General features: G+C 53.8%; 1 protein-coding gene across 3 annotated transcripts; it reads right to left on the bottom strand.

Moving 5' to 3' along the window:
- Positions 1 to 33,876: 33,876 nt before the first annotated feature.
- SH3BP4 (SH3 domain binding protein 4) lies at positions 33,877 to 137,176 on the bottom strand. Of its 3 annotated transcripts, none has more exons than XM_047773830.1 (7): positions 136,993 to 137,176; positions 99,294 to 99,360; positions 66,847 to 67,088; positions 58,860 to 61,222; positions 49,132 to 49,320; positions 45,660 to 45,778; positions 33,877 to 34,274 (listed from the first exon to the last, which is right to left on the bottom strand). In XM_047773830.1, the coding sequence occupies exons 3-7, from the start codon at positions 66,962 to 66,964 to the stop codon at positions 34,259 to 34,261; spliced, it is 2,805 nt and encodes a 934-aa protein (XP_047629786.1). In that variant the 5' UTR covers positions 66,965 to 67,088; positions 99,294 to 99,360; positions 136,993 to 137,176; the 3' UTR covers positions 33,877 to 34,258. The 3 variants fall into 3 exon arrangements, with proteins under 3 accessions (XP_047629786.1, XP_047629785.1, XP_047629784.1); XM_047773829.1 differs by lacking the exons at positions 33,877 to 34,274; positions 45,660 to 45,778 and adding exons at positions 46,061 to 48,048; positions 99,916 to 100,042 and having other exon boundaries at positions 136,993 to 137,172; XM_047773828.1 differs by lacking the exons at positions 33,877 to 34,274; positions 45,660 to 45,778 and adding an exon at positions 46,061 to 48,048 and having other exon boundaries at positions 136,993 to 137,172.
- Between the last annotated feature and the right edge of the window lie 5,084 nt (positions 137,177 to 142,260).

Genomic DNA, 142,260 nt, shown 5'->3' with positions numbered 1-142,260 from the left:
GTTCTCTAGTCCAGCACCCCTTGCGCTGAGGCTCATAAAAAATATTGTTTGCAAATGAAAGAATGAACAAAACTGTGAAGGAGTAACAAGTAATTTTTAAGTATACTGCAGAAACGAAACTCTGAACCCAGCCCCTGCAACCACTCTCCTACTTTCCTTTTTATTTATTTTTTGGGTCTTTTTAGGGCCACCCCAGTGGCATATGGAAGTTCCCAGGCTAGGGGTCGAATCAGAGCTGCAGCCTATGCCACAGCCGCAGCCATGCCAGATCCTTAACCCACCAAGCGAGGCCAGGGATCGAACCTGCGTCCTCATGGATACGAGTCAGGTTTGTTGCCGCTAAGCCACGACGGGAACTCCTCCATCCTATTTTCTGTCGCTATGAATTCGACTCCTCTAGGGACCTCGTGGAGTCTTGTTCTTTGGGGACAGCTTATTTTTCTTCAAGGTTCACCCATGTGGTAGCATGTGTTGAAATATTCCTTTATGTTCAAGGATGAATGCTATTCCACCGTATGGACTTAGCACACTGTGTTTATCCAGTCATACTCGGATGGGTCTTGGGCTGCTTCCACCCCTCGCGCTGTTGTGAATCCTGATGCTATGCGCATGGATGAACAAATACCTCTTGGAGACCCCGATTTCAATTCTTTGGGGTATATGCCCAGAAGTAAAAGGGCTGGGGCACATAGCAATTCTAGTTTGAATTTTTTGAGGAACGGCCATACTGTTTCAGAGCCAGTGGTGTTGAACTAAAATTATTCCACGAAAGAGTGTTTCTCTGCAAGGCTAGACCTCAAGAGTCCTTTGGGGCAGAAACCAAGGGTTTGGTCCAGGGTAGGGATCAAGGGTATCTGTTTTGTACCCTGGAGTGTGACGCTTGACAGATGTCAGCATCCACGGTGGCTCCCCCGTTCCTGCTAAGAAAAGAGGACGAGGCTTCCCAGAGCTGACTTGGGACTTCTCGGAGCCAATGGGGTCTCCCACCTCAAAGCCTATGTCACCTCCTCGTAGCTTCTACACAGGACCTTCTCTCCAGGACATCTCGCTGATGGACGCCTTTCTCGTGGGTGTGTCCGCGACCAATGAAATGTCTCACCAGCCTTCCCTGACCTCCTGAGCGACAGCTGTAAAGCTGTGGTTTGAATGTTGGTGAAACAGCAAAGACATCTGAGTTTATGACTGGTAGGTCCCGTGGATAGGCTGTGCTGTTTGCTTAAGTGATTAAATAACAACATACGTAGTTCATACGTGACACGTTACCCACACACGCTAATCTTTTCTTCACTTCTGCAGAACACACTTATTGTGTTATTATCATCAATATTTCCATACAGTTTGCATGTTATTGGTAGCCATGACAAATTAGACAAACTTTCTTGAGTCATTAGGGTTCTGAGATCATTTTCTTATTCATTTCCTTTTAAGGGAACGTTGATCTGCTACAGCTGTAGCAACCGGAATTGTCCATAAAGGTCTTCAAGCAAGACTAAGATTCAGACGTGTACGAGGAATTTACACGTCTCACTCAAACATGGGGATAGGGCTGTAGATTTTCACGGTAGCATAAAATAATGCAAAATAGTTCAATTATATCCTACAAATTAAGTTACCGCAGTATGATTTCCAGCACTCCTGACCGCCGTGGGGCAATCCACAGAGAATCGTGGAGAACTGGTTTGGGCACCGCACAGGTCCTATCTAGACCGACATGTGTGCAAATTAAAAGTGAGACAGATGGTTTACTAACTGGAAAATGCCCCTCTGCCTTGATGCCCAAGTGCTCTGAGTAGTCTGCCTATTCAGGAGTATTTCTGGAATCGCTGACAGGAAGAGGAGGAGAAGGAAGAGAATGAACGCTTGGCACCACTGGGAAATGATCCTTAATTACAGAGTATCCATGGCGGCTGTGTGGTCTGGGAGGAGGACTTGGACAAGCCAGTCCCCTTGTATTCCGTCTTCCCCACGTGTCCGCGGTGCCCTGTGCAGTGACCATCTCTCACGGCTGTGGTCCACCACCGACACCGTGTCACAGCTTAGGACAAAGGCACCTGTGGTCTCAGGCCAAAGATCTATGGAGAAGCCTTTCCCTGGGACCTGGACGGCGGGATTCAGGAGACGAGGGGTTTAGAGTTTACGATCATGCTGCACCTGCACTAAGTGCCAGACCCTGAACAAAAGGGGAGCCTGTGTGTTGTCGTGTTTACTGGGGGACTGTTTCTAATAATCACACGCTCTAAAGCCTGAGGCCCAAGGACGCGGTGCCTCTGCCCCAGATGGAAGGCAGAATCCACCTGTGTCTTTGCCTGAGAACTAGACCAGTGGGATCTTCGGACTCTTGGCTTTAGGGACAGAGATCCACTGAAGAAAGTGAGCTTCTAGGGCCAGTAGGTGGCGCTCGATCTCCAGCTAGAGGCTCTGTCTCAGCTGCTGACCACCTCCGATCGGGGGTTCCCGCTCCTAGCCCAGAGGAGGGGAGCATTGATGAGAGAAGTGGGGAGAAAGAGGGGTCACTGCCCATGTTATTAACTTGGCGAAACCCCTGCTGCAATTCACCCCCAAGAGGCTGCCCAACTGCCCGGGAAACTCCCAAGCACCGTATTTTGAAGCGGGGGGGGGGTCTCGCCAGACCTGTTTCTCTCTGTGCCCCACCTGTTCCTGAAGTGCAAGCCCGCTGTCGGGTTCAGGTCTGTCCCAGGGGCCCTTGAGAAATCTGCAGAGGACAGGACTTTTAAAAATTTATTTTAATTAGAACGTGGGGCTGCCTGTGGGGCGAGTTCTGGATGGGGGTGCCCAAGGCCAGGCCCAAAGGGTGCCCAATTCTGGACAGATGATCAAGTAAAGCACCACACCAGATGCCCTCAAGTCAAAGGAGAGGGTCCAGCATGGAGCCCAGGGCCTGCAGACGGTCCCCTGTGGGTGGAAGGGCAATAGGGACCACAGGAGCCACGGTCACCAACCATGTGCCAAGGGCTATGCGCCCCAAAGAGTGCCCAGTGCATGTCCCCTGGGGGGGGGTCCAGCCTCCTTTTATAGTTACTCCAATTTCTTTCTTTCTTTCTTTCTTTTCTTTTTCTTTTTAGGGCTGCACCTGTGGCATATGGAGGTTCCCAGGCTAGGGGTCTAATTGGAGCTCCAGCTGCCGGCCTACACCACAGCCACAGCAACGCGGGATCCGAGCCGCATCTGTGACCTACACCACAGCTCACGGCAACACCAGATTTTTAACCCACTGAGCGAGGCCAGGGATTGAACCTGCAACCTCATGGTTCCTGGTCGGATTTGTTTCTGCTGCACCACACCAGGAACTCCTGTACCTCAATGAGAAGCCTGAGGACTTGGTTAAATGGCCCGGGTGGGATTCAAACCCATCCTCTGCACAATTACTCTTCTCTGGGTGCAGAGAACCTTAACGTGGGTGACACCAACAGCAGCGACAAGCCCACAAGGACAGGAAAACAAGCCCTCCGTTTGGGCTGTAAAAGACTGACCGGAAGCTAACCACACCCAGTCTCCATCGGCTTCCCTCCCCCAAACCAAAACACTGCAGTCTGAGTTAGAAACAGCTAGAAACAGCCAGGGACAGGCTGCAAATCCAGCCTTGGGCACGTCACCCACTCTGCCTTTCTGCCAGTCCACCCCTGTAACCCCAGCCCCACTCTCCGAAACATGGTGGCATTTCGGTGGTCACCACTGGGCAGCGGAGGGTCTGCACCCGCCCCTGGAGTGACAGGCGGCCGGGTGACAACTCATTCCGTGAAGCCCACCCCCCATCGCTCACCCTGCACAGACGTGAGTATAAATTTCTGCTTACGGGTGATGCACGCACGTGCATCCTCATGGCAAATTTCCAGAAACACCAGCCACAGATTCTCACAAACTCCAAGGCTGAAAACACCACCACTGATCCCATCAGCCGGAGGTCCGCGTCCAGCCGGGCTGAGGGAGGGTCTCCCCAGGTCAGAAGCAGGGTGGCCACGGGGCCGCGTGCCTTTGGGAGGCTCCGGATGAGTGAGCTGCCAAACCCCTCAGATTCTGGATGAATTCAGTTCCTTGTGGTTGCTGAATGGAGGTCCCCGCTCCCCCTGCTGGCCATCGGCCAGGGGCCAGTCTTTGCTCCTGGAAGCTGCCCACATTCCTTCTCAGGCTTTCCATGTGGCTCCCCCAGCAGCCCCTCTCACCCTCCATCCAGCCCCAACCTTCTCTTCTGCCTCCTGCTGGAGAAACTTCTCTGCTCTTAAAGTCTTGTGTGTGATTAGCTTGGGCCTGGCCATAGAAGCCAGGATAATCTCCCTATTTAAGGGCCATAATTCTGTGTGTGTGTGTGTGTGTGTGTGTGTGTGTCTTTAGGGCTGAACTCACAGCATATGCAGTTTCCCAGTCTAGGGGTCAAATTGGAGCTGTAGCTACTGGCCTCCGCCTCAGCCCCAGCAATACCAGATCCGAGCCGAGTGTGTGACCTACACCGCAGCTCACGGCAATGCCAGATCCTCAACCCATTGAGCAAGGCCAGGGATCAAACCCGCAACCTCATGGTTCCTAGTCGGATTTGTTAACCATTGAGCCACGATGGGAACACCTCTTTTGTATTTTTTTGACTTATTCTAGAGCATGTATCATCTGTTTACAAAATTACTTCTTAAATGCCACTTTCTCCATGGCTGTTGTCCATTTCTCATTCTCAGTGACTCCCTCCCACCCCAGAAAACAACCCCCCCCCCCCCCGCCCTCGTACCACCTCTGACGGCTACTTGGAGTTGAAATCTGTTCATGTTCATAAAACTTGAAGCCTCTGGTGGAAGGAAGAGGTGCTTTTTTTTTTTTTTTCTTCTCCTGCTTTTTTTTTTTGCTATTTAAGGGCCACACCTGCAGTTGGAAGTTCCCAGGCTAGAGGTGGAATCAGAGCTGCAGCTGCCGGTCTACACGACAGCCAGGGCAACGCCGAATCCTTAACCCACTGAGCCAGGCCAAGGATCAAACCTGCATCCTCATGGCTACTAGCTGGATTCTTAACCCACTGAGCCACAGAGAGAACACCCAAGAGGTGCTTTTCAACTGTTTCATAACCATTACATTACGGACTCTTAAACTCATTTAAAAAAATCACTTAGGGAATTTGCTGAAAATGTGAATTCCTGGAGGTTGTGGTTCAGGAGGTTCACGGGCCCCACTTTAGAAGGTCGTTTGGGTGAGGATTCTGTCCCTTGTCCCCAGCTGCCTGTGACAGTGGACAAAGTGTTTAGGTCTGACCATCTCTGGGACTCAGCTGTCTCACCCTGGAACACTGGGGTTACAATAAAGTTGGCTAGAGTTCCCGCTGTGGTTCAATGGGATTGGCAGTGTCTTTGCTGCACCAGGACACAGGTTTGATCCCTGACCTGACACAGTAGGTTAAAGGATCCGGCGTTGCCGTGGCTGTGGTGCAGTCACAGCTGTGCCTCAGCTCTGATCCCTGACCTGGGAACTCCATATGCTGTGGGATGGACAAAAAAAGAGAAAAAATAATAAACATTTTAAAAAGATAAAGTCACTGCCTGTGAACAGGGATATAGACTCCAGCTGCAGAGCACAGGGGCTGGGAAGTGGCAGTCCTCATGGTTACTGGACATTTCGTTTCTGCTAACATATGCGGGTGGGATGGGAGGGCGGCAGGGGGGCGGGGGGTCAGAGGGATTAGGAGCCTTCGAAGGATGGGTAAAGAAAAAATGAAAGGAAGAGAGGGAGAAGGAACAGCAACCACCCTTGATCGTGATGCTTTAAGTACAGAAACCATGAGAGCCATGACTTTGACCCTCTGTGCAGTGACCTTCAGGGTCAGCGTGGTGTTGGGGAGGGCGGTCAGGAGAAGCTGGCCAGTGGGAGAGCCCTGCTCTGGGCCTCATCCTATGGTCCAGAATCCTGACGGCGTCCCAGCAGCCACACACACAGGCTGTTCCCTCTGAAGTGAGTTTTCTCAGGATCCCACCCTCCTTTTCCAGAGATAAGCGTTGAAATCATTCCCACCCCACCCCCTAAATAGAAACACTTATCAACGAAGCCCAAACTTCAGCAATATTGATGCAAACATGTCCTGGCTCGGAGGGCCAAAGAAACAGCTGGAACTAGGTCCCTTATTTATATGACTCAGTTTAAAGTCACTTGAAATGCCCTGATGAGATCTGCTCCCTGTTTATCAGGCTCATGGAAAACAAAGTAAAGAAGAAAAAAAAACAACCCCCCAGAGGAGGCCGGCTTGAGACACTTCTCTGCACAATAATTTCCTCTTACGGCAAGTGCCTGCCTGAAAATTGCCAGATGAAGCAGCGAATTACCAGACAGGACTCAGCCCTCAGCATCCTCAGAAAAACGAGAACTCAGGCAGCAGTGCCTCTGAGGACTGAAGTGTGTCCCCCAGTACCTTAGTTCCTGAGAAGTGCCCTCTGATGGGAGCTCCCACCCCACCCCCTGCCTTGACCCTTATGGTCCATATACCCAATGGAATACTACTCAGCCATGAAAAAGGACAAAATAATGCCATCTGCAGCAATGTGGAGGCAACTAGAGATACTCATACTAAGTGAAGTAAGTCAGAAAAAGAAAGACAAATACCAAAGGATATCGCTTACATGGAATCAAAAATATGGCGCAAATGAACCTATCTACAAAAGAGAAACAGATATGGAAAGCAGACTTGTGGTTGCCAGTGGGGATCAGGAGGGAGTGGGATGGACTGGGAGTTTGTGGTTGATAGCTGCCAGCTCTTTCATTTAGGATGGATAAGCAATGAGGTCCTATTCTATAGCCCAGGGAACTATGTCCAATCTCTTGGTTTAGAACATGATGAAAGATAGTATGAAAAAAAAAAGAACGTGTGTATATATATTATGTGTGTGTGTGTGAGAGAGAGAGAGAGAGAGACTGGGTCACTTTGCTATATAGCAGAAATTGAAGGAATATTATAAGTCAACTATACTTTAATAAAACATTTTGAAAAACCTTCAACAAGGAAAAAGGAAGGAAAAAAAAAAGGAACAGGTGGGAAGGCAAATTGGCAGGAGCTTGAGAAGCAATTTCTCTCCTTTTTTCCTTTGCAAACACCAGTAGCTGCAGAAAGCAGGATTTGAGAGGCCAGAGAGCAGATCTCTTAGTTGCTTGCTGGGAACTCTGGTCCCACCCGTCCCGGGAGTGTCCCTTTTCACGGTGGACGGATGTTCTCCAGGATGCCGAGAATTCAGTCCCTTGATTCGAAAGTAGTCCCTTCACCCCATAAATAGCCCTTCTGGACAGACGGTCTCCATTGGGTAAGAGTCATGGGAGCCCGGATGATGCTGGGGGATCTTAGAAAGTCTTAGCTCGTCCCCCCCAAGGATGCTTTGATCATGGTCCTTTTAAAGACTCTCCACCGGACACATGTTCTTATCAAGGAAGCGTCCTCTGTCCATTGTTAATGCCCCAGTTACACAGCTGAAGGGCACCATAAGATAACCAGTATTAGGAAAGGGTTGGTGGGAACCCAGCCCCACACAGCAGGGATGTCCGTTGAAACTGAGCCTCGTCTCTCTCAGGTGAATCCCGCGTGCTGCCCCTCCTCCCCTCCCTCCATCCTCAGAGTCAGGAGGGACAAGAGGGGGGGCTTCCCCCTGCACCTGTGCTCCAGGTTCCCGAGCTGCTCCCCCTCGGACCTTGCCCGTGTCACACCTGCTCGTGTCCAGAGCTCTGGGGGGGCCACCGTGGCGCCAGGCGCCCAGGCTCTCCAACAGGGACAGCGCACAGCGCGCGGAAGGAGGGTGTGGCTGGGATGGTGGCGTGCCCGGCACTGGGCTCGCCACGGACCCCTTTCCCCGTCTCATCCCTGTGCCACCCCGGACAGGATGCTGGCCTGACGCGGCTACAGGAAAAGGCTCCCACCTGGATTCTGAGGATGGCTCTTCCCGGCACCCAGGAGAAAAGGCGGTTAGTCCTCACAGATGGGGCTGGGGAAGCTCCTCTTTCCTTCCTCCTCTAAGACGCTCCCCTCCCGAGGTGATCGACGCTTGTCCCTTCCTTAGGGACCTCACCCCCTCCCTCGGGGGCTGGAATCATCCTAAGCCAGCCCCCCTCCCGTCAGCTGCGCATCTGGCCGTGATCCCAACAGCCGGTGGCAGAAGCCGTGTGGCAACTTTCCACCGCGGAGTGAGGCCTCCCAGTCCGTTCCCTTCTGGGCTCACCAAACCCTTGACCCCTCTGGTTTCCTTGTTCTGTAGGACATGATGGGAACACACACACACACACACACGTGTACAGGCATCCCTACACACCCAGACCACACATATGTACATACTCCTCACGTGTACACACACAACATATGTACACACATAACCACACACACATGCACATGACTACATAATAACACACATATATACACATAACCACACACGGAACACATGTGTACACACAACACCATAGACACACCCCGCACATATACACAGACAGCACAGAGTACACACATAAGCACATACAACACATATGTACACACACAACCACATACACACCTCCCATGGACACACAACTACATGTGTACACACATAACCACACACAACACACAAAGGTACACTACCTGACTACGCACAACACACATGTGTGCAATACAACCACACACAACACACAAGTACACACACCTACACATCAACACATATGTACACACATATAACTACACGCAACACACGTGTACACATACAACTGCGCACACCTCACATGTACACACTACACATATACACACATGAGCACACACAACACAGCTATGTACACAACACAACCATGTACAACACACATATGTACACACAGCTACATACACACCCCACATGTGTGCACGCACAACTATGTATGCACACACATGTAAGCACACATGCATATCCACAACACACACGCACATGTACACTGACACGTGTGCGCACACACCCTCAGAAGAAGAGCAGCTCTCAGGACAGCACAGACGAAGCCTCCTTCAGAGGAACAGGAAGGCTTTTCTGAGGCATGTCTGCCGCATGGCTCTGCCCCAGGGGTGGCCGTCTGCATCCCGCGTGCACAGGGCGCCTGCTCTGCCTTTGGTCCTCCTCAGGCCTCAGAGCCACCTGGCCGAGGGTCACGGCCTTCCCAGGGCAGCCCCCCTTTCCTCCGCACCCTCTCAAGGATGCAGAGCTCAGGGGAAGCTTTGACAGGCTGGACTTGGCCTTGCGTGGGGCTGAGTCAATGCTTAAGAGACGTGACAGCTCCTCCCAGCACTGCCAGCAGGGCTCTTTCCGACATTATTTTGTTGGTGGGGTCCTGGAGTTCCAAGTCCCCAGGTTGGAATCACTGCCTGAATCCAGCCCCTTCCTGGTACAAATGAGAGGAAGGAGGCTCAGAGAGGCAGTGACTTTCTCAGAGTTGCACTGCAAGCCAGCGACCATAATGGTAGCTTATCAATAACGGGTTGAGCCTATTACCCCCCGAACTACATCCCATGATTTGGCAAAACTCTCTGCCCCCCCCCACCCCCGAAGAGCAACGACTTCTTCCCATCGCTCAGCAGAGGGCGTTTCTCGGGGACGTCTTTCCTTTTCAGTGACAAGCACTCTTCCTGGGGACAGTCCCCCAGAACCAGGCCACCCTGCTTTAAGCCCCTCAGCACAGACCAACCGAGCTTCCTACAACGTCACAGGTGTTTCCCGCCGACCCCACCCCGGCCTCCTGCTGCTCCACAGCCGCAGGCACGTTCCAGCCTCAAGCCCTCTGTTCCCTGCACCAGGACAGGCATCTGCGTGTCCAGGACCTGACTTCGTTCAGGTTTTGTTCCAGTTTCATCCTATCAGACAGGTCTTCCTAGACCGCCTTTTCCAGAACATAAGCTCCAGAGGGCAGGGGCTTTGCTCACCACAGGCTGTAGCCCAGCACCCCCTGAGTGAGCGGCCCCGGAGGCGGGTAAGGAATGAAATGACGGCCGATCGGATGAACCCTCTCGTAGGGAAGACAAGGAGCGTTCTGTGCATTTTACAGACAGGACAACTGAGGCAGAGCGTGAGTAGCTGGATCAAGGCCATGTGCCAGGTCACGTGCCACGGCGGGTGGTGGAGGCACAGGTGTGGAAACGGGCACACACCCGGATGAGGAGGGGACTCTTCCAGCTGGGGCGACAGGTGGGAGCGGAGGGGAAAAGGCAGGCTGGGAACTCGGACAAGGCCGTGCAATTTGGACTTTAAGATCCACCAAGGAGCCTGACTGCTGCCAGAGGTCAAGCGGCGAGAGAATGTGCATTACTAACTATTCTAAGTGAAAGAGACAGGCTGGGGGATTATGGACAGAGTGTTTTAAAACTGGAAATAAAACTTAGGGAGCAAGTTGCCATCTTCCCCCAGTTAATAAGGCCTAAAACGAGCACCTGTAGTAATACAGCTACTGAGCCAAGTTAGCGGGCCAGTAAAGAAAGGGATGGAGCCAGGTTTTTTGTTGGTTTGTTTGTTTGAGCTCTCAACACAGTGTTCTTTGTTTTATAAGATGCATCGAGGTTGTTCAAGCTTTGACTCTAACACCAGCGATAGTCTGTTCTATGATAAATGCATACAAGTCTTTAAAAAAAAAAAACCCTCTGACTGAGATCGATGGTGCTGGCTTTCAGATGTCACCTACATTTGTTTTCTACTGTCGGGTAAGAAGCTGGCACCCACGTGGCAGCTCAAAGCTGGTAGTTTCTGTGCCGGGGGATGGGCTGGGCTCTCTGCTCCAGGTCTCACCAGGCTGAGTTCCTGGTGTGGCCCCAGGAGCTGGCAAAGCCTCAGGGTCCTCTTCCAAGCTCACCTGGTTCTCGGCAGAGCCCAGCATCAGGGCCCTGAAGCCCCCAGGTCCGGGTGGTCTCTCTGGCTGTCAACGCCTGGAACCTCCCTCAGGCCCCTTGCTGTGTGGCTCCAGGCGCAGCTGTTTGCTTCTTCGTGGAAGCGTGGGGTCGTTGAGAAGGTCACATGGTCACCTCGTCCTGGAATTAGCCAAACATTTGTCCTCTTCCCTGTCCTCACACACTCACCAGGAGGAAGGATCAATGAAAAAAAGTCACTGTCCTATGAGCCGACAAGGGATGTCACGGCCATCAAGCCATCACATGACAGCTGCCCTGAGCCGTGACGGGGAGCCCTGAGAGATCCTGGGATAGAGATCGGATGCCATAGAGCCATCAGCCACTAGAGCCACCCGCCCCCCCCACCCCCACCCCCCGCCCCCAATACACAGGGCACCCTGGAGACGCAGGAAGACCAAGCACAGGACACCGGCCCCTCGGAGCGGAGGTGCACAGCAAAGGAGTGGGTTCCGCGGACCCAGACTCTTGCGTCTTCCCCAAACCCCAGATTCCTTAACGTGGGCTGTCTGGTGTGCGTTAATTAGCAGTGATTTTGATATTCCAGCTACCCAGTCTGTTGCCAAAACTCCCGTATCTCCTGGCCCTTCCCTTGCCTCTTCGCCGCAGCCCCTTTGAGCCTTCGGAGGGGCCCCGCTCCGGGCTTCTGTCTTCAGTTTTGTTTGTCAAAACACAATTCTCAACGTTTAGGCTGTGTATCCTATTGAGGCCACAGGACTCCTCGTGGGGCCTGCTCCAGGGGCTGGAATCTTGGGCGCCCCTGAAAATCCTGCGGCAGCCCAACCCCGGATGCGAGCTCCGGTCTGGGGCGTTTCATCAGGACTCTTTTTAGTTCAGTGCCCACGTGGTTTCGGAAAAAACCATCCCCGCACCAGCTGTGAGCACCTCCCAGTCGACCTCTAGCTCGTGCACCGTGATTTTCACACGCATTCCCCAGGAGGCGCCGCAGACCCCTCTTTGAGCCTGGCGGCATCGCCTGCCCGGCAGAAAGGGTATGTTCGGAATGTGATAGCGTCTGATATCAGCCACATCCCCGACTGCCGGCCCCCCGCACAGCCCGCTGGCGGGGCTGCTCAGCGCTTTTATTTACAAGCACCGGTTTCTGCCCGATCGCCTTGCCGGAGCCGCGGACCCCTTTACCTCCCTGACGGGTCCTCCCGGCCCCTCCTTCCCGGGTGACCTCTAGTCTCCTTCCCTGGAGGAGGCCCCGAGGGGAAGAAGCCGGGAAACATCAAAGAGCTTCTGAAAACGTCTTTGTTGGCTTTGATGTTTTGGACCATCCATGATTAAGGAATACAAAGTTCTTTTTGTTTCTCCAGCGCTTAATTAATGAAGAATCCCCAGGAGGCAGAACGGAGGGATTAAATCAACAAATCCCACATCTAGGAAGCAGCTGCCGGGGCGACCTATGTATTTATTCAGCCTGAGCAGGGTTTGTGACTTGGTTCCATACATGCTTTTCCAGGAGGGGAAATCCTCCTCGGAGAGGTTTTGATGCAAGAGAAGGAAAGAGAAAGTCTGCTCTCCTGTCCCGGCTTCAGAGGCTTTGCTTTGATGCAAAGTCCTGGCTCTGGTCTCACAGTCACAGCCCAACCACCCCCCGAGAATAACACAGGTTATAAACCACAGCCATGGCTTCAGTTTGTATTTGTCTCCAAGAAGAAACAGTATTTCTCTATTAAAGAAAAGTGGCCTCGTGGTAAACGGTTGTTCTACCATAAACTATCTCCAGCTAGAATTCTTTTAAATGATAAGGGATGATTTTGGAAGTTTTGAGGGTTTGTGGGGAGCAGCTACCATAAATCCATAAGAGAATGATTTTTATGGCATTGTCTGGGTTTATGATAAAATAAATAAAACTCTGATTCTGAGAATGCTTAGGGATTTGATGCTCTGGTTCTTTTTTTTTTTTTTTTTTCGGCCATGCCCACAGCATACAGAAGTTTCCGAGCCAGGAATTAAACCTGAGCTGCAGCACTGACAACACCAGGTCCTTAACCCACTGAGCCACCAGGGAACTCCATGGTTAATTTAATTTTAAGGTGACATAAAAGCCAATCTGTTTGTTTCAGTTCTTGTTGAAAATCTTTCTGAGATGTGATGGTTGGAAAATGTAAAGATGTTTTCTTTGAAAAAGAAAATATAGTGCATTCTCTTACCCTGCAAGTTCATTGGATGGAATAGGAGCCCATTAAGGACTTTGGGGATAGTTACGTTTTGGGATATCTGCTCAGCTCAAAAGGACTGCTTTACACTGTCCCACACTGGTTGAGCTCTGGCCTCGCTTCTGAAAATGACCTCGGTCTCTGCCCACAGTGGAGGAGTGGGCACTGACCCAGGAGGCCCAGTCAGAATCTTTTTTTCTGGGAATCTGGGACTAAGGAAGAAGTCAGTTTCTACCAGAAGCTGGAATGATAACCCCTGAAATTGGGAGCCGGGGGCAGTTTTTTTTTTCTATACACAGTGTGGACTAAGGAACAGACAGGCCTGTCTGTTAGGGAAAAAGATCAAAATAAATGTGAAAAGTGAAAAGCGTGTTCACCCTGGTCCCAGCTCCTCCTGAGGCCCAGCCGCGATTCTGCCTTTACTTTCCCTGGTCTCCCTTCTAGTCTTGTAAAAAATCGCCCATTTCTCCTGAAGCTTGCTCCAGCTGCCTGGTGTACCGACATCCCAAAGAAATAGCACCCGGTCCCTGGAGCCATCAGGCAGACGGCCAGTCCCCCGCTGGCCTGGGTTTAGCTCCTCTTTCCCCTTCCCTGTTTTGTCCTGGTTCACCATCACCCATCACCCAGGCTTGAACCTGGGATGCCGCCTTCAATGTCTGCTCCTCAGCCAATCAGATGCTAGGACCCTTGGATTCTCCCTCTCTCCTTCTCTCCCTGGGCCAATGGGGGAAAAAAAAATCTTTTTTTAGCTTGTGATAATTGTATATTCATATCATTTGCAAGAAATAATGCAGAAAGATCTTATCAAGCTTTCACCCAGTTCCCCAAAGGTAGGGTAATCATAGCATCACATCGCAACCCATGTGGTACCATATGGTGCTGGTACCCAGAGACACTGAGGAGACCATGGAGGATGAGGCAGAGGATGGAGCGATGCTGCTGCCAGAAGCCAAGGATGCCTCTGGCTGCCAGAAGCTGGGAGAGACAAGGGCTCTCCCCTGGACCTTTCAGAAGGGGCACAGCCCCACTGACCTTGACTGCAGACTCCTATTGTCCTGCCGCCTTAAGCCACCTTGTGGTCCCACTTTGTCGCCACAGTCCTAGGAAGTCAATGTCCATCTTACTCACGTTCCTTCGCGGGCAAAATGCACCTTGTGTGTGTGGTTGTTTTTGTGCAGTTTTATCTCGTGCGTGGATACGTGTGACCACCCGGATCAAGACAGAGGAAAATGCCATCGCAAGGGTCCCTCGTGCTCCCCGGTCAAAGCCAAAGCCACGTCCCCCCCTCACTCGCCCTCCTCCCCCCATCTCACTAATCTGTCCTCCATCTCCGTAATTGTGTCATGGCAAGAATGCAAAATAAACGGACTCCCACAGAGTGTAACCTTTGAGACTGGCTTTTTCCACTCAGCATGGTTCTCTTGGGAGCCTTCCAAGTTGTTGTGGGTGCCAGGGGTTGGGTCCCAGAGTGAGGATGTGCGACTGCTTTTTTTGTGCTTCTCTTTTGGCAACCGGTGACATACAGAATTCCCAGGCCGGGAATCAGATCCGACCCACAGTAGCAACCTATGCCGCAGCGGCAGCAATTCCAGATCCTTGTCCCACGGCACCAGGCCAGGGATGGAACCCGCATCCCCGCGCTCCGGAGATGCCGCAGATCCCGCTGCGCCACGGCGGGAACGCTGCGCCACAGCTTTGTAACCATGCACTTGTGAGGGACATGTGGGGTGTCCGTAGTTGTTGGCCCTCACGAATACATCGACAGTCAACAGTTGTCATGTTTAGTGTGAAAAAAAAGTTTTTGCGTCTCTGGGATAAATGCCCGGGAGTCCACTGGCTGTGTCATAGGAGAAGCACGCGTCCAGTGCTGTAAGCAAGTGCCCCCCGCTCTCTCCCAGAGTGGCTGTGTCATTTTACCTTCCCCCCCCCACCCCCGCAAAGTGTGGGTGATCGGGTTTCTGCTCATCTGCATAAGCATTTGTGTTGCCTTATTTTGTGCTGTCATCATTCTGATACGTGCTTAGTCTCCTCACTCACCGTGGTGTCTGTCGGCATCCTTCCGGCTAATGGGGTTGAGTATCTTTTTGTGTGTCTGTCCACCATCTGTATGTCCTTGGCTGTGTGTGTCTGCCTTTGCCCATTTTCTACTTGGATTGTTTATCTTGTTCTTGATGAGTTTTAAGAGGTCTTCATTTACTCCAGATGCGAGTCCTTGGTCAGCTAAGTTGTTTGCAGGTCTTTGCGCCCAGGCTGTAACGTGTCTTCTCCAGCTCTTAACAGGGTCGTTTGCAAAGTGAAAGTTTTTTGATTTTGGTGAGTCCAATGTATCAATTTTCCCTTTTACAGAGGGTGCTTTGAATGTCAAATCTAAGAATTCTGCCTAGCTCTAGATCCTAAAGACTTTCTCCAAGGCCTCGTTTTTCTAAACATGCTTTTTTCCTTTCTCTTTTAGTTTTTTTTAAATTGAGGTATAGTTAGTTTACAATGCTGCGTTGGTTTCAAGTGTATAGCAAAAGGTTCTGTTATACAGGATTCTTTTTTTCAGATTCTTTTCCGTTATGGGTGATAGTAAAATGCTGAGTGCAGCTTCCTCTGCTCTGCAGTTGCTCCTTCTTGCTTATGCATTTCATACACAGTAGTGTGTATGCGTTAGCCCCAAATTCCTAATTTATACCCCACCCCCACTGTCCCCTTTGGTACCACAAGTCTGCTTTCTATGTCTGTGGGTCTATTTCTGTTGTCTAAATAAGTTCATTGTATTTTTTTTTTTTTTAGGTGTCACATGTGAGTGATATATTTGTCTTTCTCTGTCTGACTTCCTTAATTTGATAATCTCTAGGTCCATCCATGTTGCTAAAATTTTTAAATTTTACATTTAAATCCATGATCCACTTTGAATTAATTATATAAGGTGTGAGGCTTAGGTGGAGGTTTGTTTTTGGTTTTGTTTTTTGGTCTGTGGATTTCCACACTTGCTCTGTGCTAAATTTTTTTTTTTTTTTTTTTAGAGCCGCACCCCAGGCATATGGAGGTTCCCAGACTAGGGGTGGAATTGGAGCTGTAGCTGTTGGCCTACACCACAGCCACAGCAACGCAGGATCTGAGCCGTGTCTGAAAGCTACACCACAGCTCATGGCAACACCGGATCCTTAACCCACTGAGCGAAGTCAGGGATTGAACCTGCATCCTCATGGTTGCTAGTCAGGTTTGTTAACTGCTGAGCCACCATGGGAACTCCTATACTTAATAATTGACCCCCGTCTGTTGCTGTTCCTTTTGTATTTCATTCCCACAGGAGCCCACTGCTCTGTCTGGGGTGGGGAAAGTCAGGGGGGCCTGAAGGTGGGATGGATGCAGGAAGCGGGAAAGGAGGAGAGGAAAAAAGAGAGGAAAAGCCCTGGCTGGTCAGACATAAGGCATTCTTGGTTCCAATGACACAACATTCTAACCCTAATTCCTGCCACCCCTGCCCTGCCCCCTTAGAGTGTTGCGAGGATAAAGTGAGAGCACGTACAAGAAACTGAGTGAGGAGTTCCCGTCGTGGTGCAGGGGAAACGAATCCGACTAGGAACCATGAGGTTACGGTTCGATCCCTGGCCTTGCTCAGTGGGTTGAGGATCCGGCGTTGCCGTGAGCTGACGAGGCTCGGACCCTATGTTGCTGTGGCTGTGGCGTAAGCCAGCAACTGTTACTCCACTTTGACCCCTAGCCTGGGAACCTCCATGTGCTGCGGGAGAGGCCCTAAAAAGCAGATTAATAAATAAATAAGAAACTAATTTGTAACCACACAGCCCGTGGCAGACCCGCAGTGCTTTCGGATCCAAGTCCCGTGTGTGGTCAGTGTTATGATGGGATCCCACTGGGTCACTACAGTCCTCTTGTGTTTAGAAAGCACATTCCCTAAAGGGTTTGCATATACACTCTGCCTCTGCCCTCATAGATACTTACACATTTCAGTCAAAAATACTGTGAAATTCACCATCCACTTATCAAATCGGCGTGCATCAAACGTTTTGCTTGTGCTCGCAGAGGAAATAAGAGGAGAAATTGACCCGGGAAGCAAAGTAAAAACACAGATATGTACAAAGAGAAGTGGGAATGTGATCGGTTATTCTTCAGAGATGACTCTTCTGTGACCATGGACACTGAGCTTCAGGGGCGAGTGAGCTGGCCTCCAGGGCTGCAGAGCTGGCCACACAAGCAGGTGCCCCTGGGGAGCGCTCACCTGGATAAATTCTCTGCCTCTGGTTTCTAGAAATCTGATTTTGGTACTGCCCTGAGAGTTCTGTCTCTCAAGGACAGACACAAATTAACTCGACTCACAGTGGCTGATGTATAAACCTGATGATTTATCCATCAATCCTGGGAGACGTGACTGTTGAAAGGTTGGGGTGGCACATCTCAGCTTACAGCCTCATTCTTCTGCAGGCTGGTCACCAGGGCAGCTGGATGACAGATGCTGCTCCGTCCAGAGCGAACTGAAACAAGGCCAGTCTGGGGAGCTCCATCATCTTCTCTTGGGCAGCAAACCGAGAATGCCAAGCCACGCTGCCCTCCCCTCATGCGGGGCCTTGTGCTGGTCTGAGCCCAGATTTCTCTGCCTGACCTGAAGCTTTCTTTCTCTGACAAGGCCTAATACCGTTGATCCGTTCCTGTTGCTTAACTTAAAATCCCTTTCTATGATGCAACCGACAAGGGCTTAATCTCTAGAATATATAAACAACTTATACAACCCAACAGCAAAAAAGCCAATCAACCAATGGAAAAATGGGCAAAAGACCTGAATAGACATTTCTCCAAAGATATACAGATGGCCAACAAAGACATGAAAAAATGCTCAACATCGCTGATTATAAGAGAAATGCAAATCAAAACTACCATGAGATATCACCTCACACCAGTCAGAATGGCCATCATTAATAAATCCACAAATAACAAGTGCTGGAGGCGCTGTGGAGAAAAGGGAACCCTCCTACACTGCTGGTGGGAATGTAAACTGGTACAACCACTATGGAGAACAGTGTGGAGATACCTTAGAAATCTATACATAGACCTTCCATATGACCCCGCAATCCCACTCTTGGGCATCTATCCAGACAAAACTCTACTTAAAAGAGGCACGTGCACCCGCATGTTCATTGCAGCACTATTCACAACAGCCAGGACATGGAAACAACCCAAATGTCCATCGACAGATGATTGGATTCGGAAGAGGTGGTGTATATACACAATGGAATACTACTCGGCCATAAAAAAGAATGACATAATGCCATTTGCAGCAACATGGATGGAGCTAGAGAATCTCATCCTGAGTGAAATGAGCCAGAAAGACAAAGACAAATACCATATGATATCACTTATAACTGGAATCTAATATCCAGCACAAATGAACATCTCCACAGAAAAGAAAATCATGGACTTGGAGAAGCGACTTGTGGCTGCCTGATGGGAGGGGGAGGGAGTGGGAGGGATCGGGAGCTTGGGCTTATCAGACACAACTTAGAATAGATTTACAAGGAGATCCTGCTGAATAGCATTGAGAACTTTGTCTAGATACTCATGTTGCAACAGAAGAAAGGGTGGGGGAAAAAATGTAATTGTAATGTATACATGTAAGGATAACCTGACCCCCTTGCTGTACAGTGGGAAAATAAAAAATAAAATAAAATAAAATAAAATCCCTTTCTGCCCTGCTTCCCCAATATCAGTCCCAGCTGGCATTTGACCTGTGCCCAGCTCATCATCCACTCAGTGTGGGGATCCTCCAGTGGCTGGTGATGTCCAGATTTTACCAGCTCCACTCCAGGGCTTTAAGAAACAGTGTCAGTGCAGCCCCAAATTCTGGCTCTAGATGGCCACCCAGGGCTTCTACCACATTGGCATAGGCTTTCTGAAATGAAGAAGCGAGACTTTGGAGGGAGCAAGCTGGGTGCTTTATAACAGCACGTTTTCTCCTCTTTTCTATGGCCATATGGGGCTCTCTAGGGCTTCATCTGAATGTCTCGTTTCAAAGCAGCAGCTCCTCTGCAAGAAGAGATACCTGTTCTGAGAAAAGCAAGCAGCCAGGTCCAGACAGATGGGAGAGCAGCGTGCTCTGGAGGTGCCCGTGTTACCTGGAGAACACGCTTCCTTGTCGATGTCAAACCACTTTGGTGCCGAGCAGCTGAAGCATTTCTGCAAATTGTCCCCGATAAGCGGGTTCCTCGGACGGCTTCACGCGATAGGGAAACTCACATCTGATGAAGGATCGCTGTTCCCCAGAGACAGGCATGCACTCCAGCATATGGCCATATGGCCATCTTTTTTTTTCTTTGTAGGGCCACACCCGCAGCCTATGGAAGATCCCGAACTAGGGTTTGAATCCGAGCTGCCGCTGCCGGCCTACACCACAGCCACCGCCCCTCTGGATCTGGGCCATATCTCTGACCTACACTGCAGCCTGTGGCCATGCAGGATCCTAAACCCACGGAGCAAGGCCAGGATCCAACCTGCATCCTAAGAGACAAGGTCAGGTTTTTAACCCATGGAGCCGCAAGGGGAACTCCACTACCGTCCTCTCTGCAGAGAAGGAAGCGTTTTCAAACGGCCTTTCACACACTTATTTCACTGGGAGCTTTCATCATCACCCTGAAGGGCAGACAGCAGTGTCCACCACGTGTGTGGAAATAAGGATGGCCCAAGGTCACTTCGCCTGAGGCCAGATCCTGACCAGGCGCCGTGGGGCCCAGGCTCCTCTGAGCGTCCCCTGGCCCCTGGGGAGGCTGTGCTGTCCTCAGTGTGCCTGACCTTGACCTGATTGCAGAAGCAATGTAATCAGCTCGTCTAGGAGGCTCTCCCGCTGGTGGGTGTGACCGGCAGCTGGGGACGGGATGGGGAGCTCAGGGACACCATCAAAAGTCCATGTCTTCGCACAATTGTTAAACTTGTGAAATTGGCATGACCTTCATATTGAGAGGGAGGGAGTAGGCACAGGGGGCTGCAGACGTCCCGGTAAGGGATCGTAGACGGGGAGCGAAACCTGGGGGCCACTGGGAGACCACTGTGAGTTCACACCTGCTCAAGAGAGCCGTCAGCACAAGGCAGGCTGACTTGACTAGTGGAGGGGCGAGAACGGCCTCAGGTCGCTGGGTGGGGGATGGACGAGGCCCGCATTCGGATTCAGACCAGGGCAGGCGTTTGAGGACCGCCCTGTTGCTGATTTGAATACACACCTCATTGGACACTAAGGAGGAGCTACTGCTGGAAGAAAGAGGAAGAGGCGGGCTTGTCTGACCCCACTCCCCTTGGAGGATAAAGCTGTAGCCTGGATCTGGTGGGTCCTATGAAAATTTGAAAACTGGGGATGAAGATTCTAAACGGGCCTGGAGGAAGGCAGCCAAGGGCCCTCAGGGAGGAGACTTCGCATCCTCCTTCTGTGGCAAGTGGGCCTGCGGCTGCTTCCTCGTCCTTCTTCTGCCTTGAGCAGAGGGTTTAGAGTTGAGTCCAGACCCTGAGTGGCGCCCGAAGACCCACTGGGTCTGTGCATTCGAGGGCTGGGCTTCTTGGCCTCGAGGCTCTCCTGGTGTGTGAGCAGGGCTGCCCTCTGCACCTGTGCCCATCTTCAAGGACTCTCAGAATGGGAAACCAGTGATGCCACCCTCCCAATGCTGCCCCGTGTGCCTTCTGTGGACTCACACCTGAGCCCTCACACCTGTAAAGCTCTAGTGCCTGTGATGTGTGGTTTGTTGGGGGAGGGGGGGACAGGATAGAGCCAAGAGGTGCAGGAGGCCAGTTCGGTCCACTCCTAGAAGCTTCTCACCTCTGGCTCTTCCAGTCCTTGTCCTTTCTCAGCCGACCTGAGGGCAGGCACCAGCTGGCTGCCGATCTGAGTACAGAGAAAATCTCCCTTCCCTCCGACCCGCAGGAGGCTGCATCAAGGAGAAGAAAGATAAAACAGTTTTCAACTTTTCCCCAAATGGCCACACTTCTTGTATTGAAAATGTTCTAACCAAACCAAAGTTGAAAGACTAATCTGCACATAGATTCTTCAAGTCACATTGTGCCTCGTTTTTTCTCTGCATGTGTCATATACATACAGGCATATTGTACTGCAGGTATTATATGTCTATGTAGTTATATGTGCAAGTGTGTGTGTATCTGTGTCTGTGTCTATATCCTCCCCTTAGATTTTTTGCTATTTGGAAGTTGCAGGTCTCCTGATGCTTCTCTTAAATACTTGAAATAAAGACCTTGTCTTTTATAACCACGGATACCACTACTGCACCCAAGAAGTTTACCTTTAATGTAATAATATCCTCTAATGTTCAGTCCATAGTCAAACTGCCCCAATTATAGATTGTTTTCAAATCCGGGATTCAATCAAGAGCACAAATTGCATTCAGCTGTCACCGCTCTTGCACCTTCTCTCATTTAAAGGAGCCACTGTTTTCTTGTCTTTCATGACGGATATTTTTGAAGCGACCAGGCTGGACCCTCCGCCCCCTCCTCACCAGGATCCCAAAGCTGGGGACATGGTTTTCTCGTGACGGGTTTGAGGATGGACGTTTTTGGCAGGAGTGTTGCATGGATGCGCGTGGAGCACGGCACCCCATCAGGCGACATGTGTGATGAACTTGAGTTTGTTCCATTCCTGGTGGAGTGGAGTTACCACTTCAAAATATCCGTTGTCCTTTAGTAAGTAACCTGCGAAGTGACATTTTGAGATGGCGTGAATATCCTGCTCCTCAGAAGCCTCTTACCTAGCGGTTTAGGCATCAGTTGTGAGCCTCACCTGAACAGGTTTTTACACAGGGGTCTACAAACTGGTGACTTTTCTAATTCTGTTGTTCATTCTCTATTAAGTAGCTGGCATTATTTCTTTAAAAAGACCAGTCCCCTTACCACTTTTTAAAAAGTATTATTTTAGATTCATAAATACTTTTTAAAAAATTCAATGTGTTATAATCAAAATTTTTTCACACCCAAATCCTTCCAAATTTGTTCAATGAGAGGCTATTTTCACATGCTCCAGCTGGTCTTCAGGCACCTCCCTCTTTCTGACACCAAGACAATCCAGGCTGGCCTGGTACTTTCCCTGCTCCAGGCCTGGAGTCAGTAATTTTTCCCTGTGGAGGAGAAAGGTCCTTAGAAACCAAACTCGGGGTACTCGGTGTGCTTACTGCAGCTGTGTCATTCTTTCCATATCTGCTCAATGGAAAGAGATTCAAAATATGTTTCTTAAAGAAAGGATGAGCTCATGCGGATGAGGTGTTTATTTCCAACCCAGCATCGGAATGTTTGTCCTGCCATTCCCACATCTCTCATGAGCTTACCTCCCGTCACTGCAGGAATCCGTGTTTTAAGAATCCTTGTTTCCAACATGTGTATCGACTCACTTGCCAAGTCCTGGAATACATGGGATGACTGCACCAATATCATTATTGAAAACAAACCTCAGTAAATTCAGCTTTTTTTTGGTGATTCTTTTGTCCTTAAGATATAGCCCACTGGAGGATGTACAATCTGAATACACTTTCCAAAAGTCACTTGAATTCGCTTCGTTTTCTATGTGGTTATGAGATCAACGTGATATACAGTTAGGTTCATCTGCTTCTGCTTGGAGTCAACTGTGTTTGATCCCAATGACAAAAGCCAAGGAAAATAGAAAAGAGAGTCACTTTATATAAAATATCCCTATAGCACCATGACGATGAAAGATATTATCCAGGAAATTAAAGTGCAAATTTTAATTTCAACTGAACAGAAGATATTTCTGGAGAGACGTGGTAACATAAGGTTGAGAGAACAGCTGTGTGCACTTTGTTTTTCCATCACTGCTCTTCCGTGCTGTCTTCAGAGCTGTACGGAAACTTCCTAAATAGTCACACCGTAAACAAGGGCAAAGATGAATCTGAGATGCAGGAGTGGGTCCTGAAAGACGATCATGGACCAAGCAAGAAAAAAATACTGGAGCTCCCTTCGTGGCTCAAAGGTTAATGACCCGACTAGCATCCACGAGGACATGGGTTCAATCCCTGGCCTTGATCAGTGGGTTAAGGGTCCGGCGTTGCCGTGAGCTGTGGTATAGACCGGCAGCTACAGCTCTGATTAGACCCCTAGCTTGGGACACTCCATATGCTGTAGGTGCAGCCCTAAAAGACAAAAAAGAAAAGAAAGAAAAGAAAAATACTGCCTGCAGAAGGCATACGCAAGCACCTAGTGATCTCAGTGGATGCAAAATAAAATAAATTAAAATAAACCCCAATATGCACTGGATATTAAGACTGGCCAGACCTTTTTTGGCCTGGTAAATAGGGTAGAAGTTACTGGCAAGATAGGGTCACAGTGAGGGTGGTCTGTATGAAACATCAATATTTCGGGTCATTTTTCACTGACCTACTGTGTCGTTTCATCATTTCTTCTGGAGACGCTGTGGCTGTTTGATTTACAAACTGTTCTGACCGAATGTTGGCAGCTCAGTGGCTACTTCGCATCTGTATTTTCCCAAAGTGTAACGCATGACATTAATTAAAATTTTGACTCTCATGTGAGTTCCAAGTTCCATAATTTTTAAACTCTGTGATCCGAATAATGCTGAGCTCCCCAAGGAGTTACTGTACATACAACAATAAAATTAAAATGTCAGATGTGAGTGAAATACGCTTTTCTGCCTTAATAAACAATGAATCCAAGCATGCGGTGAATTCAAATACCTTTCCCCCGTGCCTCTTCTGCAGGTTACCTAGCAAGGCCTCGATTCATCACCCTGGGTTTCCGTGGAAACCATTGATAAGATTTCAAAACACTTCAAAACAGAATGACTCCCTTCTCTGGAGATGTTTCCTTGGTTGCTTAGGAAACCTGTCTCTTATTTTGGCTCCGGAGTGGAGGCAACGGGGAGATCCCCGTGCCAGGAGCTAAACGGTATCTGGGAATTCTTGAAAGGAGGGTCAGCCCGGAGCGAGGGCAACCTCAAATACTTCCAGCCCTCCACCCACTGGATTTCGTTCTCCACCCTCCTTTCCAGAGGCGCCAGGCCCAGGATGAGAGCGCTCTCTGCACGGAAGGCCGTGGCCTGCATTCCTCAGCATCCTCGCCCCGTTAGAGACTTCGGGGAAAGGTGGAAGCAGTGCAGTGTGTAGGGTCGTGGGTCCCTCGTCTTGGTTTCTTGCTGTTATCAAGAGAATTAGAAACCAAGCCTGCACAGCCAGGTCCCACCCTCTCCTGCTCCAGCGCAGAAGCTGTGGTTCCGGGGAAGGGTCTGGGTGGGAGGCAGGGAGTGGGTAATACCACAGAGAGCGCACGAACGCGGGCCCAGAGGGGGGCTACATCCATCACCCCCAATCTCGTCCCTTCCAGCCGGGGTCCCTGCCCCCCAGCTCCCCAGGGAGCAGAGGGAGCTCAGCACTGAGATCAAGGTCAGCCTCTTCCCCGATCTGGTCAGAAGGTGCCTCGGGCTGCAGGGGGCCCAGTGGGGAGCAGGTGTCCCTTGGGGATGGGGACAAGCGGGCACAGGGAGGGAGCTGTGGGTGGCCTGTGGGTGTCCAGGAGTGGGCATGACTGAGCAGTGGGCCAGGGTGGGCCGAGGCTAGAGGGAAGGAGGTCCAGCAGACCCCATGGCTGGAGGCTCCACGGGGGAGGGGAGGGGGGGGCCAGGAATAATGTTACAGAAGGAGTCGGAAGTGTCCGTTTCCAGCCACGGGGTGAAAAGCCTCCTCACAAACACAAAAATCCACTTTACAGAGAAAGCACGATGATTTTCAGGAAAGTAAAAACCATGTCAGGCTCAATTTGGACCGATGGGTTTGACCCAGGGTGAGGCTTGGTCCGTGGCTGCGGGCCTGGGAGGGCGGAGGAGGGCTCTGGGAGCCTGGCCGCCCTGGGGTGTGCACAGGGTGACCCCGACATGACAGACACGGGCAGGGTGGCCCGGGGAGCGGGGGACACTGGGTGTGGGAGGCGGCCTCTGCACGAGGCCTGAGGTCACGTGAATGGATCCTCACCCTGGACAAGGAAGGAGGACCCTCTGGGTGCAGCACCGTGGGTGGGGGGCGGCTGGACACCCAGCGTCTGCAGCTCAGGTGTGTGGAGGAGGGGACACAGAGAGCCTGGTGGTCCCTCTGCAGATGGCGGGGAATGAACGGCTGCTAAATGTGCCCCCCTGGGGGAAGTGGGGTGTCTTCCTTCCCCAGGAGAAGGGGGACAAGGGCCGGGCTGGGAGGGATAACACTTCACGGGAGGGGCTGTGAACTTGCAGAGTTTCGGGAGCTACGGCAAGGCTCCTGCGTGAGCGCGGGCGGGGGACGAGGGACGAGGGCGAGGGCCGTGGTGAGGCCCCAGTTAACACCTGGCTCCCCGCGCTTCTCTTATTGGAGACCAAACCTCATCAGGTGGAACAAGGAGCCTCCAAGGCTTGGCTGGGAAAGGAGAAGCCGTCCCCCCAGCCCCTCTGCCCCGTGCCCTCCCCCACTCCCCACCCACCTTCTCTGGGTCTCACCCTGACTCCCCTCCTCAAGGGTGTCCCTCCTGAGTCTCCCTTGCTCCTGTAGCATCAGGGTTTTTTGTCAACACGCCCGCAGCATGAGGATGTTCCCAGTTCCCAGGGCCAGGGATCGAACCTGTGCCACAGCAGTGACAACGCAGGATCCTTAACCTCTAGGCCACCAGGGAACTCCGACAGCCCAGCCTCTGGAAAGCACTGTCTCGCAGGGTCCTACACCTTCTCTCCTCCCATATCCACACTCTCTTTCCTTGCTCCCCAGCCTCGGGTGCTCAGAACGGGATTACTCACTGTCCTGACCCTGGCCGCCCCTCGTGGTCCATCTAAGGGGGACTCACGTCTGTTTATTTACTGACTAGCTTTAAGCACCTGAGAACTCAGCACCCAAAGGAAAGCTGGCACGTTGACAATGACCCACATGTGGCCACAGGGATTTCTTCCCCTGCCCGTCTCCTGGCTTCTGTCACGGAAGCTTATCCTCCTGTGGAAAGTAACATAATGTCTCTTCTATCAAAGGAAATCTAGGAGTTCCCATCGTGGCGCAGTGGTTAACAAATCCGACTAGGAACCATGAGGTTGCAGGTTCGATCCCTGGCCTTGCTCAGTGGGTTAAGGATCCGGCGTCGCCGTGAGCTGTGGTGTAGGTCGCAGATGCAGCTCGGATCCTACGTTGCTGTGGCTCTGGTGTAGACTGGTGGCTACAGCTCCGATTAGACCCCTAGCCTGGGAACCTCCATATGCTGCAGGAGCAGCCCTAGAAAAGGCAAAAGGACCAAAAAAGGTGACTCCATTTCGTTCAGGTTTCAGCTGAAACGCTCTCCTGCGACCCCCTCCTCTTTCCCTCTTCTCCCAGGAACAATCTGTTTCAATGAGCAGCCCCCCCCCCCCCGCCTTCCCCCTCCCCCAGAAGAATGTGCGCCCTGCCCTGACCCCCTGCGTAAGGGATAAACAGGGAGGGGCTTGGCTTCCCCTGTGTGCTGTGTGAGCACCCGTGCCCTTCTGCAGAAGGAAAGAGCCTGGTCCGGATCTCCCGTGTTCATGGGTCTCACTTTCTGACACTGACGATTCGAGCCATGTCCCCAACACGCCCCTGAACCCTGGGTCCATCTTTCTCTCCCCTCTGTGTCGTTTTATCACTTTTCTGGGTAATAGAACGAAGAGGCCAGCTCTCCCCTGGCTCTGGCACGAGGCTCTTCCCACGTCTTTGCTGAGGGCCCAGGGCTGCAGTGAAGATCCCTTTTAAAACTAATCCATGATATGTATTTACTTATTTTTGCTTTTTAGGGCTGCACCAGCAGCATGTGGAAGTTCCCAGGCGAGGGGGCTGAATCGGAGCTGCAGCTGCCAGCCTACACCACAGCCACAGCAACGTGGGACCAGAGCCGCATCTTCGACGGACACCACAGCTCCAGGCAATGCTGGATCCTTAACCCACTGAGAGAGGCCAGGAATTGAACCTGCATCCTCATGGATGCTAGTCGTGTTTGTTACTGCTGAGTCACGGTGGGAACTCCTGATTTTTGTTTTTTAATTGAAGCGTAGTTGATTTACAACGTTGTGTTCATTTCATGTGTACAGCAAAGTGATTCAGTTATACATACATATCTATTTTTTTCCTGATTCCTTTCCCTTGTAGGTTATTATGAAATATTAAGTATAGTTCTTACAAGGACCATTCCTGTACAAGTTTCCTGTTGTGGGTCAGCACCATCTCTTGGGTTTGTCCTCTCTCTCTCTCTTTTTTTTTTTTTTTTTTGTCTTTTTAGGGCCACAGCTGCAGCATATGGAGGTTTCCAGGCTAGGGGTCAAATCAGAGCTACATCTGCCGGCCTACACCACAGCCACAGCAATGTAGGATTCGAGCCGAGTCTGTGACCTACACCGCAGCTCAGGGCAACGCCGGATCCTTAACCCACTGAGTGAGGCCAGGGATTGAACCCACGTCCTCATGGATACCAGTCAGTTTCGTTAACCTCCGAGCCACCATGGGAACTTCGCTCTCTTTTCAAATGACTTTATCCAGCACCATCATCAGGGCACACGAGTCTGTCTGCCTCAGGAAATGCACGCCCCCGTTCCTGCGGACCCCACTGCCATCAGGTAGGGGGTCGCTGGGTCCACTGCATGGCCGTGGCTGTCACTTGTCAGCTTCGTTCCCGCATGACTCGCCGGGGATGCAAAGAGCACCACCAGGAGTGTGCTGATGACCCAGCTTCCTTCGAGTTCAGATTCACAATCGCTTTCTTTCTGCACCATCACTGATGCTTGAAAGCGAGTGTAAAGCCAGCGAATGGCTAAGCAGGGACCATCCGCCCACCTCACTGATGAGGCACGGATCCAGTGCGGCTGTGGCCGTGGTGTAGGCGGGCAGCTGCAGCTCCAATTCCACCCCTAGCCTGGGAACTTCCACATGCCGTGGGTGCAGCCATAAAGGGGCGGAGGGGGGAAAGGAAACCAGTGCCTCTACATTGCTCTTCCAAAGAGGAAATAAACATGTACTGTGCATGATTAGTGAGAATCCTGTGTCTGTCATTTTGCTGGGTTTTAAGGTATAAATAATGTCCCCTTGGGGACCTTTTTAAGAGAGGTGTCTGGGATCCAGGGCCAGTCGGGGAAAAAAATCCTGACTTAGCATTCCGAACTCACAGTATCCCCCTGTGTGCTCCCTGAGGTCCATCCCTATGCCCTGCACCATTCCAGCAGGGACTCTGCATTGGAGTCCCCTCAACTCAGTAGATGACGAAAACTGGTTAAAAAAAAAAAAAAGAAGAATACTCCAAATTCCAAAACACATCCTTGACCCAGAACGTGCAGCTGGAGAGTCTCCCATGGGAGGGAAGGGGAAAGGCCTGCCATGTAGGTGTTCTACATGCTTCTGGGTGGGGCCTGGGGGAGGCAGGGGGCAACAGCAGGCCTTGTATCCTTCTTTCCTACAAAGTTCCTCAGGGGATTTTCAACATTTTTCATGAAGATACCTGGATTACTAAAAAGATTTTTTGCATAGTTTTCCTTTGAAAAATCTTTCGGAGAAACATTCTTTTGGTAGCAGCTCCTGGTAGCCCTGAGGGCAGCAATCACCGCCCTCTCTGTTACTGTTTAGTAGGGACAGGGCTCCCAAGGGCCAGACTGACCTCGGCTCACCCCAGGATGCAGACAGACTGGGGCACGTCTCTCTGGTCTCTGGGTGGACACCATCAAGGTGACGTTTGCTGAGAGCCTTTGGAACTTCAGGGGAACTCATCCGAAGGGGATGGAGAGGGAAGAGGGTGGCCCCAAGGTGCCTTGGAAGGGAGGGGCCATTGTGATCAGGACAGGGTCCGTTCTACAAACTGTCCAGGGCCTGGCCCACCCAGACTCATGCCTGTGGCCTAGCAAGAGGATCTGGACAATAAAAAATGAGCAGGAAAGAACACACTTAATGTTTGAGTACACTCCCCCATTCTGCAGTATGGACCGAGGCACAGGAAGGATGTGGGGTTGGTGGCTTGGCATCCTGTCCATGGAGGTTTTCCCCTGTGACCTTGGCAGCTTGCTTGTGGGTACACCGGTGGCTTCAAAGACACTGCTGACCTCGCCTTTCAGGGCTGTGAGCTGGAATCAGGCCCTGACATGTCCTATACACCCATGGCCTGGAATGCAGCGACAATTCCTAGGAGCTGTGCATGGAATGATTTCTGCTTCAAGCCATCTAACGGGCTCGAGGGGAAGAGGGCAAAGCAAGGAATAGACCAGAGATGGTCCAGACCCAGTGAGGGGTCTTGGCAAAGAGGTGGGGAGATGAATCATGGAGGATTCCCTTGACTTAAAAAATTAAGTGACACGTAGCACTGACCAACTGAAACAGAGGGCTCCCATTTCTCAGCTATCTCACACTGGCAAAGATATTTTAAAATGATCATCCCACGGGACAGCTAAAACCATTAGGTGAAAACTTGTTGGGCTGACAACAGCTGATTCCTCTCACCCGTCTTAATGTCCCCAAAGATGGGGCAGCCAGATATCACAGAGCTCCTGAAACTCTGTAATAGGAAGTTAATAGCCCTACCTGTGAAGTATTGTTGTCTGCAGCTTGAACCTGAACCCAAATGAGCCCTCTAGACCTAACTGCCCATTCACAGGAAATACGAAGTTGAGAAGAAATTTAATTAATGCCTCAATGAATCAGCCAGCCAAAGCCAGAAGTGAGACATTCTCTTGGGCAAATGACCTGGAAAATGATCAGATGGTTTCCAGCAAATAACTGGCATGGAAACCCAGAGGAGGGGGAGGTAAAACTCTCAAGATTACAAAAGAATTACGAGTTGGGTTAGCCGGAAGCAAAGGCTCGAGCCAATGAACCATAAAGGGCCTTCTGAGACAATCAGGAAAAACTGAAGACAGATTGGTTATGAGGCAGTATACAGAAATTATTGCCAATCTCTTGGCTGTAATAATGATATGATGTGTGTATGTTTAAGCTCGGATCATGTATTTGTTAGCCATGAACACTGGAGTATTTATGAGGGAAATGACAGATTATCTGAGATTTGTTTTTAAGGCTCCAGATTTTTTTTTTTTTTAATTTAAGAGGTCAAATGAAAACAAAGAATAGAATTTGTGTTATTGTTGAAATGAGTGATGGGTACTGGGAGTTCATCCTATCCCTCTCTATACTTTTGTGTATGTGTGAGATATTTTCCTATTAAAAGATAAAAACAAATTCCTCTGGGTTGGTAGAGGTGTGGGAAGTTTTGATTTCATAGATTGCCTTGCCCAGCTTATCCATTTCCTTCGGGTTTTATCTTCGATTTCTCTCTTCACGATGTTCTTATTTTCCTTAAAATTCTTACGTATATTTATAGCAACTGTTCTAAAGACCTTCTGGGCTAAATCCATCATTTCTCCATCATCTGCATCACTTTCAGGTCTCTCTCTGTGACTGATTTTTATCCTGCGGATGTGTCACATTTTCTCATACCTTCGTGTGTCTAGTAAATTTGGATTGAATATTGGCCATTGTGCATTGAACAGTGGACAATATGAGACTTTGTCCAATATTGTGCGTATTGCATTGTTGACTATCCAGATCTTTTTGGTCTTCGTTTAAATAGTTTTACAGGGTTTGGGGGGCAGGCAGTTAAATTATTTTTGAAACAGAGTGACCTTTTTGAATCTCATTGTTAATTTTTTTTTTATTTGGCTGTACCTTTTTTGGCTGGATCCTTAAGCAGCTGAGCCACAGGGGAACTCCAGTTTTTTAATGACATGTTTAGAGCAGCCTTTATTCCTGAGCTGTTCTGACTAACACATGCCCTGTGTGTGTTCTTTTCTGAGTGCCCTGGACATTCAGCGAGGTCTCTCCACTTGACTGGTTGGAACTGTGTGAACTCTAGAAATTGTTAACCTTGCAAATCCCCAACAGTTGTTCTTTCCCCGACCTTGGAGTGGGACTGAGTTCTATGCATGCACAGTGTAATTTTCACCCAAAGACTCAAGGACCCTGAAGGACAACCTCTCAAAGAGCATTTTTTCTGGGTCACTCATTTTATCCCAGTGCTCTGGAATAAACTCTGGCCTCCTTGGCCTCTCTGAAGGCCAGTCCCTGATCTGGAGCTCAGTGAGTCCTCCGTGATCTGCATGGATTCTCTCTCCCTGGGCTGTGGTCTGGATTTCCTCCCCGTGGGAATCTGGGGTGAAGGTGGCCTTCGTCTCATTTGTTTTCCTTCTCTCAAGATCCTGCCCTGACCCACCGACCTTGGTCCAGTGTCTGAAAACGGCTGTTTCCTCTTTTTAGTCCAGTTCCCTCATCGTGTCTGGTAGATAAGCAAGTCCAGGACGGGTTATACCTCATGGCTAAGAAGCAAGAGTCCAACTTTACGACTTAAAAAAAAAAAAAATCATTTAACCAGTGCAGAAGTTTCTTCTACTAAATGAACCAAGGCGGAAATGAGGTCTAGACAAAAATATCATCAGGGTTTTATGGCCAGTATGAGAGACACTGAAGGAAGAAGTGAACATGACTCATTATTTCTTTATGTGTCACCTTTGCGGGAGGAAAAAAAAAGTGGGAAAAAAACAGAACAACAATAAACCAGAATAGGAGACAGAACCAAGTCCTATAGGCCTGAAGGACTTTGAAAGGAATTAGATCCTGAGTATGAATAATGAAAAAGCTCACTGTTTAAAAAAAAAACAAAACAAAAGCAGGAGTTCCCTCCACAGGGCAGTGGGTGAAGAATCGGACTGCAGTGGCCTGGGTCACTGCAGAGGTGTGGGTTTGAACCTTGGGCTTGGGCTATGGGTGAAAAGCATCTGGTGTAGGTCACAGCTGTGGCTCAGATTCAGTCCCTGGCCTGAGAACTTCCATGTGGCATGGGTGTGGCCATAAAATTAAACCCAAAACCCAACCAACCAAGCAACCAAACAAAAAAACCCTAGAAGAATCCTTGGTCCACCAGCCACTGACCACCGATAAGTCTTGAGGACATGGTCGACCACCCGCATGAAACAGTATCTGGCTTCAATTCATTACAAACCTGCATCGATCTCCGTGGCGCCCACAGAGGGCTTGGCGTTTTTCACATACTCACAGTACGTGAGCAGGGAGAAGCTGGTGCAGCATCACTTACTGTTAAGAGCATGAATTCAAAGCAAATGAGCCTGTTGGGGAGCAGTAACCAAGGCTGGAGGTGGGGGCAATGAAACCCCACAAGGTTCTCTTAAGGAAGCTGCCAGCCCTCCTCCCTCCCAGGCCCTCAGGTCCAGGGCAAGGCAGGTTTCTCTAAGGACGGGGGGAGGGGCTGGCCTGCCGAAGGTCACATCCAATCTTCCAGGCTGGAAGCAGGTGTTCTAGCATGCGGTTCAGGCCAGGGGTTTCTAGCCAGCCATGGCCACATCCCCAGCATTCGGATATGGGATATGGGATATGGGATATGGGATATGGGATATGGGATATGGGATATGTCTCCTCCTCAGGGATTTCCCCTTGTAGCACAGAGAATCAGATTTGTTTTTATAGGCCTGCACCCGTGGCATATGGAGGTTTCCAGGCAAGCAGTCCAATCAGAGGTGTAGCCGCTGACCTATACCACAGCCACAGCAACGCAGGATCTGAGCTGCGTCTGTGATCTACACTGCATCTCACGGCAACACCAGATCCTTAACCCACTGAGCGGGGCCAGGGATCGAACCCCCGTCCTCATGGATACTAGTCGGGTTCATCTCCGCTGCACTGCAGTGGGAACTCCCGAGAATCGAATGTTTCCCCGAATGTGAAACAACTTACAGGAAGTGGGTCATTGTTTGGTCTGCCTTCACTAAACACTGGATATGTCTGGATACCTCGGGAGGCAAAGGCAGCAACGGAAAATAGCTGTTGCAGAGCAACAAGCCAGCAAGAGCAGTTAAAGGGTGTAAGTTTTTCTGGAAGATCAAAAGGAACCTCGGCCGAGCCACTGGTCTAGGGCAGCCCTTTATTTTGACCAAGATGAGCTGTCATGCCGCAGGCAACAGTATCCCAACCAGGCTCCTGCAGGCAATTTTCTGAAAGCTGCCATCGAGTCCGATCTCCGGGTATAAAATGGGTCTACAAAATATGATGGCGGGTTTGTTCTTAGGCAATTCCAGGCACAAGAGAAGATGCTGCCTGAAGGCAATGTTAAAAACGGTGAAGGAGCAGTAAGTTGGCTGCCTGAGTTTCCCCACGTGAAGGAAATTCTTGCTCTAGGACTGGCGGTGGCTGGTGTCTGCGCTTGGGTACAATCAAAGCACCCAGCCAAGTGAATCCTGTGCGTAGCTCCAATTCCGAGCTCGTAGGGTTGTCAGATCAGACCATCCATGTGACGACGTGGGGGCTCAGCAATGCGACTCAACATTCCCCCTCTCCTCCGCTCCCCTCCCCTCCTCCCCAGCACCCCCCTTCCCCCCCTTCCCCCACAAATGTTTATTGTGCAGCCAGGGGAGCAGTGATGAGCAGAGCCCAGAGTCTTCTGGGAGGCAGACGTCAAGGAAACAAGGTTATTGAAGATGGTATAATTACACAGTGAGATCAGTTCTCGGGAGCAAAGGGTCATGGGTCTAACACAGGAATCCACCTCGGCCAGGGATCGGATCAGAGGGTGTCCCTGGGAAGTGCTGGGGAGAAGGTCCCCAGGGAGGGGCAGAAAGGAGGCCATGGATGGAGGAAGCCACCTCCAAGGAGGTGACAGGTGACCAAGAGCAGCATCCGGAGATGGTTTGTCGGATGTTTTTTTTTTTTTTTCCTCTTTTCAGGGTTGCACATATGGGAGCTCCCAGCCTAGGGGTCGAATCTGAACTGCAGCTGCTGCCCATAGCAATGCAGTGGGTTAACGCCCCATCTGCATTAACCCACTGAGCAAGGCCAGGGTTCGAACCCGCGTCCTCAAGGATACTAGTTGGGTTCTTAACCTGCTGAACCACCACGGGAACCTGTGATTTGTCAGGTCGTACATGAGCCCCTCCTGCTCATCTTGTCCTCCAAGAGGCCTCCCTCTGCTGCCAGATGGTCTCACGCGGGCTGACAAGACTCGGCCAGAGAAGAGAATTCTGGCTGCCTCTGATCCGAGGGACCTGAGCATCACAAGGAGGGGCTGCCGGGACCCCATTCCTCCTGTGGGGGCTGACTTCAGCCACGGCACTGAGAGCGCCTGCCTTTTGCACTGGGTGTCTCTTCAGTTTTGTCTGCAGCTCCCACGGGGATGCTTGAGAGTCACGAGCTGTGGCAGAGGCTTCAACACACTCTAAAGAAGCGGACTGTGTGTGAAATCCACCTCCTTAAAATAGTCGAGAGCTGTGATAAACAAAGACGACTTATGTTAAAGAAACACGGATTTAAACGAATCCTTAGACACTAAAGGGAAGGACTGATATTTTCCCCAAATGACAGCTTTTGAAGCACCTGACGGTTACTCCTTTGGGTGTGGAGAAAACATAAATCAGAGGTACTTAGGAAGATTTAAAATATAGCATCATGTGTAACCGTGAAAAAGAAGCTATGATCTGAGTTCATCCTCAAATAATCTCTCTAAGGGGCTGAGCAAATATCTGTGTATTTTAGAGTCTTCTCTTTTGGCAACTAAGAAAATCTTACTTATCTTCTTAAGCCGTGGGTATTTCTGTGAGGCTCCAGTCAATATTTTTTTCCTCCTGTGTTAGCTATTGGTCCAGACGAATCTATGCTGTTTAGGACACCCACGATGCTGTCACGACAGGATGGAAGATTTAGGACCAGACTTTGCAGTAGCATTACTTTAAAATACAAGGTTTTCACATTAAAACTTTGGAGTTACTACGAAGAAAATGGAAGCTTTCCAAGGGAAAGAATGCTTTTTTCATTTTTATTTTTTTAATCTTTTTAGGACCGCACCCACGGCAGGTGGAGGTTCCCAGGCGAGGGGTCGAATCGGAGCTGCATCTGCCAGCCTACACCACAGTCATAGCAATGCAAGATCCGAGCTGCTTCTGTGACCTACACCGCAGCTCACGGCAATGTCGGATCCTCAACCCACTGAGTGAAGGCAGGGGCCGAACCTCAGGGATGCTAGTCGGATTCGTTTGTGCTGAGCCACAATGGGAGCGCCAAGAGAATGCTTTTAAGTTTATATTCAGATTTAGTTTCTGGTAAAGTGGTAGCACGAGTTAATGGGTTCTTGGCCTTTGAAGAAACACCACATTGCAAATATTTCTTATTGAAACATCCCCTAAAACCTTCTAAAGAAGAAGGTAACGTCGTCACCAAGAGATTCTCTGAAGTTTAATGAGTGCAGCTGCACTGCGGATGGTTTGGGTGGCTTGTGAGAGGGATGGGCCATGTGTTTTGCTTTTTCCTTTTACAGCCACAGCTGTGGTATTTGCAAGTTCCCAGCCTAGGGCTTGAATTGGAGCCGCAGCTGCCAGCTTACACCACAGGCACAGCAATGCCAGATCCGAGCCTCATCTGCAACCTACACCATAGCTCAGGGCAATGCCATTGAGCGAGGGCAGGGATCAAACCTGCATCCTCATGGATACGAGTCAGATTCTTAACCCACTGAGCCACAGCGGGAACTCCCCAGAGGGATGGACGATGGTAGGCGTGGTCCCAGGAGGCTGGCTGTTACCAGACATGGAGAATGCTTTTAGTTAGAATTCAAGACAAAAATCACAATAATAAGAAGTCAGTATTATTTCTTTATTAGACTCGAATTCTGTTTCAGTGGGAATCTGCTGCTTCCCTGGGCAGTCACGCTCTGCACATTTGAACACCTGTTTAGTCATTCTGTCCAAGCTGCTACATCTCATCCGGCTTCCTCCTTCCATCGGAATGCTCGGCAGGTGACCCAGGTCATGGCCTGCCCCAGCCCCAGGCCCTGGGTCCTAGCTAGGAGAAACCCACCCTTGCTGGCTGGCATCAGGTGGCGTGTAGGAAAAGAGCTCAGCGAAAAAGCTTCCTTGTTTTCCCTCCCGCTGTGAAGAAGGTGAGCCAGGCTCGCGGAATTTTTTGTTGCTGATAGAGGGGCCCTGGGAGAGTCTGAGCTGAATCAGGACTTGGCTGCATCAGGCATAGTTGGCTGCTTCATTTCTTCTTTTCTTGTATGTCGGTTTTATTAAAACACATTCTTCATTATGTTTACAAACCTAATACGTGCAACTCAGACACCTTAACCTCGTGCCCCGTGTGCCTTATAGCGTGATAAAACCGACAAAGAAATGCGTTCTGCTTTCATCAGGAATTGTTTTACCACGTCCCAGCTGTACTAATGCATTTTTATTGGAGGTGCTTTTGACTAGCTTCAAATCATATCATGTTCATCTTTGATTCTAACGGCACTAAGAAATGCAGGTCTGGAAGTCACGGCTTCTGGCTGTCCTTTTCACAATGACGGTATTAGGCCCGTTTTCAGGCCCAATTAACCAAATAATCCATGCCTGCCGGCTCATGGCAGAAAAATAGGTCCAGACACACGTGGTCCTGTGTGCGGGGACTCCACTGGGGGTGGCACAGTTGCACAGGCTGCACGGGCCCCTATTTCTCTGTCTTAATAGGATTTCTAGTTGGTTTAGCGCTCATAACGCTCCCTGTGCCAGGCTCCCTTACAGCCAGGGGCCGGGGGCAGGGAGGGCGGAGTGGGGGAGGAGGAGTGAGGGGAGGGGTGGGAGGCGGGCTGAGGGGAGGAGGGGCGGGAAGGTGGAGGACAGTGTGGCTGTGGGACAATGAAACACAGTGGAATCTACTGGGTGCCTTTGCCCGGAAGGTTCTGGTTTCCCTGTAAAAAGAGACAGACCTCACCAGCAGACCCCATGCCCCTGGCCCGCTCCCATTCTTGCGGCCTGGAAAATGGACCTGGCACCCGGAGACGTGGGACAAAGCCTCAGCCGAAGGGGGGCCGTGCAGGGAGATGAAAGGCTGGTGCTTGGAGCCTGTGCATCAGCCCGGACCCGGCACGCAGCCTGGACCCCGGGTCAGGTGAGAGATGGAAGCCGTTCCTGGCCAGGTTTCGGCTGCATTCAGCCAAACACAGAGCTGGCAGATCAGCAGAACGATGGATGTCATACGTGTGATATGCAGAGACGAGGCTGCTGGAAGCATCTGGGCGGAGTGTGCCCTGGGCACCGCAGGCTGTGTTTGACCAGGGCCAGTGTGCTGGGCCCTCCCACCTACGAGCCCCTCTCTGCTGCGCACTAATACTGTGGATAGGAGAGGCTTTTCTACGGACCTTGCCTTTTTCATATAGACTTTAGGTTGGCGGTTGTTCCACTTCGGGGGATTATGAACCTGTACGAGAATTTATAAAAAAAAACTCTGGACATCCTCTTTAGAAGATGCACAGACCAAAGTAAATAAGAAATTAGCACCCTGTTTGAGGCTTTCAGAGAGCTCCCTAAAACCCAAGGGAGCTTTCGTTCTAGGCATCAAATCCATTTTAATTATCTGCTTATCTATGCCCATTCTGCTGATTAACATTATGCAGATTAGGTCCTTGCTGGATTTTTAATTTTGCAAATTGGGCTATTCGTTCTACTCCTTGGATACTTACAGCCACTTCTAAATTACTCTCATTTCATAAATTATTATCTACAGCAAAAAAAAAAAAATAGAATTATGAAAGTATCACTGGTACAGAGTAGGAAATCAAATGGCACAAAAAGATACACCATCGAAAGTGGATCCTTTCCCCAAATGCAGATCTGCAAGCCCCAGCAACCCGTGAGCAAGCTTCCCGGGTGTCATTTCAGAAATCCCCTGAGTGCAACCCCGTCAGGGAGATTTTATATTTTTTTCACTATATCTTGGCCAACCTTTCACATCAATTATCACAGATCAGATCTGCTCATTCCTTTTCATGGTTGAGTAGTATTCCATTGGGTAACCGTGCTGTGATTTATTTAAACCACTCAGTACTGACAGGCATTTATGTCGAGGCAAATTTTATTCTATTTTATTTATTTGTAATTTCTATTTTAATTTTTTGTCTTTTCAGGGCCGCCCCTGCCGCATATGGAGGTTCCCAGGCTATGGGTCGAATTGGAGCTGTAGCCGCTGGCCTATACCACAGGCACAGCAGTGCCAAATCTGAAACCCACTGAGCCAGGCCAGGGATTGAACCTGTGAGCCTCCATTTCCTTCTCTTGCTGGGGTTTTGACTCACCGGAAGACATCCACTGAGTATGGCAGGAATGGGCTGTGGCATGAACCTTAGAGCCAGGATGCCCGGTTTTGAATCTCAGCACACATTCATAGCTGTGTGACCTTGGGAAAGTTACTTAACCTCTCTGGGCCTCAGTTTTTCATTTGTAAATGTGGATAATAATTTGACCAATCTGCCAGGGATGTCAAGAGGCTTGGATGAGTTAAAATCTCTAAAGGGAAGTTCCCGTTGTGGCTCAGCAGTAATGAACCTACTTAGTATCCATGAGGACACAGGTTCGATCTCTGGGCTCACTCGGTGGGTTAAGGATCTGGTATCACCATGCACAGTGGGATAGGTCTTAGATGTGGCTTGGATCCTGCAGTGCTATGGCTGTGGTGTAGGCCAGAGTCTAAAGCTCCGATTCGACCCCTAGGCTGGGAACTTCCATATGCATGGGTGCGGCCCTAAAAAGAAAAAGGAAAAAAAATCTCCAAAGTTCTTAGGACTGTGACACAGAGAAAGTGCTAGATAATTGTTGGCGGTTACCTGTCTAGGTGACCTTGGAAGAAAACGGAGGGGTCGGTGGCTTCTGCGGTGGTGGTGGAGGCCAAGGTAAGGAACCTCTGGAGGCTGTCTCAGAGGCCTCCTTACCTCTGGCACAGAGGTACACCTGTGCGCGCTCACACACGCATGCCCCCTTGTGTGCAACACCCACAGGACCCCTCCACACACACCGCCCAGCGCGTCCGCGGCCTGTTGAGGCAGCACTGGTGGGCAGGAGGTATCTCTGCAAAGTCCTCCTGGGAACAAGCATTGACCAAATGAGAGCCGTGCACCGACCTGCGCAGGAAGCAGCTGGAAATGCCAGCAGACGTGGACACGGGCTCCCAAATCCAGACCACCAGGCCTGGCCTGTGGGAAACGCAGTCTTCAGCGGGGTTAGGAATCACTACCACTAGTGACTAGGAGGCCCGAGGAGGCACAGGGCAGGGGGCAAGGGTGCCCGTTCCTCCCAGGGCCGACAGGCCAAGGAGCCCCAGTGACATCGTTTGTATCAGAGAAAGCTCCCGGGAGATAACGACCTGGATGTTAATTAAGATTCAGCAGGAGGTGGCTCAATGAGCAAAAGCCAGGAAGCCCAGGCGAGGCCGAGAGGCTGTTGAAGTATTTCGAAAAAGCAAAAAGGAATCCACACCCAGCCCCTCCTACTCAGAAAGGGAAATCATTTGCATGTCTTTTCTGTCTAGTCTTTTTCCATAAAATTGAAAATCCAGCTGGCCCTCACACACCAGGGCCCTTAAGAATCAGAAAGGAAGCTGCTAAAATGCAGATTTCCTGGGCCCCACAGCACTAACTCAAAAGGCCCAGGAAGGCCTTGGAATCCTCATTCCCAATACACTTCCTCCTGGTAAGGCCCAGTCAGGTGGTCCATAGACTACACTTAAAAAATCAGACGAGGAATTCCCATTGTGGCTCAGTGGAAACCAATCTGACTAGCATCCAAGAGGACGCGGGTTCAATCCCTGGCCTTGCTCAGTGGGTTAAGGATCCAGCATTGCCGCGCACGCTATGGTGTAGGTTGCAGAGGAGGCTTGGATCCCAAGTTGCTGTGGCTCTGGCGTAGGCCTGCAGGTATAGCTCTGATTTGACCCCTAGCCTGGGAACCTCCCTATGTGGCCCTAAAAAGACAAACAAACAAAAAGTAAGTCAGGCAAGTGGTCAAAGCCATTACATTTTAAAAAATGACCTTAAGTAGTTGAATTCTTTCATTTTCTCCAGATTACTAATACCCACTTCACTTCCTTTCAGAGCTGCAGATAGAAAATATATGGGAGTCCCGAGTAATAAGGATATTTTAACTAGAGCTCTGTTCTGATCTGATTGATCTGCAAAATATCCAAACAAGAGTAAATATTATAAACATTAGAATAATGCGAAGTACATATTATATTTTGAAGGCATTCGGATTTCTTATTTTGTTTGTTTGGGTTTTCCCTCTTTTCTTCTCTTTGGAGAGCCTGGCCAGAGGTTTGCCAATCTTGTTGACCATTTCAAAGAACAAGTTCTTGGTTTTACTGATTTTTCTATTGTTTTTTAAAATCTCTATTTTATTTATTTTCCCTCTGATCTTTATTATTTCCTTCTTTCTGCTGACTTTAAGTTTTGTTTTTTCTTCTTTTTCTAATTCTTTCAAGTGGTAGGTTAGGTTTTTTATTTGAGAGTTTTCTTGTTTTTTGAGGAAGGCCTGTATTGCTATGAACCTCCCTCTGAGAACTGCTTTTGCTGCATCCTACAGACTTCAATTGAAGGCATCTTTGAGAATAATGATACTAATAAAACACCTTGTGTGAAGTACATGAAAACTGTGCAAAACCTCTCATTTAGGGACAGAGTGCTGTCTGATATATCAAAAGTGTCCAATAATACTTTCAGCAGAATTTTCAAATATGTTGCATGTCACAGACAGAAAATGGCATCGCTTTTACTTGGGCATGAATTTCAGCATGTGAAACCCATTTATTCTGGTTTTGATAGTTTGGGATATCCTGTGAGTGTCATTGTGACAGCAGCCATCAGGACATTTTTATGTACCTTGTGCAAACTTAATACTTGAAAAATGATTGCTGTCTCCCATGTCCTAGGAAAAATACATAAATCTCCAAGGTCTGTGTAAATGACTTCTAACTAGGGGAAGCGCCTTGAACGCCTCTGTACACATTGTGTACTTTTTCTGCCTTTAATTTCTCAACTTATCTATCACATACAAAATGCGATAATTAGACTATATAAAGGTGTTTGGCCACATGCCTTGCATAACTGGAATCTGACTATTCAGAGAGATTTTTAACACATAATTGTTTTCCTACTAAGGTCCTGGTTGCAGCAAGAATACGCTTTCATACAGCGCTTCCAGATACACACACAAGGTTGTGTCTGTATATTTCAGTGTTACACATCATTAAGCTGACTTTGTTAGCATGGATTTGACTGTAAAGTCTTCATTTGGCAGATGATGTTCTAACCAGTCTCGGGGGCAGAAAAGAAAGTGACTCTGTTCTCTGGATGGCTTCTCTTCTAAGTGAGAAGGACGGCCCTGTGGTTCCCCAGAGTTGCTAGGCAACCACCTTGCCTGCTTTACCCAGGTGTCAGGTCATGGTCCAGGGAGGTTTGTGACACCGGGACAGCTCCCTTGAGGCTGCAGATGGTTGCCGAGTGCACCCACCTCTGTTATGCTAACCTAGGTGTGATCATCCACACCTTGAGTGTGATTTTGTACTTGGAGTGTAGAGAAATATGTCGATGTGTGAAAAATAAAGCCAACGCCTTTTTTTTTTTTTTTCTGCCCGGAAGTGTGAGCTTTAGCTGAGCTAAACATATGCAATGTTATAGTGGGAAGACCGGGGAAGTAGACGTAGAACTTTCTAGAAAAAAGTCCAAAATGGATTCCCTACAAAACTTACATTTGATTTTTAAAAATCACTACTGTTACACGCCCATGTCCCAGGTGTGTACTTGGCCTCCATTCTCCTAAATGCATTCATCAGCAGCGGTCCCCGGGAAGCTGTCCATTCTAGGGTCACTGGGAAGCTGTCCCTTCTAGGGGCCATTCATCCGAGACTGTATTGAGTGTGAATCTGAGTTTCTTGACCGTGACGTGGGCACTGTGACATCTTCCTTGCCCAGTTTACAGTCAGTGGAACAAAATAAGCAAAGGCATGGTTCTGACACAGACAGACTTGGGTTGTAGTTGTGCTCGTGGCAGAGGGCTGGTAACGTGGGTTTGCATTTTCTGGGTTAGGAAGCGTGTCCTCAAGAGGAGGACACACTGACCATCCGGAAAGAACGCTGAAGCCACGAGCCCACTGAGGAGGGTGGAGTGGGTAGAAGGAGCTGCAAGAGCAAAGAGCCGAGGAAACTGATTGCTGCATCTTACGCGTCCACTCCACCCAACAATCGGAGTCTGGAGGCGCATGGGGTCTGTCACCAGCCAGCATCGTACTTTACCCAGAAAGGCGGGAAAACCACTCCTCCGACGTCCTGACACCGTCACTCACCCAGCTAAAGGCAACAAAGGGCTTCATCTTGGGATCAGGAACAGTGCTTTGTTCTCCCCCAATTTATTTTTTCAAGAACCCCACCCCCCACCCCCGTGCGTTGTTTTTATTCCTGCTTGGTGGGAACAGGTGGCAGCTTATAACCCGTGTGCTGGCATCTGGGAAACATCCCTTCATCAGCTCTCAACAAGGACCACACAAGGTGGGGGTTCAACCGTCCTGTTTCCCTAGGGCCATTCTGGTGGCCAAGTGGAGAAGGAGCTGAGACGAGGCTGGAGCTGCAGGGACGGGAAGGGCTGAGGGTGGCCAGGACTAGGGTGCGGCCCCTGAGAGACGGGAGTGAGGGCCGGCGACTCAGAAGCTGAACAGTCAACGGGACGGGTGTGGGTGTGGGTATGGGGGAGGGAGCGCTGTCGAGGATGTCCAGGTGTCCATGTGTCTGCTCCAGTTTCTCACTGCGCTCCCCACCCTTTTTTTTTTTTTTTTTTGCTTTTTAGGGCTGCACTCGCAGCATATGGAAGTTCCCAGACTAGGGGTCCAATCGGAGCTACAGCTGCTGGTCTACACCACAGCCACAGCAATGGGGATCTGAGCTGCATCTGTGACCTACACCACAGCTCAGGGCAATGCCGGATCCCCGACCCACTGAGCGAGGCCAGGGATCGAACCAGCATCCTCAGGGATCCTAGCTGGACTCATTTCTGCTGCACCACGATGGGACCTCCCTCCCTGGCCTTTTTGATCTAAAATCTTTCAGTGCTGCCTTCCATCTTTCTGTTTGGAGCCAAAGTCCCAAGTCTGTTGGGAGCCAAAGCCAAACTGATCGCTCTTGACTGACTACCCCCCACCTCCCCCAAAAATCTATGTCCTCTGCAGCTCCTGGAGTTAAGAACCCTGAGTCTTACTCCCTAGTTTCCACAAGTAGACCCTGGGGATGCAGAGAACTGGGGCTGTAAATTTCTTTTTTCACCATTAAAAAAATTGTGGTGAGGGAGTTTCTGCTGTGTCCCAGCAGGTTAAGAAATCCAACTAGTATCCATGAGGACTGAGGGTTCGATCCCTGGCCTCACTCAGTGGATTAAGGATCCGGTGTTGCTGTGGCTGTGGTGCAGGCTGGCAGCTGCAGCTCAGAGTCAACCCATGGCCCGGGAACTTCCATGTGCTGTGGGTGCAGCCCTAAAAAAAAATTTTTTTTTAAATCCTGGTGAGGTGAGCATACAATTTCCCATTTTCCCTATTTTTAAGTGGTTCCTCCAAGGTCAGCAAGGCCTCTTGGGTGGAAACGACTGGCTCTTAAAAAACGAACACTTTGTTTCTATATTCACGTACCTTAGTAAAGGTTGAAATTCTAAAAACGAACCAAAAAGGAAAAACCTTGGTTAAATACAAGTGTTTTAAATACTTCTGACTTCAGGGAAATGGTCACCAAACGGTCACGCCGAGCGCGTACACACATCACAGCAGAGATCAGTGAGGACCACGTGGAGACGCCCCCGTGCCAAACTCCCGTGGCTCTGACTTTGGACATTTGCTTCTCAAGCAGTGGCTTGTCTCCAGTTTCTTTTTCCTTCTTTTCTTTCTTTCCTTTTTCTTTTCTCTTTTCCTTTCTTTCCTCCCTCCCTTCTTTCCCTCTCTCTTTTTGTCTTTTTAGGGCTGCACCTTCAGCATATGGAGGTTTCCAGGCTAGGGGTTGAACAGGAGCTACAGCTGCCGGCCTACCCCACAGCCAGGGCGATGCAGGATCCGAGCCACATCTGCCACCTACACCACAGCTCACGGCAATGCCAGATCCTTAAGCCACTGAGCGAGGCCAGGGATCAAACCTGCGTCCTCATGGATGCTAGTCGGGTTCATTACCGTTGAGCTGTGATGGGAACTCCACACTGTTCCCGTTTCTGATGTGGCAGAGCTGGCAGAGGACAGAGCTTGGCATTGGCACCAGCTGGAACTGTCCATGGTTCCCGAGTCTCGGTTTCCTCACCCACGAAACGAAGGCAGCCCGAGGGTTTAACGGGACAAAGCTTCTTAGACGGCAGGTGCTGAGCAAGGGCTGAGCACTTAGCCTCATTCCCTCTGCTCCCAAAATAAAGTCGCTTGACTATTTAGATGAGGCCGTTTGGATCATTTTATGCAAAATCCAACTTGACAACAGCAAAAACCATGGCCCAGGGAGTTCCCTGGTGGCCTAGTGGTTAAGGATCCAGCGTTATCACTGCTGTGGCCCAGGTTCCATTCCTGGCCTGGGAACTTCCACATGCCATGGATGCAACCACCACCAACACAAACACACACCCAAAACCAAAAACTCCATTGCCCAAATTGACTACGTTGTCCTTGTGCCAGGAAATGGATGGTTAAGGCAACATCACTGCTTGTGGGGTACACCCCACTGAGTTCCACCTCTGCCGGGATTTCCCTTCAGAACGTACTTTAAAATCTGAGCTGTGTTTGGAGTTCCCATGGTGGCTCAGCCGGTTAAGGACCCGACATTGTATCCGTGAGGATGTGGGTTGGATCCCTGGCCTCGCTCAGTGGGTTAAAGATCCAGTGTTCTGATGGCTGTGGTGTAGGTCTCAGCTGCAGCTCAGATTTGACCCCTAGCCTGGGAACTCCGGGATGCCACAGGTGCGGCTGTAAAAATGAAACATAAAAAAATCTGAGCTGCATTTGATGCATTCATTGCTGGATGAGCTTTGGCTTATTTTTCATATTGGTTCTAAGCCCAGCACAAAAGCCCACTCTAGCCACACCAACACTCAAAGCCAAGGACATCCTGAAATGCATTTCTAGGGCAGAGGTTTAGGCACTTCCCTCAGGCAACACACACTTACGGCGCCAGGCTCTGGGGACCCAGAAGCGAGTTTAGACACGGTCACTGCCCTCAGAGCTCAGTGAGGCTGAGGGAAAAGGAAGGACAGGTGTTTCAGCTCACGAAGAGCTCAGGCAAAGGCAGGGAGGGACTCTGGTCTTCCCTCGTATCCCACGGACAGGGGAGGAGAGAGCTCGGGTGGGTGGACCAGCTGGGAGCGATCTAGGGTAGCTTGGCCATCAAAGGATCGAGAGCAAAGGGACGTGTCACGTCCTTGGGTCCGGCGTGACAGCAGCAATGGTTGGGAGAACTCCTATGGGCTGTGGGAATCTGTGGCTCCTTGGAGGGGAGGGTCCCAGGACCGAGCCAGGGGACCCAAGACTACCAGGAGGACTGGGGCTGGGGAGTCACCCAGCAAGTCATTTGGCGCATGCCCCATCTGATGGGCTGTTGTTCATCCAACAGGCCCCAGGCCTGGGGCGGGTAGTCTGCCTCTCGTGGTCCCTCTACCCTCTCTCTCAAGGTTGCACACAGCTTCCCCCAGGGGTGGCCTGGCCTTGGGCTCGCTGGTGCCGAGGCAGCCTGGAGCTTGGATTCAAGTCACTTCTCAAGGAGGCCCTCCTGGCCCCATTCCTCCCAGCACCTGGTCTCCATCAGGGACCCGCCCCCAGTCCCTTCTCTCCCTGGGCTACACCCCATACCTAGGGCATGGTGGAGGCAGGGCCTGGGGGAGTCCAGCTCTCACTAGCAACGGAGTCCTGGCGCACAGCCATGGTTCCATCCTCAGCTGTATTGCGGGTTTGGGATCTGCCCATTCCAGCTGCAAGAGACCAAGAAAATGGCAAGCCACCCACCTGCACCCTTTGGGTGCGCTGGGCCACACTGATTCCCATGAGTCAGTGATGGCTGAGAGCCGTGTGTTTCAAGAGCAATGAAATTAACAACTAGACAACAGATACCCACGAAAGCAACTGTGCCACCATCATCCAGGGGCAATGGTGTGGGGGCAGGGGCACTGTTCTCCACAAAGACAGTTACGCCACGTTTTGTTTGTGTTTCCTTTAGAGGCTGCATAGGGACAGAAGAACATACACACACTTAATTAAAATATCCAAAGAAAATTTACTGCAACTTTTGTAGAATCGAATTTTGTGCTACAAGACATGTTGCATAGGAAACAATTTAAAGCCCCTGAGGAAAAATATCCATATTTAAGGTGCGACTGGTTTGGTTTCTTCTTTGGGGGGAAAGTGAGAGATGCTCTCTGGGAAGACTGAAGGCGGAGAGTCAAGAAGCAGAAGGTCAGGTGACTTTGGGTGAGGATCGGCCGAGCGTGTGTCCAGGCTCCTGCAGAGGAAACGAGGCAGGGCTCTTTTCGTGGGTGTTTCTAGCCAGTTGGTCTTCAGTATCTGAATCAACAGCCTTCTAAGAGTGTTGCTGCCTGAGAGAGCATTTACATCAATGAGGCTAAGTAATTAACAGGCCTCCAGAAAGCGGACAGAGGGAATGACATTCAGGGATTCCAGATGGCCTAGCATCCCTCAGGTGAGCACAGCGCGTGTCCTGGCTCCTTCCCGGGGATCGACTCCTCAGATCCGCCGGAGTCTTCAGCCCCGCCCCTCACTCCCTCCTGGCGATGCAGCCAGAATTCAGCCCAGCACGCGGATCTGCAACCAGCGTTGGGAACTCAGTGGGCCCCACTGTATGCGGGAAATGTTTTCAGAAAACATTCATTTTGCTTGGGTAATCGTTACAGCGTTTTTTTTTAAAAAGAGACTTCCCTATGCTATCTTTCCCAAGGAAAGATGGACACACCAGGAGGCCAGAGGGGTGACGTTTTAGGTGAAATGGAGTTTGGCAAACGGCAGCAGACACCCCTGGCCATGAGCATTGGGTGCACGTGGGGTGGCGTTTTCTTCACACCCGGAGGCGAGGCTTTGAGCTCCGCAGGAAGCACTCCCCCTGCCCCCAGGGAGAAGCAGGACAGTGGCTTTAGAGCTTCGGGGACCCCCTCCCTCCAAATGGTGCAGCTCTTTTGCAGGACTGACGGCCTGGCAGGGCAGGAGAGAAGGCTGCCCACCCGCTGCCCACTTGTCTCAAGGGCATAAAAATGGATTTCCCTCTGGCCGCTAAAGCTCAAAAAAGCCTCCCCTGTGCTGTGGCTGATCCTTTCCTGCGACACGGGGCCGATGTACAGAAGGTAAATAAAAACACGAGGAAAGCCAGGGCTAGGATGATCTCGGGAAGAATGGGTGAGGACCAGACTCTTGACTGAAACAGCACGGTTCCTGTTTGACTTCGTTTTCAGTACAGACCCCAGACGGCCCAACGCCTGAACGAGTGTCTTTCCGAGCTCAGTGTTGAAATGCCAAGTGTGCCTGGCAATTAGAAATGCTCCCACGACCCTTAAATACATATATACATCTGGAACATAATTTAAAAAGGTCTTTCGAGAACATAAAAACCTCAACAGCATCTGCCCCTATGAAGTGTTCTTTTTTTTTAAAATCTTTATGGTCCATTAAAAAAATTAGGTATCACCTTTCTCATCGGCCCCTAGCCCCCCATACTTTAAAAAAAAAAGCGATTTTAAATCTCAAGGTATAATTAACAAATAGAAAGCTATTTGATTGGCAACAACCTGCCGTAGAAATTCCCACGGCCCCTCCCCTGTGACAGAGGCGGTGAGTGGAGCGTTGCATGTGCTTGGTCCGGGGTGCGGGTCCAGCCGGGAGGGACCCTGGATCTAAGGGAGCAGCCGACCCCCCCTGTCCACCGCCAGCTCCATAGGACTGCGGGGCGTCCAGGGCAGACGGAGGGCACGTGGCCCGCCCCTGTGAGCAGCAGGAGGTGGGGGGAACCCCTTCAAATCACATAGTCATCCTGGTCCACGGGACTGAAGGCAGCTGCTCGCAGGACGTCCAGGGAGTTCACCAGGATGAGGGTCCCTGTGAGGTGTTTCCAGCGCTTGGTGATGGGGTTTTTCATCTTGTCCAGGCCCGTGTGCAGCTCCTGGATGACGTCGCGGTAGCTGTCCCCGATCTGGTGGCTCCAGGTGAGTAGAAAGTCATACGCGGGTTTCCACATGGCCTGGATGGTAGCGTGGTCCAGGAAGAAAAGAGCGAGGGGAGAGGAAAGAGTAGGGGTGGTGAGACATGGCATCCCAGCTCCTCTGCTCATCACTGAAGCTCCTCTTTCCAGAATAAAATGGGAGTTCCTGTCGTGGCTCAGCAGGCTAAGGACCCGACATCCTCTCCATGAGGAGGTGGGTTCAATCTCGGGTTCAGTGGGTTAAGGATCCAGCGTGGTCACAAGCTGTGTCATCCAGGCTGACGATGCAGCTTGGATCCTGCGTTGCTGCGGCTGTGGTATGGGCCGGCAGCTGTAGTTCTGATTCAAACCCTAGCCTAGGAACTTCCCTATGCTGCAGGTGCACCCCTAAAAAGACAGACGGAAAGAAAAAAGAAAGAGGGAAATGAGATCCGACTGCAGTGGCTTAGGTGGCTGTGGAGGCACAGGTTCAATGCCCAGCCTGGTGAAGTGGATTAAAGGATTTGGCATTGCCACAGCTGTGGCCCGGATTCAATCCCTGGCCGGGGAACTTAAACAAACAAACACAAAGAGAGAAATGAATAGAAAAGAATGGAGGGATGGAGTGGCCTCTGTCCCTGGCCCGCACATCCCCGGGGGAAGAAATGTATTGCGTGGGAGCAGGTGCGTGTAGCAAGCAGGGGCCCAACAACAGAGAGGGTTTCTCTCCCCTTCCATCCCCGGCAGCTCCTCCTGTCTATTCAGAAACTCGCCACGTCCGTAAAGGACGCTCTGATCCTCGGGTCTTCCTGCTCCCTGGGTCTCGCAAGACTGACTGTCTTTCCAGAAGCTTAACGTGACCTCCATGAAGCAGGGAAAAGACAAAGCCTCCCTGAGCAGGAAGCCAAGCAGCTCTGCCCCAAGCTGATGACAGGCCAGGTATTACTGGCCCCACGCCATGTGGGCAGAGCCCCGGCCAGAACTGCGCACAAAGCGCTCCGTCCCATCTGACTGAAGGTCACTTAAGATCAGGATCAGCAAGGGACGGCAGCCCTGGGGAGGCCACTCCACATCCTGCTTGACGGCGGAGCCGCCTCGCCTCTGCCAGGGACCCCGAGAAGGATGAGACTTGCTCCCACTCACCTCGCTGTCCACGACCCCGTTCCGGTCCCGGTGGGGGGACTCGTAAGCGTCCATCTGCTGCTTGGACACCTTGGCGAGCTTCTCAGCCAGCTCCCTCCAGCGCTGCGCCACCTCCACGGCCGTGGTCAGGAGCACGAAGTCCTGGATGAGTCTGACCACCAGGCCCTGGCAGTCCATCTTCAGCAAGGCCTGCGGAGGAAAGACAGGCAGGCATGAGGAGTGCGGGGGGGTCAGGCTCCGGCCATGCCCGGGGACAGCTGTCTCTGCACGGGGGGCCTGAGCACCAGCACCGCCGGGGCTCACGTGGGGGCGGGGGGGGGGGGGAACCGCCACCTGCAGAGCGTGCTGGCCCCTGCGCGGGAATTCTTGTCCTCCTGGAACCGCACAATATGACCGTGGAAGGAGGGTCTTCGCTGACGCGATGCGCTAACATGAGGCCCTACTGGATGAGGGTCCTTAGGGACAGAACGAAGACATCTCCATAAGGAAGGAGGCATGGCCATGTCCATAGGTGGGGTGACACGGTCACATCACTGGAGCAACCAGGAGCTGGGGCAACGGCCTGGACCAGGCTCTCCCTCGGAGCCTCCGGGAGGAGCCAGCCCTGCCCCCACACCTCCAGAGCCTTGACAGGAGTCACTCCTGTTGCTCTGAGCCTCCCGTCTGCGGGACGTTGTGGCAGCCCCAGGACGCTGACACGCAGGGTGTGGGGGGGGGCGGTGACAGCTGTTCGTTTGCTCCCGCCCTTACGGGGGCCGCTGGAGAGCTGATGGGTGCCCTTTGCCCAGACGGCCAGCACAGTCCAGCGGATGAGATGCCATCAGCAGATGGCAGGGAGCCCCAAAAGGCAGAAGTGACGTGGGCGGGGACTCTGATCGGGGCCTGGAGCTGAGACGGGGATGCTGGAGACACAGGACGGCCCGGGGCGGAGGGAGGACAATTCAATAGAGGCCAAAGGCGGACACGGCGGACACGTGCACCCTCGGATAAGGTCTCCAGGATCAAAGGGGCAGCTCCCTTGTCAAAGCTGCGACTTTTCCGGTGTGTCTCTGAGACGGGGTCCCAACGATGGAGGGACAGGCACTTGGGAAGGAGAGAAACACCCTCGGCCTGGAACGCGCAATGAGCCCAGAACAGCAGGTGGGCACCTTGGGATTCGACTCCCGTCTAAGAAAGGGGCTGGGCCAGGAGGCCAGCTTCCAGCTCAGGGCTGGAGACCCCGTGGGTGCCGTGCGGCCCCGGGCTGGAGGCTAGGTCACACTAACACTCTGCCTCAAAGAAATGAAGCCACATCAGCTGCATAAACCTGCAAGCTTACTGTCCCCATGTGTCACCCCAGATTACACGACGGCTGCTGGGTGCCAGCGCCAGGCCATGGGCCTGGGAAGAGCCTGGTTACAGAAGAGGCCAGGCTGGCACGGTTAGTATGCGGCTCTGGGTGGCCAGGACAGGATGGAGCCCCAGGCAGGAGGATGGGCTCTCCTGGGCCACAGACGGCAAGGCTCACCCCCCCCACTGCCCCACAGAGCCTCTGCTGCCCAGCACACCCTCGGATTACAGCCTGATGGCAGCAGAAGCAGCTTCCGAGGCTCCAGAGATGGTGTCTGAGAAGCCCTTGGGCCCGAGGACAGTGAGGATAAAGCCAAAGAGTTGCGGCTACCAGTCACCAGACCCGGGCCTTCTTTCTGTCGCCCTACGCTGTCCAATGTTGTCACTTCTCAGGTCGGAAGAGAAAGTGTTAAAAACAGCCCCAAACTAACCAGCCAGCCCCTCCCCAGTGGAGCCAAACGCACAATTCAAGTGCTCCCTTCAAACATTTTATGAAGATGGGGTGGGGGGGCGTGGGGGGGTGGCGAGCAGCCTCACATCCGTGCAGGAGCGATCTGCTGGGGCGCTACTTTAAAGAACGCAGCTATTGCAGAATGAGTATTTTCGGGAGTTCCCTGGTGGCCTAGCAGTTAAGGACTTGGTGTCACTACTGCGGCACAGGTTTGATCGCTGGCTGGGGAACTTCTGCATGCTGCAGGCGTGGCCAAACAAGTAAAATAAAATAGACTGAGTATTTGTTTATTTGGGGAGAACTTCACAAAAAGAAAGGGCAGCTGATTTCGGGGGGGTGTCCTTAAATGCACGCGCCAGATGTTGCAGCATCTCAGCCTCTGCCCTTTAAAACACAAGATCACTCCGGGACCATCCCGGGTTGGGGGTTAGCAGCTGCTATAGAGGCGGGAAGCCAGAAGGGAGCTTGAGGACTGCTTGAGACCTTTTCTGTTTTTATTTTTAAATAAGCCGCTGTCCCTGAGTACTTCCTGTGCGGGCTCCTGCGCTTCTGGGCAGCCCCAGGAAGGGCGGGGCTCCCACACCGGCTGCGTGTCAGAGCCGGCCTGGCCTCCAGGCAGCCTTGGCTGGGGTCCCACAGGGAAAGGGGACACAAGCAGAGGCAGGTCCGGGTTTCCTGGCGCTCAGGCCAATGGCCTTTCCACCCCAGTGGGTTCCTTGTGACCCCAGGAACTGAGCAGGAAGCTTGCTTGCAGTGGCTTAGGTATTTCAGACAATGGTCTCTTTGAACTTGGAGATCTTCAGGTGACACTGTTTGAAAGAAGTTCAGTGTTGACTAGATTTGAGTATGAAAGATAGGAAAGGGGCACCGCTAGGTGTTTGTGGGGAGGGCGTGCTGACCTGGTAGAATATTCTGGATTTACATTCTCTTGGCCTGGTGTGCTTTGAGCCAGACACACGGGGCAGACAAGGTCCCCTCAAGCCATGCCTACTGTCCCGAGGCATCTGGCCAGCCCCCTGGTGACAGTGTTCCCACCCAGCTGCCTGACTCCGCAGGTGGCCTCCGTTTCCAGGTACGTGCTTGCCCGCTTCTGATTCAGGGATTCCTGGTGGGCGGCCATCAAAGCTGCTCTCGGTCCCGGGCGCACCCACAGACACAAAGCTCCTGAGAAACTCAAACCCTCTCTCCGGCCCTGAGTGGCCACAGCTGGGACCCAGCACTGACCACACTGTCATTGCTATGGGGTACTTTATGCGTTTTTTCCTTGAAGGACGCCCCCCCGCCCCATCTCTGCAATAGAACATTTCTCAGCAGTGGCAGGAGGTGCTTCTGGAAGCTTGTCCCTTTCAACTTCGGCACATACACCGGTCCCCGCAGGTAAGACCAGAAAATACCCAACGAAATAAAGCACAACACGGGTTCCAGTTGGACTCCTACCTGGAGTGACCCGTGACTTAAGTCAGCTGGCTCTGTAAGGGGTGAGATGGGACCTACTTTTGGCGTTGCGGGCAGGGGGTCTCTACCAGTGACAAGAAAACAGCACAGACAACACCTGAACCAGTGGGCACAGCTGTGTTCCAGTAAAACTTCTTGTACAAAAACAGGCGCCGATCCCTGTTTGAAGAGATTCTTAAGAAAATACAACAAAGCCTCACTTCAGTTTTGCTGCACATTCCAGCCAGGCTTCCTTTCCAGAGATGCTCAGACACCACAAGGGCCGTCACCATGGCAACGAGTGCTCCTCCCTGTTTTAGCCTAGGGCTTTGGGACCACCTGGCAGGAAGTCCCCAGGAACCTCCCTAGATGCACAGGCGGTAGTTAACTGCTTCCTCTTGGGGCAGGGGGGAATGCACAACCTGAAAGTTGAGAGTTAAGTTTGATTTGGGGCAAGACTAGGACTTAACCCTGGGAACCAGCATCTCAGGTAGCCCTGAGAAACTGCCATGAGGTGGTGAGGGAGGAGCTAAGACATATGGGAGTTTCTGCGACGAAGGACAGGGAGCAGGGACAAAAGAGGCCTGGGCTCCCTGAAATCCTTCTTTTGATCCTTTGATATGCACCTTGCCATATCGTATCCAGAGTCTTCACAGCTTGTGGGACTCACGGGCTCTCACTCCCCTTGGAGATGACTGCGTTCACAGATGACCGTGACATCCTTTGTTTTATCCTTAACTACAGCCCGGGCAGAGGTATTTAATACCAGCCAAAGAGGAAAAGGGGGATGCGATAAAGGTGAGGGGATGCAGCTGGGCACACACTTTACAAAGGTTTGTGCCTGGTCTCCTGAAGGCCACTACCAGTCACAAGGAGCAGACATCACCACGAAGGATTTTAGTGTTTTTCTAGATAAGAGGAGATGCAAGAATTGGGCACAGAAAATCTCCTCCTAAAATTATCGGACTTTCCGAAGACCTGTTCTTCCAGTTTCCCCAGAGCCAGAGTGTCTCACTCCTGATTTTCACCCTGAGCTCTGCGCAGGGGGTCCTACAGGGCGGAGCGGCAGCTGCAGTGGCTCGTAATTTTATCCACGTGGAGGCTGACGGCAAGGGCCAAACTTCAGATCACAGGGCTCCCCCATGGTCCTAACTTCGGCCATACGTTTTGGGGGGCACTGCCTGACCATTTCGTCCCATGGTGCTAGGAATGCTCATTCCCAGGTGTTGCGAAAGTTTCGTTGGCCAGCCACTCAATGTGCTCTTACTGGACCAGGTCTTATTAACAGTAGCTAAAAGCCTCTGGCCACCCCCTCCAAAGACCAAGAACCAGCAGCACTGGTCCCGCTGGCGGGGGGGGGGGGGGGGCACAGGTGGCTCAGCAAGTGCTGAGCCACTTGTGCCCGCTCTCCAGGGCAAAATGCAGAGTATGGCCAGCCCAGGGCAAATCCCATGGAAGTGGGGAATAACTGTGGTGTCTACACTCCCAACCGCTGGCAGAAGCTGCCTGTGGGAGACGGGCCAGACAGGGGACCTTCCACGGCGTCCTTCAGAACCGTCAAACATCAATGCCAAGAGCAGCAGCTGGGTCTTCGCAAAGGGGAAAGTCAGTGAGGATTACTTTCATTCTGGGATGAGCCCCAGGAGGTGGTGCAGACCGAGGACCTGGGAGGGGCTGAAGGTCAGCTCTGATGTGCACGTGGCCTGGGAACAGCCCCTCTCAGCCCCTTGGAGGAGGTGCAAGCCGGGGGGCACGAGGGCCACCCCATCCCCACCCCGCCAGGGCAGGACAGAGGTGAAACCAGAGCTGGTAGGACAGAGCGCCCCCTTGTGCAGGTTGGCCAGGTGAAGGGGGATGGGGGGTGGGGGTAAAAGGCCAAGGGGTCCAGTCCCAGGCTGTGAGGGTTCCCTGCCCAGCAGCCCATCCCTTTGGCCCTCACGTCTCATCTCTGACCTCGGCTGAAACCAAACTGCCCATCTTTACCTTAACAAGAGGTGAATCCGACAGGGATGGAGCTAGCACAGGTGGCTGCAGAAGTCGCAGTCAAGGGTCATAGACAGAGAGGGAAACCCAAGGGCCACTGGGAGACCACTGTGAGTTCATACCTGCTCAAGAAAGCCGTCAGCTACAAGGCAGGCTGGCTTGACTAGTGGGGGGTGGTGAGAACGGCCTCAGGTCGATGGGTAGGGGGTGGGGTGAGGTCTGCCTTCAGATTCAGACCGAGGGCAGGCATTTGAGGACCCTCTCCTGCTGATTTGAATACACCCCCTAACCAGGTACTAAGGAGAAGCTACTGCTCCCAGAAAGGAAGAAGCAGGCTTTTCCAACCCCACTCCCCTCGGTTGATAAAACCGTAGCCCACTGGATCCTCAGGGCAGAGCCCCCCCTTGCCTGCCCGCTGGCATTTCTCGCAATCATCCGATCTTAATAGACCTATTTCTTGCCTGTCCCTTTGTCTCTCGCTGAATTCCTCCTGCGTGGAGGCATGAAGACCCTGAACCTCAGTGAGTCCAGACACCAGGTGAGTGATTCTCATTTAAAACCATGGGTTTAGGGAGTTCCCGTCGTGGCGCAGTGGTTAACGAATCCGACTAGGAACCATGACGTTGCGGGTTCGATCCCTGACCTTGCTCAGTGGGTTAACGATCTGGCGTTGCCGTGAGCTGTGGTGCAAGTCGCAGATACGGCTCGGATCCCCATTGCTGTGGCTGTGGTGTAGGCTGGCAGCTACAGCTCTGATTCGACCCCTAGCCTGGGAACATCCCATATGCCGCGGGAGCAGCCCAAGAAATGGCAAAAAGACAAAAATAAATAAATAAATAAACAAAACCATGGGTTTAAGTCCCAGTCTGGGTCCGAGTCCCAGCACGTGGGTTCACGTCCTAATCTGTGTTCTGGGTGGCTTCAGGCCGTGAGCACGGTCAGTTTCAAATCCAGGGATGACTGAGTATTAGTCCCCCTCACCCCCGCCCCAGGCATCCGGGTGTTCAGAAAGAATGATGCTGGGGGTGACGAGGGCAGGGCGCGTGTCACGGACTATCACCTGAGCAGCTCGGAGAGTGGGAAGCAGGAACGAACGACGACTCACCTGGGCAGATCCTCAAGGAGGACACACCTGGGTCCAGCCCTTCCCATCCTCCAAACACTCCGCCCCACTCACCGCCCACAGAGCAGAGCGCGAGCCTCACCCAGCTTGAGGAGCGTGTCCCCCCGGGCGCCTCATCCTGTATCTGCCCAGCCTCCGGTTCTACCCCATCCCCTGCTCCCCTGCATCCGTGGCCCTTGCCCAGGCTGTGCCTTCAACCCAACAGCCCCTTCCCCTCCGTGTCCCCACACCAGTGTGCCCCTCCCTGGTCCGCCCACGCCAAGGAGGCCTTGTCTTCGGGGCCCCTTACAGGTGTGTCCTGCACTCCTGTGGTTGTTCATTCGTTAGGGCTGGATGCCACCCACGGTCACAGAGGGTCATTCTCCCCTGTGGTCATTCTGTGTGGGTGAGAAAGGGCAGCAGAGCCACAGCGGGAGGTCTCAAGGGTTACACGAGGTGCCCCCGGACCAGCTGGGACACGGCAACTGTTCATGCAAACGGTGCAAAGGGGGAATGGAACCAGAGAACAGGGCGGATGCCACGAGGCCGGGTCCGGCTCCGAGCCCCAGGCTGCACGTGCTCGCTCAAGTGTTCATCACACGCCCCAGTGTTGCCTACATCCCGGCATCCCTGTCCTCGCGGAGTTCACGCTCAGGGTAATAACACGAACCACAATGACAAGCAAACCCAACCATTTCGGATCTGAGCAAGCGCCGTGGAGACAACGATACACAACACAGAGGCTCAGGGGCAGAGGCCGGGAGGCCCACGGTGGCTTTATCCAGGGCTGCAGGAAAGGGCTGACAAGAGGACATTTGGCCTGGAACCTGAAGGAGATGAAAAGCCACCACAGGAAACTGGGGGAAGAGCATTCGGGCAGAGGGAACAGCACAGGCGAAGGCCCGAGGCGCAGGGGAGCGGGGTGTGTCCAAGATACAGAGAAAACGCCAGAGTGGCCGGCGAGCAGGAGGCAGATGTGGCCCCAGGGGCACGGGCCGGGCCAGGCCGGGCCGTACAGGAAGGATGGCAACTTTGTTCTTATTTGATTCCTTCTCCTCTCCATCGCCCTGCAAAGTCACTGCCCCAAACGTTCACCACTTCTAACTCTTTCAGTCACTGCTCCCAAACCAAAGAGTCACAACTAAACAGAAAACCTCCTTCACAATGACAGGGGTGGGAGGGGGGGGCTGCGAATGGAGGGCCGGGTTGAATCAGTGGTTGAGGCCGTGGGAAATCTGACTGCTTAGCGAGTCGTTAAGTCCCCAGAAATAAAACACCTGGTTCCCCGCGACAGCCCAGAGACACGGGGATCAAGCAGCCTGTGGTTTCTAGAAGCTGGGCCAACTGTTCCAACCTGCCGCCCCAGAGATGCCAAGACAGGAGAGGAGCTGGGGAGGGGGAGGGAAGGGGGGGGGGGGTCCGCTGCAAAACCAGTTTCACCTTGTGCCACAAATCTAACCTTGTCTCAGAGCTGTGTTCCTGCCAAGGTCGAATTTCAATTTCTCTGTGGGAGTCTGAGTCCGGGTGGGGGAGGGGCCGAGATGCACAAAGACCCCTGTCCTCACACACACATTAACCCCGGGAAGCCACCAGAAAAACCTGGCCCCACAGCAAAGTTGCCCTAGTGAATAAAAACAGATGCAAAGAAACGAGGAGGAAACAAGCAGAAATCACGTCCTGCGTCATTATTCATCCGGGGCTGGAAAAAGCCCTTCGGGCTCTCTGGTCCTTCACCTCTGCCCAAGCAAGGTGGGCATTTCTAGCTGTCACGAAGGAGCAATCCATAGCGTTTAGGTTCCATGAAAGCCCATCACTCCAGCGCCGATGGAGAGACGCCCTCCCGGCTGGAGGCTGCCCCCCGCCCCCGGGGCCGAGGAGTGGGAGGAGTCTGCGTAGCTCGGGCTGGATGCGAGCTTCGAGAACTGACCTCACAAGGTGGGCCAGCCCTGGAGGAGGGGCCCAGGGCCCCAACTCTGGGAGAGCCCCCCCAGCACTGGCGCAGGTTCCCCTGCTGCCTCCACACAACTGCCACCCCGTCGCCATGACAACCTGCTTCCTCCCCACAGAAGCTGCCAGCAGTGCCCTATCGCTGACCGCCTGGTTGCCACCTCTGGCTGCTGTCTCCTGCCTCTGGGCCACGGCAGGCTCTCATTCTGTGCCCAGCACCTGGCACTCTGTAACACTGTGGGCCTCTATCAGGGGTCTATCTTCACAGCCTGCTCCCTGCCAGGCTGCAAGGCAGCACCCCGCAGCAGGGGCCACGCTGCCAGGGACTGTACCCCTCCATCGGGCAGCCCGGGATGTGTGCAGTGACGAGCCTCAGCTGTCCACCGCGGTCCACGCGGCATCCTCAGATGCCCGCAGACACCCCCGGCCTCTCCGTTCCAACAGGCACTCACGCGAAACGGCAGGTGTTGGGGTGAAGCTGAAGTGGCAGAAAAGCTCGGGGCTCCGGGAGTCTCACCTTACAGAGATTAGGAGGCGCAAAGGGCTGTGTGGAGTTGACGGAACAAGGAAGAAAGCCTAGGACTGAGTCACGGAGGCATCCCACGGAAACGCAGACTAGTGGTGAGTCCAGGGAAGGGACCCGCGTTGGCGTCTCTCCAGAAGGAAGCGGACAGAGATTTTCTGGCAGAGACTCGACCAGGGATGTATTTCCAGGGGACACTGGGCTTTTCTGAGGCTACTGGACCTCAACCAGTTAAGAGTGGGTTGCCTGTGGAGCACGGGACCAGCGCCGAGCCCAGGTCCGCTGGGAGCCGTGAGAGCAACCAGCGAACGCCTTCCCCGTGGCCTGCGGGCTGGACGTGCCCAGAGGTGGGACTCTAACGACCTCCCTCCTCCTCAGGCTTCCGGCTCCCAGTTCCACTGGCAAAGTGGAGGCCGACCTCGCTGCAACCCAAGCTCGTGCCAAGAGGAGGAAGCGGGTACAGAGCGAGGGCAGAGCCTTCCACCAAGGCCTGGAGAGAAACACTCCTGGCAGGAGAAAGTCAGCGTTCTGGGGAGGTGAGCGGTGTGCCACTTTCAAGTCATGGGTCCCGCTGGGCATCTGATGAAAGGGTGGGTCCCCTCCCAGCAGATCTAAAATAGGGGTGATGGAGGAGCAGCCCCTGCTCCCCCAGGAAGCCCCCTCTGGCCTGCTGAGGAGCTCCCAGAGTCAGCGAGAAGAGACCTGAACCCCCCCTCCGCCGGCAACCCCCGCTGTGGCCCCTCTGGCTTGTGTGGGGGCCCCTGCTGCTCCCACCTAAAGGCCTGTCCCCAGGTGCAGGCTTGGGACCCTGCCCGGGAGTTTCAGAGAGCAGAGGGGGCCCAGATGCCAGCCCAGGGCCTCACGAGACCACCCCCGCATCCACGCGTGCCAGGGAGGGGCTGGAGGCTGGCTGGAGGCAGCCCCATCCTCCAGGCGCCCACAGCCCGCTGGGCACTCACCATCATGAGCTCCTTCTGGAAGGACTTGCGCTCTTTGTTGTCAGCGTTGTTACAGTCCTCCTTCAGCTTCTCCAGGACGGACGCCACCCGCTCGGGCTCGCTGTCCAGCTCGGCCCGGCAGAAAAAGGTGAGCGGCAGGTTCCCGTAGCCCAGGGCGTCGGCGAAGGAGCGCCAGCTGCCAATGTTCTCCATGAGCAGCGTCCGCACCGAGGCGTAGATGTAGGTGAGGAACTTGCAGGGGCGCAGGATCTGCTCCAGCAGCGCGGACGTGCTCAGCTCGGGCCCGGCCAGGGGGCTGGGGCGCGCCCTGCCCACCACCAGCACATTCTTGGCGTGCACCAGGCCGACCTTGCCCTGGTGGTAGCCGATGTACCACTCCTTGGTCCAGAGCTGGCCCTTGAGCCGGATCTTCTCCTCGCTGAGCAGGGCGATGGCGTCCCCCTTCTTGTACTCCAGCAGGTAGTGGTTCTTGCTCTGCCGCACCACCGTCTTGAGCAGCTTGCCGAACTTGAGGCTGGACACCGGGCGGTCCTGAAACGTCGGGTACTTGGCGGTGGCCGCGAACGGGGACAGGATGATCTTGCCGACCTCGTTCTTCTTGAGGAACCGCCTCTGCCCGGACGGCTTGATGGCACTTTTGGGGGGCGGCTGGGGCGTCTGGACGCAGAACTGGGTCAGGATGGCCTCCTGGTCGTCTTTCACCTGAACCCTCAAGGTGAAGTCCGAGAGCTCGCCGGGGTTCTGGCAGGTGATGGGGAAGATGAGGCGGCTGACCTTGCCCAGCTTCACCTGGAAGCCCCTCACGGCCTTGGCCTGCTCACTGGCTTTGACCTCGTAGTTGGTCATGTTGGAAAACATGCAGACCTGGAGGTCCTGGGGCCTGGACAGGACGAACTGGTGCTTGCCCCAGAGCTGCAGGGCCACCGGGGCCGGGCCAGGGGCCTGGCGGGTGACCTCGCTGACCAGGAGGGTCTTTGGGGCACAGTCATGGCCGAAGATGGTCACCACCGTCTTGAAGGATGGGTGAATGTGTTTGGGACCATAGAGACCCACGGTGACTTTCTTGTGGATGAAGTCCCAGACGGTGGCGGGATACAGGATGCTCGGGCCGTGGGCCACAACGGCCAGGTACATGCAGGGCTCCAGGTTGTCCAGCTGGACCTGGACCGTGTCCCCGTAGCTGTATGACAGCGGGATGGGGACATACGGGCCCTCCTTTGCGTCACTCCTCAGGCACTGGAGGCCCACTGTGCTTTTGCTGAAGACGTCACTTTTCACCTCGGCCGAGACTTTCATCTCCAAGACGATGTGGGTGTTCACCTCGAGGGTGCTCAGCTTCACCTCCAGCACCGGGCTGATGCTGCTGCACCTGTCGCTGTTGAGCTCCAGCGGGGGGTCCAGCAGAGCCTTCATGGAGATCTGCTGCGTCTCCCCGGGGGCCACGTGGCCTTCGGGCACGTGGATGCTGATGTTGGTGTCGGGAAGCTGCACCGAGCCCCCCGAGCTGTCCAGCTTGCACACGATGTTTGTCTCCACCGCCTGGGTCTGGCCCCACCCGGGGCTTTGGCCCAGCAGGTCCAGGTCATGGCAAGACCGGGCCAGCTTCCGATGGCTCAGCCAGGCGGCCCGAAAGTCCTCCCGGCTCTGGAACTGCTCGGGGGCCGGCGACTTCAAGCCCGAGAAAAAGCCCGAGGACGCCGGCGCGTCGGACTTGGCTTGGAGGACCGAGAGCTCCGACAGGCTGTAGGAACGCTTGCTGCGGAAGAAGGGGTTGTCCCGCTTGACCGGTGGCTCGGCGTGGAGGCGGCCGGCGGCCGGCAGCTCGTCGAAAACGTTGCCGGTGCTGTTGGTGGTGGCCGCGCCGGACTCGGTGAACGAGGACGGGCCCGCGTCGAAGAGGAGCAGGTCCACGGTGCTTTGGGGAGTCGGCGCGTCCACGCTGGGCATCACCGCCGGCACGTTCCCATTGAGAAACGGGTTGGTTTGGACCCCGTTCCAGAAGGGATTATTACTGGAGGGTTTGCTCAATCCCTTCTTGTCCTCGGCCCACCCTCCGAGCAAATCGAGCGCCTTGGCCACCTCGTCCGGGCTGTCTGGAAGATTGTCAATCATCCCGCTGTCGCTTAAGGTGGAGTTCCGGTAGTTTAGGGGCTGCACGTAGGAGGAGGGGATGTAGCCCATCTCGGTGGTGTTGTGTGCGTACCACCACTCCCCGCCCGACGTGTCCAGGACGTAGAGATGGTCGCCCTTGGAGAACTTGAGGGTGGTGAAGTTGGTGGGGCAGTAGTCCTTGATGGCAATCACTTCCTTTGCGTTTCCAAAAGGCGTGGGATTGTCTGCGAGCAAGGCACTGGGAGAAGGCACTGCGAGAAACACACAGAACAGGAGTGAGGGCGCGGCCGCGGGCGGTGGCGCGGGTGGGGCAGAGCCCTGTCCCAAGCCTGGGAGGCGAGCGGTCTGAGAAACAAACGCCCCCGTGCCCAACATGGGGACGAGGAGCCGCGCAGGCAACTGACAGAAACAACGTGCCCTCTGGGGTGTGACTCGCCCGGCTGACCCCCGAATCAAGCATTGTCTTTCCAAATTCCATCGCATCCCAACGCACCGTCTAATTTGGATGGCAAGTCTCTCCAGCATCCTCAGAAACACGCATCAGCATCAGGGAATTAGCAACACACCTCCGGCTCTAAGCATCTCACTGGACCAAATTTTTCTTCATGCACCTAAGTTTCTGAGGCTGATCGACAGACAAGGTGAATGTCACTGATTCAGGCAACAGTGGTGCTGCGTTAAGGGACCTTGCCACATCACCAGGGACCCGAAAAGACCCTCAGCAGAACCCCTCTGTTTAAGAGCTGATGCCATGTTCTGCCCTCAGCACAAAACACCAAAATTCTGACAATCAGGCTCCTTTCTGAGTTTCCAAGTTGAACCTACGTTTTCATCAAGTTGTTTACATGAAATCAGATGTTTGAGGTCAGTCTCTTTCAACCTCTTTTAAGGGATCATTCTGAAGAAGGGCGTGGAAATGCTCCCTCCTTCCTTGAAAATCAAAGGTTTAGGTCTATTTGTAATTCACATTATTTTTAAACAACTCTTTAAGCAAGCTGAAAACTCGCCACACTTTAAACAATGACTCCAGCTAATTTATGGCACTTGGTGTTCAACTGTGTGTTACCAACACAGACAGCAACTGGACCAGCAAAAAAAAAAAAAAAAAGTCATTTAAACAAGCAAGGTGTGTTTTGAAAAATAACAATGAAAAACCTAGGTGCTTTCTCGCCCTCCCATACCTGACAAAGTACATACACTCAGAGGCTGAAGAAACGTCTTCCTAATGGAAATAAGCCTGAATATTTCTCCCCAATCCCTATGCCAGTTGTGCCTCGTTTTGCTGAGTGGGCTGATACTCTGCCTTTCTGAAAGGAGCAATGGAAAGCAAACTTTTCTTAGATGCTTATGTAAACAAGCAAAGAAAGGGCTACATTACAGTTGAAAAATACCTACCTCTTGTCTCAAATATGATGAAGGCAGCAGGCATCTTATTCTATGAAATTGCCACTCCCCCCCCCCCCCATGATCTGCCAATTTCCCCTTCCTTTAAGAGGAAACAATGAAAATGAAGTTGTATTTCCTTGGCAAAGTCTCAGGAAATACAAGTAAGAAGTTTCTACTCATTTACATTAACTCAGTTACAGAGATGTGCTGGGCAGGAAGTCGACCTAGGCCTGGAGAGCTGTCACCTGCCACCCTCTGTCGGGGGTGTCGGGGAGAATCTGGTTCTGGGATCCCTAGACCTGGGCCTTCAATCCACACTCTTTGCAACTGTGTGAGCACCACAGCCTGAGATTCTTTATGATGGAGAAGAGCCATCTTTTGCCAATGGGTTCAGGTGAGGATTAAATGAGATGGGGCTGATAAAGTGGTTCACAGAGTGAGGTTCAACCAAAGAGAGGGACTCACAAAGCATTATGTTAGCACTGGGAACTATATCTGGTCACTTATGATGGAGCAGGATAATGTGAGAAAAAAGAAGGCATATGTGTATGTGTAACTGAGTCACCTTGCTGTACAGCAGAAAATTGACAGAAGACTGTAAACCAGCTATAATGGAAAAAATAAAAACCATTACATAAAAAACCCCAAAAAAGACAAGGTGTTATGTTTAAACAGACATCTCCACCCCCTCCTAATTCAATTTTTCTCCATAGCATTGATCAACCAATATAAAATGTACCTTACATGTTTATTTTGGCTCTGGTGGGCTTACAATTTTATTCTGACTTATTTTGGGGGGGAGGGCTCCATTGCCCCACTAGGGTATAAGCCCCACTAAGGTATTTTCTGCTCACAGTGGTGACCCTGGAACAGGGCCTGTGTCACATAAGCATTTGTGGAATGAACATTCATCTTGTAAGCTTACAACAGCGAAGCTGCATCCGTGTCCTTGGGACAAGGTGCTGGCCACAGGCAGCGTCAGAGTCCCCCTGGCTGTGTCTGTCTGTCATACAATCACGCCAGAGAGAACTCACTTAACACTGAAGGGGGGCAGTGAATACAAACAGCCAAATAAAAGATAATGATTTTTTTTTTTTCCTTTTTATGGCTGCACCTGCCACATACGGAGGTTCCCAGGCTAGGGGTGGAATCAGAGCTGCAGCGGCCGGCCTACACCACAGCCACAGCAACGCCAGTTCCTTTACCCACTGAACACGGGCCAGGATCCAACCCACATCATCACAGTGGGTTCTTAACCTGCTGAGGCACAACAGAACTCCAGGAGAATAGATAGCTAATGCTTCGAGGGGAGGAGGGAAGAGGGGGGATGGGTCAACTGGGGTCCGGGGATAACATAAGAGCTTCTCCCCCACTGTTTTCCAGTCACAGGCTCTTGTAATGTAAAGTTTTTGTTTCCTAGACACAGCTAATGAAAATGTCCCATAGAAATGAAAACCAGATGACAATTAAAGAAAGCTCGCCAGCTATTAAAATCATGTTAGAATTCCTCAAAAGTTATATCCCTATCAGGCACCCCCAGCATAGTTCCCTTACAGTAATATTTTAAAAATTAAAACCCAGCGCTATGAAGCAGATTTTGGACGTAGCCTAAGAAAATGTATCAATGCAAACGATCACTTTAGGCTCACCAGACTGAAGAACAAAAGCGCTTTTACTTAAAATGCCAAGGCACCCTCCTTAGGAGAGGAGTGGTAATTGACTGCACCCGAGGATGAGGCTCAGCTGGGGGCTGGCGTCCCTTCCCCGTTAGGGCCCCGTCCAAGCCGACCGTGGTGTGAACTCCCTTCCAAGACCCGGCTCTCTGTCCATCAACTGCCCCCAGCACCTGGGACAGAAGCCTGTGCAATCAAATGCAGAGGAATCCCTATCAATTTCCAGCAGTGCTGCCCGGAGTCACAGCGACCTGGATTTTCATACCGAAATGTCCCCGTGTGTTAGGAGGCTCAGCCCCCTGAGTAACAGCTTCCTACCTTCCTGCCTCGGTTCTTCTACAGGAAAAAGATTCATGGGGGGGGGAGCGGAGAAGGGTTTTTGTTTGTTTGTTTGTTTGTTTGTTTGCTTAAGGGCCGAAACCACGGCATATGGAGGTTCCCAGACTAGGGGTCAAATTGGAGCTGTAGCTACTGGCCTACACCACAGCCACAGCCACACCAGATCCGAGCCGCACACATGACCTACACCACAGCTCACAGCAATGCTGGATCCTTAACCCACGGAGCGAGGTCAGGGATCGAACCGGCAACCTCATGGATACTAGTTGGATTCATTTCTGCTGAGCCATGATGGGAACTCCAAGGGGCAAGAAGGTGTTTCCAGCACCTATTTTGGCTGGAAGAAGACTCCCACCTGTTCTACCATCGGGATGTGTGGGGAGCTGCTGGGCTGAAATGCTGCCTGGAGCACCTGCTGCGCCTGAGGAGTGGAGTCAGGGCGTCTCGCCTGGACTCACCAGCCCCTCCCTACACCCCTGGGTGTCTCACCTGTCTTACTCTCTGAGCTACAATATTCTTTGAGGAATAACTCCTCCCAGGTCAGTATCATTTATCTTTTTTTTGTCAAGCCAAAGTTCCCAAGTGAGGAATCGAGCCCACGCCACAGCAGTGATAACACCTTAACCCACTGAGCCACCAGGGAACTCCCAGGATCATCATCTTAAAACGATAGCTCTCTGCCCTCGTTTCAAAATCTCAGCCCCAGAGTTCCTGCTGTGGCTCAGAAGAAATGAATCTGACTTGCATCCATGAGGATGCGGGTTCTATATCTGGCCTTACTTAGTGGGTTAAGGATCCGGCATTGCCATGAGCAGTGGTGTAGGTCGCAGACGTGGCTCAGATCTGGCATTGCTGTAGGCTGTCAGCTGTAGCTCCGATTAGACCCCTAGCCTGAGAACTTCCATATGCTGTGGGTGCGACCCCCCCCCCAAATAAAAAATCTCAGCCCAATTCTGACACACAATTTCCAGCTCTAAGCATGATTAGCTAGGGTATAAAGCAAGAAAACAATGCCCATTACCAGACTATGAAAAATAAACGGCTTGACTGCTTATAGCAATGCCCAATAGGTCTGCTGCTGTTTATTCATAAAATCTCATGGTTCCCCTGTTAGCTTTTTCTTTAAAAGAACATTTAAAGCAATGCTCAGGGCTACAAGCATAAAAAGGACAGATGGGAAGAAGAACAAGTCGAGGACAAGTGGAAATGAGAAGAGGAAATCACAGGCAGGCATGATTTTTAGTGCATCGGGGTCCAGCACCATGGTTTTGTCTGGGAGACAGCAGATTAATTAAAAGAAATATTTTTTGAGCACCCACTCTGCACCAGGGGCTAATGATATAAGCAAGGTAAAGCTCTTGCTGTTCAGTGGTCTGTAGGCAACACCACGGACCATTTCAACAGAACTGGGTAACTGCTGTGGGAAAGTCACCTGAAGATGCTGCTGCTGCTGGATGAGGTCAAGAAAGCTCATGAGAAGCGTTCCTGTCATGGCTCAGCGGTTAACAAACCAGACCAGTATCCATGAGGACGCGGGGTCAATCCCTGGCCTTGGTCAGCGGGTTAAGGATCCGGTGTTGCCATGGCTGTGGTGTAGGCCGGGAGCTATGGCTCCGATTAGACCCCTAGCCTGGGAACTTTCATATGCTGCGGGTGCGGCCCTAAAAAAAGAAAGAAAGAAAGAAAGAAAGAAAGAAAGAAAGAAGGAAAGAAACAGAGAAAGAAAGCAAGCAAGCTCATGGGAGACACTGGCCATGGCTAGTGGGGGCGGGGTAGGGGGGTGGATTTCTAGAAGAAAATGACCTCCCATGATCCACTTCAGGGTCCAAAAGTTGGATTTATCATCAGGCCTGTTTTATGTGGCTGTCAGGGGAATCCAGAGGCACAGAGTGCTGACGCTCTGGTCCACCCCAAACCAGGGGCTGGTGAACTCTGGCCCCTCGGCCAAATCCAGCGACGGGTCTCGTAAAATTTTGCTGGAACACAGCCAGGTCCGTGAGCTTACGCTCTTCCAGGGCTGCTTTCTTGGGGCAAAGGCGGAGCTGGCTGGCTGTGATTCAGGTATTCACTCTCGGACCTTTTGCAGAGACCTCGTGCCCGAGACCAACCAGCTTTCATTTCCCAGGGGCTCTCGGGCCCTCCCCGATGCTCCACTCTCTCTCTCCCCCTAGGTTTCCGCACCGCCAGCTCCTACCTTAGTGTCACCAAAAGTCACCAAGAGAGAAACACATTCTGCATTAAGAAGACGTTTCATTACAAAGGGGAAAATTCAAAACAACCTCCTGACACCTCAAAACAAAACAAGGCAAGCGGTTGTTGCTCCTGGGCTGGATTTACAACACGGTGACATTTAGAGAGCGAGGATTTAATGAGGTGAGCGTGAACTTGGCAGCCTGTGAGTGAGAGGCCCTGGGTCTCAGAGGCCGTGCAGCCTGCCCTTCTCCCCCAGCCAGTTCTCCTTCTCGGGGAGCTCTCACCTTTGACGTCGTTAAAGCTCGTTTCTGAAAACCCTTCGCTCAGGTCGATCAGGGTCCCCTCGGACTTGCACCGGGGGAGGCCACTGGAGTTGGCAGCTCGGATCCGCTGAGCTGCCATCGCGAAACCCTCTTCCTGGGAGAACTGCTAAGGTTTCATATTTCTCTCTCCCGTTATTCCAGCAGTTTCCGAAGCTCAGGCAACCATGCTGCACGATGCTGTCCGCTTTGCAATGTGCTTCTTCCTGAAACCAGGGGGGAGAAAAAAAGAATTTCCCTTGAGCCAGTGAAACATGGGTTAAATGTTAGCTTATGGTGAGTGGGAACCTTCTTTCTTCCAGAGGCCATGTGCCATTTTCTCCTGGCCCGAGAGGGCAGAGTAGGGCTCACTCCCCAGATTCCATGCCCACTCCACACCCATCTCGTTTGTCTTCTTGGGCGCACAGCCCCAGCAGTGTTTCCTGGCCTGCTGTTTGCACCTTCTCTTCCTGGGGCACAATAGGGTCTGTGAAGTTTGCTCTAGCACCTGGCCAGCCCCTTCCCTGCGTCCAAGAGGAGGACCAAACGGGATCTGTCCACACTGCTAGTTCCAGGGTTTAGGAGAAGGGGAACGAGATTCCCATCTGTCCAGAGAGTGGCTGGTCCCACCGCAGAGACAGCCATCCTGCGACTCCAGCCCCGGGCGAGCGGCGCTTAGCATCCATGTGGGGGATCCAGGGGGACCGCTCCCTGCCCACGCGCTCCTGAAGTCCTCCCGGACCCCAAATAAACAAACGCAAATAAAGCACACGTGGCCATTTCTGTACATGAGGCGTTCATGGGTGACTTCTGCAGACAGAATGGGGGCTACAGTCCCTGAATCACTGTGCTGTGATTACTAAACCAGCAGAGGAAGTTTTTGTGGGAAGGAACAGATTCGCTTGGAAGGCCTTGGTTTGCTTTGGGGGGGAGGCACTCAGGTGTTGGGGGGGTGGGGGGGAGGTTCTGGAGACGAACGAGGCAGCTGGCTCCCAGCAGACCTCTCACCAGGGCCAATGGCCAGGAAAGGAAGGGCCAGGAGCCAATTTCAGAGCAGGCATCTCACGTGCACTCCAAGAGCAGCCCTGGGCAGACATCGCTCCAGAAGCCGCATCTGGCCACAGCTGGGCACACACCTGGAGTGGAGGGCCGCCCAAGGATGGGTGAATTCCACCCCCGTACAGCCGGGTTCATGTGACCTGGTCTGATGCCCCTTGTTCCTTGATGGCTCTGTCCAAAGACAGCTGGGAATGTGCCTTCTGACCCAGGTGTGTCGCCCTTACGACTCAGAGGGACCCAGAGGCCCCGGCACCGCCCTCTTGGTGGGAATGACGTAGCCCGCGCCCCAGGCTCTGCGTGTGGCAACCGAGCGGCGAGCGGACCGGGCCTGTGCCCACACTCTGATTCCCAGGGACGATCCTGAGTTAAATACTTGACACGAGCCCTGTTTTTGTCTTTGTAACGCGGGGCAGTGATGACACTCCTGAGCTGATCTGTGTGAGGGGGAAAAGGCAACGCAGCCGAGCCACTGGGAACAAGGGGCAGGAGCTCAGGGACCCTGGACCCCGTGCTTTGGCCACCATAGCCGGGCATCAGCTGCCCCCCGCCCCGGCTCTGAGTGACTGGCCGGCAGTGGCTCTGGGGCGGATTCTGGTCAACCTAAAGGCCCCACAATGCCGCACACACCTGAACACCTGCACCGGAACAGCTGGAGAGAAGGCCTGGGCCATGGGTGGAGGGTACCCCCTCTACAGTCGTTCGCTGAAGCCCTAATCCCCGGTGTGGTGATGTTTGGAGATGCGGTCTTTGGGAGGCGATGGGGTCAGCGAGGCGGAGGGCATCCGTGCCCTTTACAAGGGGAGACAGCTCCCTCCTCTCTTTGCTTCCGCCAGGTGCGGACAGAGCAGAAGGCAGCCGTCTGCGGGCCAGGAATGAGGCCCTCACCCAAGATCCGAATCAGCACATGACCTTGAGCTTCCCAAACTCCAGGGCTGGGAGGAAGCGACTTTCCCTTGTGCAAGCCCCTGGACTCTAGAGCTTTGTCCCAGCAGCCCAAGGTGATTCATGTGGGGTGTGAGGGCAGGACCACAGCGGCTGCCTCTCTGGGGAAGGGGCAAAGTGGGTCCTGGGGGGTGACACTTCCCTTAAAAAAAAAATACCCAATCTGGACCTCCCATCGCGGCTCAGAAGTAACAAACCCGACTAGTATTCACAAGGATGAGGGTTCGATCCCTGGCCTCGCTCGTGGGTTAAGGATCCTGCGTTGCCGTGAACTGTGGTGCAGGTCAAAGACAGAGCTCGGATCCTGCATGGCTGTGGCTGTGGTGTAGGCCAGCAGCTATAGCTCTGATTTGACCCCTAGCCTGGGAACCTCCATATGCTGCAGGTGCGGCCCTAAAGACAAAATCCAAAAAAAAAAGGAAAAGACACCCAAACTGAGCCCAGCAGGGCCGTTCCTTCCATCCTGCCGCCATCCCAGAGTTCTTTAGTCTGTCCCAGCTCCCCACCCCCACCCGACCCACACTTTCATTTGTGACTCATGCATCAGTGCACGCACCGCCCCTCCCCCACCCCCATCAGCTATTGGTAGGACCCAGTGAAGCACCTGGATGTGTCCCCAGTCACGTGGGACCTCAGCTTGCTTCCGTTTCCTCCCCTGGAGGTTACAAGTGATGTGACCCTGTGCTCAGACGCCCCTTCCTGCCCAGCTCTTCTCCGTGGAGACCTGTGCTCGGGAACGGGACCTCCGGGAGGGGACAGCGCTGATGGGCCCTGCAAGCACCAGGGGGCTGAGGCCAGGAGGCACTACTGAGCCTTGTCTCCTGGTTCCCACGCAGGTACTACGTCTCCTCCCGACCCAGAGTCCACCCTCCAGCTGGGGTCACAGCTCGTCCATCAGCAGTGGTGGCTGCACTGCTTTGTCTGCACAGGCTGTGTCTGAGCTGGACCAGAGGCCGGTTCACCAAAGCCACAAGCTCTGCCCTGACCAGTGACTGAGATGCAAGGAGGTGAAAATACTTTGGATCCAAAAGATGAAGCCTCATTTCCTGGAGAGACTCAACACAGAGGATAACGTGGGATTTGTGGGTAGGAGAGGGGAACTTTTTGACGATTTTGAGCCCATAATCTGTGTTTGATGGGTGGGCTTTTGCATTAATGACGATTCCTACCCGAGATTCCTACCCGATCATGCCTTCTGAGGAAGCAGCAGATGGACACAGCGAGAGGAGCTGGGGAGGTGAAAGCCAGGAGATGCCAGTTAGCCGTGGAAGCTGACTGCTCCCCACCCAGGCCGGGAGGCTCCAGAGACAGTGGGCACGAGGCAGAGTGCTCTGGGTCATGTGCACGGAGAGGAATGCTCTTCCCGCCCCAGGTACCCCCCAACTACGTCCCGGCGAGGACACGGGAACCCCGGCGGCGATGCGCTTCAGGAAAAAGGATCTCACAAGTTTTCCGGGGCAGTTCGTCCTGATCAAGATGAGATGAGAAGGAGGGAGGGGCTGCCCCTGCCCCCCAACTCCTTTTATGGTTTTTACCAATTTCCACCCACAACCACCGAGCAGCATCGAGTAGAGGGCTTAAAAAAAAAAAGACATGAGCTCACAGCCTTATTCCACAGCCCTGCTCCAGAGGACCCCTGCTGTAAGAGCAAGGGTCTGCAGAGCCCCGCCAGCTGCCCAGAGGCGGTTCCAATGGGCGTGGAGGAGTCGCCAGGCAGCGCAGGGCAGGCAGACCTGGAGCACATGGCAGGCGGGGCACTGGAGGTGCGGGATGGTGGTATTGGCCGGGTCAGAACACGCGAGTCAGTGAAGCCTTGTCTTTGCCCTAGACATTACAGGAATCTACGAAAGACTTCTGATTGAGAAAGATGACGGTGGCTGCTGATGACGTACCTGGAAGCAGCAATGCCGTTTAGGAGAGGCTACTGAGAGCTGGTGGTGGGCTGTGATGCAGGTGGACGTGGCGAGGGTCAGGAGACATCCAGACCAGCTCACCATCCTCAAATCCTGGCCACAGATGGCCACATCCTCAACAGAGGACCTGGATGAGGTCTGGATCGGGTGGTTTTTTTTTTTTTCCTCTTTGGCTGTGCCCGCAGTATACGAAAGTTCCCAAGTCAGATCGAATCTGAGCCACAGCAGTGATAACGCCAGACCCTTAACCCGCTGAGCCACCAGGGAACTCCAGGTGGAGTAGATGTTACCCAGGGCTAGGAAAGCGGCAGCCAAAAACTTGGCGGAGGCCCCCTACAGGACACTGAGACAGCTTCCCAGGAGCAGCCAAGGAAACTGGAGATCACCGTTTAGGAGAGAATAGATTCTTGCAGGTCCAACCAGGGCCAAGAAGGTAGCGGGTCTCAGGATGAGCAGAGAACAGACCACAGAACCCCACTGGCATTTGGGGAGACTGATTTTGTGAGGGATGAGGAATATAATGATGACCCTGAGCCAGCAGAGACAGAAAGCGTGGTAGCAGTTACAAAAAGAGTTCTGCAGCCCTTTTAAAACACAGACACCCTCGCTGAGGCTGCCTTTCAAGGAACCCAGAAGCCACTACCGCTGTGGTCCTGACAAGGTCGCCGCTTACCAGCCAGAGCCGAGGACTGAAGCCCCATCACATCAATCAACACGCTCGCTCACTCTCCTCCTGGAGCGGGGCACCTTTCCGCTGGTGCTCAGCGCCCTGTGGCAAGCCCAGAATGGCGGCTTTTCCCAGGGGCAGCGGGAGACCACCCTGGACCCATCCTGACATCCATCAGTACGCTCATGGTACACGCAGAGATGCCAGCCTTCACCTTGGCGACGCTGTTCCCCAGCAGAGAAAGGCAGCCAGCCCCACTGGGCTGTGCCCGGTGGGGTCCCTCCTCCTGGCACAGCCACCTCCTCCAGGTCCTGGGGTGGAGAGGTCCCCGGAGGACGGACGCACCTACAAATGCTAGTGGCTGGGGCTTAACCCACCGTGGTTCAGTGGGCTAAGAACCCAACTAGTATCCAGGAGGATGTGGGTTCGAGCCCTCTCTGCTTCCCACCTTGCCAACCGCTTCTTTCCACCCACAGAGCTCACTAAGCCCTCGCTGCCTGTGCCTGTCAGTCTGATTACTCCCAGGTCCAATCCATACATGCCCTTAATTTTCTCAAAGGTTCCTCCCGCAGCCCAGAACCCTCTGGGAGTGGTTTGCTGCTTTGAAACCAGCGAAGGTCAAGGTCGACTTCCCGCCTGCTCCTCAGGGGCCTCCCCAGCTCGGCTCACCTGTGCATCCAGATCTATCACTTACCTTGGCCCCAAGGGGCACCGGGGACCACACTTCCCCAGCCTGCCCCTTGCCGTCCACCTTCTGCCCTCGGAGCTCGCTCCCTCCCCTGCGCCTCCAGGAAAACGCCTCTCCCCACCTCCGTGGGCTCCACCCTGCTCCCCACGGCCCTGCACTGCACGCTCCCAGTGACTCATGCGGCGGCCTCACTCGGTAACCAATGTCCTGGAGCCTCAAATTCAAGTCTCCCAAGTTCAAGGACCACGCCCCTTGAATGAGTCCTTTTTTATTAGGAATCTAATGTTGGGGTAAATGACCTGATGCTCAGATCTGCTTTATTACGAGTTCACAGAGGTTTTTCCCTGCATTTTACGATATGCGACACCATTACTATATATTACCATCCACGATGCCATTTTCCCTCCTTTTCTCCCCCATGTCCCTATTTTATCATTTAATTTTATTATTATTACTTTCATTAGTAGTTAGTTTTTTTTAATACTATTTTCTTACTATGTACATGTTTCAAAATGTCTGCAACAAAACAGTTTGTAAAACTAAGAAACTAGTGTTAGGAAACCTTTATCACCCGCCTTCCCAGAAGGCATCAGGAACCAAGAGGGGTGTGTGAGTGTGTGTACCTCCTTTTGAGCGAGAAAAACTTTAGGGAGCCCCAAATCCAAACACCCAGATGGTCTGAGTCCCCTCGCAGCACAAGTGGGCGGGGTCGCTTCCCCACTCAGCTGACAGGTGAGGCTCCCCTTGAGGACTGAGGGGCATCTGGGGCCTCCCAGATCCACACGCGCCTCCCCAACGTCACCACCTCAGTCCGCCGATCAGCCAGCCCCGGAGCCCTGAGTCCCTTCCCTCCTGCTCTCCGAGGAGGGCGTGCATGGCGGGCGGGCACCTGCCCCCCACCCCCGACACCCCGCCCTCCCCACTTCCCGGGCAGCTCTGCCTCACCTCCCCGCAGCACCTCCACTCCACCATCATCGCTCAACTCAATTACAGTCATCGGGTCCTTTCCACCAGGTCTCCTGGGGCCAGCTCTCTCCCTCCAGCGTCCACCGCTCCATCAGTGGCACTTTGAAACAATAAGCCGGGATTCTGTTCAAAACTCTCCAGAGCTTCTTCGGTGTCTATGCTCACAAGACCCTCAAGGCTGGCGTTCTGGGTCCTGCCGGCCATCTGGTCTTTCTTGAATTCCCTCTCCCCGACCCCCGGGCCTTTGCACATGCCGTTTCTGGATCCTGGGAGGCCCCTGCCTAGCAGTCGCCAGACTTGATCCCTCCCTGCGCTCAAGCCTCTGCTCAAATGTCACCGAGTCAACAGGGACGGGATCTGCAGTAGCAGCACCCCCACCCACCTCCTCCCTACCTTCCTTATCAACACCAGATACATCCGGTGCTTTTCCGTTTCCAGCTGGATTTCTCCAAGAGAATGTAAGCTACACGAGGCCACGGGACTCAGTCTGTTTCCTCCCCTGTGCCGTGCTAGGTCTTGAACAGAGCAGGCTCTCAAATATGAACGAGTGGATAATTCTATTTAAATAAGGAATACAGCTTTGGGGAGTTCCTGCTGTGGCTCGGTGGGTTAAGAACCCGACGAGTATCCATAAGGGTGTGGGTTCGAGCCCTAGCCCCGCTGCATGGGCTCAGGATCTGGTGTGGCCATGGGTGTGGCTGTGGCTGTGCAGGTCACAGACATGGCTCTTATCTGGCATGGCTGTGGCCGTGGCTGCGCAGCTCTGATTCAATCTCTAGCCTGGGAACTTCCACATGCCACGGGTGCGACTCTGACAAAGAAAAAGAAAAAGAAAAAAAAAAAAGAATACAGCTTTGGAGCCCCTTTGCAGGAATCTCTGGGCATTTAAAGAGCCTAAATGCCCCACAAGTGTCAAGTGTTCCTCCAGGGGGCTCATGTGACTTGGTGATACTCAGCAGGCTAAACTGAGGAATCCTACCCTATTTTGGAAATCTAAGCTGTACATTCCCTAAACACGGATGGCTTACCCGATGCCGGTGAGGGGCACCCGGGATGTACCTGGATGGCCTGGCCTGGAAGTCTGGCTGCCCTCCACTAGGGCCTGGACTTCACCCACAGGCCCAGGAACCACCACCTCTCCAGGACAGTCGGCAGCTTCCTGCACCCTTGGTCAGAGTGGCCGGCACTGGAGCCCAGGACATCTCAGAGAGGAGGCTGGAGCACCCACCACGTCCCTCGTCCCCGCAACCACAGAATGGACTTGGGAAGCCACCTGCTCCCCCTCTCACCCTGGCGTGGAAAAGGTCAGGTCTAAGACAAGAAGAGACGTTAAAGCTGACTAATGTGTGACTCACAGCTTTGTGTGGTTTTCTTTTCTTTAGTATAAAGACCAATTCATTTCGAGAGGAAAGAGCCTGCTCCCAGCTCCTCCCCAGTTATCAGGGGGCTGAAGAGACGACACCGCTGTGCAAGGACAGAATTACTGAGAGATCCCGGTGGCAAACTCAGCCCCTCGGCTGCCCCTGTGGACTGGCCACGCCTCAGATCCCAGGATCACAGAATATTCTCGTGGGGGCTTGTGTGTCAGCACTTTGCCAGGGGAACAATAAAAAACCCGACCAGCTTAGAGAAGCAGCAGAACAGGAGCATCTGCGGAGTGGAGGTGCCCCGGTCGGGACCCCCGAGGGTGCACAGCCCGGTTCTGGGGGTGGGGGTGACCCTGGAAAGTGCAGCAGGAAGACACTGGGCCTGCACCCCGCCTGCAGGAGGCACCAGGCATCGAGACTGCCCTTGGCTTTTCCCTGGAGAATTCCGTTCGTGCCTTGGGGAAGGTGACTCAGTCTCCAACATTCGATTTTAATTTCGGGAGCAGGACTGTCATGCTGATACCGTCAGATTTCCTCCGGGTTACAAAGAAGGCAGGCCTTTCGACCCGCTCCGGGCACTGCAGTCACCAGTCTCCCCACCGAAGCTCCATTCTGTCTGCTCCCCCTTCACTCTCTCCCCAAGAAAAGCGTGTGCTTTGGAGAATAAAAATAATCCAGAGACACTCCCGCCCCAGCTCATCGGCCTCCTGTAAACCCCCAATGCCCTGCGCCTTGGCAGAGAAGCTGGCACGTGCCTGGGATGGCCCAGGGACACATGTTCTCCAGGCACTGGGATGGCCCAGGGACAGCGTAGAGAAGGCGAGCTGGTGGTGACCCAGCCAGGCGAGAGTGAGCCTGCCTGCGCGTCCATAGATGTTTAGGACACCTCTTTCCCTCCGAGGAGAACAGCTCGGAAGGGAGGCTCAGCTCGAAGCCTCCGAACAGCGCGTCAGCTCCCTCCACCTGCTGCCCCAACGGGTCTGGGCACTAGCCCAGGAGGAAAGCCAGCACTTGACCGCTGACCCCTCTCCAGGCTCTCTTCTGGCGGGGAATGCACAGGCTCTGGTTACCAGAGGACTGGGAAACTGCATAGCGAAACTGGAACCTTCCTGCACCCCCCTAGGCCAGATGCTTTCCTGCCCCCCACCCAGAAGTCTGATCTCCAGAAGCTCTGCGTGTCCACCTCGAGCCGAGATGAAGGGGGGCGGGGCTGCCACCTCTGGGGGAAAGCACAGGAGGCAGGGCGCACGGGGGTCAGTGGCACGCTCCCCGGGGTCCCAGGTGGGTTTCTCTTTGGTTCAACGGCGACCTCCATGAGGGGCCGTCGGCAGTGCCCCCCACCTCTGCCCACCGGCCCTCTGGGTAGAGTGACGCGTTCATGGGCAGAATCAAACTCATTACTGAGCAAGGCGGGCACCCCCGCAAGCAAGGGGCCACATCGCCCAGGTGAGCAGCCACTGAGAGCTGCACCTGCTTCTAGGAAGGAGGCTCTGTGCCCCTCTGTGGCCCACACTGGGGGCAACGTGCACGTGCTCAAGGCCTTCTCTCTTCATCCAAAGCAGGAGACTCAAGCTCAACGCCCTGCAGGCTCTACGGGGTGCATGGGAGCGACTCTGTAGCTGTGGGAGCCCACCTCTGGGATGCCTTTGTGTGCAAAGTGTGATGGCTGGAGGGCCCTGGCCCGTTGACCTGAGAGGCTTTCACGGGCCAGTCACAAAAAAATAAAATCTGAGTCTGGAGAGTTCCTGCTGTGGCTCAGTGGGTTATGAACCTGACAAGTATCCACGAGGAGTCAGGTTGGATCCCTGGCCTCGCTCAGTGGGTTAAGGATCCAGCATTGTTGTGGCTGTGGTGTAGGCCGGCAGGTGCAGCTCCAATTTGACCCCTAGCCTGGGAACTTCCATGTGCTGCAGGTGCAGCAAGAGAGAAAGAGAGACCGAAAATCTGAGTCTGGAGAGTCACGGGGGTGTGGAGGAGGGTCGGGGAGGGAAGGGGCGGCCAAACCCCTCTCCCCCTCTGCAGGATCTGAACATCTCCCCCTCCTGGCCTCTTGCCTCCTGGCGCCCAGCTGTGGGACCGTCCTTGGTGGCGGGCTGGCCCAGGATTTCCTTGGGCAAACCCAGTCACAGCCTCTTCAGAGCTCCGCAGTGTGGAGACCACCCGCCCCCTGGCCTGTCCTCGCAGACGCTCCTGCACGCACCCCCGCTCCGTCTCCCCAGCACCCCCTCCTCTGTAAGAGCTCTCGCCAAGCACTGCTGGTCCCTTCCCTCGACTCCAAACGTCTCCCAGGCAGGCCCCAAACTCTGGCCTCCCTCTTTCTCCCCACCCCGCCTACTCAAAGACCCGACAGGGCCCCCGATTTCTGCTACGTGAAAAACCTACCCATTTGGGAGGGACGCCCATCAAACGGCGCCTTTGTAGGTGGGCTTCTACCTGTTCGCTGCGTTCTCCTGGGACCCATCCATCATCTTCTCCAGGCATTGGCTGGGATGCTGCACGCGGGTCTTTAGTTCCCTAACAATCCCTTTGTGTCCTTGAAAGCCAACCTGGGTCCCCTAGGCACCTCCAGCACCAAACATGGTGCCTGCCCCACGCTCGTGTTTGGTGCCATGAGCTGAATGGACAAATGCTTCCTCCAGACATTCATTCAGCACCGCAGTGCCCTGGGGACCACACAACTGGAGGAGACCCTGTCTCTTCCCTTCACTGCTTATCCTTCAGCTGCGACCACAACGCGGGGAAACTGACCCCAAGGAGGGGGAGGGGGGATGTCTCCGCCATGCCTTCTGAGCCCACGTGGACCACGAGCCCACAGACACCTCAGTTTGCCCAACACCCGCCAGTGCCGTGGTGATGCCCTGCACTTTTCCCCCTGTGCCACCCCCTGCTGCTGACAACCACGAGGCGTTCAAAGACGACCCACGCGTGCATGTCACATGGTCCCCAATTACGGGGTTTGGGAGGTCTAGTGGAGTGGGGCCGGCCTCTGCGTCACACGGGGAGGCCACCCACCTGTGTGACAGAGCTGGCAGCAGACAGGCTGGGAAGTAAAATCTTGTGATCCGCCTGGAGTAGACGTACTTTCCCATTCTGGTCCCCAGCCAGAGACTAGAAAGAAAAAGCATCCTTATCTCTGAAGATGTAACAGAGATGAGAGGAGGCCATTCACCCGCCGGGCTCATCAGGAGGTTCCTGACCCGGGCAGACATGTGCGTAAAACTGCGAAACTTGTGGCCTCCAAACACCAGCCCCTGATTTGCTGTCTCCGCTAAAAATAACACGAAAACTCAAACGGTTTATTCCTCCTCTTTAAGCCGACCGGCTTTTTAACAAGAAAGTTTATTCAACAAAGTTATAAAGGCAGCTTTCCATGGCTTTAACAAGGACGCCTCTATCCTTTAAAAAGAAAACTCTTCCTCAGATAGACTGATGTACCTTTTCTAGTATAGATTAATTTAAAACGTTTTAAAGTTCATCTTAGATATCCCTCTGGGACCCGCAGGTCCAGCTGGGGCCACGCATTTTACAAAAGAGGAAACTGAGGCTTGTTTGGTTTCTAATGAACAGGGTGTTCCCAGGGGTTCATTTCTGAGCCTTGGATGCAAAAGAAGGATTCAGACAAGCCTGGGGCAGGGGGTAGGTTCTAAGGCTTTGTGCTGCCCCTGCATCTCCTGACAGTTCTCATTAATGACAGGCACATGCCACATCTGAGGCTCAAGTTCAAGATAGGAACTTAAAACTGTGAAGATGGGAGAGGAGCTGCAGAAACCAGAGGGGTCATCAGAGGAGCAAGGGACAAACAAGGCCACCCAGGCAGAGAGCAGAGCCACCACCCCCTCAAAAGGGCTGGGTTGAAATCAACCAGCAAATACAGCGCCCGCCCGACACCAACCCCACAGAGCCTGTCTGGGCCCCCAGAGGGCTGCCCAGGAGAGGACAAGGGAGGACCCAGGGTCACCCCTCAGGTGACTGCCTGTCTCTGAGCCAGACCCGCCCTGGGATCGAAGGCCACCGCTTCAGTTTGATGCACCTGTTGATGGAGGATCTGGCACCCAGCACAGTAACCAACCAATGGAATTCCCGGAATGCATACATTTCTGCCAGGTCCACGAATCAGTAATTGAGATGTTCAGGGCAATACACCAATCACCAATCTAGAAACCGCATCAATATTCACTAAGGGAAGGAGAGAGGGCAGGATTCTACTCCTTCTCCCATCCCACAGCCCCTCAAACCATCTGTCCTTAGGGGAATTCAAAGGTGGAGACAAAGTGACTTATCCACACAGCTGCCTACAGTGATACAGACGTGGAAACAAGGAAACAATTACTTCCATGGGGGCCTGAGAGGGTCCTACCTCCAGGATGGGTTAGGTAGCCTTGAAGATTCACCTTCTAGTAGTTAATTGAATGGAAAATCCATACAACATAACATTGAGAAAAAGGAAATCCACACATTTTACGAGAAAGCTCATTCCATTGCTGTTCTTAGAAATGGAAATTTGATAGAAAAAGAGTAAATTTCACACTAAATGCTAACAGCAATTATGTCCAGGAATTACGCATATGGATAATCTTGTTCTTTTGCTTCTTTTCCGTAAATTTTCCACTTTTTGTAATTAAAAAATACAGGGTTTTTTTGTTTGTTTGTTTGTTTTTGGTGGCGGGGCACGCCTGCAGCATGGGTAAGTCCCTGGGCCAGAGAGCGAACCTGTGCCACAGCAGTAACCTGAGCCACAGCAGTGATAAGGCCAAGTCCTTAACTGCTAGGCCACCAGGGAACTCTCCCCCCCCAACACATTTTATAAAATAAATTTTCATTCTTATGCCCAAACACCAGGCCCTGATACCAGCAGTTCCCCTCCCAGCCTCGTGAGGCTGTGCTCTGAGCACGGCTGACACTAGGCTGACCGCAAACACTTTCAAACACTTGACCGAGGGCCTCTGATGCAAGGACCCCAGTGGAGATGGAGCCGGCCTTCCCAGTTCTCTGTGACTTGGGGAGAGTCATTTTGCCAATAAATGAGCACACGCATTCCTGTTCCTCCTGGCACCATGATTCTACCAATGAGGAGCCTGGCTCCCGAATGGTGATGCTGCGATTTATAAGAAAATGTACAATGAGATCCTGCTGTGTAGCATTGAAAACTATGTCTAGATACTTACCTCGCAACAGAACAAAGGGAGGAAAACAAATGTATACATGAAGTATAACTTGGTCCCCATGCTGCACAGCGGAAAAAATAAATTAAAAAAAATTATATAAATGAATATTAAGAACTAAAAAAAAAACAAAGAAAAAGAAAATATACATACTGGTCTTGGTTCTGTCTCAGGCACAGAGCCCCTAAAACCCTAGGGATTTCCTAAGCAAAGGGAAGCATGAAGGGTGTCTTTTGTTATGTTAATGAGGTGACGGGTGGGGGGGGCCTCCCCTCCCCCAGGTAACCTGAGGATGGGACGCTCTGTCCTGCCCTCTGACCTCATCAATCGCCAATGACCCATGATTTAATCAGTCGTGTCTATGTAATGTACTTTCGTTGTGAACAGTGGAGGTTCGGAGAAAGGGTGGCAGGAGAGGGCATGGAAGATTCGTGCCCCTTTCCCACACCTTGCCCTGCTGGGGTTTTTGGTTTTTTGTTTTTCTTTTTGTTGTTTTTTTTTTTTGGTCTTTTTAGGGCCACACCTGAGGTCTATGGAGATTCCCAGGCTAGGGGCTGAATCGGAGCTGTTGCCGCCGGCCTACACCACAGCCACAGCAACACGGGATCCAAGCCGCATCTGCAACCTACACCACAGCTCACAGCAATGCGAGCAAGGCCAGCGATCGAACCTGCATCCTCACGGATGCTTGTCGGATTCGTTTCCTCTGAGCCATGACAGGGAGCCCTGACTAAAGGCATCTTTGTGAGTACTGATTTTGTAGGCGGTGAGCCGCGGGACCGATTCAATGATTCAATAACAGAATGGTTGCAAAGGCATCACCCCAAAGGCTGCAGGAAGGAGCTGGGTGCGAGCAGACCAGCGGGGCTTGTTTTCAGGTCTGCGGGGGGAGAACCCCTGGTCTGCTCCTCCCCGCAGGCTTCCGACTTCCTGCCGTGGTTACAGATCAACACGCCTGGGTAGTAGGACCATCTTTACAGCCGGTCTTCTGAACTTTGTCTTATTCCTTTAGGATGACTTTCTAGTAGAGTACCAAGCGCTGCCGGATGCTCTCCTGGAAAGTTGTAGCCCTTTATCCTCCCCCAAAACAGTAGGGGTCCCCTTCCATCCTCCTGCCAGCAGGTCAAGAAAAGCTTTGCTTATCCGTCCGACAAGAATGGACAGACGACCGAGTTTAAATTCACATCCCTTGACCATCCGTCAGAAAATGTTCAAATGCTGGCTGCGTCGTATTTCCTGCTTCATGACTGTCACTTTGCATCCCTTTGCTCGATTAGGGTCTGAAGTTCACATCTCTTGCAAATATCTTCCCCATGTCACTTGCACATGTCGCAATGCATGTGGCAAACTCGATAAAGGCTCCATTATCTGACCCTATCAATCTTTCCTTTGTGGTTTCGCCTGTAAGCACGGCAAAGCCTCCCCTGATAAAACATTTGATAAACATTCGCATCTATTTTCCTCTATTTAGAAAAAAAAAAAAAGCGTGGTGGACTGACATGAATGTACAAAGAATTTATTTTGCTGCGCAGCTAGGAACACTACTAAATTAATTAGCACGTGGCCAAGCAATTGCTCCTTTATCAGGTCCTTAACCATTTGTCCCCTCCATGATGTCATCTGAATGCATTTTAAATGGGTACAGACACCAGAATTTGAATGCGGCCTATGCTGTGTCATCAATCTGCCTATTTTTACTGTTTTTATAACAACATCAGCCCTTATTTATTTAACTCCATCTGGAAGGACCAGCCTCCACGAATCGTTCTATTTCAAAGTCCCCTCTCAGTTATTTTTACCTATTCTTTTCTTCCCCATGAAAACGTTAGAATAATTTAATAATACGTCTTCCCGCCTCTTCACTCCTTCAAAAAGTAACCCTACCGGTTTTTGGCTTTGTTGGCACGGCACTGGCTAAGATCTGACATCGTTATGCTATTCCGTCTTGTCTTCCAGAAATACAGTGGGCCTCTGCGTATTTAAAGATGGGTCAGCACAGAGCAGGGACCGGCAACCTCGTCCTGGAAAGGGGCTGAGAGTAAATAAAGCTTCGGGGACCATACGTCCTCTGTCGAAAACCCTCAAAGGCAGGCAATTACACAAGTCCTATCCATTCTGCCTCCAAAGGGGGTCGCTCTGATGGCTTCTCTCCGCATCTGCTCCTGGCTCAGCATCTCATCCCCCCTGCCTTTCTGCACCTCGAGCCCCAAACACACACAATGAAACCATGTTCCCTTAGAGCAGCCGGGGCCTCTTAGCTAACTGGTCTCTCCAAAGGCCTTTCCCTGCACTTGCAGTAAGTCTGACCCCCTCACTGGGACTATACAGCCCTGGTCGTCCATGACCTTGTCTCCTTCCGGTCCACCCATTTTCCGGGGCCACAGGACCCCGACTGTGGACTTCGGGTCTCGGGACCACGAGACCACAGGGTCTGCGGTGATGAATACGCCCTCCGTGGCATCTGTTCTGATGGCTCTTGGGAAGCTCTACGCCTCCCAGAGGTTCAGACCCAGACTGGTCTTCTCAGACCCTCGCTCTCCTCTTCTAGGCCAAGTGGCCTCTGCTTCCCAGCAAACCTCGAGCCCCGCTGGAGTGCCAAGAAGCAAAGGGACTCAAGGCCCCAGACCGGGTCATGGCCTCTATCACTAAGCGTGGCCTTGCCTTCACGTTCAGGAACATTCTTCCCTAAGATCCCCAACCACCAGCCATCGCCCAACCGCTGCTCGCCTCACGTTCCTGAAGGTGAGTCTGAGGCCGGCCCAGAATCGCACCCCTAAATCCCAGGGACTATTGTGAAAATTCTTGCTCGGTCACAGCAAGAGCCTCGTAGAGGCACTTCTAGGCCCCAATCAAATAAGCAGGGTTTTGAAACCAGCCGCTTTCCTTAAGATTCTGGAGCCATCCCAACATTTCAACTCAGTGATTAGAACACAGGAGTGGGGGGGACAAGGCAAACGGAAGCCCCCTAAGCTGTGGGGGGACCGGGGAGCCCTCCCCCCGCACAGGGCTCCACCTCGGGGTCTCTGAGGACACGATGTCAGGTGGCCCTTCTAGGGGGCCCAGCCAGCCTGCACCAAACGAACAAATATTTAGTAACACAAAAGGACACCTTATGTAGTCACAGCGCAGAGGCGAAATCCTAGATAGAAATTTCCAGCAGCTGGTAGAAGCTGAGGAAGAGAGCAGCTGAGGGCCAGAGATAAGGCTGCGAGCTGTGTGTGGTGGGGCGGGGTGGGGGTGGGGGCCTCCAGGGACAGGGAGATGGAGGGGGCCGGAGAGCACAGCTCCAGATACAGGGAAGACGTGAAGGACCCCGCTGTCGGGAGGCGGGGACTGACAAGCAGGTGGGGACCAGAGGTCTGGAGGCCAGAAAGCCCGCTGATCGGCACTGAGCCTTTTAATGTGCCTTCTGGCACAAGCTGAATCTCACCTCTACGGATTCATCAAGACACAATAATTCCAGAAAAAGACCAGGGAAGAAAAGGCTGCTTTGGAAACATTTGTTAGGAGCAGATACAAGCTCAGCCCCTCCCCCTGGGCCCACCCTCTGTGCCTCGGAGATAAGCGGGTTGCTTCCTCCTGCATCACAAGGCGCTGCAGGACTGCAGGCACAGCATCCCGTCTCCAGCCCAGCGTCCAGACACGGAGAGGCCCCAGAGGCCGGGCCCTGTTCGGTCTTCTAGCATAGTCCTTGGTTCTGCACCTGCTCTCTGATCACCAGGGTCCTTCTTCCCGCCTGTATCTGGAACTAAACTAAGGTGATGGCATCCGACACACAAGGAAACATGGGGTTTTGGAGCCAGATCGGAGTGTAACCAGGGAGTAGCTTTAGCTGTGTTCTTGGACAAGTTACTTAACCTCTCTGAGCCTCTGTTTGCATCTCTTGCAGCAGGAAGAGGGTCACATCTGCCTCCCCAGGTGAGCACATAGTAGGCACTCAGCGAGCACATAGTAGGCACCCATCATCCTCATGCTTGGAGACCAAGATGAGATGGCCCCCTGTAGTGGTGTCCCCGAATAGGGACATGCTGGGGACTCAAACTAACTCACAAATTCAGCCTGACGGGCCGTTCCCCTCGCCTGTAAGGTCCTCTCCGGCTCTTCTAAGTGAGGATTCGCCAGGGTGAGGATACGCTGGTTCCCAGGGCAGCTCTAACCATCACCACAAACCAGGTGGCATAAAACAAAGACACCATCCTCTCGAGCTCCGGACGCTGCGCCTGAGACCAAAGTCTCGGGGGCCGGCTCTCCAAGGCTCTGGGAGGAGAAGCTGTCCCAGGCTCGCCCCTGGTCTGTGGCATCACGGGCAGGCCTTGTCGTTCCTGGGCCTGGAGATGCTCTGAAATCTGCTTCAGTCATCACGTGGCCGTGTCCCCGTCTCTCCATATGGCTATCCCCTGAGAACACCAGTCATGGGGTCAGGGTCCCCTCATTTTTTTGTTGTTTATTTCTTATTTTTTATTTTTGGCTGCCCCTTGGCATATGGAGTTGCCGGGCCAGCGATCAGATCTGAGCCGCAGTTTCAACCTCAGCTGCAGCTGCAGGACCTCTGGATCCTTAATCCACTGGCCGGGCTGGGGATCGAACCTGCGTTCTGGCACTGCAGAGACGCCGCCCATCCCATTGCGCCACGGTGGGAACTCCGGACCACTCATCTTAACCGAACCGATTACCTCTGCAAAGACCCTATTTCCAGATAAGGTCAGATCCTGAGGTTGCGGGTAGACGTGACCTTTTGGGGATACGACTGCACCTTGGACATCAAGGAACCGGCAAGAGGGTGGGGGTGGGAGACCAGGTGAGAGAGAGGCCACTGGCTGGCTCCCCCCAGGGCAGCCCAGCCGGGCAGGGGACCATGAGAATGGCCTGGGGCCTTGTGGGAGGGTCGCTGGCGGTTCAAGGAATGTCCGACTCCCTTGTCTGGTGAAGTGGGTCACAAGTCCACTTAGGCACAGAGCTATAAACTGATTTTGGAGCCTCCTTTATCCAAGACACACACAGAAGGGGCTAACTTAGCGAGTATCTCAGAATTTGCTCTCGGCTCCCTTTAAAAGAATTCCCCAGAGCACAATTCTGTCGCCCTTCTCACTGGAGCCAAAAGAGCCAATTCTGATGACCGGCCTGTCTGGAAGATGCTGGGTCCATCACTGTGTCAGTCATCAAACTGTGCTGTATGTGGGGGCCTGAGGGACCCTCCTGCGGGGCCAGGAACATCCCCGGTCCCTGACTACTCTCGCTGTCTCCTCCCGGCCAGCCCTCAGGATACCCTGCGCAGCCGCAGCGCCCTGAGCAACCTGCTAGGGATGCCCAGAGCCCTAAAACCAACAGGCTGTTCTCTGAATCAATGCCACATTTGGGGTCACCAGCCCTGGCCCCCCAGGGTCCCCTATAGCAGGAGCTAACCACCTGCCTGTAACAGCTTGTTTATTTGTGTGTCTCTCCAGCCAGGCTGTGAGCTCTGGGTCAGCAAGGGGTCCTTCGGTCTGTGTGGGGTGCAGCAACAACCCCTCAGTAAGAAGCAGTTAGAGGCTCAGTGGTTAACGAGTCCGACTAGCATCTATGAGGACTCACGTTCGATCCCTGGCTTCGATCAGTGGGTTAAGGATCCAGCGTTGCCATGAGCTGTGGTGTAGGTCGCAGACACACCTTGGACCCCACGTTGCTGTAGCTGTGGCATAGGCCAGCAGCTGCAGTTCCGAATAGATCCCTAGCCTGGGAACCTCCATATGCCTCAGGTGCAGCCGTAAAAAGACAAAAGACCAAAAAAAAAAAAAAAGGCATTTAGAGTTCTCGTTGTGGCTCAACGGGTTACGAGCCTGACATAGTGTCCCTGAGGATGTGGGTTCACTCCCTGGCCTTGCTCAATGGGTTAAGGATCCAGAGTTGCCACAAGGTGTGACACAGGTTGCAGACACAGCTGGGATCCCACACGGCTGGGGCGGAGGCCTATAGCTGCAGCCCTGATTTGACCCCTAGCCTGAGAACCCCTGTATGCCGCAGGTGTGGCTGTAAAAAAGAAAAAAAAGGAAAAAAAATAAAGAATTATTTACACCAACCAAGGAGCTTAAGGGTTGCTCGAGTCTCCCTGGACATGAATGAAGCTGCAAGTCTGAGGCAAGGCTAAAGGTCGCAGCCCTCCTCGGGTCTGTCCAGTGCAGATTTCTGTCCCAAAAGCCGAATGGGTACCAGAAGCAGAGTCCTTCTTAATTGAAGTCACAAACCGCAGGGGTGCTGGCCGTGTGCCACGTACCACGGTGCAGCTGGGAGATGAACACAAAGAAAAGCAAGACCCCTTGCTCTTGGAGGCTGCTGGAAACCACGGAGACAGCAACGTGAGCTACTGCAGACACCACCACACAGGCAAAAGAGCCAACCACTCCAACTGCTGTCCGTCCAACAGGGTCCTCCAAAAAGACACATTCACGTCCTCCGTCGCAGGACCGTGCATCTGACCTTTGGAGGCTGGGCCTCTGCAGGTGTGATCAAGTTAAAATGAGGTTCTACTGCTGCAGGGTGGGACGTTGAGATGTAGAGACAGAGGGACACAGAGGGAAGATGTGAAGAGACAGGGAAGGAAGTGATCCTGCTCAAGCCAGTGGGCGTCAAGACGGCGGGTAAACGACCCGAGCTAGAAGGGGGCAAGGATAGAGGCTCCTCGAGCGCCCAAAGGACCCAGAGCCCTGCGGACGCCTCGATTTCAGACTTGCAGCCTCCAGACTGTGAGACAACCCATTTCTGTTGTTCTAAGCCAGGCAGTTCATGATCCTTTGTTCCGCAGCCCCAGGAAACTGCAGGCAGGCCTCCGAGATACACAGGCTCCGTTCTTACCACGGTCACAAAGCGAATCCAAGAGGAAGCGTGTCACAGCATTTTTTTTGGGTTTTCTTGGTGCATCAAAGTTAGATGCACCCTATATAATGTCTCCGGAGGATGCAACAGCATCATAGCTAAAAGAACGGCCCTGCCTTAATGAAAAAAATACTTCATTGCTCAACCCCGCTAACTCCCACCCCCTGAGCCTTCAAAGCATCGTCGTTTTGCCACAGTCACATCACAGATCACCCGACACAGAGCAGCAGAACAAATGCAGGTGTCATCATCGGAAATATTTAAATAAATGCTGATTTTAAAAAGGAAAACACGTCTAAAAGAGTTCAAGAGTTACTGAAATGTGACACAGAGACAGCGCTGTGGGAAAAAGGAGGCCAACAGACTTGGTCGAGGCAGGCTCGCCCCAAACCTTCCATCGGTAAAAACCCCAGTATCTGGACGTGCAGTAAAGGCGCCCAGGAGCCCACCCAGCATTTGCTGGGCAGGGAGTGTGTGTCAGGCACTCTTCCAGGCGCTTCTGGCTGCTCACTGGGGACCCGACACAGCCACCCCATGACGCGGAAGACGACTGCCTCCATCCCACACTCGAGGACACGCGGGCGCAGGGAGGCCAGGTACCTGGTCCAAGGGTCCCAGCTGCACGAGCCCAAGGCAGGTAGGAGCCCAGCCCAAGGATAGCTGGGTGCCTTTCCAGACAATTCTGAGACCACAAGCTTCTCCTCCTCTGTCCGCTGGGCAGGCAGCCCGGTCCCTGGAGACCCGAGCAGGACCCCCAAGCTGAGCGGATGGGGAAGAGCTAACAGGACAGCCTGAACATCGGCTCTGTGTGTGTGTGTGTGCACGCACGCACGCGTATGTGTGAGTTTCATCAAAGCATAAATAGCAAACCTGGTGTGAAATCATCCTGTTTTTCAGCAGAGCTTCTGTGCCAAGTCCGTACCAGGCAGAGATGACACGCAATTCAACCAACCCGACAGGTTTCTTGCGGGGGTGGAGGGGGGGTTCACGGAGGCTCTGGGATCCGGCCCGTGGCCCTTGGATAATCAGTTATTTTCCTCCCAGGAAAATAACTGCAAGAGAGGCGGCTGCACGGGAGCGAGTGTGACCTGGAGCCAGAGGGCAGCACGGAAAAGCTTTCCTTCCGCCTCCGAGCGCCCCGGGACGATGATTTGTTACAGAGGGTCAGGAAGAGGGTCCGGGAGAAAAGAACCCTCCCCCAACCCCAGTAGGAAGGGGCTCCTCCTCGAACGCCTGCATCCTCTGCTCACACCCAGGCGTCCAAGGGATTCTTGGTGGCATCTTCTCTCTGCTGCATGCTCCCCCCGCCCTGTTCTTCCTCCTCCTCCTGGTGGGCAGGAAGGATGTGCCCACAGCCAAAGAGCCCTGGCTGGAGCAGAGCCCCGGGTGGCACGGGCCCCCCACCAGAACCAGCCCGGCTGGCACAGCTCCTGGCTGCTCAGTCGTCCCTCTGGGCTACGCACCGCCCTGAGCTGCGCCCCCTCCCCTGCCTGCCCCGAAGCAGCTCCCGCCTCAAGGCCAAGACTGTTGCCATCAGGGGCTGGCGAAGGCCACACGGAGCCCCGGGTTCCGAGGGCACTTGCCCTCACGCATCTCACGGGAGGCTTTTGAGCACCGACCTCTCCACGGCCTCCGGGGCTGGCTTCCTCCTGGCCCTCTGGGTGGGCCCTTGAGGCAGGTGTCTCTCCAGCATCTCCCTGGGGTGCCCACCCTCTCCCTCGGAGACTGCTCCTCCTCTGCAGCCTGCCGCCGTGTCCCCAGGGTCCGTCCTTCTTGCCCTTGACACTCGGGGCGTTCTCCTGGGGGAGCCAGGCCACCCCGGGAATGGGGCAAAGGGCCACCTCGTCTCTGCTAATGCCCAAACTCTGCTCTGCCTGGCGGCCCTCTGCCCCCGTGGCAACGCCCCCACGCCCTCAGATGGTCCCCAGCCACCTCGAGGCCCTGGCACCCGGCTCACAGTCCCGTTCCCGAGCCTGCCTCGCTCTCCCGCATCCCCCACCACAAAGGGCACTGCCTATTTCCACACAACGGGCACAGACAGAGCGGCTTTCTCAGGTCCCCACTCGGCCTGCCCAGGACAGAATGGGTGGCTGGAGCCAGAGGGCTGGAGATACAGACCTGGACACAACCTTGCAACCTCAGGACACAGCCCTGGACCCCTCCCTCGCAGGGTACAGACCGGGACACAGCCTTGCAACAACCTCAGGATGCCAAGCGCAGTCGCTGAAAGGCAGCCAAGTGCTTGGGTGCGAGGGGGCCCCAGGTGGGCTATCCACCCCACAGCCGACAGCACTGGCTCCATCCTCCCTGCTCCCCCACGTCCTGCCTGTGGGCAGATGTGTATTAAACCTGCAAACTCTGGACGTCAGGAAGGGTTCTGGATACACTGCTTCCTCTGACGGACGCTCCAAAGACAGGGACAGAATCAAAGCGGAGGTCCGAGGTGTGAACCCAATGAAGCCGAGAATGTCAGTGCCCAGCTGGGTCAGTGGGGTTGAAGTGTGGGTTCCCGGGCCCCACCGGCGTGTTCTCACTGGGTAGGGACAGGCTGAGCTGTCACTCCCATCAGCCTCATCTAAGTGAGTTTAGTAAAGTGACAGTGACAGCGAGGCAGGTGGATGTAGAAACGCCCTGAGGCAGGCGGAAGGGGTGGGGGGGGATGCAGTTACTGGAATTTGGGGAGACAGGGACCCTAGGTCAGGGGAACCAGAGTGAATTCTAGGCCATGCTTCAGGGACGGACCACCTCTCCACACCCCCTCCCCCCCACCTTTCTATGGCCAATCCTATCAGGAGGCCAGGGGGCCCCATCTGATGCAATGATTTCATATGAACCCCCAGGCCAACCCCAGGGCAGGGGTGGAAAGGGGCGGGAGTGGGGTGGGGTGAGGGGCAGCCCTGCGGCAGCAGCACAGAGGAGGCTCAGAAGGCTGCTTTCTCACAGCAAAGCCTCCACACACTCCTTTTCTTTTTTTTTTTTAAATTACTTTTTTATTTTTATTGAATCTTGAATCGGAGCTGTAGCCGCGGGCCTAAACCACAGCCACGGCAACGCGGGATCTGAGCCTCCTCTGTGACCCACACCACAGCTCACGGCAGCACTGGATCCTTAACCCACTGAGCAAGGCCAGGATCGAACCCGCAACCTCATGGTTCCTAGTCGGATTCGTTAACCACTGAGCCACGACGGGAAATCCCCTCCACACACTCCTGACCAAGGGACCCCACCTGGAGAAACACCTGGTCCAGACCTGCTGTCGACACCGCCCTGTAAACAGCACTTCCGGGAACTGCCGTGTTAACACACAGATCGATGAATCCACATCGGACAGCACCAAGCCGGGTTCTGTGTGTCAGTGACCCGAGCCGAGCCGTGCCCTGGGTGACTTCAATGCCAGGTCAAGCCTTGCCTCTTGGGGATGTGTAAGACACGGGGACAGTCCTGGGAGGCAGAGTGGGGATGGGGAGGCAGGAAGCTGGAGTCCAAACCTAAGAGTCTTGGTGAGAGCTCGAAAACGAGAGAAGGCAGCTCTTAAAAAATTGAGCGCATCACAGTATCTGATGAATCCCAGCAGCACTATTCCCAACAGCCGCAAGGCAAAGGAACCTGAGCATCCACGGATGGATGAGTGGACTAACCCAGAGTGGTCCCTCCAAATGGCAAAGATCAATCCACTAAAAAGAAGGACAGCTGGAGTTCCCACTACGGTGCAGTGAGCTAAGGATCCCCCATTGCTGCAGCTGTGTCAGCTGCAGCTCGGATTTGATCCCTCACCCGGGAACTTCCATATGCCGCGGGTGCAGGCAAAAAATAGACTAGACTAGACTAGACTAGACTAGACTAGAATAGAATAAAAGAATAAAAAAGGAAGGATATTCTGACACACGCTACAACATGGGTGAACCTTAAATGGACTATGATAAATGGAAAAAGACAATCACAAGAAGTCACATATGGCACGGTTCTGCTTGTAAGAAATATCCAGAAGAAGCATATCCATAGAGAGAAAGCAGGTTAGTGGCTGCCAGCAGCTGGGGGGTGGCTGGGGGGCAGGAGGGATGTCCCTTGGAGGCTCCCAGGTCTCCTGCTGGGTTGGGAAGACGTTTTGGAACCAGGAGTAGTGGTTGCATAGCTTTGGGAATATACTAAATGCCATCAAATTGGGACCCTTTAAAATGTGCCCATCAGAAACCCACCTGAGGCTAAAATATGCGAGCATGAGGAATCATCTGAAACGATACCTTTACTTAAAAAATGTACTGAGACACCATTTTGTTCTAATCAGGGATAAACGACTCACGGACTACGTGTAGACAGGACGGGTGCTGGTCTGGCCAAGGGAAGAGCCTGTAACAGCAGGACTCAAGGTGGGCGGCACCCCAGTCCTGGCCAGGAGGCAGCAGCTGGTCTGACCCAGGGCCCCCAAGCACTGTGATCCCAGAGGGGCAGGGCGCCCCGAATGGCGACATGTGTGGGGACAGCTGAGCGGTTTTCAGGGCTCTAAAATCACCACCCACCCTCGCTAAGCAAAACCAGAAACGAGCTGGGGCAGCCCCGTGTCGCTGAGGCCAGGACAGGGATCCTTGTGGATGCAGCGGCTCAAGGCCTCCCAGCCTGCAGTCCCGGTCCCTGCCCTGTGGTCCAGCATCATCCACACACATCCACTCCTCCAGGAAGCGAGGGCGGAAGTGGGAAGGCGCCGCCCTCCCTCACCTGCAGCTTCCATCCCCGTTCTGCAGATGAGCAAATGGAGGCTCCACAGAGGGGATGCTGCGGGCGGAGCCACGCAGCGGGGGAGGCCCTGAGATTCAAACCCAGAGAGTTTCCTTTCAGAGTCCAGGCCACGCTCCACTGGAACCACACAGGTCCGGCGGGAGGGAAAGGTGCCCCCAGAAAAGGGGTCCTAAGATGAACCACGCAGCTGCTCCTCCCACTGACGACCCTCCAGCTCACATCCTGCCCACCTCCCTGTACATCCGGGCTGCTCTATTTGCTCCGTCAGGGTATCATCAGCTTTTCTCACATCCAGCTGATAAACTGGCAGCCTGGCCTCTGGGGCCTGGGTTTGCAGGATCTGAACTCCAAGTTCAGCATCAGAAGGCCAGACCTCAGCCAAAAGGGATCTGGTCCTGCTGGCCCCAGCCCCACCAGGCCTCCTCAGAAGGGCAGCCAGGACAGGGCTGCTGCTGGTTCTTGATGCCCAGCCACACCCTGTCCCCGGGCCCCATCCCTCTGAAGCCCACTCATGGATGGTACCCTGAGGAATTTCTACAGAAACTCAGCATCCCAAAGAGGGCAAACTATGTTCTAGCGACATATGCAAACCTGCCTCAGCACTGCAGGACCTGAGCCACGTCTGCGACCTACACCACAGCTCACGGCAATGCCGGATCCTTAACCCACTGAGCGAGGCCAGGGATCGAACCTGTGTCCTCATGGATGCTAGTTGGGTTCGTTAACTGCTGAGCTATGATGGGAACACCTATACTTTTTTTTTTTTTTTTTGGTAATACTATTTCCTATCATGTTCTAACTCGAAAGATTGGACATAGTTAAAATACAGTAAAGTGCAAAAAAATTTAAGGAAAAAAAGAATTTATGTTTCGGTAGATGGAGGCCCGGTTCTCAAGTTACATTAAGTCCTTTGGAAATCTGGAGATCTCAGCCAGAAGGGGCTTCCATCCAGCACCCCCTCCCAGGACTGCTGCAGCCAGGGGACTTGTTCTACTGAAGGATGGTTCTAGAACGCTGCCCAGCCTTCCACCACCATCCCAGGTCTTTTGCTGTGGGGACCTGCATGCTGGCGTCAAGGTCAGAAGGTCTGTGAGAACTCTGTGGAATCACTGCTTCTGGGGCACCAGCTCCCTCCCTCGCCCATGAGAAGACTTAGGCTACTGATTCCTACCTGGCTCCACCCACCTCTGGGAGGAGAGCAGGAGAAATCAAGAAAGCTCTGCAAGTTGACAGCGAGTAGAAAATGAGCCCACAGGAGGGCTCCCCAAACAGCGGACAATGCCATTTCCTCAGGCTTCCTCTGCCTTTTGGCCTCAGACCACACACAGCACGGAAGAGAAACCCACCCTCCTCTGAGATCCATAAATTCTCTTCCGGAGCTGCTCAAGGCGCTCAAGACCTGAACGCCCAGCAGCCTGACAGTTCAGGGGGCCCCCTCTCCATCCGCTGACCCATGGGTCCCTGTCCCCCACCTGCACAGCATCTCCGATTTTCAGGTGTGGGTCAGAGCAAGCCCCAGCTCAGCTAAAATCCAGAGGACATTCCCCTAAGCCACAGCTCTCCCGCTCTGTAAGTGAGCAAATACCATGGGGACTGAACGCCCAGCAAGAGCAATGATAACCCGAGGAGGAGCAAAGAGTTGCAGTGCAGTTTGGGCGCAACGCTCCTGCTCAAGGGCAGACCAACTCGGGCTTTTCTCCGGCCACCTTCTCCCCCAGGCGGTCTTCGGTCAGGGGTTCTGAGGACCCACATCATTTGCGGAATCTGCTAAGGGCTGGGGGCTTATTCTTTAGAAAGTCGCCTACACCTGCAACGTTCCGCCTATCGCTTTGCGCTCTTGAGGACCCGCTGAAAAAGGACCACGGGAGACCATCGGCCACAGCGACACATCTGTTACGGATAAAGGTTACGTTCCAGGGGCCAAGGCCCAGACCCCTGAGCTCCATCAGAGGACACCCCAGGCCAGCCCAGAGCACCAGTCAATGCTTTGCACAATTCATTTCAGCAAAAACCAAGGGGAGAGATGAGGCTGGGCGTCCCAGCTCGTACACGGAAACAGTAAGTGTTTACTGAACGCGAAGACCAGGGCTGCCCAGGAATGGGGTTCCTGTCCCCCAGGAGTCAGGGCGGCCGGCACACAACCCAGGCACAGAATAAGGCGGACCCCACCGGGCGGACGGGCTGGGCAGCTGGCCGGTCATCCGGGAAGACACACGGTTGTGACACGGTGACCTCGCATGGCACTGGCCTGTCAGTCTCTGCTTCCTCCTCTGCTGAATGCCGAGCTCGGGGGCCTCTCGGGTCCCTTCCCACTGGGACAGAGTAGAAGGAAGGAGACCCCGCGTGTACCACTGTACACAGGACTCCAGGACCTGCAGCCACGTCACTGGGACAGGAGCGGCTTATCCCCAAGCACCTCGAGCCAAGCTGGGCTGGACCCCCTGCTCGGCTGTCCCCTGGGCCAGCTTCTGACCTCCGGGCAAGAGGGCCCCAAACTGTTTACTCTCGCCAGCGGGGCGTGTGAACCCCTCTCCTGACCTCTGGGGCCCGGCGGTGGCAGCCTGAGGTCAGGAGGACAAAGCACTTGAGAAGCCATGTGACGTGCTCGGGACGGGCAGCCCCGTGGCCCCCATCAGCTGCGCGTCCAGAGAAGCCACGTGGCATAAAGCCCGGGAAAGGATGCATGGGTACCATGTCCTCACTTTCCTGGGAGTATCACCGCCTGGTCCAGGCACATTCCCAAGCCTGGACATGCCATGGCCCAGTCCCCTCACACCACGTACAGGTGAGCCAATCCACTGCCTGCCTGCTGATCCAGCCATTGAGGACTGGCTCAAAAGGGTGAGGGAGCCCAAGAGCAGGGTGCTGGGAAAGGCAAGAGCAAAAAGCAGCTCTGGCGCAGGTCCTGCACAGCACTGCTGGCCTTGGCTGGTGGCCATTCCTGGGCCAGGTGCACGCTAGTTGGGCAGCAGAGGCCAGGTGACATGGTAAGAAGCACAGGTTGGGGGAACATGCAGTTCAGTTCTTTTTGCTTTTTAGGGCCGCACCTGTGGCACATGGAGGTTCCCAGGCTAGGGGTCTAATCGGAGATACAAATGCCAGCCTACACCACAGCCACAGCAACGCAGGATCCTTAACCCATGGAGCAAGGCCAGGGATCAAACCCACATCCTCATAGATGCTAGTCGGGTTCGTTAACCACTGAGCCACGACGGGAACTCCTCCAGTTCAATTCTTGAAGAGCAGTTTCATTTCTCAAATCCTGGTTCCCAGATTCCCTGCAATCTCTGGATCTTTCCAAGAATCGTCCCATATTTTCCTCTTGAGCAAGTCTGCGTGCATATTCGATTCCTTCTGATCTTTGAGAACCTTGTGAGAGCGGCTCCACCTTTACAGATGAGAAAACCGAGGTCCAGGGAAATTCGTTTATGAAAAATGCTTACGTGCAACTGAGATTTGTCTATGCTTAGCAAAAATCAAAGCTCTCTGCAGAAACATTTTTCGTTTCTCTTTTTTCCGCTTTTTAGGGCCAAAAGTGCAGCATATGGAAGTTCCCAGGCTAGGGGTCCAATCAGGGCTGTAGTTACTGGCCTACACCACTGCCACCACAATGCCAGATCGGAGCCACATCTGTGACCTACGCCACAGCACATGGCAACGCCGGATCCCTAACCCACCCCGCGAGGCCAGGGATCGAACCTGCATCCTCATGGTTACAAGTCGGGTTCGTAACCCACGGAGCCACAGCAGCAACTCCTGCACAGACATTTTTCTGACCCAAGAATGGAATGCACTCCCTCTGTCCTTCCAAAATTGCAGTCAGTCCAGTCGGCTTTAAATAATGAGCTAACAAAAGAGGAAGCCTGGAGCCAGAGATCTGGGAACTAGGGTTTTCCGATTCGATTTCGAAGTTCTTTGTAGTCCAAGCAGGTTTCGGCAGGAGACTGGAGGCCTCTTAAAATAAACAACAGTGGAATCTTCCTGCCACTCACATCTTTTATCTCCACAGCCTCAAATATGTTAAAAATGTCGCATCTGTCCTCAGGACATGCCTGCTTTACGAAGGGTGAAAAGGCAGGCTGGTGAGGAGACGAAACACGAGGCTTTTAAGGAGAATGCAGGTGCCCCTTTTTTAGCTGAACGCTTGCGGATTTCTTACCTGCCCTCATGCCCGGGCTTCACCCCCTCCTGCAGCTCCTCACCTCACCCAGTCAACTGCAGCATTTACTTTAAGGAGGCAGCACCCAGGGGAGGCCTACTGATGCAGCTGAACACTGCTTCGCATCCGGGCGATGCACGGCCAGGGCCAGGTCCTCCCTCTCCCCAGCAGGTCACCTGACACATGCAATGTCAGGTCCCCCTCCAGAGCAGCCCTGCAGGCCTGGTGTCTGCAGTTAAGGATGCTGGACTTTGCTGCTCCGTCCCCAAAGCAGGATCTCCCTATGTACAGACTGGCACCCAATTCAAACATCAAAAGTAAACCAATTGTTGACTGCTGGGGGGTGGGGACAGGGGACAATGAGAGTAGTTACTTCTTGAGAAGGAGGTATGCTTCTGGGGTGATGAAAAAGCTTTCAGACCAGGTGGAGGTAAAATGGTTAATTGAATGCTATGTGAATTTCACATCAAATAAATAAAACAAGGAGTTCCGGTTGGGGCTCAGCGGTTATGAACCCGACTAGTATCCATGAGGATGCAGGTTCAATCCCTGGCCTCGCTCAGTGGGTTAAGGATCCTGCATTGCCGTGAGCTGCAGTGTGGGTCGAAGATGTGACTTGGATCCAGGGTTGCTGGGGCTGTGGCAGCTATAGCTCCAATTCAACCCCTAACCTGGGAACTTCCATGGGCCACAGGTGCAGCCCCCAAAAGACAAAAAACAAAACAAAACCCCGCACAAAATCAGAATACTTGGAGGTTCCTGGTCTGAAAAGTAACCCCTGACGAGCGAGAATTTGTCAGTGATTATCCACGTGGTTCAGGCAGACGGTGCCCCGCCAGAGTTCTCCCTACAGAGTGTGGACGGGCAAGTCTGGGCAGTCAGACGGCACTCACCTTTTTTTTTTTTGTCTTTTTGCCTTTTCTAGGGCCGCTTCCCATGGCATATGGAGGTTCCCAGGCTAGGGGTCGAATCGGAGCTATAGCTGCCGGCCTACACCACAGCCACAGCAACGGGGGATCCGAGATGTGTCTGCGACCTACACCACAGCTCATGGCAACGCCGGGTCCTTAACCCACTGAGCAAGGCCAGGGATCGAACCCGCAATCCCATGGTTTCTAGTCGGATTCGTTAACCACAGCGCCACAACGGGACCTCCTGGATGGCACCTGCCGTTATGATCACCCAGCTCCTTTCTTCACGGTATCCCTGTTTTACATAAATTTATAGTTCTAAGAGGAAAAATGTACTTCCCCCTGTTGATATTTACTTTAAAAGTTACCTACGTGGCTCATGTTTGTGGCTCAAAACTGAGTTCGACGGACCACAGCAAGACCCAGGGACACTTGTCCCCTCTGCCCATGTAACCCCCCAGGAAGGGAGGATGGCTTGGGGCCCACAGACAGGCTTAGTAACAACCCTCTGAACCTGAACTCGAACGAGGTGCTCTCTGAGCCTCGACGACTCTTGTCTGCAAAATGGGTAGACGTGTAGAGTGTTCCCAGGCTGAAGGAAATACAGTATGTGGAGGGCGTGAGCCGAGGCTGGGTCGTGGGAGTCAGCCTTGGCCTCGGAGCCCGGTCTCCCCACCCAACTCCTCCGTGGTTGGCACAGTCCTTGGGGGGATGTCGGGCCAAGTCCTGTCATTCGCTGGCGACACGGGTCCGTCACGCTGGTCTTAAAGCGAAGGGAACCAGAGCCCCTGCTCTCCCACCTGGCCCTTCACCTTGACAGCTGCTTCCCTGGGCACTTTCGGAAACCATTCCTGCCGGTGATAACGGTGGGATCAGAAACAGGTTAGGAAGCGGACCCCGAGGTGGTGGAACGACATGCAAATCGCAAAATCGGGCAGCAGCAAAACGCGGAACGTAGAAATGGAAACCTTAGGGTGTTCTGTCTCAGGACGAACTTGGGACAAATCAGATTGTGAATACTCAGAAGCAAAAAGTTTGCACTTTGCGTTTATGTGTCTGGAGGAAAACGCCACAGAAATAGGCCAAATGTGTCAAGACCCTCCTCTGGCCACGGCCACCAGACGGTCATCTGACATGCTGGGAGACACACACCCACTCCCTAAATCCCCCCATGGCCGCAGGCCACTCTCCATCCCCAAGGCAAACAAAGGCGAACGACCAGATGGAGGCAAGCCACTGCTTCAGCCCGTCCTGGGATGGAAGCCCCCTTCCCACCTCCTGCCTCCTCTTCCCTGAGGTCCCTGCCCCGGGACCCTGGCTCAGTGCCAGACGAAGCAAACCACCTAAGTGACTCCCAGGGAACGACGGAGGCCGAGCGGGAGCCTGGATGGAGCTCCTTCAGCTTTGCTTGGCAGGGGGTCCGCAGTGGCCAAGCCGGACCCCAACTCCAAACCCAGAGGTGGACCACGTGGGGTCAGACAGGGAGCCATGCTGCACCAGCACCAGGGTCCATCAGGGTTATCTGCAAAGAACCAGGCTGCGTTCTTGCTGGTGGATTTCAGAAACCGCAGCATTCCTCCGATGCCAGCTCCAAAGAATGCCAGGAATGTGGATGACTTTCACCGCAACCCAAACAGATCACAGCCTCCAGGGCACCGCCTTGCTGCTGGCGGCTTCTGGGGCAGAAGTACTTTAAGTCTCTTAAGACCCGCAGTGGGGTAAGGATTGACCCTGGGACCAGAACACTCCCGAATTCCTGCCTTCACTACTGAAAGCCCCCAGGTCATAACCTGCAGCCGGTCCCCAAACATTCTTTCCGTCGGAAAGCACAAACCTTACTGGAAAACAAAGAGATGTGATGGAAAAGCCGGGGAGGGAAGAAAGTTGGAACAAAATTCAATCAGCTTCCCCCCAGCTGAACAAGATACACGTGGTTTAAAGAAGAACACAAAGAATAACCTGAACTAATCCAAGCTTTTCTTATTCAAACCGGACCCTGAAAAGAAGCAGCCTCTGGGCACTTCCATCTCAACGCCCCTCTTCCACCTGAGCATGCAAAGGATCCCTTTTAATTAGACTTTCAAGTAGATCCAATCCTTTCACCCCATGAGGCAAGTGTCATGGGTTGGTTTTTGGTTGTTTTTTGGCTGCACCCTCTGCATAAAGAAGTTCCCAGGCCAGGGACTGAATCTGAACCACTGCTGTGACCTACACTACAGCTGCAGCAACACCAGATCCTTTAACCCACTGTGCTGGGCTGGGGATCGAACCTGAGTTTCCACGGTGACCGGAGCCACTGCAGTCCGACTCTTAACCTACCGTGCCACAGTGGGAACTCCTCCTTGGTTGGTTTAAAACATGAAGCCTGCCCCATATTACCTGATCTACCCCAACCAATTTCACAAAAGAGGGTTTCCTACTGTTGCCAGCCCCGGGGAATAAAGATCAAGAACAGTCCAGAAAACACCCGAGAATGTTCTCCCAGGCCACTTTCTCCCCTCTTCCTCCTGAACACCTGCTAATGCTTCCGTTCACATGTCCTGCCACTGCACTTCTTCCCAGGACAAACCTCTCCCGGAGACACATCACTGGTGGCCATTGTCTGGGAAATGCAGAGCCTCTTAGGTTTTAAGAATAACTCCTTTGTGCAAATACCACAGGACAGCCAACCTGGGCTCCGTCCCACGGCTGTCAGGACAGAGGACAAGCTGGTTTCTGGGTAGAGCGAGAACGTTCCACTGGCCACAGAAGGGGAAGTCACCGAGGTAAACAGAAACCAGGGACTGTTCTGGGAACTGGCTGGTGCCAGGCACACTGGTGACATCTGACCTTCTTGTGCCGGGGACACGGGGCGCTGCCAAGGATGTGAAGACAGGGCCGTGAGGGAGACGCCTGCAGAGCCAGGAAAGGCTGCGAAGGGTCGCGGGAAGCTCTTTCTCCCACCTGAAGGGCCCTGGGTCAGGACTCAGCCCCCTGCACGGCCACTCAATCAGACGCTCCGTCTGCATCACTTACCTGCAACAGCTTGCGACGTCAGAGGACCGGTCCCAGGACCCGGGCTTCGGTCCAGAGAAGGAAGATGCTGCGAGACAAAAGGGGAAACGCTACTAAGACACAGAGTCTCATTCAGCGGAAGACCTCATTTCCACCTGTGCCCTCCAAGACCCTCCCACACCCAGAGCACAGGATGTTCTAAACTGCATTTACCCAGGGAGGTGAGGGGGCTGCCAGGGGGTGGCCCCGGAACCCTTTCCATCCCAGCTGCCGCCGGGAGCCTGGTGGCCAGAGGGACCCGGCCTACAACCGCCTCCTGGAAAGAGGCCCTCCTCCCCCAGGTCAGGCCCCCGCCCGGGGGCAGCCACGCGGCGGGGAAGGGGTGGGGGGTGAATGGATGCCCTTCACCCCTTCTCAACCCAGACAAGAAGGAAGGTCCATGCCAGGGCTGGGAGCGCCGGGCGGTCTCCAAGGCCTTCCCTCGGCCCCCACCCCCGGTCCCTTCCAAGTGCGCCGAGCCCAAGCGTGCGCCCCAGTGAACCTGCACGGGGATCGGTGTCACACAGCTGGTTTCCGGGGGCCCAGCCTGCCACAGGGGCTCTTTTTGCTTTTTTTCCTCCCATGCTACGTCGTCTTCCCTCACCTGCCGCCGCTTCTCCCACAGGCGCTGATGGTGTCGGCTCAAGAGAATAATCGCATCAGCTAACCCCAGATGTGCTCCTGACACCTCGCCAGCTGTGGGGCCTCCTCCCCACGCACTGGTCGTTTGCCTGGTAACGAACAGAGTACGGAGCCCATGTCGGGGACAGATTCTTAAACAAGGACAGTGATGCACAGCGAGGCTGACGCTACCACCACCCCATGACCCCCGTGTGCACGTGCCCGAGGCTGACCTACTGGACCGAGTCACGGAGCTGCTTTGCAGGAAGCCTGCACCTGGCCGGGCTGTGAAGCAGGAGGCAGAAATGGATCCCTTCCCTAAATCAACAGCCTCCTCCCAACAGTCAGCCCTGAACAGACCCTCCCCCGCGTAAAAAGTTCACATGCAATTACAAGGAGCATCTTAAGGGGGCAAGAATTGGCCCCTGAGACACCAGGACAGCTGGCTGGTCTTAAGAACATCGCCTCCCCTGGGGGCTTCCACGGTGGGATGAATTCCAGATGTGCAGAGAGGCGCAAGGGAGGCGACGGAGGCTCAGAAGGAAAGAGAAAATCAGGGCGTGCGGCTGCTCTCGAGGTAGAGACAGACCTGAGCAGACGAGGGGACCACACAGGCGGGGAGCTCCCTGGTGGCACTGTGGGTTAAGGACCTGGCATTGTCACTGCTGTATCATGGGCTGGATCCCTGGCCCGAGAACTTCTGCTTGCTGTGGGCGGGCCAGAAAAAAAAAGACCATACAAAGGTGAAAGGAAAAACTCCAGTGAAATCAATGAACACCCCGAAAAAGGCAACAACCGGCTAATGGGATTATTCAAACGAGACACAAGAGTTAAGATCCCGAGAAGAGAAGACGCGGGGTGGGGAGAAGGTGTTCCCATAGGGCCGCTGTCGACCCGTCACATGAATTTGGGGCGCGTCTGCCACCTCGGGGTCCTCCCCAGAGCGCCCGTGGTACCGCAAAGATTCTGCCTATGAGTTAAAGGGGGGACAGGGCTGGAAAGGCCTGGGGGGTCAGGGGTGGCCTCTGGGAAGTGGTTTGTGGTGTATTCTGCTTCTTCAGCCTTCTCTAACCTTCCACTTGCTTCTACGGTGAGTACAGAATGCATTTCTTTTATTCTTTTTTTTTTTTTTTTTTTTTGAGTTATCATACCAGCCTACCTAAGAGCTTGGGTGCCTCCTTTTCTTCATAAACCCCAACCCCCATATCTAGGCTGGAGGAGGGGACTTTCTCACACTCTGACCAGGTGTTCACACTGTGGGGCCTTGGACCTCCGCACAGGTCCACCTGCAGGCCCTTCAGGAAGGGCGGGAAGTGGTCGGGGGCTGGCGAGGCCATGGAGTCTCCCCAGCAAAAGCATCTCCTTGTGGCCAACGGCCTTGACCGCCCACATCGGCATACTTTTTCCCCTGAAGCCCATTTCCCAGACGCAAAATAACTGGTACCTTCGCAAAGGGGGAAACTGGGAGGCAGATGCACGGGGAGGACTGCACATGAAGACGAGGGCAGGGGTCAGGGTGATGCCTCCGCTGCAGAGGGATGCCCAGGGTTGCCAGGGAGCCAGCAGAAGGACGGGAGGGGCCTGGAACAGCTCCTCCCCCAGGGCTCAGAAGCGACCCTCCCTTGGACTCTGCCTGAGACTTTCAGCCTCCAGAACTGTGAGACGATGCGTTTCTGCTGTTAAAGCCCCCCAGTCTGGGGTCCTTTGCTATGCACCCTAGCAAACTAACCCCACTGATCTGCAGAACGGGAGAGGGCAATCTGAGGCTTCCTGTCTCCAGAGCTGCCATGAAAGCAACAGATTCAAAAACGCTCTGTAAACTCCCATCCACCTCAACCAAGAGCTTGGCCTGCGTTAAGGCCACATGAGCTGTGCTGTGCACGCTGCAGGGTTAGGCCCCTGGGGGTGGGTCCCGTGTGCTCCTGGTGTCACTGAGCCCAAACCTTCCTGCATGATTCCAACAATCCCAGCACGTGCTCAGTGGCCCTGCATCCACACCGGTGCCCAGTGCAGTGTTTCACGGCATGGTGGCTCTGGGGAAACTGGGAAACTGCTAAGTCCACTCCACAGGCTGCCAGCATCATGATGAACACGTGGGGATCCAATCGCCAAAGGTTCCTTTCAGATTCAACTGGAATCTCTCTGTGGAAGGAACGGTTCCCCCCAACCCTCACCCCAACTGCACCTGAAAAGCACCAAAGCAGTGGCACTAAGGCACAAAGCAGAGCCAAATCCTGCCTGTCGCCTGTCTCTGCCCATGAACAAAGCAGAGTTTTCTTTTTAAAAAACTATTTATTCATTGTTATTTTTTAATTTAGTTTTCTCTTTAGGGCCACACCTGCGGCATATGGAAGTTCCCCAGCTAGGGGCTGAATCAGAGCTGTAGCTGCCAGCCTACACCCCAGCCCCAGCCACGTGGGATTTGAGCTGCATCCAGGACCTACAGAAACACCAGAACCTTAACCTACTGAGCGAGGCCAGGGATCGAACCCACATCCTCACGGATACTAGTTGGGTTTGTAACACACTGAGCCACAATGGGAACTCCAAAGAATATCTCAATAGCTGGAAAGAAAATCAAAGTAATATTTCAGGACATGAAGATTACGGGAAATTCAGGTTGCAGTACCAGGAAATACAGTTTTACTGAACCCAACCCACGGCCACACCTGTTCACTGACACCTAGTCTATGGTTCTTTTATGCGTCAATGACACAGAGCAGCCACCACAGAGCCCTGATGGGCCACGAAGCCAAAATACTGTCTGGCCTTTCACGGAAAAAGTGTGCAGGCCCAAATCTACCCCAGGCCTCTGGACGCCATGGGGCAGAGGGACAGGCCAAGGTACCCTCAAGCCACAGGGAGGTGGGCAGTGGGCACAGCCCATGAGGGATGCCAGAGAGCTGACCAGGCGGCAGGCGGGTGGGATCTGAGGTGGCAAGAGGGCAGGGAAGGACAACAAAGGGGAGGTGTCGCTAGAAAGGGACACAGGAATGGCCCCAAGGTAAACTTCCTCCACCGGAAACTGTTTCCTGGAGCGGGCTCCAACCTCAAGAGGGGGGGCACCGGACTGCCTGCAGCGTCACAGGGCCCACCCACCACCCCTGAGCACAAGTTAGCACGGGGCCCTTTGCGAGTGGTGCTCAAGGCAGATTCCGGGCGCGGGGGGCTCCCACGGCCTGGCCTTGGACTTCACCCTTGGCCTTTCATTGTTTACCCTACAAGGCAACCAATTCACAACACTGAGAAAACCACACTACTGGAGACAGACCTTTGGATGCCACGCTCTCAAAAGAAATACTAGGCGCACTGTTCACTGAACCAGCACTCAGGGGTGGGGTGGGCGATGCCGCCCAGAGGAAGTGTCTGAAATCGCGCCTGATTTACACGGCGAAATTTTCTCACACAGATTCCAGAACTGTTCACCCACCCCTCCTAACATTTCATAATATTTCAAATGTTACAGATCACGAAGAGGTTAAGGAATATCCTTTCCTCCCCCTTGGATGGAACCGAGACCGAATATAAAGCACAAAAGTCGGGGGACCGAGACCCACACCAGCTGGACACCTGCCGTGGTTTCATTTTCACATCCATCCTTTTACCCTCGTCTGCGGGTCCCCACCTGGTGCCCGACCCCGTGTCACGTTGGTGCATTAATTAGTTCGCCGTCACACCCTCCCTCCCTGGCAGAGCCGGAAGGAGGGTGGAGGCTTCGTGTGTGGCCACAGGAGGCGCTGGGGCACCTGGACCCCTACTCAGCTAATGGGGACACCCGCACTTGTGGCCAGGAAGCAGCTTTGTCCTCCTCTGGGCTTCTGCTCCCACTGGATGGAGCTGGCGAGGCCTCACGATGGGCACGTTTAGGGATTTAATTATTCCATAAACCATCAGGTGCGATGAGCAGCTCCCGGGACGGGTCAACGGGATATTTCATAAAGACGCCGTCGAGGGGGCGTCCCTTAAAAGCAGGCTGGCAAACGAGAGCCCTTGAAACACTGAAGGAGCAGCTAACAGAACTCCAGCAGAACTCGGCCGCTCTGCCTGCCTCCGTGTCCTCACTTGGCTTTCAAAGGGGAATAAAGAGGAGGCCTGGGCTGGGGTCCGCGCCAGACACAGCTGCCAGACCCCCGCTCAGATCTTCACCTGACGGAGGAAGAACGGAAGATCCATGGACACTGGCATTTCCCATTAAAAAACCCCGAATTCTCCCAGGCTTTAATGTTTTCCACCCACTGACCAATTACTCAGGGACTTTGACGTCGGATCTGGGGCCCAGCGCGGGGTTCCCAGGGGGGCTGGAGGTTTCAATCCAATGTCTTGACAAGCAGCCCTTAAGCGCTGATGAAGCAGCGCCGCCTGCACAAGTCCTGGGCGTTAGATTCGGATCGTAACCTTTTCTTAGTAAACGGGGAGCCGGCACCGCCCGGGACCGGGGGTGCGAGGTGCCGCGGGGTGGGAGGCAGCCTGGACACGGAGGGCTTCTGAGAGGGTCCCCAGACGCGTGGATCCAGCCCTGCCCTGCACTGGCTTGATGACCTGCGCTGTTATGACCTGATGGCACCCTGGCCCCCAGCTTCCTCCAGTGACAACCAGTGCTCGCCACATCCTAGAGCGAGAGAGCACTCTTTTTTTTTTTTTTTTCCCTACTTCATCTTTTTTCTCCCTATCCTGTGAGAGGATACCCTTCCCTTCTCCACCAGCCCGAGGAGCACGCTGCGGGCAGGGACCCTGGCCTCTTCTTCTTTGAAACATCGAAGGCCAGATCTTTTTTGGAAAAAAAAAAATTATATTTACTTTTTTAATACAGCAGCTCCAGGTAAAGCACATCCATTGGACAATCTGATTCTGGCCTGAATGTATTTTCTTTTCTTTTTTATGAAGATAAGTTGATTTACAATGTTGTGCCAATTTGTGCCACACAGCAAAGTGACCCAATCTCTCTCTCTCTCACACACACACACACACACACACACACACACATACATTATATATATATACATTCTTTTCCGTCTTTTTTTTTCTTTTTAGGGACACACCTGAAGCATGTGGAAGTGCCCAGGCTAGGGGTCGAACTGGAGCCTACACCACAGCCACAGCAATGCCAGATCCAAGCCACATCCGTGACCTACACTGCAGCTCACGGCAATGCTGGATCCTTAACCCACTGAAGGAGGCCAGGGCTCCAACCCCTGTCCACGTGGATACTAGTCAGGTTCGTTACCGCTGAGCCACGATGGGAACTCCCTGTTTTCTTTTCAGGGCTGCACCTGCAGCATATGGAGGTTCCCAGGCGAGGGGTTGAATTGGAGCTGCAGCTGCCGGCCTCCACCACAGCCACAGCCAGGCCAGATCCGAGCCACGTCTGCGACCTGCAGCACAGCTCACGGCAACGCCGGATCCTTCACCCACTGAGCGAGGCCTGGGATGGAACCTGCATCCTCATGAATCCTAGTCGGGGTCTTAACCCGCTGAGCCACGACGGGAACCTCTATATTCCCTTTCTTACAGTATCTTCCATCCTGGTCGATCCCAAGAGACTGGAGAGAGTTCCCTGTGCTGTGCAGCAGGACCTCGTCGTTAATCCATCCCAAATGGAATAGTTTGCACCTGCTCACCCCAAACTCCCCGGCTGCCCCGCTCCCTCCCCCTTGGCAACCGCACGTCTGTTCTCTACGTCTGTGAGTCTGTTTCTGTTTCGTAGAAAAGACCAGCCCTTTAGCACCAAATACACAGTAGACACCTTGCAAAATGCTTATAGCATAAATTTAGGCTGAGAATTGAATGTGAATTAAATTTGAATTAAGCAGAGGTTGTCCAACACGAGCACATGCCAGACTCGCCTGGAGAGTTTGTTAAAACACAGACGGCCTGTCTCCATCCCCGAGGCCCGGGCTGGGCCTGAGACTGTGCATGTCGCACTCGCTCCCAGAGGAGGGGGCTACTGCTGGACCCCGAACCACACTCTGAAACCACCGGTATCATCAATGCCCGTACTGAGGATGTGCTTGTCCGTCTGGCCTCCAGGATGCTGGAGGTGGGCAAGGCTGGCATCCCTGTGGCCCTTGTAGCGGACAAGGGCGCTGAGATTCAACAGGGTTTCAGTGACTGCCCGAGGTCACGGCTGGAGGCTGGGGTCACAACCCACTTAGCAAAGTAGCCCCCGGGGCCCTTGACGAACAGAATAAAGGTCAAAGGCGAAGACAACAAAGGAAGACAAAGCGGGCTGCAGGCAGGATGCCCGCATGGGCAGGCGAAGAAGGCCAGCCCCGTTCCAGCACGGCGTTGCGTTCCTTCTTCCCTCCTTCTGAGACAGTCTGAAGCAGGAAGTCTGCTGAAGCAGGAAGAAGGGCAATATCCTGCCTGGTATTGATGACCAAAGGAGGGAGTGCCTGTGCTGGTCCTTGGAGATGCACAGAGCAAAGAGGCTCCCTACCTACACAGAGGAAGGCTGAAAATACTGGGACAAGTCCCTGCCTGGAAGCTCAGATCCTGCTGGAAACAGAGCCTCGAATCCTGGCTCTCCTGGCTCGGGCCCTGCATGTGTGACCACGGGATGGGCACCTTTGCTCACCTGGCCTCGGGTGAGTGACAGCCTCGGCCCCTGCACGGTGGCATCCAGCGCTGGTCCCTTTCTGCCCGAATCCCAACAGCCAGCTCCTGCCTTGGGGCTGCCCGGCTGTTTCCTCGCCCCTCCCTGACCACAGACAGTGCGTCCCCGCCTCGGACCACCCACCCTCTGACCTGCGGATTCTTCTTCCTGGGGGTCAAATCTTCACCCCGGCAACCTCCCACCTTAGCAACGGTGAAAGAGATGGGAGAGGGCGTGATGCGGCTGGAGCGGCCCAAGTGGGCCTTTCAGGGTGACCCAAATTCCCTCCACGCCTGACTCACCCAGACTAAGGGCCCCGAGAGGCCCCTTCCCTGTTCAGCTTTGCAAAGCGGGCTTGGGGGCCACGGTCTGCCTTGCGGTTGGACTGGGGCAATGATCGGTTTGCAAAGTCCAGCCAAACTGGTGGCGAAAGGGCGGCGTGCTGACTCTCTAAGAGCATCCAGTGATGTGTGATTTATCTGCCACGCAGCCCAGGCCACCCCCCCTCCCCCGCCCCTGCCCCCACTTGCAGACCACACACCCTCCCCTCAAAGAGATGCAAAAACTGGGTCAGAAACAGAATCACTGCAATAAACATCTCCTGAAGCCCTGAGACCTGGATCAGATTATAAGAAGACCATTCTGTATTTTTATTTATTTCCCCCAAACGAAGCCTCAGATTCTAAACTCTTTGTTGAGAGAACCACGATGTTGTCCAGAGATGCCAGGTGACCCCAACCTCCGGAATAGCCTATTTTTTTTTAACGAGACATTTTTTTAAAAAAATGCAATCTTGTAGAGTTCCTGTCATGGCTCAATAGTTAGCGAACCCGACTAGCATCCATGAGGACTAGGGTTCGATCCCTTGTCTCGCTCAGTGGGTTAAGGATCAGGCGTTGCCCTGTAAGTCGCAGATGCGGCTCAGATCTCGCGTGGTGTAGGCCGGTGGCTACAGCTCTGATTGGACCCCTAGCCTGGGAACCTCCATATGCAGCAGGTGCAGCCCTAAAAAGGCAAAAAGCCTGAAAAAAAAAATTTGCAATCTTGAAAAAAATTTTTTTTGTCTTTTTTAGGGCGAGACCTGCAGCACATGGAAGTTCCCAGGCTAGGGGTCTAACTAGAGCGACAGCTGCTGGCCTACACCACAGTCGCAGCAATGCCAGATCCTAGCCGAATGCACGACCGATACTGCAGCTTTTGTAATGCTGGATCCTTAACTCACTGAGTGAGGCCAGGGATCAAACCCGCATCCTCATGGATTCTAGTCAGGTTCTTAACCCGCTGAGCCACAATGGGAACTCGAAAAAAACTGTTTTAACGCCAGTGTGAAGAAGCTGTGCCACGGCTGGCTGCCTGCTGGAGTGAGATGCTTGCATTGTGGACACAGGGTTGGGTGACCTTCCCCATCCCCTGCCCACCAACACAGCTCCATGGGGTCAAATCCCCCCCTCCCCCGGCCACGCCCCAGCTCTTAACTACAGGCTGAAACAAGATCGAGCATGGAATTGGGTGGGTCAAAACACACCAGTCCAGGCGGTTACTAAGGGACATGACAGGTGAGCTCTGTGTGCCGTCCCCACCACTCCCCAACGGAGCCATCTGAACCCTAAGGATCAGCCCCCCTCTCCCCCAGGCACTGCTCCAGAGAGCTACTTATTCTTACCTTCGTCATAAGCCACCACCAATTAGGCGTGAAAGGTTAACACAACTGAACACAGTGCAAGCTCCCCGGGCCGCCGCTCCCTTGGCTTCGAGTGGCCTGAGGTCACAGTGTCCACAGATCACTTTGGCACCTCTCGACCCCTCACTTGGGCTCTGTTCCTCACAAGCTACAGAGGGACCAGCAAGACCAATAAAACACGTGCGTCCCGCATCCTCAAACGCAAGTAAGAGGAAGTAGGTACCTCACTACAAGACAAGACTGCACACAGAAGATGCCAAGAGAGTGGCCGTGTGAGTACAGGACAAGATGGAGAGCGCCTCCTGGATGGCGAAGGGGCTCCCGGGATGCAGAGAAGGTACCACCTGGGCTGACCCGGCTCCAAACAGGTCATCAGAGAGGATGCGACACACAGGGTCACAGCACCTGCGCGGGCCCATCCCTCCCCACACACACCTGAACTTTCTCCAATGATCCTCTGAGCATCCTCTGCCTCGCTGGTGGCTGAGAGTCATGAAGACAGACCTCGGTGGCCGGCTGAGCTCTCGCTCGACGGGGCTGAAATACCTGCCTTTCCCCTGGGCCACAGGGCACCGTCAAGTCTGGGTTTGGTGAGGACCACGCCATACTGGCTTTGTGTACAACGGCTCACCGCTCCCTGGGCTGTCAGGAGACAGAGACCTCCAGACGGGCAGGGGCGACCCCCATCACAGGCTCCCCGGCCCCCACCCAGCCTGCCCCAGCCCCCGTCCTCCAGGGGGACGATTCTAAAGCATGTTCTCCGGGTTCCTCGGGAGGGTCCCCAGCGCAGGGGAGCCCCAGCCATCACGGTGACCGTGAACCCAGTAACTCCCTTTGCCTCACACCCCCCCTTTTCCGCATCTCATCCTCCTGCCCCCTGACTCCTGCTTCCAGGGACCACCCCTCCCCAAGTATCAGCCCCCAAAGCCTAATCTCAGTTCTGCATTCGGGGATCTCAAATGAGAAAGATGGCAGATGCCAGGCTGGCACGAGGCCCCTGGGCCTTTCGGTCAGGACACAGGCACCGCTGGGTGACCTGAATTCGAGCCAGGGGCTATGCTGTCCTGCTGGAAATGCCCAAGTTAGAAAGCCAAGGAAGTATCTGTTGCCTTAATAAGACACACGCATGCGCAGCTAAATCTAGAGAAAAGCAAAGGGTATTTATACCCCGACTGACATTTTTACATTAAAAATACATAAATTCACCGCGGCTCACGTCCAGGCTCGGGGCCATCCGAGCTCATGGTTCCCAAGGAATTCGTGACTCTGAACTGGGCCTGGATCCCGGTTTTGGCTCAGTGGTCCCAGCCCCCACGTCAGCAGGGCGCCCAGCCCCAAACTGAGAGCACCCCGAGATCTGGCCTCCAGCCACGTACACCCAGGGCTCTGCTCAGAAGTCAGCCCCACAGACCCCCCAGACTTCCGAGTGACTTTCCCAGGGCTGCTGGAACGGACTGCCACAAACCTGGTGGCTTAACGCCCATTTCTTCTTAGGGTCCGGAAGCTGATTTCGCTGGGCTCACGTCAGGGTGCTGCCCAGTCTGGTGCCTTCGGGAGGCTCTAAGGGGAGAATCCCTTCCCCTGGCATGTGGCCCCTCCTGCGTCTCCCAAGCCCACCCTCTAATCTTGTCTCCATCATCACAGGGGCTCCTCTGCAGTCACCTCCCTCTTAAAACGACACATTTAGGGTCCATCTGGATAATACGGGTTAACAATCTCTTCACCTCAAGATTGTTTTGTTTGTTTTTCTATTTAAGGCCGCACCCGAGGCATATGGAAGTTCCCAGGCTCCAGCTAATGGGAGCTGTAGCCACCAGCCTAGGCCACAGCAACACCAGATCTGAGCCGAGTCCGTGACCTACACCACAGCTAGTGGCAACGCCGGATACTTAACCCACTGAGCAAGGCCAGGGATTAAACCCATGTCCTCAAGGATGCTATGTCGGGTTCTTAACCCACCAAGCCACAATGGGAATTCTTAGACTCTTAAATCAATCACACGGCAACGTCCTTCTTGCCATAGAAATGAACATTCACAGGTTTGGGGAATCAGCACGTGACTGTCCCTGGGAGCCCGTTACTCAGCCCACCACACACCGACTCAAAAACAGCACGGCTTTTCTGCCCAGCCCTCCACCTGGCTCCAGGGACCACTCCCAGGCTTCTTGGTGCATCATCTGTTCATTTCCTTTCTCTTCCACCCGAGAAAATGCTCCACGAAGGCAAAGACTTTTCAGCCGGTTCACCTGGAAGCACCCGGGACACAGTGGCCACTCAGTAAATTGTTTAAGCATCTTCTCAAGGAATCAGCATCTGTATTTTTTGTTTGTTTGTTTTTGTTTTTGTTTGTTTGTTTGTTTTTTAGGGCTGCACCTGCAGCACATAGAAGTTTCCAGGCTAGGGGTCGAATCAGAGCTGCAGCTGCTGGCCTACAGCTGACCGACAGCCACAGCAACACCGGATGTGAGCTGTATCTGTGACCTACGCCATAGCTCACCACAACGCTGGATCCTAACCCACTGGGAGAAACCAGGGATTGAACCCACATCCTCATGGATATTAGTCGGGCCATAACCCAGGGAGCCAGACAGGAACTCCAGCATCTGCTTCTCTAACAAGCTCGTGTATATGGTCCACGTGGCAAGAATCCACCTGTCTCCCTCAGTGCTGCATCCCAGCCCCTACACCTGCTGCACCAGCCCATATTAAGATGCTCCGTTAATGGCACCTGTTGCCAGAACATAAAAGAAAGTCCCCCAGGTACTGTGATTTGCAGCCAGTTTGGGAACGAATGAGCAACTGTCTCCCAGATGGTCCAAGCTGCATCTTTCCAGCATCCACCCTCTGGCCACCTCCTTGCCCTGGATGACTATCCTCCCCCCCCCCGCCCCCCCCCAACACAAAGTGCCCTTCTCTCTCTGGCCACCAGGCTTCCCTGCCTCAGCTCAAGGCTCTCCCCACCTTGTCCCCATCCCACCACCAGCCCCCTGGGTCCACCGCCAACTCCCTGCTCCCCCCCACCTCCCGCCTCATCCCATCTCCTCACTCAAGGCCCTGCCTACCCACGGCTCCCACCAAGAGACTTGGGACACCAGGTCTCAGTGACACCACCCCCCACCCCCCAGAGGGATGTCACTTTCGGGCAATCGGTGCAGCTGAGCTCCTGATGCTGTCGTTTCCTGGGCATCAACCTCTGGGAGCCCTTCTATCCTCTGGGGACGGTGACACACCTTTTCTCTGGTGCCCTCCGGCTTCCGGCTTAGGACTCTGACGTTTAACAGAGACGCGAGCCCTGGCGCATGCTGCCCATCCATAAAACAGGCACAGCATGGGCCGCGCCACATGACTGCCAGCTTGACCCCAGCACATGAGAGCTGCCGGCCGGGCAATGACACGAGGAAGCAACAAACCTAGAGAAGCCACAGGTGCCACCAGCTAGCCAGCCAAGAGCAGGCGACACCCTCTCACCTGGGAGACGACCAGGCACCATGAAAGACTGGGACCAAGGCCACAAAGTATCGCCAGGGGTGAGAGGGGTCTTAGGGGCTCCAGATAAAATCTAGGACATCCAGTTAAATCTGAATTTCAGATACATAATTTTATCACTCTAACCGTGTCCCAAATAATCAAACATCCTGGGATGTAGTGCATTTTTATTTGCTAAACCTGGGGGGGGGTGGCCCCCTGGGCTGTGCCAGTCAGAAGAGGTTCCCCAAAAGAGAAGTGGGTGGTGGCCTCCCCAGGAGGAGGCAGGGAGATCTGGAGCCAAGTCCCTGAGGGCCCAGGCCAGCTCCTTCCAGAGTTCATGGACGAAGCCCCACTCCATGGGATCAACTTCCTATTAAAGAGCTTTCTCAAAAAATAGAATCCTTCTTGCTAGCTAAGAAAAAAGGAGTTATTTTGGAGTTCCCTGGTGGCTCAAGAGGTTAAGGATCACCACTGCCGCTGCTGTGGCTCACGTTACAGCTCTGGCTGGGGCTCGATCCCCGGCCCGAGAATTTCCACATACTGCGGGTACGGCCAAAATAAGTAAATAAATTTTTTTTTAAAAGTTGTTTCCATAATATTTTTCTTTTTTCCTTTTTTTTTAGGGCCACACTTGAGGCATATGGAAATTCTCAGGCTTGGGATCGAATTGGAGCTGCATCTGTGACCTACACCACTGGATCCTTAACCCACCGAGCGAGGCCAGGGATCAAACCCGTGTCTTCATGGATACTAGTCAGGTTCTTAATCTGCTGAGCCACAACGGGAACTCCCTCCACAGTACTCTTCCGCGCCAACACAATTCTACAAGAATTCACAAACAAAGCAGCGACTCCGCCCACAAAGGTCGCCATGGAAACGGATCACCTCCATCCCGAAAATCATGACTTCACCTCACATTCCACCAGACACCGACCACAGATTGTTCGCAGAAGAATCCTTGTGCAAACAAACACCAGCCAACTGCGGCTGAATGGCAGGAAGCAGAGCGGCTTTTTCTAATTTTAACTTTCTCCAGGAATGCACTCGTTCGAAACACGCCGTGCCCATGCCTCCCAGACCCCGCATTCCTTTAGTAAAGCGACCGCCACCTCCAGGGGCCACGACAAAATGTGGATTGAAAGCTTCAAGGAGGGTGGGGGGGGGGTGCGTCCTGTGCCCGAGGTCCAGCGCTGACTCACTGATTTTCTCCAAAATGACTAAGCAGCTAAAGTGAGCGGTTGGAGCAGGAAAGCACGCCCAGAGCAGAGGGCGATCCGAGAGGGGACAGAAAGTGAGCAGACTCGCCCAGGAAGGCAGCTGCCAAGAATTACGATAAGCGGGCGCTCATCTCCCAGCACGATGCTTTGGCTCAGGACCAGGAGGCCCCGGGGGCAGAACCGCGAACACCTTCAAAACAGTTCTGCCCAGTATCCCCCCAGGATTCAGAACGCGCCTCGTTGGATTTTCAAAGCCCGTGTGAGCACGTAAGCTGGGAGGCAACATTTGCAACGTTCATAGCCAAGAAAGGCTTATTCTCCAGCAGATTCAAAGAACTCCTACAACCCGGTGAGAAAAATGGGCAAAACCATGAGAAGCATCTTCAGAAGAAAGGAGAGTCGCCGGTGAACACTAGTTTATGGTGACTAATCGAGAAAGCACGAATCTTTGGATGGATGTGGAAAATCCCTCCACCTCCATCAGACCTCCTCCCAAGTGAAGGGCCAACCTCAGGGCTGCAGGGATGGGGAGGATGGGGGTGGGGGGACAGCGTGAATGACCTGGAGCACGGCTGGAGGGACGGAAGGGGAGACCCTCTGCCCCCCCTGCCAGAGTCACCCTGCAGATGGGCATTTGGCTGCTGTGCTGCAAGCACGGTTTGGAAGAGCAAACGGCTGAAAGGAGCTCTGTCCCCGGGAGAAGGACGAAGAAGCTGTTCGTGCCAGCACGTGAGCCAGAAGGGAACGCTCAGAAGAGTGTGTATCAGTCACCTCGTGCTGGGTAACAAAAGAGCACAAACAGGAATCCAGGTGTGGCTTCGCTAGGTCCCCTGCCACAGGTGAGTCAATGCCTCGGCCAGGGCTGGAGTCTCATCTGAAGGCTCTCCCTCTGGCTCATGTGCTTACTGGCTGTTGGATTCAGGGCTTCAGATCCATGTCATGGGGGCCCCTCTATATAGCAGCTTCCTTTGTCAAAGGCAGCAAGAAAATCTGGCGTCAAGAAGGCCACTGTCATCTTTTGTAGCTTACTCATGGCAGGGATGCCCATCACTTGGGGTGAATTCTATCATTTAAAAGCAGGTCGCCAGGCCAGCCACATCCGGGGAGAGTCACACAAGGGAGTGGAGGCCTGCAGGTGGGGGTCACGGGGTGGGGGTGCCTGGTTCCATTTATACAGGATAGTGCTTATGGGCCTGACGCTGACCATGCTGTAAACTGGGGAGTAAGGGGGCGATGATCACAAAATTCAGAAGAGGGACGACCCTAAATGACTAGGGGACATTAGATAAGATACATTTGGGAGAGGGTGGGAGAGAGGGCCTTGGGATGGGGGAGGGGCCTGAGACTTCAATGCCAAGGTCAAGCTCCATGTTTTGGCTTTGGCAGAGGCTATACTGGTCTATACCAGTGTTCACCATTTCTTTGATTTTCTATTCTTCCCAAACAGTTCGGTCTTATTGGTATCTATTCAAGATTTAGGGATCACACGGCTTGGCCCCTGATGCCCCGTGGAGTAGTCAGGATAGGCACTCCAGGGCCTCGGATGAGGCCACTGCCTCCCACTCGCCTTGCCCTGCAAAGAAACAGGCCAGCTGTGACCTGGAAGCCGGGCCCCACCTGGGAATCCTCCTGCCACAAATTCGCAGTCGTCCAGCCTTCCCTCCTCCTGGGCTGGAGTATGGCTCCCAGAATTGACCCCACCTTCCCCCTGCGCCTGAAGGTGCAGGTCCAGGGCTGCCCCCAGGCCTCAGAAGGCCCTGTGGGTGTTGGGATTTATCCCTCTCGGGGCAGCAGAAAACAAGATCCTTCGATCGCTGGAAGCTGGGAGTCACCCAGACCCACATCCTGTTTGGCTGCAGCTTGGATCCAATCATGCCAATAACACGGAACAAAAGAACTTTCTACCCAGGCTGATGGGCGAGGCGTGCTGCTGGCAGCTGGGAAGGAGTCTAGCTGGCGTTCAGGGTGGCCTGGGTGGCGAGCACCCTGGGCCGAGGGCACGCCGGCTGGGCCCAGGGGGGTCGTGGGGCACAGGGCAGGGAGTGGATGGCGCCCGGGACCCGGCCTTCTGCCCACCCCTCTCCACCCCAGGCGCAGCGGGCTCTCACAGACTTGCTGAAGGAGTGAGTGACAAAGTGCTTCCAGATGCAGCGAGGAAATGAAGGAAATGCCAACTATAAACACGATCCGAGGGAGCAAAAACCCCCAGGACGGCGGCAACGCAGCCAACCCTGCCTGTGCGGCCCGTCTTGCACCCAAAAGCAACACGGGGAACGGCCAGACCTAAAAGCCAGGCCCTCTCTGGAAAAGTCCTCCACTCACTGCACTCACTGCACAGCCTGCTCCCACTGAAGAGCCGACAAAGACCGGAGCATGTGTTTTCTGGAACACACTTTGCGCGTGTAGGGCATCTGGAGGAGTTTCTTCTAGGAACGACGGGGATCGTGGCATTAACGCAAGAGGGCTGTGGTCTCAGGCGGGGGGGATCTGCGGGCCTGAGGTCCAGAAGAGTGGCAAAGACAGAACCTTCTGGAAAGCCCAGAAGCAAGGAAGTGGCCTGGGCGGGGGGTGGGGGGATGGTCAGAAGACCGAAGCGGCCATCCAGCTCCATGTCTATCACGCGAACCTCTGGGCCCAGGGCTCCAGGGCTCCAGGGAAGGGTGTCACCAGGAGCTCCCAGGCCCCCTGGCTCGCCCAGCACAGGGACCTAAGCTCTGGTTTGATGCTCATCCGTAGAAACACATCGGCTGGGAAACGCCACCTGTCTCACCTGAGCGGCTGCAGGTGCAGAGCTCAGCAGGGACTCTGGGCTGCCCGGGGGGTCTGGGAGCAGGGCTCCCACCCTCTCCCACTGGCAGGTCCTTGAGCAGGGAGCAGACATGGCCTCATCGCTAAAAAGGCTCAAAAAACGCCACTGAATTCACAGGCTGTCCTGGAGAGTGAAGAGCATCTGTCAAGCACTTGGAACAGCACCAGGTCCACAGTCGGTGCCACCTAAGTGCACGTGGCCCACAAAGGCACACACGAGCCACCTAGCACGGGTGCCATCTCTCCCGCTCCTCCCACCTGCCACCTCGGTGTCTCTTTCCAGCCGAATCTTGCCGCTTTACTCTCTTTCAGGCTTATTTCCTGATGTGCCCCCCTGACAAAATTTCAGCCCCAGCCCCGCCCCCCACAGAGAAGCACCAGCCCCACTCCTCCCAGAGGTCACTCCCCCCCCCAGCCCAGACTGAGCCTCTGCCACTTAAAGGGCGGCCCCCACGCCAGCAGCCTCCTCCCCGCCACCTGGCAGGTCAGAAATGCCCCTGCCCCCCAGGCGACTCCTGGCTCCGTAAGACTGGGAAGCTCTGTGCCCAGGGACAGCAGGTGCGGCTGGAGGCGGGCGCGCGTCCACACACTGTCCTGGGGCCTCTAAGAAAGCCTTCGGCCTAAGAAGATTACAGATTCAAGTGCAGGGGCTGGTGCCTGCCTGCGTGTTCGTGGACTTTCCCGGGGCGGGGTGCAGAGCGGTGCTCGCCGCCCGCCCCCAGACTCGCCGCATGAGCAGAAACCACCTAAAGGAGCCGAAGCCTCGAGGCTGCCTCGTAGTCTGTGTACACTTTCATCAGCCGTCTTCGGGGGACAATCTCAATCGCATCCCACTTTCGGTGCATCAACCTCTGAGCCGCTAACAGGATTAGCGGGGCCCTCAGCCACCCCCCTCCCCCCGCCCCAAGCTTATGCTCCAGACTCTGAGTTTCAGAGCAGTTTATAAACAGGCCCATTGTCCCCGCTGCCCGGCTCCCCTTCTCAAGTTCACCTGGCAAAGAGATGAGCCCTGTTCGTGTTTGGAAGCCGGCTTCCTCGCTGGCAGGGAGAGCAGTGCACCGTGAAAAGTCTGGTCCCGGAGAAAACAAAGGCCACGCCGACTGCAAGAGAAAGGCCTGACCCGGAGCGGGCTGGGCACCGTGCTTGGCTTGGTGGAAAAGGCGGCAGCTGGCCAGGTGTGGAGGCCTGGGTTCCTCCTGGCAGGGGCACCCAGTCCCTCTGGCCAGCACTGTGGGCACCCTCCGGACACCAGCTGTGGTCCCTGTGTGAAGCAGATGCGAGAGCAGAGGGCCAGGTCAGCCTGAGAGCCGGGCAATGGAACACGGCCTTCTCTGCCACTGTTTCTTGTCTCTTTTTGCTTTTTTTTTTAAGGCCACATGTGTGGCATATGGAGGTTCTCAGGCTAGGGGTCGAATCAGAGCTGCAGCTGCTGGCCTACACCACAGCCACAGCAACGCAGGATCTGAGCCAGGAGCCACATCGGTGACCTACATACACCACAGCTCACGGAAACGCCGCATCCCTAACCCACTGAGCAAGGCCAGGGATGGAACCCGCATCCTCATGGATCCTAGTTGGGTTGGTTACCGCTGCGCCGTGGACAGGAACTCTGTTCTTTCCTAAAAAAAGCTTTCTTTTAGAACAGACTTGGCTTTAGAGAGAAGCGGTCAAGAAGATGTAGGGTCCTCCCATACGCCAGCCACCCCCTGACTCACACCCTGCCTTAGGATGGCGCCCCTGCCAATTGAAGGAACTGGTGCTGACCCATCATTATTAACGTTTTGATTAACGACAGTCCATTCTTTACTCGGGTTTCCTTAGTTTCTCCCGAACATCCTTTTTCGGCTCCAGGATCCCATCCAGCTACCACATGACATTTGGTCTGGTCTCCTGAGGCTCCTCTGGCCCGTGACAGTTCCGCAGAGGGTCATTCTTTGTGTTCAGTGACCTCGACAGTGTTCAGCAGGACCAGGCAGGTATTTTGCAAGCGCCCCGCAGCTGGGATGTGTTGAGGGTTTGTTTGCACGGTGAGACGGGCGCCGTGGATCTGGGGGAGGAAGGCCCTCCCAGAGGGTGAAGTGCCCTCATCGCACCGTCTCGAGGACACGTATGTCAACAGGGCGGACCACTGCGGATGCTGGCCTTGGTCAGCTGGCCTGGCCTTGGTTAACCCCCTTCTCCCAGCCCCTCCCACCCTCTCTGCCCAAAGGTCCTCTATGTCCACTGCCAGCCGGAAGGGCATAAATACGAACTCCTCTGTGTCTTACAAAACAAGAAACCAAAGCACTCAGCCCAGGGTCAAGAGAGCAGAGGGCTGCCAGGGGTGCAGGCTGCGCTGTGGGAAGACCTCTCTCAGAGCTCCTGCCGTGGTGCTGTAGGGTTAAGAATCCGGTGTTGCCACAACAGTGGCATAGGTCGAAATGCAGCTCAGATTTGATCCCTGGCCCAGAAACTTCCATATGCTGCAGGTGCAGCCAAAAGAGAGAGAGAGACCTCTCAGACACACACACACACACACAGCCCTCTGCCCTCCTAAGGATTTAAGGTAGCGACTCAGGACGTTCAGCTGACTGTAACATCAACAGCAAGTTACAACCTCAGAGGCTGGATGAATAGAGGTGATAATGTGACCTAGATTTTAGAAAAGAGCAATTTCTAGGAGCAGAGCCCAGATCCCACTTGCTCTGCTCTGGCCCGGGCGCATACCTGGCCAGGTGAGCTGGTGGGCCCCGCCACAGGTGGATGGGTTACCTGATGAAGTCCCTGGAGATGCTTGAGGTTACCTGGAGCCTCCTTCAGAGGGCTCAGTGGATGACAGCTGGGCCCCTGAGCCTAGGAGACACGGGCATATATGGAGAACACACAGTGTCCCTGCCACTAACTCAGCCTCAGACCCCTGGGCAGCTCCGGGGTCATCGATCAGTGAGGAAAGGTGAGTGACTGTGTGGGACCTGAGAACTCTGGGCTGAGGCTATGGGGGGGGTGGGGGCAGGTCGCATCCTTTTTTAGCTCCTTTCCAAAAGATATTCAGGGAAGTGGGGGGGGGGCAAGAGGGAATGTTCCAAGTCAAACCACTTTTTTTTGGTCTTTTTAGGGCCACACCCACAGCATATGGAGGTTCCCAGGCTAGGGGTCAAATGAGAGCTGCAGCTGCCGGCCTACGCCACAGCCACAGTAATGCTGGATCGGAGCCGCGTCTGCAACCTACACGGCAGCTCATGGCAATGCTGGATCCTTAACCCACTGAGGGAGGCCAGGGATTGAACCCGCATCCTCATGGATACCAGTCAGGTTCATTTCCGCCAAGTCACATCGGGAACTCCCAAGTCAAACTACTTTTGTTCGATTTTTGACCCTCCGAGTTTGGGTGAACTGCTTGGTGCCTCGGTGTCCCCAAATGCTGAATGGAGATGCTCACAGCGCCTGCTTCGCTGGTGGGAATCTAGAATTACGTATGCGAGACGCAAGGGTTGACAAAAGCTGGTCACATGAGGGAATCAGGCGCTGGGTGTGGGGCCCCAGGGACAGCCAGCTGTCTGGGTCCACGTCTGCTGGGTGGCCTCGGCATGGGACTGAACTTCCAGGGGGAAGCTTCTCCATCTGTGACGGCAGAGGGGCAGCAGCTATGGGCGGCCAGCTCAGCGTTTACAGGCTGGAAGGATTCCGTTTGGGGAAAACAACCCAAACCCAACTCCTATCTCCCCAGGAGCTCCCCAACAAAAACTGCCAGGCGCCACCAGGACCGTCCAGCCTGGCACCCCGCCAGTCCAGAGAAACCCACTGCACCCCAGCCTCCCCCTCCCGACCCATTGGGGTGCCAGGCAGCTGGCCTGGCCTGCTCCACCCCCCCGCCCAGGCAGGGCAGAGACGTGAGCCAGGCACACGCCACACGCGCCTGTCATTGGTGTAAGTTTTACAATTATCCCCATTCCAAATTGCCATGTGTCACGGATCGACAGGCTGAGCAGTTAAGGATGAACTGCATCCCCCAGGGCGGCCACGGAGACTGGCTCAGAGCCACCTCACTCCTGCCCCTCCTCCCACCCGGAGGTCAGAAAGCACCCCCACACCTGCCAGTGAACAGAGGGGGGTGGTGGGGGGGAGAAGCTGGAGCAGCTGTGTGGGCACGAATCCCTTTTTCTGACCTAAGGCGGCGGGTCCAAGCCCCATGGGAACCGAGGTCCGGCCTCCCGGGCAGCTGAACAGCCAGCCACACACGCAGGCAGGAGCTGCGGGGCCAAGTTTCGCTCAAGATTCCAGAAGCTCCTGGGCTCCCAGTGGGCCCCTCACACTGGCCGGGGGCTGCATGACCCACCATGCCCGCTGCACTTGAGGGGCAGCAAGATACCAAGTTCATGGATCTCTAGATGACCTTCCCCCAGGCTAGCGAGGAGCCAGCCTATGAGGTAAGTGGAAACATTTGAAGGTTCAGGTGAACTTTCCAGACCACAGCCACCCACCCAGACTCAGGAAACACTTCACAACTGGCTCACGCTCCCTGTGGGCAGTGCCCCCTAGGGCCCCCAAATCTGGGCTTCAGAAAGGGGATTTGGGAGTTACCGTTGTGGCTCAGTGGGTTAAGAACCCGACATAGTGTTGGTAGGGAGGCAGGTTTGATTCCTGGCCTCATTCAGTGGGTTAAGGATGTGGCGTTGCTGTGGCTGTGGTGTAGGCTGGCAGCTGCAGCTCTGATTTGACCCCTAGTCTGGGAACTTCCATACACTGCAGGTGCAGCACTAAAAAGCAAAAAAAAAAAAAAGGGGGGGGGGAGGTCATATACAGTAGCCTATTTTGTTTTCTTCATGTAGTTTTCTGAGATTTGTGTCTAACAAGGCCCTGCAGCAACAAACATCCAGCTCCTCTTCCTGGGGCCTGGTCCCCCACAAGGCAGGGCTAAAACAGTTTTTTAAAAAATCCCCTCGCCAATCGCTTGATCAGGCAAAAAATGACCATGATTCCCAGAGCTGACAAACAGAGAAGGAAACTGTACCCAAGGCCCACGTGGGGATGCAGACACGGAAACCTGAGCCATGCAGGTCACAGAGGAATCCACAGCCCCAGAGAGAAGGGCCCCGGAGGTCAAGGGCAGCCTGCAGGGGTAAAGCTGTCAGAAGCCAGAGAGGCCCCTGCTCCGGGGACAGTGACTCACTTCTCACTTTCCAGGTGTCAGGGACACTTGGAAGTGTCACAAAAGCACATATGATTCCTACCATGAAGCAATTTAAGGACACCAACATTTTGAGAAAACCATCCCCTCAGGAAAGATACCGTTCAGGACACGGGTTCCGATGGGGTCACTCCAGGCTGGGCTCAGGTCACCCAGGAGGCTTTTTAAATGAAGGATGCAGAGGATGCAGCCCCGGGACACTGAATCTGTGAGCAATTCCGCTTCAGGGATGAATCAGATGAATGCAGAGACTCAATGAGGTCCCCTAAGGTTAAAGGACAAAGGACAGAGGAAGGATGTGCCCTCTGGGCTGGTCCTCGGTGCCACTGATGGCGGCTTGGAAACGGTACAGGAAAACATCAGGGTGAGAGAGAAAGAGAGAGAGTGTGAGTGTGTGTGTGTGTGTGTGTGTGCGCGTGCGCGTGTGTGTGCATGCGCACCATTCAGCCTGGGGGAGAGGGTCCACACGGGTCACCAAGGGGACACTGTGGCATTTCTGGGACAGCCTGCAGGTGCAGGGGAGGGAGGCTAGAGAGACAAGGCCAGCCTGCCAGACCCAGGGCCGTGCTGAGAAGGTCAGGCTTACTTCCTCTGCGAAGCCGCGAAGGGCTCTACAGGGAACACGATCAGATGGAGTTTTCAGCTCCTGGACACGCGCAGAGGTCACGGCTGAACCACGTCCAGCAGCCAGACGCCTCCAGGCATGTCTGCCGAGGGAATCAATGAACCAATAAGCAGGAAGCACAGAACGGGGTCGGCCTCCCAGGCAGAGGCAGGTCACAGAGCCACACCTGGCACAGCTGAGGCCAGCACCCAGCATCGCGTGACTGCGGAGTCCCACGGAAACTCACAGCCCACGTGATGACACACAACCTCCCTGACGCAGGAACGGACCAAGGACTGGGCTGGGGACCTCAGAAGCCTACAGGCCTGACTCTGACCGCACCCCCGTCACCCCCAGATCCAAGCATGACACACGGAAGATCAAACAAACCACACTCAAGGCTGCAAACCCCGAACGACGAGAGACCTGGTTAGAGAACGTGGTGACATCAGAGGCTGTCACACACGAGGAACACAGGTCCCGACATGGCTCTAGACACGCACCGAGCACTTTCAGCTGAAATGTTCTCCTGTTCTTTCTTCTTCTTTTTTTAACGGCTGCACCTGGGCATATGGAAGCTTCTGGGCCAGGGACTGGATCCAAGTTGCAGACGCAACCTACACCACAGCTGCAGCAATGCCAGATCCTTTAACCCACTGCGCCTGGCCAGGCGTGGAACCCGAGCCTCTGCAGTGACCCGAGCAGCTGCAGCTGGATTCTTAACCCACTGTGCCACAGCAGGAACTCCCGAATGTCCTCCTCTCCATTGAAGGGAACCAGAACCACGGCCCTGGGTCTACCTTTGAAACCACGCTCAACAAGAGGCCAGGAGACGCAAAGCCTTCAAGGGGGCGGGGACGAACCCAAGCGTATGAGTGATGACACCAAGCATGAAGCACCCAGAAAGGGGATGCTTTCCAGAAAGTGGTTAACGAATCCGACTAGGAACCATGAGGTTGCAGGTTCGATCCCTGGCCTTGCTCAGTGGGTTACGGACCCGGCGTGGCCGTGAGCTGTGGTGTAGGTTGCAGACGCGGCTCAGATCTCACGTTGCTGTGGCTCTGGTGTAGGCCAGCAGCCACAGCTCCGATGAGACCCCTAGCCTGGGAACCTCCATATGCCGTGGGAGCGGCTCAAGAAAAGGCAAAAAGACAAAAAAATACAAATAAATAAATAAAAATAAAAATGAGAAATGCCTTGGAAAGAATAAGGACAGTACCTCAGGGACCCCCGGCTCCAGGCACACCGGTGACGCTCTGAAGCACCCCATCAGAAACACAGCGGCAACCCCCTCCCACCTCTACCAACGGTCCTACTGGTGTTGCTACTTACAAATATTCAAGCAGTTGAAGAGGCAAGCCCTTCCATCAGTCAGCCCTGTTCTCACCAAGATGCTTGAGTCCCAGATCTCCTGGTGGACCCCAGCCCAGATGGCCCTCCCACCTTCCATTCCATCCGCTGTGGACGGATGGCCACAGAGGACCAGGTGGCTGCTCTCACCGGGTGGAGGGAGGTGCTGTGGGTGGGGCTCCCCCACAGCTGGCAGGCAAGAAAATGGGGGACATCCTGTACCGCAAAGTTCTTTTCTTCAAAAAAAATCTGGGAGCTCCCGTTGCGGCTCTCAGCCTTAAGTTAACAAACCCGACTGGCATCCATGAGGATGCAGGTTTGATCCCTGGCCTCACTCAGTGGGTTAAGGATCTGGCATTGCCATGAACTGTGGTATAGGGTGCAGACACGGCTCGGATCCCATGTTGCTGTGGCTCTGGCATAAGCTGGTGGCTAAAGTTCTGATTGTACCCCTAGCCTGAGAACCTCTATATGCTGCAGGTGTGGCCCTGAAAGACAAAAAGACAAAAAAAAAAAAAATCGGATTCAGCATGCAGCAGCCTGCTGTGGGATCTCAGTTCCCAGACCAGACACTGAACGCAGGCTGCCATGGTGAAAGTGCTGAATCCTAACCAGGACACCACCAGGAAACTCCCACCGCACTAATTCTTAGTTGAACATGCAATCGCTAATTAGAAAAGCACCACAAACAGATACCGGAGGCCAAACTCCTTAGCTGTGAAGATTCATCTCTGAAATGCTCACCACGCAGGTTGGTGAGGATCCGTGACGGCCAATCGCCGTGATCAGGTGTCCAGCACTGTGCCTGATGGGGTGCAGCTCCTGACAAATGGCAGGAGGGGGTCGTGAGGGGAGAAGATTGAGGACCCCCCTCCCTCTCCCCCCGCCCAGCACTAGGGTCTGTCCCATCCTCAAGCCTGGGCTCCTACTGGGGGTGGGGAATCATCACCACGACCCACCTGGCTGTTACCTGCCCATCCTCATCTTACTCGAGACCTCACCTTCCCTGCCTCCCTGGCCTGGTTCCCATGGGCACCTTGTTCACCCTGGGATTTCCCTGCCTGGGGGAGACCTACCCCCACCCCCCGCCCACCCCCGCCGTGTGGGGCAGACCATGTAAAGGCGGACAGCCTGGATGCAAAGCCTGGTTTCTGCAGTAGGCACGGCTCAGACAAGCCCCTCCCCCTTCGGCGACTTGGTTTTCCCTGTGACACGGTCAGAGCCCCTCCCACCACAGGGTGGAAGGACGAGGACTTGAGAGGTAAGAAGCCGACGACGTTGGCAGGCACAGAGCAAAAGCTACCGGCCTCCCTTATGCTCGGTTTTACGAGCACAGCACACACATGCTACGTAAGATCGGCAGCCAGGGACCCACAGGAAAGGGCGGGATATGCAAACCCGATTTGGGAGCAAAGGGGACTTGCATATATTTTCTGCCACCTCTGTCATCAAGGAGGATGTTCGCTTCGTGAAGCAGAGCGTTTATGCGTCCGCGGTACTGGGATGCCCGCGCCATCTGCCATCAGTGAAAAGAACCATTTCCCAAGTTTCCGAGTATCCCTGTAATTTGAAGCAAGATAAGGCAGTGGAGGCACAGGCACCCTCAAACGCAGGATGTGAGAAAGAGTCGCTGCCACATGGAAAAAAAGACGCCAGCATGGAAGACAAGACATCGTGGGGGCGGAAGTGGAAGTGGGCGGAGGGTGGCGTGTGGTCCAGGTGAGTTACTCCCGGTCAGCTCCGATCTGATAGGTGCTCTGCAACGAATGCCCTGCAGTATATGGTCGGGCTTTGTGTGCTTTTCAATGCCCTTCATCTACCCACTCTAACGGTCCATGTGCCCACAGTGGGACAGGTGTTCCTGGAGCCTGGCATTCAATGTTTGGTTAAATACCCCCCACAGTTAATATCCAGGCATAAACACCACGGAAAACAGTTTACTCCTTGGTATTTTCAGAAACTTGCTGTGTCCCTGGATGCATTAATTACCCCCCTGGCTGCAGTTTCATCATTGGCAAGACAGGAACGATGCCACCTACCCTGCTGGGTTTTGTGAGCATCTTATGGATAAGAGGACCTAGTACAGAGTCTGCCCGTGGGTACTTCATCTTTCTATATATTACATATGACATTTATCTTAGCTACCACCTCTCCGCTTTCTCCCCCAAACTTTGTGCTTGTGTGTTTTTGCTTTTTAGGGCCACACCAGCAGCACATGGAGATTCCCAGGCTAGGGGTCGAATTGGAGCTGCAGCTGCAGGCCTACACCACAGCCACAGCAACACGGGATCAGAGCCACCTCTGCGACCTATGCCACAGGTACGTTAAGACCGGATCCTCAACCCACTAGGCGAGGCCAGGGAATGGAACGAACCCCCATCCTCATGGATACACGTCGGGTTTGCAACCTGCTGAGCCTCAGTGGGAACTCCCATCCCCCAAACATTTTTAAATTTGCAGTTTACTGCATTTGGTTAAAGACAACGAAGGGAGTTGGGGGGTCAGGGTGGGGGGGGATGACCTCCCAACCTCCTGCCCATCCATTTCCACACTGTTATTTCTACACACTCCCTTCCAGCCCTGTTTGCAAGCTCTACGGAGCTGCCTAGTTACAATTCCCAGCAGTAAACTCGGAAGGCAAAGGACAACCGCAAACAACCTGACACATTCAAAGTCACACGCGCTCATGTTTTTTCTATAATGTCTAATTTACAGCCACCGCCTAAGCCGTAAATCGACGCTTTTCCTGCACGCTTTATTCACCTGTTACTCCCAGCCTCCCAGCTCCCGGGCCCTGCGGGAGCCACCGCTACGCTCTCCATTCTCAGGCCCATCAAAATAAGACCGCTACTTCCCAGAATAATAATCAGACCCTCAATTTAGCAAGCAGCCAACTGCTTGACAATTTCCCTAATGACCAAAAAAAAAAAAAAAAAGGTCTTTATGACATCATTTTCCAGCTTTTAGTTCTGTCCCTTTTAACCTTGATAAAGCACTGCTTTTACTCTGAGCGCGTGCGGAGGACAGCTGGCTGTCCAACCGGAGTGGAAGGCTGAACTGAAGTTTCCCCAGAAGCAGACACAGGATTAGTCAGGTTAATGTGGGTTAAAGACAGAAATCCTCCAAAGGCCAGCAAAGCCGCCACTTTGCCGCGGCTCACGTGGAGCCCAGGAGGGGGCGGTCAGGAGGGGAATGAAGCCTGGGGAGTTTCGGACCCTGATGGGGAGAGCCTGGACCACGCCCGGAGCCGTGCCCGGGGGCTCAGCTGACCAGGCGAGGTGCTCTGAGCTATCACACCGCATCCCTCCGATGTTGTTCTATCTGGAAAAATCTTTGCTTCTTTATCAATACCTTTTCCTTTGTGGAATGTGAGATGATGTGACTTTTTTTTTTAATGGTAGCACCTGCGGCATATGGAGGTTCCCAGGCTAGGGGTCAACTCGGAGCTGCAGCTGCCAGCCACAGCCACAGCCACGACCACAGCCACGCCGGACCCAGCTTGTGGCAGCACTGGATCCTGAACCCACTGATTGAGGCCAGGAATCAAACCTGCATCCTCATGGAGACTATGTCAAGATCTTAACCCACTGAGCCACAATGGGAACTCCGAAATGCTGTGACTCTTAATAATCCGACAGTTGGCTCGGTTTTGAAGTGTCATTTTCAGTAATTAGGATAACTTTTAACACTGCACAGGGCGGTGTTTAACCAATGGGGTAATTCTGCGAGGCTCTCACAACAGGTCAGGTAGGAGCGGCACCCTGTGTGGGTCAGAAAAGGGGCCCCAGGAGAGGACCCCAAGGCAGCTGCGGGGGTGTCAGGGCTGAGGAGGGAGGTGCAGTCTATCAGCTCTCCTCCCTGACACCGTGCAGTCAGGCTCACACCTGTAGCCATCTTCCCCGCAGCCTGAGACAAAGGTTCAAAGCTGACTGAACCCCAGAAGGACCTGCCCTCCCAGCCACCTGCCACCTGCCTCTCGCATCCCCGCCACATGCTCCCAGAAAGCCAGCTCCTCCTTGGGCTCTCAGTACTCACCAAACTACTTGCCATCCAAGCTCCCCTATTGGCCCCTGCCCAATTCTTTCAGCCCCCCCCCCCCCACTTAGTAGGGCTTCTTTAGGGGGCCAGTCCTGACACCCAGCACACCTGGGGAACCCTAACCTCTTCTCCTGGGTCCCCAGGGGCCGATTCCCTACACGAGGCCGTCCCTGGGGGTCTCTCCATCCCACCCCTGCCACTTGCATACAGTGCGGTGAGGGACAGATTGATATCAGGTTAACCACGAGCTGACAAGGAGGCATGGGGCCAGGACGATGCCCCAGAGAGTTACAACAGGACCCAGCTCTCGAGCCCGATCTAGGGGCTCTCCGCCCCCCCAGCTCCAGGAGGTGGACTAGCACCCAGAACAATTAACCAGAGGGAAAGAGCAGTCCTTCCGCCTTCAGGGCAGCCCGCCAAGTGCAGCTTCACCCCACAACAGGTAGGCGCTGACTCACGGATCGGATGCTGCGGTGCCAGACAGCGGAGGCTGGCGGCCCCTGCAGAGTCACGCTCAGGAGCCGGGCCAGCGCATATTCTGCCCATAATTCAGCACATTCCTCTCTCGCCAGAACGAAGAGGTCCTATGATGCTGGACCACAGCTAGAAATCAAAATTATAGCGTCAGCATCCGTGGAGGGTATTAAGCACTTTCTCCTTTTCATGAACTGGCGGGTCTCAAAACTCAGGTCTGTGCCAACGCCCCGTGCCAGGTCAAACCCCAGCTCACTTAGAGACATGGCCCCAAGGACCACTCTTCACACCCAGAGTGACTGGGCTCTGTAGAGCTTGAAGTGACAGTTCTTTTTTTTTTTTTTAGGGCCACACCTGCAGCATATGGAGGTTCCCAAGCTAGGGCTCGAATCAGAGCTGCAGCTGCTGGCCTACACCACAGCCACAGCAATGCCAGATCCGAGCCACGTCTGTGACCTATACTCATGGCAATGCCAGATCCTTAAGCCACCGAGTGAGGCTAGGGATTGAACCCGCATCCTTATGGATGCTAGTCGGGTTCGTTACCACTGAGCCACCATGGGAACTCCAAAGAGACAGTTCTGGAAGCTGAGTGTTTGGAAATCAGATGCATTCCTTTCTGGGAGGGAGCAGGCCCCAAAGGCGTCCAGAGAAACAGCTCTGAGATTGCAGGACACACGGTCGTCCCCATATGCTACTGTTTCTGGAACTAGCACCCTAAAATCGAGATGTGCCCTTCCAACCCCTGCCCCCAAAGCTCACAACACAGAGCACAGGAGCATGCGGGTGATCAGAGAACAATTCCCCAAAGGAGGCCAGCAAGCCCAGGACCGTTCTCAAGGCGGAGGAACTCTCCCGAAGATCACTCCTTTGAATGTGCTTTTCACCCAACAGTGGACAGAGCCAGAAGTTCTTTACAGGTTTTAAGAATAAAAGAAAAACACTTCATTTGCAGGAGAGACGTCCACGCATTGAAAGAGCTTCAGTGCAGTGCTGTTTATTACTTCAAAGTCACTGCAAAGTTAAATGAGGAACAAATCTGGGGAGTTCCTCCGGTGGCTCAGGCGGTGACGAACCCAACTAGTATCCGTGAGGATAGGACACGGGTTCGATCCCTGGCCCCGCTCAGTGAGTTGAGGAGCCGGCATTGCCGTGAGCTGTGGTGCAGGTCGCAGACGCGGCTCGGATCCCTCGTTGCTGTGGCTGTGATTTGACCCCTAGCCTGGGACCCTCCATATGCTGTGGGCGTGGCCCAAAAAAGAAAAGAAAAAAAGAACAAATCTGACAGGAAAACTGAGGAGGCAAATCTGTACCTATTAACCTGAAAATATGCCAACAATTTCCCATAAAAAAGCATCGTAGTCATTCAACAATGAGTGACTGGCTGAAGGATTACTAAGAGGCAGGCACCTCGCGAACAAAAAGCGAGTTTCCACTCCCCCAGCCCGTGTCTCCTTTGGAAGGGTCTAGATTTACATGTGAAAATACCTGAAAGACACAAAAACGCCCAGCACAGCTACCATGAGCAGCAATCCCGCTGATGAGACCTTTTCTTCCTTCCTTTTCAGTTTCTAATATTTTTAAAATGAACACAGGATTACTTGAGTACCTGGCAGGGGAGAACTTGAGCAGACAGGGCTTTTTATGTATCTTTTATTTACTTTTTTGCTTTAGGGCCGCACCCGCGGCATATGGAGGTTCCCAGGCTAGGGGTCCAATCGGAGCTACAGCTGCCGGCCTACACCATAGCCACAGCAACGCGGGATCCTTAACCCACTGAGCGAGGCCAGGGATTGAACCTGCTGTGTAGATTACAGATTGTAGACGGTTTGGATCTGGCATTGCTGTGACTGTGGTGTAGGCCGGCAGCTGCAGCTCTGATTCGACCCCTAGCCTGGGAACTTCCATTTTTAGCACCTGTGGCCCTAAAAATACAATAAAAATAAATAAATAAATAAAATTTAAAAACTAAAATCAAAATAATCTAGGAGCTCCTGCTGTGGCACAGTAGATTAAGCATCGGACTGCAGTGGCTTGGCTTGCTGCAGAGGTGCGGGTTTGATCTCCGACCCAGGGCAGTGGGTTAAAGGATCAGGCGTTGCCAGGACGGTGGCTGGGATTCAGTCTCTGGCCTGGGAACTTCCAAATGCCGTGGGTGAGGCCATAGAAACAAACAGACAAAAAATCTACAGTGCTCGCAAGACTCAGGTAGGCCACACTCACAAAAGCCTCCCCAGGACAGGAATGGGGCTCAAAGCCCAAGACAGGCGGTGATACAGTGGAATCCACGTCTCCACGTGGAAATCTCCCAGCCAGGGAGGCTGACTCACCATCGCCACTTTAGAGACCAGAAAGCCCAGCTTCAGAGAAGGCCACACCTGCCCAAGATCCACACCACAGGTAAAGGCGAGTGGGATTTCGAAGGCCATGACGTCACCCCAAATACAACCTGTCTCCACGAAGACCACTGGCGATGCCCCTGAGAAAAGGGATGTGTCACATTCCGGCCCCTGAAAACTTATTTCAGCTGCTTCTGTTCCCTGACGATGTCTTGGGTAGAAAAAGCAGTATTCAGAAGAATATCATGGAAAGTCAACTGTTTAATTCTCAAATCACCTATGATGACTTTCACTTGGGCGAAGCAGGCTGTTTCATACGCAGGCGTCCAAAAAGGAAGAGCAGACTCCGACCTGGGTCTGAAATGGGACCAAAATTGTAAATCTTGGTTTCCTAATGCAGCGCCTAAAGGCAAAAGAGTCAAACCGCTGCCAAGGAGCACAAAACCAGAATAGAGCTTTCCTGGTGAAAAAGTCATAAACGCTGATGTCTGAAGCCACAAGGCAGGAAAGAAAACCCACAACTGCTCCAATAACTGGGACTAGAGGGGAGGAAAAGTGAGACCAGCCCTAGAGGCCGACCGCTGAGTGGCCCTGGGTTACACAGGCCCCGGTCCAGAGCTTTACATGAATTATTTATCTGTACTGCGCCAGCTACAACCACTATGCCCAGTTAAATTCCAACACGGAACCTCCATTTTCCATTTCTGTAAGGGACACACAACTATTGGACACTGCTTATCAAAACAATGATTCTGGGTAGGTCAGGGGTACCAAAGGCATTTTATTTCCACTGCTGATGCTTTCAGCGTAGGATGGATTTATCAGGACACAACCCCATCCTAAATGGAGGAAGAGCTGTAGTCCTCTGTATCCTAAAGCTAGAAAAATTAAAATCCTCTCCAAAAGGGCCACGGCATGAATGGTTTAAAAAAAAAGGTGGGAAAGCTAGGCTCCATGGTAGACAGCAGTCATGTGGGGTCTGCTCGAAAGCGTTTACAAGTCAACTGATAATTATTCATAGACATGACTTCTGTCCTCTACTGTAATTTTTCGTGAAGACATCTAACGAGAGACTCTCAGCATCCTTGCTATGTGGAGCACCAGGCTGTGCATCCTTGCTATGTGGAGCTCCAGGCTGTGCTCCCATTGGTAGGAGGTGCTCTCTGTGCATCAAGGATGCAGGGGTAAAGATGCAACCTGTGCCCAGCAATGGCTGGCCTAGGGGACCAGACAGGTAGGAGAGCAGCAGTCAGCCCCTGACCTGATGCGTCAGGAAAGGCTTCCCTGAGAAGTTTTTTAGGGAACTGGGTCTTAGGGACAAATGAAGCCCCCAACCAGCCCCCTCCATGGCCCCATGCTGGTCCATCCCCAGAGGCCCCTCCACCAGGGCTCCACGGCCCCCCAGCATCCCAGTCTCTCTGCACCAACCCTGGCTCCCTCCTGCTTTGCCATCCTCAAATGACAGATCTTTTTATCACCAACATCTTCTCAGTGGCCTATGCCCCTGGTCCTGGGTTTTCTAGAAGCTTCCCTGCCACCACAATCACGTGGTTCTAACAAGCCAAACCGAAGGGCCCCAGTCTTCCCGGGGTTACTTCTCTGATCATCGGTGAGCTACAGCGGCCCACTGTGTCAGGCTCCCACGCTCTTCCTTTACCCCCAAGCTTCTCCTCGGCTTCAGGGACACTGGCCCAGCTCCTACCTTCGGATGCCTCTTTCCTCCTCCTCGGCCTTCCCACTCCACCTTCATTGGGTCCCTAGAATCGTGCTCCCCACAATCACTAGTTCAACTCCAAGGAAATGAGCCCCGAGCCAGCCCTCTCTCAAAGCAGGAGGGCAGATCCTGCGTGTGTACAGCCCGAGAGTGAGGCCTCCTTACACGCTTGCACCCCGGGGGCCTGGCTGGCCTCCTCCTCATCCCAGAAGGCTCGCAAGACTGGCTCAGAAGCCCAGGCATACTCCCCTTCCCCCCTGCTTGCTGCCTCTCAAGGAAGCTCTTAGATTTTAAATAATTTTACTGCTAATTATGAGAGAGAGAGAGAGAAGAAAAAAGCCTCAGCGTCTATGTGCAACCAAGCTCAGACTCAAAAAAAAGCTCCTCCTTCCTCACTGGGACGGTCCTGGGGAGCTCTGCTGGACTCCGGCTTTCTGCTTCAACACCCAAGATCAGCTCAGCAGACCCACCCAAGGAGCTTCTCTCACTCCATCCTGACTCCTTGCTCCACGAAGACGTGTCTCCATCCTGGACCAGCAGCAGCAGCCAAGGCAAAGCAACATGGCAGCCACCCTGATGGAGAGAAAGGGCCCCTGGAGTAAGAGTGACATTGGCAGCAGGGAAGAGATGGACCCTTCCTTGCGCTGGAAGCCTCCTGCTGAAGAACCTCCCACAGCTCTTCGTGGGAAAGGCTCAACACTCCTTGGCCCAAACACAGGCACTGTCAGGCCTAGTGCCACCGGTACCCAGCGCCGGTCTTCCTACCCAGATCCTGCACATTGGTGGAGACCAATGCTGGATACAGGTCAGCATGGTGATTCCACTCTGGGGATATTTTAAATCCCCGTGGTGATTTGAACACAGTGGAATCTGCGTTTTGAAGCACTCTACTGTCGCTGGCCAAGGGAGGCCACTCAGTGACATCCAAAGCCTCTGTCAGGACACACAGCCCCTGGGCAGCCGTAGTCCAAGCAGAAGCCAGGCAACCCTTTCATCCATTATATACGGGGGGCTGCGCTGGTGAGCTCAGTGCAATGCAAGAAAGGCGAGCTGGAGCCGCTCTTCTTGGCTACACAGACTGTCCAGTGTTTCGCGACAGTGCCACCCCCAAAGGCAGCGTGCAATCAGCCAAGGCGGGAGTACTTACACTAGGGCAGTTGGCAGTCGCTACCATCAAAGCTCTTTTTTTTTTTTTCTCCCGAGAACAGGTTGATCAGCCCACTTCAGGCTCAGGGACCTGAGCAGAGAAGCCAGAAAAGGAAACGTGTGTGTTTCTTTCCAGCCTGCAGAGTTAGCAGGCTTCGGTGGGGCAGGGCTTTCCTCAGTGAAGCAGACCCAGAGGAAGGGGAGAGAAAGAAGATAATTTAATACCGGTTTGGAAACACAAATGCCTTTTACAGAAAGTATTCTTTTCGATTTGTTCAGAAGAGTTGGGCTAAGAGGCATCAGCAAAGAGAGTTCCCTAAAGACGAGCTTTTATGGAGCAGATAAGAATAATCTCATTAGTTTCTCATTTATGTGACTAGGAAGTAGAAGATGGACAATTATTTGACATTTATTTAACAGCCTTCCCACAAAGAGTGTCCACCTTTGCCCAGAATACCCTCTTTTCATGATCCAAGGGCAAACTTCAAAGCAGATCCTGCCTGAGTTAACCCTCCATGAAAATCCCAAATCTTCCAAATAAATCAAGCTTTACCTTGAGGATGCGGCACAAGGGCACAGCCCCCAGGAACGAAGGTGCAAAAGGGTATAGGCTGCAAAGATTTCTCAGGGTTTTGTTTTTTTTGTTTTTTTACAGATTTCATCACCTTTTTTCTCATCGTGTAAGGGAGGCAGGCACTCTGCTATTTTCATGCCGGTGTCTTCACGCCACCAAGCGTGTGACGGCCACTTGTTTCTTTTACTTCAGCACACAGGGAGATGTGATTAAGACCGCTGGGCTGAGCAGATCCAGGTTCAAATCCCAGCTCAACCACTTCCAGGGCAAGGGGGAGGAGCTACTTAAATTCTCATAGCCTTCCCAGAAATGGAAGCCCTCAGAGATTTCGTGAGCATCTGAAGTGTGCACACCTGACCTGGGGCATCCATCATAAACCCTCAGCAACTGATAGTGTTAAAACCCCCCATGTCTCCACTGAAAATAGCGGGACTCAGGACACCACTGTGCTCCCACAAGCCCATGTTTGCTTGCTGGTGGTCTGGGAAGGCACGGTGTCTACCTGGCAGGTGACAGGCGCTAAGGACAGTAGAATTTCACCCTTTCGAGACACACATCACGCGCCCTTATTTCGAAAATACCTACAGCCTTCCCTTGTCTTCTGAAGGCTGAACCTCAACCTCCTTCCCCCTGAGACACCGGTCCTGATGGTGTCAGGTGCCATCCTGTAATACACCACGTCCTCAGGGTCCCTGGACAAGCAGGCTCGGGCTCCCTGGAACATTCTGAGTGAGTAGCTGGATGGTTCAATGGTGCTCAGGGGCTTGCTGAATTATTTTTGCCACTTTCCAGAACGTGATGGCAGGATGTGGGACTTCTATCGTGCAAATCCCTGGGGACCAGGAGACCCAGCTCGCCGGTAGCTGAGTGTCAACATTAGATGGCCCCAGGCTGCCCTCTGGCCGGGCCAGGGCAGTCACGGTGAAGTCTATTTAGCAGCTCAGCTCAGTGACCCTTCTCAGTTCCTGGTTGTCAGGCAGGGACCTCAGGACAAAGAGGTCCTAGCGCCCATCTCCAGGGCCTTAGGAAATATCCCAGGAGCCTGACTCCAATTCTCAGAAGAAAAATCGCAACTCAGGTGTCATATCTGCACATAAAGCTAAGGGAAACCCACCTGGCTGGCCCAGAGCAATGGGCTAAACAACAGCTTCTCCTCCGTCAGACACAAGGCAGGCACCACGCTGGTAGCTCCAGCAGGGAGGGTTGGAAGTTTGCTCCGAGCCAGGGGTAAGGTCAGCCAGGGCCCAACTCTGGCTCTTGTTTGGACCAAGGGCTCCCCTAAGAAGCCAAGGGTAGCCAGGCGGCCTCCTCCCCTGGAAGAATGCCCACATCCCCCTCCCCCCCTGAACTGCCCCGGATGCGAGGATTTAAACGCTGGGGCCGCCTTCCAGCACCCAGGGGCGTAAACCTCAGTGACATTAGCATATCTTATTATCTCATTTGAATAAGAAAAAAAAGGCTGCAGAAGCAGCCAGCAGGAAACAATTCCAGGCTGCTGGGTGACCAGAAATCAAGTTAGCAAACAGCAGCAAAGGAGAAAACCCAGGAAGACCCCCCCCCACCTTCCTCCCTACACCAAAAAATTAAGGGGCACTATAGGAACAGGGGGACCCTTAATAGCCACTCCTCCAGCCCACTTTCCGGGTCCTTTTGGAAACCCCCGGTCCGGGCTGCCATCAGCCACTAGACCCTGAGCAGAGAACACAGTGCCATGGGAGTGTCCATAAAAACAATGCAACTATCAAATGACAAACGGGGGCCTGGGGGACCTGCGACAGAAAAAGGATCTCTCATCACCTCCTCCCCGTTCCTTTGCCAGGGGAACAAAAGGCACCTCGGGCTTCTGGTGTCTGAAAATAACAAATGATAGAAGTTCCTCCTAATTGTTTTAAAAGGGCCCTCACGCAGGGTGCCTGAGTCTTGGGACAACAGGAAAAAAATAATTAAAGCTCACAGAAGCTTCTCAGGCCCCGCAGATCTGAGCTGGTCATTGTTCATTTCGTAAACAAGGGCGCCATAAAACAAATGCTTAGGAAGCCCGGGTTGTTCACTGAGTCCTTGTCCCAGAACTAACTGTTCCTTCTCAGCTCAGCAGGAGGCCTGCGAACCTTGGGGAGCGTCTTAGGGCCAAAGCCCCCTTCCACGCTTCCCGTCTGCCCACGTGCAGAAAACAGGGAGGCAGGCAAATAGGGAGTTTGGGCTCTTTCCATTTTCTGAGGGGCTTGGCCTGGGCAGACTGCACTGAGCAGGGCGCCAGGAACCTTCTCCAGGCCCCCCCCCACACACACACACACTCCTCGAGTCTGTTTCCTGGTCAAGATGGCCAGGTGGGAAGGCGGGCTGTTCTATTTGATGACCACAGCAACGGAGACGGGCAGAAGGCTCCCTAGGCCCTCAAAGTACAGCCGCTGTCCACCCAAGGATGTCAAACGCCTTGCCAACCACCCATTAATTTTTATGGTGCCCTGAAAAGCTGATTGACAGTCATTACCTTCATTTTTACAAGGCAAGGAACCCAAACCCCAGCCAACCCAGTCTGAGCCGATGGTCTAGCTCACTCCCGGCTTCTATTTCGCTCCATCTCAGGCCAGCAGATCCCCACCCACTGGAAAGGGGACGCACAGCCTGAGAAGGGAGCCAGGCCCTGGACACCCAAACTTTGGTGCTCAGAGCTCACCACGTTTAGAAGGGCGGAAAGGGGAGAGCTGCACAAAGGGATTGCTTTCATTTAGTTAAGAGAGGCTCGGCTTGTAAACTTACAGATTAAACCGGCAAGCCCGCGAAATGTGGGTATTAAAGACTGTAAAAACTGAGGCCGGTAGGAACTGTGGGATCAATGATGGTTTATTTCACTGTTTACATTCCTGTTTTACTGTTTACATTTCTACCCGGAGCGTATACTGCTTTCGTGAGCAGAGCAAAAGTTATGCTAACTTCTTACTACTGATAAAGCACACGATTCCGATGTGCTGCACTAACTTGGAAAGAATAAGCACGGGTAAAATCCAGCCCGGTGTTCTTTCTAAATCTCAATGGTAAGGCTCCACCGGCCTCTGCGCACGTAGGAAGCCCGGCCGCTGTCCCGCTGCGCCCCTCTGGCCGCCCGATACCCCGAGGAAGGACCAGCGCGGCCTGGTCACCCCCCGGCCGCATGACCCGCCTCGGGCTAGGAGCCGCCGGACTCCACCGCCAGGATCCTGCGGGCCGCCAATCCGCACCGCGGAGCCGGCTTCCCGGGAAACACACTAAGCAAGCATGCGTCTCTCCCGCCGTCCCTACCCGCCCGCGGCCGGCGCTGTCACCTCGCGGCTGCTCGGTCGCCAGACGGCCAAGCCAGAAACCGGGGTTTTCGTTTCCATCCTAAAATGAGGGATCTCCCAAGAAGTTGAAATATGCATTGTCACCAAGTTTAACCCGGGACCGCGTGCCTCGCCCTCCACCCCGGGCCGCGCCAGAGGGAGCCCCGGCTCCTCCAGCCCTCGGAGTGCCCACGGCCCCACAAGCTGAGCGCCCCGAGGACGCGTCCGGTTGCCGAGGAGGGCCACCCCCCAGGGCCGGCCCCGGGAAGCGCTCTAGGTCCAGGGGAGGAGGATCCGCCAGGCGCACGCGAGGCTGTGAGTGCGGCTTGGCACCCGGAACCCCGGCCTGCCCGCCTGCGCCCTGGTGACCGGGCCCGCGGGGGAGCACGAGGGGCGCGCGAGGCTTCCCGAAGCCGTCCCGCGCCAGCCGCGTCCGGCACTCTGGAGCCCCGAACTGAGGCGGCTGGGAAACGATCCGCGCCCGCGAGGCGTGCAAACCCGCTGAGCCCCAGCAGGCGCGGCGAGAGTGAGGCCGGGCAGTGGGGCTGGAGCGGCCCTCAGGGGACAGTCCGGAGCGCAGCCTGCCTACCTGGCTCGCATTGCGTCCCGCTGGCTGCTGCGGCTCTCGTGGCGATCTGGGAACTCGCCCCGCAGGGAAAGCGGGCGGATCCGCGGGAACTACCGCGCGGCGCCGGCGAAGGGCCGGGACCGCCGAGAGTGCCCGGAGCACTCGGCCCCCGCCTCCGCGGGCGGAGGGTGGTCCCCGCGCCGGGGCGGGGCCGTGGGGGCGGAGGCGGGGCGTTCGAGGCCGGGCGCGGGGGGCGGGGACCAGGCAGCTGACAGCAGGGGTGGTCTCCCCGCCCGAACGGGGTCCCGGGGGCGGGGCCGCAGGGGAGGGTGGCCCTGCGCCGGAGCTGGCCTTGGGTGGCAGGGGCGGAGTCTGAACGGAGCGCTCAAAGGAGGCTGGGGGTGGGAGGAAAACCGGGACAAGGAGGCTACGGGTCAGAGCCTCGGCCTCCAGGAGGCAGGGGCGGAGTATGGGCTCGCAGAGGGCGGGGCAAGCTCGGGGTGGGGGGGGGGGTCTGCAAGGTGGCGGAGAGGCGGGGGCGGGGTGTAAATAAGTAGGGGCGAGGCTAGAGTGGAGGGGCGGGGCCTAGCCGAGGCCGTCTAGAGGAGGGGGCGGGTGGAAAACCAAGGGGTGGGGCCGAGCCGTTGTCTCCGGGAGTCTGGGGGAGGGGCGAGCGGTTGGCCACCCAGAGGCCGGGCGTGGGGTGCGGCTTGAGAGGCGGGGCTAACACGGAGGGGCGGGGCCGAGCCGGGCGGCGGGGAAGCCGGGCGGGGGAGCGCGCGCAGGCGGGGTCTGGCGCCGAGTCTCCCGAGCCACCGCAGGGATCCGGCCTCGGCGTCTCCTCCTCTTCCTCCTCTGGGCGCCGGCCAGGGAGCGAGGTCTTGGCAGGAGGGTGTCCCTGGGATCGCGGTCCCTGGTACCGAGCAGATCTAGAGGTGGCTGTTATCACCGCGACCTTTTGGCCGCTCTCCTGAGCCCCCGGCATCCACATCTTCCCTCCTCGTCTCGGGGAACCCCAAGCAGAGACCCCTGAGTGATGTTCGGAACCCCAAGTTGGCTTCGTCCACGCCGCTAACGGTGGCTCCTAATTCTCAAAACCCGTCTTAGAATAAGCTTGTCTTCGACCGCGGTAGGAAAGCAGGTGCGAGACTGTGGGGACCAGCACAAAGTTAAAAAAAAAAGAACACGAGAAAAGGAGCCACGCCGAAAATTACCAAGAACTTCCTGCTAAGCAGATTGCATCTAACCATTTACACTTTTCTCTGGCCGGTACGCCGCTGGGTCCCAGTACCTAGAACATGCCTGGGACATAGTAAGCGCTCAATGAATGGTCTCACCAGTTACTGTATAGCAGGCATTTTCCATGGACTGGCACATTTAATTCTTAAAAAATCCCACACTTGGCTACTCACAATAGTCCATTTTACGCATGAGTAGACTGAACCTGGGCGGATTAATTTGACAGCAAGAAACTGGTAGAACCAGAATTTGACCAGAGGCCACTCCAGAAGGTTGGGGAACACCAGCCACCCTACTGAGGACTAGGAGCCCCCCCGCAATGCAGAATCCAGGGGAGTCTTTGGCGATAGGGAAGCTGACACTTCTTGTTCCGTGGCCAGAATTAGACATTCCTTCAGTCATTCCTCCTCACTGCCTAGCAAAGCAGCTAGCATTGCTATTATTCCCATTTCATAGGTGACTTAGAGTTTACACACTGCACGTATTGATAACATGGAGCATGAGTCTACATTCAAACATTGCCTGTTCTGGATTCCAAGCCTTTGCAGCTCCCTCGGTCTTGGACACCTTCCTTTACCTACAGAATCTGGTTACCTACAGCACCTTAATTTGAAATCCACCTTGAAATTTCAGGAGACAAAAGAAGACAGAGACATAATCTAGAAGGGTGGAGACCCCTTTTCTGGTTTTGGGGGTCATCTGTGTGTTAGGACAATTGCATTCCTGGAAATGGATACAATTAGTTCTAAAATGTTGGCTGCATGTTTCAAAAAGAGGCCTTCACTCTGAAGGGGCAGGTAAGAAAGCCTCAGAGAGGAGGAGCTTGTCTATGGCATATGGGGGTCCCAAAGGGTCCTCAGTGGCTTAGGACCATGTTTGAGGCATGGGCCTGGGAGCCAGTCTGCTGGGCTTGGGTCCCTGGTGAGTTATGCTTCTCTGTGACTCAGTTTCCCAAGTAAGTATGAAAATTCAGTGCAGCAGGTAAAGGGCTTAGCAGGGTGCCTGGCACAAAGTAGCATTCGATACATTTTACCTACTATTATTACTGCTATTCCCACTGACTAATATCCTTACTGTGTAAAAATGCCTGGAAAGTATTGAACAAGACAAGCCAGTAGAAAAGGGACAAGTGGGATGGAGAAGACAATTCCCAGAAGCGCCACAAACGGCCCAACGTTTGGAAAAGCTTGGCAGCCACACCCAGGAAGGGAACAAGGGCAAAACAGGGAAGCAGTCAAATAAGATAGCCAGGGCCTAGGCTGGGAAGAGCTGGGGAGAGCTGAGTTCGCCGAGCAGTAAGGGAGTAAGAGGCGTTAAAAAGGCACAAAGAGCTAAGTGTGGTGGAAGTCCTCTGTGTGTAGGAGAGTAAAATGCATGAGGATACTGTGTGAATAAGCAGAGGGCTGGCTCCCTTCACCTTGAGTGGCAGAGAGCCTGCGCCCAGGTGTCCACAGCTGTGCCAGCAGTTCTTGGCATCAAGGTGCTCTGAGCATCTTCAAACCAGCCTGCATCCTCAGAGAGGAGCTTATGGAAGTCAAAAGACCCAAGCAGACACGCTTGTACTCTTACTCCCGGAGCTCGTGCATTTGAGGCTGGAATGAGCTGGGGAGGCAATATTGCATGGGCAGGTCTGAGGTGTCTGTGGGCTGTTCTGCCTCGTGTGTTCTGGAAGGTGAGGAGGTCTCAAGATGTTGCTCCCTGGGAACTTTATACTTGCTCATTCTGCCAGTTTTTACTCCTTGCCCTTCTGAAAGCAAAAGAGAAAACATGAACTCTTCATAACATTCATAGTGCTCACCTACTCAATAAGCATTTCTAGTGGGAACACGTACAGCAAAATCGATAGCTCGGGTTTTTTAGTACGAAAATAATAATACATGTTTGTTTCAAAGGATTCAAATGATTGGAGGACTGTGTAGAGTAGCAAGTAGGCATCGACTCCCAATTTCGAACCCTCTCCCGAGATCCCACGGTTAACAGAGTATTGTCGGATGTCCGTCCAGAACTGTTTCTTAAGCATTTACATATATGTTAGTGTGCACGCCTGTATTGTGTATGTGTGTGATGTGGATGTGTGTAGGTACACACACAGGAGTGTACACATGCACAAATAAAGACCGACTGAGTGTGTGGGTACTGAAACCGGGTTGCCTGGGGGTGGATGCCAGCCCCACCACTTCACTGACTGATTTCTCACCTTGCGATGAGCGCAATACTCTCCAGGATTACGTAAGATGATGTGTGCAGATCGCTCAGTGGAGAGCACATAGCATTTCCTCATATAAGCTATTGTCATTCTCACACGCACACACTTACAAGTTATTCTTTGATTCACACAAAACCCAAGAGAACGGTCCTACTTTTATATCAGCTGTACAGAAAAATACCTTTTTGCCAGCCACCGTACTTACCAGGGAGCTTACCACATGGCCCCAAGGGAAAAGGGTTGATGAGCATCCAAGAAAGTGACCTTCAGATTTCATGAAAGGATTTCACCTGCCAATTTTCTGCATGAATGTGGGCTCCTCTATAACAGCATTTACGCAGTGTCTAGGGACAAATGCCATCTTGGAAAGTCCTCTGTGTGTAGGAGAGTAAAATGCATGAGAAGTTAGAGGGCGGCAGGTGGCTTTGGACCGTCAACATGGCAGCATTCTTATCTAAGCCAGCAGTCGTGTCAACTTAACCCACACCAACCACCCACCACCAAAGATTCATTCTAGATGCATACAGCACTCCCAGAAAGAGCAGCTCAAACAAACATGAAGACGTAGCCTGCCCTGAGCTCTACCAAAGCCTGCTGATTTTGTAGCATTTTGGCCACCTATAAAATACACTTCCCATTCGGAAGTAACTACAATGAAATTGCACATGGGTGCATCATGAACGTGTCTTTCTACATACAAGCGTGTTCTCCACAAGAAAGTAAAAAGAAGAATGTTCCTTTGCTGAAGCGAAATCAGTAATGACCAAAATGCCCACGTCTAAGGGAAAATAGAAAAGAAAAAAAGCTACAGAAGTCAGTAAAGGGAGACAAGGAGAACATGAAGCATAAGGAATGTTTCCAGTGGAATCTATAAAATAAGAATTGCATCATCAATGCGGCCGGATGGAATTCCGAATCTGCTGAGTATCCTCTGCAGATTGAAGGTGAGGGAGAAGATGTTCCTAGCATGAGTCCCAAGCCTGAAGAGTGACTGCTGTGCCCTTGAGAAATATTTATTGAACCCTATGTGCCAGGCCCTGGGTTCAGAGCTGAGAATAGGAGGCTGAGCAGGTCAGAGTCAGCTCTGCTCTCCCGGTGCTGAGGGTCTGGTGGTGGTTTGAGAATGAAAGAGAGGAACAAGCTCTCAGGTAGCACCTGCTCGAAAGCAAACACCAGAGGCTGAACCAGGAGACAACAAGAGATGCCTGACTTAGTTAGGATGCTAAGGAGCGCCCTTGGGGGCGATGACTTCAGACTCAAAGAGAAAGGAGCCAGGGAAAAGCATGCCAGGCAGAGGGAACAGCATGTGTGAAGACTCTGAGTCTAGAAAGTGTTTCCTGCTCTTCTGGAACTGACACGATGCCAGTGCAGTTGGAGGGGAGAGGCTGCGGTTGGAGAGAGAGGCTGAGGTAGAGGGGGTGTGAGGTGAGCGCAGAGAAGCTCACAGCTGCAGGGACCCGGACTCCTGGTGACTGTGCAAGGATGCTGAGGATACAGGGGCCGTTCAGGTGCTGCTCCATCCTCCACTGCCACTCCCTTCCCCCACCCCCCTGCAGCTCAGAAAAAGTGGCTCTGCCAAGAATTCAAGGAGACATGAGCTCTAAAGAGAGAGTCTCAGTTTCATCAGCAAATGTTGGGCAACCCATTTTCCATGCCTGGAAGACTCTATCCTTCCCACCCTAAAACGCTGCGATGCTAAGCCCTCCCTCCATCCTGCTGACTGTCCTTCATTAATTCACGCAGGGCGGGAGCATGACTAGGATACCGCAGGAGCAGGTGCAGAATCCAGAAGGGAGATAGACAAAAACAAAAAACAAAAACTCAGCTGAAAGTTCCGTGGCTTT

This window comes from Phacochoerus africanus, chromosome 3 (genome assembly GCF_016906955.1).
Source record: "Phacochoerus africanus isolate WHEZ1 chromosome 3, ROS_Pafr_v1, whole genome shotgun sequence".
Lineage (NCBI taxonomy): Eukaryota > Metazoa > Chordata > Mammalia > Artiodactyla > Suidae > Phacochoerus > Phacochoerus africanus.
Note: the sequence above shows the minus strand (reverse complement) of the source record. Positions and strands in the feature narration are given on the sequence as shown.

Coding starts and splice junctions, on each gene's coding strand:
- SH3BP4 (XM_047773829.1), bottom strand. CDS start 66,964: ATGGCAGCTCAGCGGATCCGAGCTGCCAACTCCAGTGGCCTCCCCCGG. Junction 61,223..66,846: donor GAGCTTTAACGACGTCAAAG/GTGAGAGCTCCC, acceptor TGTTTCTCGCAG/TGCCTTCTCCCAGTGCCTTG. Junction 48,049..49,131: donor ACGGGGTCGTGGACAGCGAG/GTGAGTGGGAGC, acceptor GCTACCATCCAG/GCCATGTGGAAACCCGCGTA.